This window comes from Phoxinus phoxinus, assembly GCF_949152265.1.
Source record: "Phoxinus phoxinus genome assembly, chromosome: 17".
Classification (NCBI taxonomy): Eukaryota; Metazoa; Chordata; class Actinopteri; order Cypriniformes; family Leuciscidae; genus Phoxinus; species Phoxinus phoxinus.
In genome coordinates this window covers 27,003,118-27,132,143 of record NC_136892.1, presented here as the reverse complement: position 1 = coordinate 27,132,143, position 129,026 = coordinate 27,003,118, and the positions used below count along the sequence as shown (strand labels likewise).

Sequence of the window (129,026 nt, the reverse complement as noted above, 5' to 3'; positions counted from 1 at the left end):
TAGATTTCAAATATTGGCATTTTTACGAAACTTTATGGCAAATCGAAATGTGCTCAAACGTTTTCGGAAGTGAGAATCTCCATAAGCGCCTGCGGGTGTTAAGTTAGCTAGCGAGCCAACCGGCCAGTCTGCTCACGGACTTGTTTTACCCCACAGTCATGAGACCATTGCCTACCGGCGTTTTTCCCCCGCCGTTGGATAGTGATGTACACTAACAAACAACAGAAGCAGAATGAAAGGAGACAGGCGTTGCTTTATTGTTATATAAATTACGTTGTAGTGTTCAGTTGTAGAGTAATCACTTGAGCTGAGGGTAGGCTTGGGCGATAAAGCCTGGCTGTTATCGTCAATAATTCTCGTTATGTTTGGGTAGCCTACGGCAGTCTGTGCGGGGGTATTATTGCGCAATACCAGCAAGAACACGTATCGTCTCAAACTGTCAGCAGCGTTCTGTGTGCTGTGCTCGTCACCTTGTGAGTTCATTCTTCCAAGTACAACTAGCAAGAGCGTTCTCCCCAAGAACACAAGTCCGTTCTTTGCATTCTTGGTTTTGAGAAACACCCACTGTGTGTTGCTCAGAGAAAAAGCAGATTCTTTGACTTTGTTTAGAAATATTTGCGATGGTGGAGAACAAAAGAGATTATGTTTTTTTTGTTTTACGTGACAATTTGCCTTTGGCTAAGCCACACCCTAGAATGTAGATTGACCAATCACAGCGCAGCCAAGAACGAGCTCCCACAGAGGTCCGACACTTTTTCACAGGGCTCCATTGACTTTAACACAGGCGTCTCATATTTTTGGTCTCGGCAGGCAGTCGTAGTTTTATCAAAAATATGGTTAAGCGTTGTGCCTGGGGCATTTGTAACACAGATACACGTTTCCCAGAGAGGTTGGAGGGGGGTGTCCGTTTTTTTCCCTTCCCAAAACCAAAGTCAAATCCTGACAAGTGTCGTCTTTGGATTAAACTGTGTGGACGTCCTCACAGTCAGCTAAACCCATCAAGATCAACAAGCACACTTTTGTGTGCTCTAAGATAAATTTGGCTTTTAACCTTACTGTGAAGTTATACTAGCTAGACAGTTTTATGCTGTTTTAGGTTATGATTACGGTTCTCGATCCTAATTGTTGATACGCTAGCACACACTGCTAAATACAACTTTATACTCGCGTAGTCCGTTTGCTTTGTAATAACAATTATAGAAGTGAATAGAGACCTACCCAGCATTACATGAACAGTACATGTTGCTCCTTGATATTGTTAGTCCCAGCCTCCGTCTCGATTAGTAGGATATGCGGTGGTTCGTTTTTGACTGTGACCATTATGCTTTTGCCTCTATTTGGATGCCTTCTTGTTCCTTGCGTTTCACCTGTATGTCTTGAAAATAGCCTTCGAACGCATATTGCTGCCACTTTTGCCTACTTCTATCGGACACTTTATTTGCTGCTTTATAAAAGTTTGATAAAAATTTCAGCAGGAAGAGCTGTCACAACATAAGCCATGTTGATACCAAACCAGAGCCCAGATGAAGTTGACGGACGTAGCAACATTAACTAAAGGGGGCGGGGCTTAGCCAAAGGTGAATTGTGACAATTAAACTGGAAAATTTTGTCTAAAATGTAAGTTACTGTATATGTTCAGCTTCTTGTTTAATATCACTCACACTCGTTGTCGGTGGAGAACTGGGAGCACAATTTAATAGAGCCCTTACAGGTTTTGTGAGTTGATTTTTGTGGTTACTAATTGTGAATGTGTATCACATTTCCTGTTTGTATTGAAGGGCTTATGGGGGTTTGTTGTGGTTTTCACAGAATGCAGTATCCCCTGTATATGTAGCTCAGTTCCTGTATTCCCACTTCCCAGTTGGACAGTTTGAGAAATTGCTGCCCCTGTCAGCTGACTTGGCTCAGGGTTAATGTCCTGGATATTTTTATGGTCCTGTTTAATAAAGAATAATGTATTTTTCTACATCTTATTGTCTTCTGTGACAGATTTCTTTATTTTCCCTTTTTTGGGCACTATCGGGTGTCACATATTGATTATGAGTCTGAAAATAGGCTTCCACTAGTGCCAAAATTTGACCACATGAAAATGACACTAGATCGTTGGTAAATTATTTATTGGATAAACAAATATCTCTGTATAAACAAAGCACAAAGCACCAAGTTCACACTACTTCTCAGAATGAGATCACAAAAAAAGGCCATGTTGCATGTAAAATGTAAATTCCTCACAATTTAATTTGTTTGAACTGTCTGCTGTATTAAAGCAAAATCACTCCCACACCTGTGATGTTGTTCTGAATTTAAATACAGATGGGATTTTCTGCAGATCATATTGCTTGTTTTTCTGTCCAAAAAAACAAAACAATGTCAAATGAATAAAATGATTATTACTGAAGCAGTGAATATTCAGTCTTCACAAACAATATTTATACATCTGAAAATGGGTGACCATTGCAGGTGCCACTCATTAAACACCTGATATGCAAACTTTTTAAAAGAATGGGAGAAAATGACATAATCATTGATAAAGTGATGTTTTCCAGTGCGGTCCAGATAAAGAACAGGCTGAATAAAACTAGCCAGTACTATAGAAAATGTTACTTATTAACATAATGCCATTCAAAATGTGTCCTGACCTTTTAGATTGAAAGTTTGGCAAAGCAAAAATAGACAATATTGTGTGTAGAAATATAAGTATTACCTTCCAGTTTATTGAATTGTTGTAGAATATCACACTTGCTGTTGTGCATGGCTGAGATTTTTATACAGTAAGAAAAATAAAATAGAAAATTAGATTTTTTGAATTCTGCTCTTGAAATGAAAATGTTAAGTATTTAGAAAGACAGAGAAAATGACACTGCTTTACTCTTGAAATGATTTATTGGATACACAAACTAGCAACCATATCTAAGACACACACTTAAACTAAATATGTATATAAATAAGGCAATGAAGTATTTTTAACCATCGTTGACTGTCAGCAGTTCAAATCTCACTGGCTAAGTGTAAATGTACATATGCTTTTATTAATCCAGTAGAAACCAAGTCATAATGTTACTTTGAAACAATTAGTGTTTTTTTGCAGAAGCTGGATTTGAGGGTTCATGAAATTAAATATATTCATAAGATATTCAAAGGTTTTGAGTTTTTAGTAAAGTGTTTTATGTAACATTGCCTCAAAGCAGGCTGAACTCAGATGATTCTGGTGCTCATTTAGAGAAAGAAACATAGGAACCAATTTTTTAAAGGAAAGTAAGATGATTCAACATTTAAATATCACAATAGCAGGTTTTATGAGGAACAGAGGAAGGAGAGTTTTCCAGAGCGGTGCAGATAAAGAACAGGCTGAACAAAACTAGCTAGAAAATAACAAACCAAAGCAGAAAACCAGTGTTCACAAACAACTTGCTGTGTTAAAATGGCGTTGAGTGCTACGATGGCATATGGGATATTTATAATAGCCACATTTACGGTAGTTATTAGAATGAGATAAAACGCTCTTCTCTTCATGTGGTTTTCCTCCTTTCTCACTCTCCCTCTCTCTCCTGGTCCTGACTGCTTCAGAGCTCTGAGAACAGCCACAAGAAAAAACAACTGGATGGAGAGGAAGAGGAGGAACTGCAGTGAGAAGAAGAAGGCATATGCCTTCAGGTTGAGAGGGTTTAAAATAAACATAAAAAATAAACATGGTCCAAGTGTGATTATCCAGACCGCAGCGCAGCAGATCACTCTATATCTGAGAGGTTTGTACTTCAGAAAGGTTACAGGATGAACCACTGCCAGGTAACGCTCAACACAGATCAGACACTGGAACAGAGGACGACCAGTGACAGCTAGTCCTTGTAAAAATGTCACGAATGTTGAGAGACATGGGAACACATTTGACAGAATATAGAATAAAGAATTCATAGAGTTACCAATCTCACAAACAGAGAGATTGAGGATAAAGAAGTCAGAGGCAATTCTATTTTTTGCTCCTGTGACGATGAGCCATATAACATAGGAGTGTGTAAAAAGACCAAACAGTAAATTGAGGGTGCAGATGCACATTTTGAGATAGTCTATTAGCTTAATGCAAGGACCAGTGGAGTTGGAGTACGTGTCAGGTCTGGTTGAGTTCATTTTCTCTTCTCTTGTCTATCACAGTTCGCTCACAAGATACAGCAACTATGATCTGTAGAAATAGAGATGTGTGAAGCTATTTCAGTTTTCAAAGTAAATAGATTTTTGTTTGATAAAACAAATGGCACTCTACCAACAATGTCTAACATGCCCATAACCCCTTTAATATGACTAATTACCAATATGCCCATCAATAGGCTATGACGTATCATTCAGCATAGAAAAGGAAAATTAATACAATTTAAAAGAGAAGTTTATCACCTGAAGAGTGAATGCTCAGTCTCTCTGGATGTGTATAAATCTCTGTGCTGTACTTTGTAGGCTGACTTCACAGTTTCCACAAGAATATATGATGTCTACGAACACATATGCAAATATACAATATAAAAGATGAGGTTCAAATGTCTAGGTATGTGGAATTTTTTTAATTGAATGCTCATGATCCTACAAAAAAGTACAAGAGTATTCAGCCTATAGTGCTTTCAAATGGTGCACAGTCAACTTAATACAAAATGAATACTTTACTCTTTTTTTTTCTCTCTCTCTCTCAGTATAAATCCTTATTTTAGGAAGGATATTCCTCACAAGGAGATCACCATTGGAGGTCCATTCCTTTAAATGTACCCTTAACTGATCAATGAGATTGACAATAACAGGGTTATATTTGTGAGTAAATTTTTTAAAGAAATTGTCACATGATGAGTGAATATAAATTTGAATCTTGGCTTTCACAGGTGGCATGCCATACACCTGCAATGCAATTTTTTAGAGTACCAAATATGATGTTTAGAAAGATCCTACATTATGAGAAATGAGACAATAATTTACACAACTAATCATAAATTTACACAGACCTATAAATATTATTTTTTTAATAACCGTATAGTCATGCAACTCATAAAATTAAAGAGGATTATATCCATCCATCCATCCATCTTCTTCCGCTTATCCGGGGCCGGGTCGCGGGGGCAGCAGTCTAAGCAGAGATGCCCAGACTTCCCTTTCCCTAGCCACTTCCTCTAGCTCTTCCGGGGGGACACCGAAGCGTTCCCAGGCCAGCCGAGAGACATAGTCTCTCCAGCGTGTCCTAGGTCTTCCCCGGGGTCTCCTCCCGGTGGGACGTGCCTGGAACACCTTCCCGGGAAGGCGTCCAGGAGGCATCTGAAACAGATGCCCGAGCCACCTCAGCTGACCCCTCTCGATGTGGAGGAGCAGCGGCTCTACTCTGAGCTCCTCCCGAGTGACCGAGCTCCTCACCCTATCTCTAAGGGATCGCCCAGCCACCCTGCGGAGAAAGCTCATTTCGGCCGCCTGTATCCGGGATCTTGTCCTTACGGTCATGACCCAAAGCTCATGACCATAGGTGAGAGTAGGAACGTAGATTGACCGGTAAATCGAGAGCTTCGCCTTGCGGCTCAGCTCTTTCTTCACCACGACAGACCGGTACATCGACCGCATTACTGCGGAAGCTGCACCGATCCGTCTGTCAATCTCCCGTTCCATCCTTCCCTCACTCGTGAACAAGACCCCAAGATACTTAAACTCCTCCACTTGAGGCAGGAACTCTCCACCAACCTGAAGTAGGCAAGCCACCTTTTTCCGACTGAGGACCATGGCCTCGGATTTGGAGGTGCTGATTCTCATCCCAGCTGCTTCACACTCGGCTGCAAACCGTCCCAGTGCATGCTGGAGGTCCAGGTCTGATGGGGCCAACACGACAACATCATCCGCAAAGAGCAGAGACGAAATCGTGTTTTTCCCAAACCAGACACCCTCCGGCCCCTGGCTGCGCCAAGAAATTCTGTCCATAAAAATTATGAACAGAACCGGCGACAAAGGGCAGCCCTGCCGGAGTCCAACATGCACCGGGAAGAAGTCTGACTTACTGCCGGCAATGCGAACCAAGCTCCTGCTTCGATCGTACAGGGACCGGACAGCCCTTAGCAAAGGACCCCGGACCCCATACTCCCGGAGCACCCTCCACAGGCCGCCACGAGGGACACAGTCAAATGCCTTCTCCAAATCCACAAAGCACATGTGGATTGGTTGGGCAAACTCCCATGAACCCTCCAGCACCCTGTAGCGGGTATAGAGCTGGTCCAGTGTTCCACGGCCCGGACGAAAACCGCACTGTTCCTCCTGAATCCGAGGTTCTACTATCGGCCGTATTCTCCTCTCCAGTACCCTGGCATAGACTTTCCCAGGGAGGCTGAGAAGTGTGATCCCCCTGTAGTTGGAACACACCCTCCGGTCCCCCTTCTTAAAAAGAGGGACCACCACCCCGGTCTGCCATCCCAGAGGCACTGTCCCCGACTGCCACGCGATGCTGCAGAGGCGTGTCAGCCAAGACAGCCCCGCAACATCCAGAGACTTGAGGTATTCAGGGCGGATCTCATCCACCCCCGGTGCCTTGCCACCGAGGAGTTTTTTGACTACCCCGGTGACTTCAGCTTGGGTGATGGACGAGTCCACCTCTGAGACCTCAGCCTCTGCTTCCTTCATGGAAGACGTGACGGCGGGATTGAGGAGATCCTCGAACTATTCCTTCCACCGTCCGACAACATCCCCAGTTGAGGTCAACAGCTGCCCACCTCCACTGTAAACAGCGTTGGTGGGGCACTGCTTCCCTCTCCTGAGTCGCCGGACGGTTTGCCAGAATCTCTTCGAGGCCAGGCGATAGTCCTTTTCCATGGCCTCACCGAACTCCTCCCGGATCCGGTCGAAGCTCCGCCGGAGGTGGGAGTTGAAGATCTCTCTGACAGGAGACTCGGCCAAACGTTCCAGCAGACCCTTACAGTACGCTTGGGTCTGCCGAGTCTGTCCAGCTTCCTCTTCCGCCATCGGATCCAACTCACCACCAGGTGGTGATCAGTTGACAGCTCCGCCCCTCTCTTTACCCGAGTGTCCAAGACATACGGCTGCAGGTCAGATGAAACGACCACAAAGTCGATCATCGACCTACGGCCTAGGGTGTCCTGGTGCCACGTGTACTGATGGACACCCTTATGCTTGAACATGGTGTTCGTTATGGACAAACTGTAACTAGCACAGAAGTCCAATAACTGAACACCGCTCGGGTTCAGATCAGGGGGGCCGTTCATCCCAATCATGCCCCTCCAGGTAACACTGTCGTTGCCCACGTGGACGTTGAAGTCCCCCAGTAGAACGACGGAGTCTCCAGTCGGAGCACTTTCCAGCACCCCTCCCAGAGACTCCAAGAAGGCCGGGTACTCTGCACTGCCGTTTGGCCCGTAGGCACACACGACAGTGAGAGACCTATCCCCAACCCGTAGGCGCAGGGAAACGACCCTCTCGTTCACCGGGGTAAACTCCAACACATGGCGGCTGAGTTGGCGGGGCTATGAGCAAACCCACACCAGCCCGCCCCCTTTCACCATGGGCAACTCCAGAGTGGTGAAGAGTCCATCCTCTCTCAAGGAGTGTGGTTCCAGAGCCTAAGCCGTGCGTAGAGGTGATTCCAACTATCTCTAGTTGGAACCTCTCAACCTCACGCACAATCTCAGGCTCCTTCCCCGCCAGCGAGGTGACGTTCCACGTCCCTAGAGCTAGTTTCTGTGTCCAGGGATCGGGTTGTCGAGGCCCCCGCCTTCGACTGCCGCCCGATCCTCTAAGCACCGGCCCCTTAGGCCCCTCCAGCAGGTGGTGAGCCCACGGGAAGGCGGCCCCACGTCGCTCCTTCGGGCTGGGCCCGGCCGGACCCCGTGGGGGGAGGCCCGGCCACCAGGCGCTCGCATACGAGCCCCAACCCCGGAAGAGGATTATAGAGTGACCAAAATGTTCAATAAATGAAATCTCTTTTTGAGTTTCTTTGTCTCTGGACATTCACACAACTAGTTTGAGGTTTTTATGAACAACAAGATCAGTTTGTCTTGTAAAGCTGTCCAGTTTTCTGTAAAGCTGCTTTGAAACAATATGTTTTGTGAAAAATGCTATACAAATAAATGTGAATTGAATTAAATACTGGGGTGCGAACTATACGCGCTCAAAAAAACCCTGCATAAAGCTTGCCGCAAAGCAGTAGCGAAAGTAGCCTAATGATTATGGATGTGTCGGGAAAAAATAGCAAGGATATATTTAAACTTTTTATTAATAAACAAGTGTTTACTGATTGTGTTGTCTGCAAAGATGAATAGGCTATGGCTATGTTGCCTCGATCGTCATTCCTGCAGTAGCCTAGTGAACACGCACGCGCGCCTATGGATTGCATAAGCAAACTATTTATTTATAATTGTTTCGTTTAAAAGTAGACATATTTGAACCTATATTTAAGTCTATATGCCTTCTCGTGTCTGTGAGTCAAGTATCCTATACGCTGAGTTTCGGTTCATTTGTGACGCGCAGCGCGCTCCAGTTCTTGCAGTCGATGACGGATAAACACTCAAGTGTTGCCGGTCTTGGCAGCAATTATCTTTTCGAAAATATTGCATCGCGTGCTTCTGGCATCGAGTGTGGTACATAGGTAGGTACACTGTTTATCTTTTCCACATATTTTCTATCTATCTGGGTTGGGACACACACACACAAACACACACACACTACAGCCTCACATGCGACGAGCCACGTCTCTCTGGGCAACCGCGTAAACTAACGTTAGTGTTTTTCCGCCACAGCCAGTCATGCTGCATGCTGATTCATTGTTTCAGTGACGTTAACTAGATTAACCCCTTAGGTATCGAAATGTGGTACCGAAAAACAAGACACGTTTCGATACTCGGTAGTACCGAGACAATTCGGTCGGTACCTAAAAAGTATCGAACTCGATACCCAGCCCTAATGGTGAGGGACAAATCAGAAATCAAACAGGAAAATATCGCATTAGCAGATCTTAGCAGGTTCAATGGCAGAAGAGTTCCCTTTCTATGGCACTCGCACTGTGCGATGATGACTTTTTGAGGAACGAATACACCCTATGTCGCAACGAACCCTGCCTGTCCTAGTGTGAAGCTGTATAGGCACAACTTAGGACGAGAGCACTCGCGTGCCCGGCGTAGAAGGGAGGTCCAGACTGTAAAATCTTGTGAATGTGTGCAGAGTGGGCCTGCCAGCCGCATCGCATACCTCTTAAAGGAGGGCTCTAGACGCCATGCCTCTAGTTGCCTCTAATGAGGCCTTAAAGCCAAAAGTTAAGGCAGACTGTGCACCTGATAGGCCAGGGAAATAGCTTGAACTATCCAATTGCTGATGGTATGCTTAGAAGCGGGGAACCCCTTATCCCGAAACACACCAACAACTGATCTGACTTCCTCCACTGAGATGACTTCTGAATGTAGATATTGAGCGCTCTGACAGGGCAGAGCAGATGAAGTCTCTCATATTCTGCCATCACATGAGGTGGAGGACTAAAAGCCTGCAGAACCGTAGACCGTGCCATATTAGAAGGCACCTTAGGCACATAGGGATGCAAGATAGCCTTAAATCTAACAGGAGCAAAGTCCAGGCACTCAGGAAATAAAGAGAGTGCCTGGAGATCTCCCACTCTCTTAGGAGAAGTGATGGCTTGGAGAAAAGCTACCTTGAGTGTGAGGTTCTTGACCACAGCCGTCTCCAGAGGTTCGAAGGGGGCCACAGCCAGTGGTTCCCTTCGAGAACCACTGCCAGATCCCATGTAGGGACTCTGGTCCGAGTTGCAGGCCTCATCATCCTCGGTGCACCACGGAGGAATCGTACGACCAGCTGGTGCCTCCCCAAGGTTTCGTAACTTAAAGGAGTGTGGAAAGCCTCAATTGCAGCCAAGTACACCTTAAGTGTGGACGGGGTAAGACCACCAGAGAAGTGATTCTGGAGAAACTCCACCACTGAACTGGCAGTTAACTGGATCCACACCACACTCTACACCAGTTCGTGAAAATCCTCCTTTTTAGGATGTACTATTTCCTCGTGGATGGAGCTCTGGAACTAAGTATGGTCTAATATTGAGCCCTCCGCCTGAGAAAGCTGGTCCCTCCTGATGGTGATCTCCCATGGAGGGCACTCCAGGAGCAATATTATGTCTGTGAACCATACTCAGGCCGGCCACCATGGGGCTTCTAGAAGTAGACTGACCCCGTCTCTCCCGGGAGCAGAGCCGTCGCCTCGGCTACACCTGAACCTCTCGCATATTGACCTCACCACCTCGGGGTGAAGTCTCCATTCCCCGGGCCTCAGCCCCTGCCTCAACAGTATGTCTGATCCCTTATTCTGGTCCCTGGGGATGTAAATTGCAATCTTACACCCCCCTGCTGATTCAAATAAGAGACCACTGACACATTGTATGTCCGTACAAGAACGTGATGGCCCCTGAGGTCTGGGAGGAAACTCCTCAGAGTCCTGAAAACAGCCAACATCTCTTGGCAATTTATGTACCAAGAATGATCATGGTCCTGCCACAGGCCTCTCGCTTCCTTGACCGGGCCCCAGCTCGTGAGGGATGCGTCTGTCGAAACGATTTTTCGGCGACATGGCGCTCCCAACACTGGGCCTTGGGACAGAAACCATTTTTCTTTCATATGGACTGGGAACGAAGGCATCTGCCCGTAACCCTGATAATACGGAATGGGTTCCCTCGGGGGAAACCCCTTGGCTTTTAACCACCACTGCAGAAAAATTGCAACCCTTGATACTCGATGGATACCAGGTCGAAATAGTCAGTAGTTTTAATACTTAGGAACATTCATACATTTTAATTTGAGTTTTGTTGGAAAAGTGGATTATGTTTTTATTAAGGCAATGCAGAGACTAAAGAGATTCCTTAGAGACTAAGGACTAAGGAGACTTATTGCTCACTTTGGCGTGAGCACGAATATTTTAGAAATGGTCTAAGAATCATGTGGAGAGTATTGTGTCTTTAATATAACTATGTTGTATGGAGTTCTGACTGTTAAAGCAAAGCAGAATTTGTTATGGGTGGTTAATGTAGCTAGTGCAATTGTAGATGAGACACAAAGACAACTGAATGATATATATTTATCAAAAGTTAAAATAAAAGCATTAGTTATTGTATAGGATTCTTCTCATCCCTTACATTCTAAATTTCAGTTGTTACCATCAAGGAGACGTTTTAGACAACCCTGGGCGAGTAAAAAATTACTAGATGTAATTTGTGCCAACTGCCATTAGAATTGTAAATGTTGAGAAGATATGAATATGAGTAGAGGTGTAAATGTTTGCATAGCACTGTTGCGGGGCGACAGTGGCTCAGTGGTTCATGTAGATTGTCTACAAACCGGAAGGTTGGTGGTTCAATCCCCGGTTCCACCTGACCAAGTGTCGAGGTGTCCTTGAGCAAGACACCTAACCCCAGCTGCTCCTGACGAGCTGGATCGTCTTGCATGGCTGACACCGCCGTCGGTGTATGAATGAGTGAGTGAATGGGTGAATGTGAGGCAATATTGTAAAGCGCTTTGGTGGCCATTGGGTCTGTGAAAGTGCTATATAAATGCAGTCCATTTACCATAGATTGTATATGTACATATGGGAATGTTATTGTTTTAATTGTTTTATATGTATGTATATTGTTATGCTGTGTTGGTGTCCTTGTGTGTGATGTATTAGTGAAGCCAAAGTCAAATTTCCACTTGTGGACAATAAAGGAACTAAACTACACAATCAATCAACACAGTTCAGCTCAGTTCAAATGGCCATGATATTGCTATTGTGCTTGGGGGGGAAACATTTTCAAATTCAAATGAGTTTGTCACCTAAAAAGTGAATGTCCAGTCTTTATGGATGCATTTAAATCTGTGCTTACTTCACAGCTGTCACTAAGATATATTTGCATGACTCAGATAGCTGTTTGAGTAAACATTTGAAACATTTGCATAGAAAATGTTCTATTTGCATAGAAAATGCAGCATGTTAATTTGAGTTGATTTAAAGACAGGAAATTTTTACATGCATGTACAAAATAAACATTTAAAATGCATGTTAATTGTTAATTACACATTTCATTCACTAAATGTTGACTTGAAGATAAAGAAACAAGCTCCTAGAGATTCGACTTGAGTGTTTAAGTGTTTGAGGAGTCAGTGTTTTGTGAAGAATATGATGCAGGTAAGGATCATGTCAATTTGAAATATGGTACAATTGTTCTTTGGAAATAAACATTCTGTTCTTTATCAAATTGTTTGTCTGCTGTGACAGAAATATGAACGCTCTTATATTCACAGCAGTAGTCTATGAAAACATCTGACATGGAAACGGGTGACTGTGTTAGAGATAAATGATTTTATTTTGTAAACATACAAATGACTGATACATAATACATAAACTAAAATGGTGTGGTGGATATTTTTATCATCACACTGTTCCACTTTTTTATAGACACAGATACAACCTCTTGGCTATTTCCACCTTTAGTGCATTCAGGGAAAAAAGATATCTGACCTTATGTTATTCAAACAATTTGTTACACTTTATGGGGTAAGTTCACACACACACACACACACACACACACACACACACACACACACACACACACACACACACACACACACACACACACACACACCTTCCATTAAACAGCCTAGTATGGGCTTTTCAGTAGAATTTAATCAGTAAAACCTTTTTAAAGCATGAAAAATCCATAACACAGCAAAAATATAATTTGTAACATATTGACAATATTGAAATATTGAAATGTTTTAAAGGAGTGAGAGGTGTTAGGGATGTTTGAAGAAGGGCAGTTTCCCAACTCGCCGGAGAAAAAGAAAAGAAGTTACAAAACCACCCAACACAAAACAGCACAAGCTAAACACACTCACTTCCGTATCTTTTTGTAAAAGAATATAGAGGAATCTTGAGATCATAAAAGGAACAATTACAGTTAGCATAGTCACAGTCAATATTACAATGATCTTAAATGCTCTTTTCTTAATGTGGTTTTCCTCCTTTCTCTCTCCCCCTGTCTCTCCTGGTCCTGACTGCTTCAGAGCTCTGAGAACAGCCACAAGACAAAACAACTGGATGAAGAGAAAGAGGAGGAACTGCACGAATGAAGCCCACATGAAAATGTTGTGTGACACTAACATTAACATGCAGAAAAAGCAGGATCCAAGGCCTGTCATCCAAGCCAAAGTGCAGCAGATCACTCTATATCTGAGAGGTTTGAACTTCAGAAAGGTTACAGGATAAACCACTGCCAGGTAAAGCTCAACACTGATCAGACACTGGAACAGAGGACGGATGGTGATGATGTTTCCTGTTAAAAACCTCAATGTCATCAAGGACACTGATTCTTTGTAACGTGGACTGATTTCCTTAAGCAAATAAATCAAAGCAAACAGACAGAAAATCATCTCACAGACAGAGAGATTGAGCATGAAGAACTCTGATGCAACTCCGTTTCCTGTTCCTGTGATGATGAGCCATATAACATAGGAGTGTGTAGGAAGACCAAACAGAAGACTGAAGATCATCACACAAATCGTCATAGTGTCCATTGGTGTGTTTTTATATGCAGTGAGGTTAGTTGATGGGAAAACCTCAAATGTGGGATCCACAGCAGAGTAGTTCATCTCGCTGTACTTCCCTCTAAATAAACATTATTTTTATTAGTATCAAACATTGTTATGAAGCGTCATTAATGTACACACACACACGCGCGTGCACACACATAGGTTTGTAAGCATGTTTCACTGAGTTATTTTGTGTGAAATGGCTTTGTAATATGAATGAATGAATCCACTTAAGACATTCAAGTAACTTTTCCATGTCAACTCTCATTAGAGTATTAGCAGACTGTCAGTAGACTGGTAGGTTATGGTTAGGTGTTAGAGTTCGGGTTAGGAGAATAAGTTGACTTGTTGTTGCCAAGTTACTTTTAGTTGGTAGAATGTATGTTGTGGGACCAACAAAATAAAGTGTTAGCAGAAATTAAGCAGACAGTCTACTAATCCTCAAATGACAGTTAGTTGACATGTAGTTGGAAAGTTACTTTAGTAGAATGTCTAAAGTGGATCGAAATAAAGTGTTACCAAATGTCTTTTTTTAATAATTTAATATTTCACTTTAAAATGAACTATAATATAAAAGAGTTTTAAGGGGAGTTTATTACCTTGACAAGTCAATTTCCAGCAATTCTTTAAAAATCCAATCCCATTTTATATAATACAACAGTAACTTTTAACCTACTTAACTTTTGAGATATGACTAACTGAAAATACTTCAAAAACATAAAAATTTAAATGGCAAAAATTCCAGCCGGACCAGACAGTATTGTGAAGTAGCTCTTTACTGAGAAATTCATTCACATCTCGCATAATTTATCACCATTCAGTCCTGGCATGCAAATGTAGGTCAGGTGACATTTTCTCTGTTCCTCAATATGGAGCAATAGATTTAAAGGGAAAGTTCACTCGAAAATTAAAATTAAACCATCGTTTACTCACCCTGGTGTTGTCATTTACTTATGCCGTTCTTTCTTTTATGGACCACAAAATAATTATTAGGAAAAATATTTTTCCTAATAATGTGTCTTTCAGATATTCTAAGAGGAATTAACATGTTCAGTATAAGAACATTTTAAGCAAAGATATTTTGACTTTCCATGGCACTTTGTAAACAAGTGATTGTTAACTATAGGCTCCTTTATTGCAGTGATGTTATCAACCAACTTGATAGGAGCCCTGGGGAGCATGCCCTGGGACCCTGTTAAATGGTTCACACTTCAACTCCCCAATGTTCAGACCAAAACTCCCTTGCAACCGAGGGAGACATCCAATCCCCCCATAACCCCCCTTGTGAGCTTCTTCTGGGCGAGGGGGAGTGAACTTCGGTACTAGAGTCTCACGAACGGGCACGTGGGCCAAGGTCAACATTAAGGGCCAGATTTATTAAACAGGGAAAATTAGCGTGGGAGCTCAATTCCAAAAAAGCTCTGATGGGAGTGGGAAGTTCTGCGTGTGATCTACTGACGACGCACAAATTAATAAACACAGACACAGCTGGATCATTTCCATAATGACCAACGCAATCTACCAAGAGCAGCGCAAATAGCGTCTGGTTTAAGACATACTTTTTTTGCGGCAGTAAATAATGTTGCAAATACCAATTGACAAGCGCAAACCTTAGTAAATCACCTTGCATGATTCATTTAAATACTCTCCTCCCATAAATGTTGCATCTGAAAGTTGAACTCCTACAAATGCATATGGAATAAGGTCAGCCGCAAAAATAACTGTCCCCACCTTTACAGCGTGTGGCTAGCAGGACGTGGGAGGTCGGCGCGATTACTGATGAGCGACACCTGCACGACGCACCAGTCTCATATCTCTCACGGCCCTTGACCTTGTCCTGCTCGCCACACAGCGATTTTCTGTGATGTGTCTTTAGTAAATCCTGACAGTATTTTTTAACGCCAAAAGAGGGTTTGCGCGGGCGCAAGCTGTTAAATCTGGCCCTAAATTTCATTTTTCACCAAGCCCTATCGTATACACCCTGAACATTTGGAATAAATGGCACGTGTCGTATAGAATAAATCTGTGATACTTTAGCATCTTTTTTAAATAGCTTGATCTTGGTCTCTATTCACTGCAATTATAAAGATGAGCACAAGTGGGATTTTTTTTTCTTTAAGGGTAACTAAACCCTAAAACAACTTTTTTTAGTTAATGATCTGTAAGACTGGGGCTTTAGTAAAGCTGTTAATTGATTCAAGTAAATGTGGTGACATTTGGGTATAAAGTGTTTTAATTCTACAATATATGGTGTAAAAATGAGTGCTGCCCTCTTCAGGTTGAACGGTGGCTACTGCAGTTGAATTTTCCTATTGGATGTTGTGGTACTGCGTGACGTAAGCAAGCACCAGCTCACCGCGCCCTTGCCTACAGAGAGACGGGTCTCTGGCGCACAATATGTCAGTGTTGTTTTGTTTCAATGTAACCGGTCCTACTCGACCCACTCCGAGCGGGATTCGAATCGGGGTCTCTAGTGTGGAAGGCACCTCTTGAGATCAGGGGAGTGAGGTTTACAAGCACAGCTGGCCTACGTTACACTCACCCCCTAAACCTCTCTCCCATCTGGGTCACTGCACCAAATGTGGCAGGTCTTACTCGACCCATTCCGAGCAGGATTCGAACCAGTGTGGGAGGCAGGCTAGCAAAGACGCTAAAGACAGCAACCGCTAGCATCAGTCACCAGCTTGACTCTAGAGGCCAGGGGATTGAGGTTTACACGCACAGCTCTTACTACTGTAAAAAATGTGGCTGCGATTAGTTATAACAAATTAAAATTTGTTGAGATAACTTAAATATCCAACTTAACTAAACTAAACTAAACTAAATATTTTAAGTCCAGCATTAACACATACTTTTTAAAGTTGAAACAATGTTGGATTTTAAGTTGTGATAAATAATCGCAGATTTTTTTTTTTACAGTCACCAGTAATGTTATTTTCCCAGGCATGTTTATAAAAATGTCCTAAATGAACTAAGGCCTAATCCTGGGTTAATCTAAGCCCTGTCTGTGAAACCACTGTAAAAAAAAAAATATTTTCAGGATTTGTTATCACAACTTTTTAGCTTTTGTCAAATCAACTTCAACAACTAATGTGTGAAGACAACATGAGTTTCTGTTTATTAAACCATTCTTCTTCATTGTATTAACTCAAATTTTAAATTACAATGAACTCAAAATTTTAAGGCAACAATGTAACTTGCTTTTTTAAGTTAAACCAACAATTTCGTTTACAGTGGCCATGGTGTCTATTTTACATTTCATATTATTGTTTTTAATTGTTATTATTTCTATGTGCCCCATTGTCTCATTTGTGTCTGTGCTCTGGAAGTTATATTTGCCAGAGAGAGAAAAGAGAAATCCTAAGAGATATATTTAAATAAAACACATCATTTTACCTGCATGAACCCAAACTTGTGGATGTAGTAATCTGAGTATATAACTCACTTGTGCTTTGCTTTGTTGACTGACTTGTCACATAAAACACCTGAGATGCAAATATTATCAAATATCAGTCATAACAAACATTTGAATAGAAAAATACAGCACTTGGAACATTTTAATTTGAATACAGGAGATATTTACATTCTTGCTAACAAGTGTTATTTATTTGTTACTTTCATTCACTAAATGTTGACTATAGCTATTTACAAAAAGAAAAAGACAGCTTCTTTATGATATTTAGTTTGGCTGTTAAGATGTCAATTAGTTCTATGAATACCGTGCAAAATCAGTGAAGACTTAATACAAAAGAAACAATTATGAAGTAGGGTAACATATACAACCAGAGCAAAATAATAATAGTAATAAGAACACCAACAATTACAATAGGTGTGTACGCACCTTCTGTGCTTGCCCCTAAATATTAAACCAACAAAAGGTTTAACAATTGATAAAATTGTAAAACATACCGTAGAACTTGCCCAACTGAAATTTAAGATATAGCTAACAAAGTTCAACCTTTCAGTTTGAATTGTAAATATATGAATGAGACTGCATGTATTGGTTATATTGTAAAAACAAAAAATATGATAATATTGGCCACGATTAGGTGTATGAAATACAAAAATCACAAAATAAGTTTCAAGCAACTGCATTTTTTTCAAATATGACAACTAACCCCAGTTTCCTCTATTTGTGTCAGAAAGATTTAGGTTTAAAACGAGTGAGAGGAGCTATGGAGGTTTGATGAAGGGCAGTTTTCCAGTTCGTCTGAGGTAAAGAAAAGCAGGTACAAAACCACCCAGCACAAAACAATACAAACTAAACAGGTTCATTGCTGAAATATCTCCATGTGTCAGAATATATATCAATCTTGACATAATAAAAGGACCAAATAAGAATAGCGTAGTCACGGTCATTACTACAATGAGATAAAATGCTCTACTCTTCATGTGGTTTTCCTCTTTCTCTCTCCCTCTCTCTCCTGGTCCTGACTGCTTCAGAGCTCTGAGAACAGCCACAAGACAAAACAACTGGATGGAGAGGAAGAGGAGAAACTGTAGGAATGAAATCCATATAAGCGTGTTGAATTTCACCACAGTGACGAGCACACAGGACCCAAGACCTGTTATCCAGACCGCAGCGCAGCAGACCACTCGATATCTGAGAGGTTTGTACTTCAGAAAGGTTACAGGATGAACCACTGCCAGGTAACGCTCAACACAGACCAGACACTGGAACAGAGGACGGATGGTAACAAGGTTTCCTGAGAGAAATCTTAGAAGTAGAATAAAAAACAATTGGTTTTGGAGACTTGGAATCATTAGCTTCGGCACATAAACCAAAGAATACAGAGAGAAATTGATCTCACAAACGGTGAGATTGAGGATGAAGAACTCGGATGCAACTCCATTTCCTGTTCCTGTGATGATGAGCCATAGAATATAGGAGTGTGTAGGAAGACCAAACAAGGTACTAAAGATCAACACAGAAATCTTGAGAACGGTCATTGGTGTGTTTTCATTTGCTGTGAGGTTGGTTGACTGGAACAACTCACACGTGGGATCTTTGTAAAAGCAGTTCATCTCTGTATGTGTCTGTCTAAACAGAGTATATGTCTGGAAAAGCAAACGTTAAAATCATTTTAAATCTTTAGATTCTCAACTGTAACTATACAAGTAAAATCAATGTATATCAAATTAATTTTTAAACATGTTTCTTTCTTAAAATTTTAAATAAAAATGTAATGCCTTAACTTACGAGTTGTAAGGTTTTTTTAAACCTTGACGAGATATTTTCTGTCATTCAGGTCCCATTTAATATAACGCAGACTCTAACTTTGAAACCAATTTGTATCTGATATAACTAAATGAAAATATTACTGAAACCATGAGAATTAATATTTATTACTAAATATTATAATCTTACTTTGTTTCCTGAGGTGCAGTTGGTACACACACGATCCAATGGGAAGCACAGTATAATAAAGTACTGTGTCTGTTTCATTTCACAGCTCTCATATATACACACACAATACTGCAGGAATCCTGATATGCAAATGTACCAAAAAGACAGATGATGCTATTTAAGGTCATTTATTTTCTAATTTGTTTAACAAATTTGATTAATTGACAAAGAACAGAGCAAGAGTCTAAGTCTATAAGGTTTTGAACTGGATGCATCCCAGCCTGGTTTGGGAACCGCACTGCCCTCAGTTGTAAAACCCTGTAAAGGGTAGTGCAATCAGCCAAACATATCATCGGAACCAAACTCCCTTCAGGACTGAGCGTGAGCGCTGCCTGAGGAAGGCGAGGGAAACCATCAAGGACTCAAGCCATCCAAGCCACATAATGTGTTCAATGGTCTGCTCACAAACGGAATTGTAAAGCACCAGACTAGTAGGCTCAGAGACAGTTTATTTCCCCAAACCATCAGGGCACTGAATAACATACAGTATCTTCATAGACTTATCTTCATCATTGTACCGCTTCATCTTGTCTTGGTCTTATTGTATTTATATAAAACAGAGGGTTTAAATTCATTGGGGAATTTGCATATCTCCAGTCATGCAAAAAAAAACAATGTATTACGGATGTGTACACTGCTATAAAAGGGAAAATTTAAAATGAAAAAAAAAAAATATTTCCATTTCCATTTTATTTTTTATTTTGTTCTCAAACAAATTGTAATATATGTAATATATGATAATATACATTTCAAATGTATGTTTACATATGCAATGGAAAGTCATGAAATCACAGACTTGATTGTATCAGATCTTTTTTATTTATATATATAATAAAACTGATGGCTAAAATTGTGGTTTAACCTTAAAAATAATTGTTGTTAATTGTGGTTAACTTTAAAACAATTCAATTTTTTGTTGTGGAAAAAAATATTCAACATAGTGTATTTGCATTGTGAAACAAATATGCACGGACTGCAAGTATCTACAGCATGGTCACATCTGGCGTATAAACAAGTGAAACAGATAAGAAACAAATCTCAGATAACAAACCTCAGATAATATATAATCTAAAAGCAAAATTTAAATAACCGATAAAACATGAATGTATTATGTAGTCATTTAAGACATTTCTCCTCTTCTTCCTCTCAGAAACTTTTTTGGCATAAAGGCAAAAAGCCTGACGGGTCTTTATTAAACTATTTACAATGTTTTTTTCTTTTACAAATTTAGCTTTCTTAATCAATGACATGCGTGATGCGTTATGGAGGTTTGAAGAAGGGCAGGTTTCCAGTTTTCCTTCTCTGACTTTTCTTCCTCCTGACTTCATATGATGGTCTGAGGACAACATCATGTAACAGAATAAATCAGTGAAGACTTGAGGTCAACATATTCATATGATGGTCTGAGGACAACATCATGTAACAGAATAAATCAGTGAAGACTTGAGGTCAACATATTCATATGATGGTCTGAGGACAACATCATGTAACAGAATAAATCAGTGAAGACTTGAGGTCAACATATTCATATGATGGTCTGAGGACAACATCATGTAACAAATCAGAGAAGACTTGAGGTCAACATATTCATATGATGGTCTGAGGACAACATCATGTAACAGAATAAATCAGTGAAGACTTGAGGTCAACATATTCATATGATGGTCTGAGGACAACATCATGTAACAAATCAGAGAAGACTTGAGGTCAACATATTCATATGATGGTCTGAGGACAACATCATGTAACAAATCAGAGAAGACTTGAGGTCAACATATTCATATGATGGTCTGAGGACAACATCATGTAACAGAATAAATCAGTGACGACTTGAGGTCAACATATTCATATGATGGTCTGAGGACAACATCATGTAACAAATCAGAGAAGACTTGAGGTCAACATATTCATATGATGGTCTGAGGACAACATCATGTAACAGAATAAATCAGTGACGACTTGAGGTCAACATATTCATATGATGGTCTGAGGACAACATCATGTAACAGAATAAATCAGAGAAGACTTGAGGTCAACATATTCATATGATGGTCTGAGGACAACATCATGCAACGTTAACAGCATAAATCAGAGAAGACTTGAGGTCAACATATTTATATGATGGTCTGAGGACAACATCATGTAACAGAATAAATCAGTGAAGACTTGAGGTCAACATATTCATATGATGGTCTGAGGACAACATCAGAATAAATAAGCTAATTCAAACGTTTCAGCGAATCACGCTGTAACGTTACTGTCTGACCAAGCTGAATGGTCAGTGCGACGTGCAAATTCTACATTTTAGGAAACTTTTCTGTGGCTTACATTTAAATTTACACAACACATTGACTGATAGGCTAGAGACAGACAGAGTATAGCCTACAGTGACACATCAATAGATAGATATAAATATAGACAGCTAGATTAATAGATAGATACATATATAGATAGATTATAGATAGCCTACATACATATAGATAGATTATAGATACATATCTAGGTACATAGATAGATTATAGATACATAGATAGATTCATAGATAGATAGATAGATGAACTCATGATCCACTAACTTACTGGAAAGAGAGAGCAGTAATCTTTCCTCATTTGTATGTCCTAGCTAAAAAATGTCTTTGCATGCCAGCAACAAGTGTCCCTTGTGAGAGGATTTTTTCAATGGCTGGAGAAATTATCTGTAAAAAAAAGAAGTAAGCTAAGTCCTTCCACAGCAGAGAAATTAATATTTTTGAATAAAAATCTCTAAAAAAGTGAGACATTGTGGCTTGATTTCTTTTATTAATATTCATTTTGCAGGACCAAAATAACATTATGCACAGTGATGAGCCTATAGGTTACAAGCGTCACATATTAGAAAAATACAATAATAAAAAAACAAAAACATTTTTTAATGGCTCGTCAATGTTGTTCAGAACAACACCTGCAAGTGACCATTAGGTGTCACCGTGGAGACAGGTGTCGGATTGATTCGAAGCCTCGAAACAATATGGCACATTTGGTTCAACTGTTTCATTGCTTCACGAAGCCTCGATCTGCCCACCACTAATTATTAGCGTCACTTCAATGGTGGAAAATGCTATTCTAAAAACAAATATGTTTAGCCGTAGTAGAAGACTGATGTTACTTAATAGGAGAATGTAAAAAGCCGTTGGTCTTACCTTGTAACTTGTGCGCTTGTTGGCTTGTTTTTTTTTTTTGTTGTTGTTTTTTTGCGGACTCGACGGGGGGGCACACGGTGATGACATCATAAACGTTGATTGGCTGAGGCAGTTGTTGTCCCAAGGTCATCATAAAGATATTGGTCTCAGGACAGCTCCCACTTGGCAAAATCAGGACGTGCCGTATTACACGCCATAAAGTGCGTATCATATGCACACAAAAACTATTTTTGCCGTATAAATGGCACGAGAAATAACATTCTTACGCACTTTCATGAAATGTTGAACGTTTTAGTAATTATCACTTTAAATCAATTAATAAATGTCTTCTTCATTTGTTAAGGGAAAAATATTAAAATATAATTTATAACAACAACAATAAAACTCATCTAGAGAAATAATAAACTCATCTAGAAAAATAATAATTGAATTTACATTTGAGAAGCTTCAGCTCTGACAATGGCAGTTTTCCAGCCCGGTGGAGATACAGAACAGGCTGCACAAAACCAGCTACAATGAAACATAAAACACTAAAGGACATAACTGTTGAAATGTCTTGTGATACCAGAAGATAAAACATTGCTAAGAGAATAACCGACACATACATGAGGACCAAGCTCACAGTAGTTATTAGAATGAGATAAAACGCTCTTCTCTTCATGTGGTTTTCCTCCTCTCTCTCTCTCCCTCTCTCTCCTGGTCCTGACTGCTTCAGAGCTCTGAGAACAGCCACACAGCAGAACAGGTTTATGGAGAAAAAGAGTAAAAACTGCAGTAATAAACCACACCTATAAACAAGAGAATATGTGAATACAGTAAACGTGCTAAACAAACAGGAGCCGAGAGTCATAAACCACAAAGCAGCAGAACAAAACACTCTATATCTGAGAGGTTTGAACTTCAGAAAGGTTACAGGATGAACCACTGCCAGGTAACGCTCAACACAGATCAGACACTGAAACAGAGGACGGCCAGTGATGGTGAGTCCTATTGCAAATGATAAAGATTCTCTGATCGCTGTAAATCTTAACGCCAGTAACGTGAGGAGTGAATTCACACAAATGATAATCTCACAAACAGAAACTTGAAAGAATATAAACTCTGATGCAATTCCTCTTCCTGTCACAATAAGCCACAGGACATAGGCATGCATCGGAGGCCCAAGCAGGACACTAAAGCAAAGCACAAAAGTCTTGAAAATGTCCACTTGAAAGTCGCCATTTGAAGTAACGTTGAGATTCAGACCAGGGATGGAGGAGTTCTCAAATCCAGCCATCTTCTCAATGTATCTCTATTTGTTTCCAAAGAGCTCTGGAACATTGATAAATCAATAATATGAGTGATAATCAGACAGAACAATACAATGTTAACAAATGTAAGAACAGACATACTGTAAGTTCTTCACCTGTAGAGTAAATTCCCAGACTATCCAGATGAAGTCTCTGCTGATGTTTTGTGGACTGACTACACAGCTTTCCCTGTATATGCTAAGCATGACACTGAACACGCAACATGCAAATAAGAGGGATCAGAAGTCATCGAATTAGATTACACAAAAATATGACACTAAAGTGGATATCTGCAAACCCTTACACAAAGAAAATATATTTCCATATATTTATGATCAATACATTAAATTAAGCCTACATTGAAACATATAAATAATAATATATAATGTATACACTGTAAAAAAAAACACCTTGAAAAAAGATGAATTGACTGATTTTGTTGTGTTGGTTCAGCAAAAATCCACATTGTAAAAATCTCGTACAAAAAAAAAACTTTTACTAATTTCCCTTAGCTTGTTCTTGTTGACTCAACTTTTGTAAGTAACAGTTATACGAACTGAAAATAAGTTGTCTGTGACACACCGAACAATGTTTAGTTGAGTCAACTTGACATTATTTGTTTTCTGGAAAGATGCAATATTCTGTAACAAATCTTTTGTAGTTGAGCCAATTGTGTCTATTGGAAACAGAAATAAGATGTAGATTTTTATTGAAAATGTTTGGTCACTATTTTGGTGATGGGCGTTTCCTTGAGTTGGGTAGTTTGACTCTTGGCATTTTATGTAAGTTTGTGGTCTTTGTAACAGTGCTTAACAAAACACATCATTTGTTGTAAAGAAAGCCATGAACAAAAATGATCAGCTGATCTAGAGAACAGCATCATAAAGGGGAATAGTGCACTATTCTTATTCCTGAAAAGTGATTATTTGTGAATATATTATATTTACCAACAAAACTTTAATGCAACAGATCAGATATTCTGAATTCGATTTGTAACTACATTGTGGGATTTTTTTTTTTTTGAAACACACACAGAAATCAAGGATCAGCATATGAATCTCAACAATGTTGACATGCTTCATGCCGCAATGCATGCTGGCAGCCATGATTTTAATACTATTGATGTACTATTGATTTTATATACCTTGATGTCTGTGTGTGTGTCAAAATTAATTTTCCCTTATAACGTATTTTAATATCAGAATTCATAATGTCTGATCTGCTGCAAGAAAGTGTTGCTGGTAAAATATTAATAAAAAATAATAATTAATACATTTAATAATAAATATAAATCAGATTGGTGATTTATTCTAGTTTATGAGGCTGAAATCTTGATCATCTTGGTTTCTTTTTTCTTAGCAACAAATTATGTGTTTTGCTAAACACTGTTACAATGACCACAAACTCACAAGAAAATCCAAGAGTCAAACTGCCCAACCAAAGGACACGGGTGATGACCAAATGATTTCCAATAGACAAATTATGTCAAGTTGACTCAACTAAATGTTTTTTTGTATCACAGACAACTTATTTTCAGTTTGTATAACTGTTATTTACAAAAGCTGAGTCAACAAGAAAAAGCTAGGGGAAATTAGTACCAAGTTTGTTTGTTTTTTTCAAGCTTTTTTTTTTTTTACAGTGTACAATATATTGAATAATACATTGTAATACATTAATATAACAAAAAAAATAGATTTTTTTGTTATATAAAACAATAAAAACCTTTGCACCCTGACGAAGGCTTGTAAGCCGCAACGCGTAGTTGTGCACTTGTCTCCATTTTTTAAATGATAAAGCCATGATGAAATAAAGGCGTTTTAACTTTTTCATTGCTATTCGAGTGCCTTGGAATATCTTTATTTTTTTTAGCTGAACCATCCCTTAAGGAATAAGGAATTCACAACCAATTACTTTCACAGTTATGTTTCTGCTACACAAAGTATTTGAGTTGAGTTTATGAGGAAAGTTGTGTTGAAAACATGCAATTTGTCATTTAGCTGATAATTGAATACTCAAAATTCTGATGCAGGTAGTTGCCTAAAATTATTTTTGTTAAACCAAGGCAATATTTGTTACAGCGTGTGCAAACTGATTACCTTAAATCTAAAATTCTATAATATATATGTGTCTAAACAATTATATCATGCACATGTGCTTGGCGTGCAAACTACAGCAGCATTCAGACATCCACAGACATCAAGAATCAGCATATGAATCTCAACAACATGACAGGGTTCATGCTGCAATGCATGCTGGGAGCCATGGTTGAGTTTTATTATATGATGCTCCCAGCATGCATTGCGGCATGAAGCATGTCACCATTGTTGAGATTCATATGCTGATTCTCCTTTAAAGGAACAAATCACACTTATTTTTCCAGTATTATTGCTGCAATCAGGGTCACATGATCCTTCAGAATTTGCTGATTCCAATTTGCTGTGCAAGAAAGATTTTTTATTATTATCAATGGAGGGGGTGATCATAGATCTCCTGCTATTGACAATGCATTACCTGTGCATGCTTGCTTATGGCTACAAAACGTCAAGCCATATGAACTTCTTTGTACAAAAAAATATTTTACACATTTGTTTTTACAGATTGCAATGGAATATCTTGATACGCAAGAAGTGCAAAAAAATAAAAAATTATAATTTGTGAAAAATTATATATAGAAATAAATGTGCTAATTTATCTGGGAATATATATATTGTTGTTGTTCATTTAATGGACTGTGAAAAACAAACAGAAACTCACTGCAGTGATCTATGCCAACACCTGGCTTGGAAACATGAAACATAAGTGTCATAAATGATTTGCTTTTATTTGAAAAACATACAAATTGCTGATAATACATAAACAGAAATGACTTGAGTTCTATTTTCATATTCCGTGTTTGAATTTTAAACTAAAACACACACACACACAAAAAAAAAAAATCAGGCTATAGGTAAACTTCTGTATAGATACTCAAAGCCATTAATTAATTACCATTATTACTGACCAGGAAAAAAGATAGGTTGATTGAACACACTGACTTTTTGCTATCCCATGACGAAATATGTTCTCACATTGTATTGTCACATGAGATCCTGCCATTAAACGGCCTATTGTCAGCTTTCTGTAAAATTTCAACAGCAAAACGATTTTGAAGCACAAGACAATTAAAAAAGAAGAAGAAAAAAATACTTCTGCAGTATAGGGAGCAAAAGTGATTTCAAGAGTGGATATTTGTTTTTTTACAACCCTAAAAGTTCAATTAAACCATCAAAATATGAGTAAAATATTGTATATATTTAAAATATTAAAAGTGCAACCTCACACAAATGAGAGGTGTTAGGGATGTTTGAAGAAGGGCAGTTTCCCAACTCGCCGAAGAAAAAGACAAGCAGGTACAAAACTACCCAACACAATACAATACAAGCTAGACAGGCTTAATGGAGTATCTTGCTGTAGCAGAATATAGAAGAATCCTATCATAATGAAAGGCACAGATACAATTAGCATAGGGACGGTCAGTATCAGAATGAGATAAAATGCTCTTCTCTTCATGTGGTTTTCCTCCTCTCTCTCTCTCTCCCTCTCTCCTGGTCCTGACTGCTTCAGAGCTCTGAGAACAGCCACAAGACAAAACAACTGGATGGAGAGGAAGAGGAGGAATTGCAGGAGTGAAAAACACATAAAACTGAAATGATGTGACAAAACAATGAATATGCAGAGCACACAGGATCCAAGACCCGTTATCCAGACCACAGTGCAGCAGATCACTCTATATCTGAGAGGTTTGTACTTCAGAAAGGTTACAGGATGAACCACTGCCAGGTAACGCTCAACACAGATCAGACACTGGAACAGAGGACGGATGGTGATGATATTTCCTGATAGAAACTTTACTAGAATCAAGAGCACTTGGGTTTGGAGGACTGGGATCATTCTCAGCAGATTGATCAAAGAATACAGAGAGAACAAGATCTCACAAACAGAGAGATTGAGGTTGAAGAACTCTGATGCAACTCCATTTCTTGTTCCTGTGACAATGAGCCATAGAATATAGGAGTGTGTAGGAAGACCAACCAGGAGACTAAGGCTAAACAAACTAATCTTGAAAAAGTCCAACGGTTCGCTTTCATGTTCTGTAAGGTTGGTTGATGGGAACACCTTACATGTGGGATCCTCAGAAGAGCAGTTCATCGCTGTAGGTTACTTCTCAATTTCAGTTATCTGTGTGAAAAAGATCAAGTTAACATGACTTAAATCTTAGCAGAATCGAAAGTAAATTAAGTAATTGTCGTTGCTATGCATGTTGCTAAATGTAAAACAAATGTGAAGTTAAAATAAATAAAATACAGATACAAAATAATGTTTACAAGAAAACACTTTCAGTCTTTTCACTTCAAAAATGTACCTACTTGCCATTTTTTTGTAATTATTTTTGCAATTTACTAGAGTGAAAATTGTATTCACATAGAATTCTTTACATAGAATTCAACTTAAAGTGATAACAGATATTTTGTTTTGTAAAACTGTAATAAAATAATTATAAGAGGAGATTATTACCTTGAGAAGTAATTCTTAAGCAACCGGGTCCCATTTAATAAAAACACAGACAGCATGTCATTTTTTAACACATTTTTTGACTTATTACCAAGATATAACTACAGTAAATTAATGAAAATGAAATGAAAATATTAAGGAGAAAACTGTTTCCTGAGGAGCAAATAGAAAGCACGGCATTCCTCAGTGAAGGACTTGCTCTGCTGTTGCATCTTTCAAACACACTTTATACACACTTTACATAATAGTGCCAAGGAGGCCTTACATGCAAATGTAACATAACCAAAAGACAGATGATGCACATCTAATGAAATACTTTTGCCTTTTCAAACAAACATAAAATGCCAATTCTAAAGAGTGCGAAATAAACATTGTCCGGGAAGCAGACACTCATTTTAAATCTAGACTAAAACCACATATATTTAACCTACACTGTAAACCCAGATTTTGTTTCTAATTAAACTTACAAGTGACCATTACTTATTCTTTTATGTTTAGTAAAAACCTGCTATCATTACTAAACAACATTAGTGGATTGTACTATTTAGCTGAAAGATTCATTGGACTAATCAGGTTTAGCAGAGATAACTTAGTATGTTTAGTTTCATAAGGAAGGGGAGGAGGCTAAAACCTGCCTGGTCACGTGAAAAGACCCGTGTCTAACGTGCGTCCAAGGGGGTACGAGCACAGGCCTTGGCAGCAGACGGTATTGAGAATTAACAGAGGTTTAGATGTTGATGAATTATTGTTTAATTTGTAGTCACCATAATGGTGACAAGTGTTGGCTTTAGTTGGGCCCTTGACATTTGAACATTAGTTTTTCTCTGGCTGCTTTACCTGTGTGTTTAAAAGGCACAATTTTTATAGCAAAAAAGCCAAGAGTAAAGTGGTCCAGTGACTATGACTGTGTATTGATGTTGTCATCAATAAAGATTATAAGTCAGTAGCTCATGTCCCTCATGTCATCTAGAGTTTAATCTATTATTGTCTGGATCTTTCCATATGATTGATATGAAAAACCTGTGATTTTTTTTCACCAGGAAATCCAACAGAATTGCTGTAATTTGAACAGTTGTAAAAAACATTATGTAGATTTTTTTTTTAAATGCCATGTTATTTTGTCACACATAGACATCAACAATCAGCATATGAATCTCAACAATGGTGAGACTCAAATGAAAAGTTTAGTTTCAGCTTGTGTAAAAAGTTAGGGTTCCATGTTAATACAATTCAACATGTTTAGTTTCAGCTTGTGATCAATCCTGCGCAGGTTCTGGCGTACGCACGGTTTTATAAGTCTGAATATTTTTTTGCGCACGCCATTTTTGGCTTTCGGGCACACGTAGGCCTACGCTTTTAGTAAGGATCCTACGCACCGTTTTTTAAACGATGCCCCTGGTTATGCATGGCGTGCTGTCAAGTTCAAGTTCAAGTTCAAGTCTTTATTTATGTTCATAGTCTTTCCGGGGTGAGGGCTTCCAGCTCGGAATCTCCCGGTACTCCCCCAGGTTGTGATAAGAATAGCTAGGACTAGCAGTGGGTAGAAAGGGCGGTCGAGGGATGTGGATAAACTTTCAACGAACAGAGGTAAGTCTGCTGTCTTATTGTTAATTGAGTTGATTAACTGAATGTGCTCCTCTCATGTTAATCAGGTTAATTATCTGAACGTTGTTATGGCAAAAAACAATTATTAAACAAAAATTGCATCACGCAAAAGAGACGTCAAGATCCAAATTGTATTTAAAAAGAAAAGTAATTTATTCATGCAAGAAAATGATTTAACAAATTAATGCTGTATGTTCTCTCTGTCTGTATTCTGAGTTTCCTGATGTAACGTTGATTCAGCTGGAGAGAGGTGTGAGCCCGAGAATGATCTGTATCTTAAGTTTCCGGGCTGGGGGAAGCTGTTCCTTCTTGTGTAAACAGCAGTGGGGGGAAAGATTCCCTTGCATTATAAATCAGCAGGCCAATCTCTCTTCAGGAGGAGTGCCAGTGTGTCTGTCTGTCTCTGACTCTAGCCTGCAGCGTGGCTGCAAGGCTGGGGTCAGGGAACCATTTTCTTGCATGAATAAATTACTTTTCTTTTTAAATACAATTTGGATCTTGACGTCTCTTTTGCTCATTCTAAATGCCTTAGAAGTATACATTTTTAGTTCATGTTAACTAATTTAGTTAAATTATGGGTGCAGTTCGTCCAAATGCCTATTTGTAGGTCGTATACACAAAGTAATTGCAACAAATGGAATAAATTTTAAATAACGGTTCTATTTTTAAATATATTAAAATTTCATTTTTGCTCAAGAAACATTTCTTATCATTGGAGAAAACAGTGTGATTGATATAAAAGGAGTGGGGATTGAGCAGATCTCCTGCCATGCAAATCAACAATTTAGTTCTGTGTTATTTTTATATAAACAGTCAAGCCATATAAACCTCTTTACAAAAAATCTTCTTGCTTCTGTTGAAGCACAACATGATTTTTGGAACATGATCATCATGTTCATTCAGAGTTCATTCAGCTTGAGTACTGAAGCAAAAAAATTTAGTAAAGCAAATACTAAAACTGTGAAATTCATCTTCATTTCTCTTAACTTTTTTCATGTATATTTGTATGCTGATAATATAATTTGTATTAAAAAAAAATGTAAGCGTTTTCACAGTCACTTTGCGTGTGGGTATGCAAATGTATTGTAGTAATGTACAATGTACGTAAAGCGACCATGAGCTACGCAAAGGAGCTACATAAATAAAACTTTTATTTTGATTTGCTCTCCAACAAATTGCCAGAATTATTTTTACACATGTAAATGCAATGGAAAATCATGACAATTAAGAAGTGCTAAACATTGAAAAAAAAAAATATTTTTGATTTGTTATAGAAATAAATTTGTTAATTCATCTTGAAAAAATATAGTTAAATATAATTTCACTGTTGTTATTCATTTGATGGACAATGGAAAACAAACAGAAACTCACTGCAGTGTCTATGGCAATACCTGGCATGGAAACATGAAACATGAGTGTCATAGATCAATTGCTTTTATTTGAAAAAACATGCAAATTGCTGATAATACATAAACAAAAATGACTTGTGTTAAGTAAATTGTCATCTTTCGTGTTTAAATTGAAAACTAAAATACAACAACTTTCTCAGGGTATATAAACTTCTGTATAGATATCATTATTACTGACCAAAAAGAGTTTTGAACACAATGACGTTTTGTAATCCCATAGCGGAACATGTTATGACATTATATTGTCGCATGGGAACATGCCATTAAACGGCCTATTGTCAACTTTCTGTAAAATATCAACAGCAAAACAATTTAAAAGCACAATGAAGGCCATGAAGGCCACCATCATCTCCAGGCAATTTATGTGCCACGAAAGATGATGACTCCTCCATAGACCCTGAGCTGAGCAGCCTTCCATTACCGCTGTGAGAGAAGCATCTGTCGAGAGAGTGACTCAATGACAAAGAGCTGGACACTGGACCCTGAGACAAGAACCAAGGTTTCCTCCATATAACCACGGTGCTGAGACACAGCAGCGTGATCTTGATCATACGAAGTGGGTTCCCTCTCGAGTAAAACCCCTTGGTCTTGAGCCACCACTGCAGGGGCCTCATGTACAGCAGGCCGAAATACGTTGGACGCAGCTGCCATCAGACTCTGAAACTGTTTTACCTTTATGACTGAGAGGATAATGGCGACACGAGCAGGTGACAGCACGCCCCGCATCGTCACTGAATCCCACATTACACCAAGAAAGGTGGTCCTCTGTACTTGGGAAAGCACACTTTTTTTTTGCCATTGAGTCTCAACCCCAACTTTTTCATATGAAGGTCTAATATAGGACGCAACCCTCCATCCTTTTTGGGAACAATGAAATACCGGCTGTAAAACCCACAAATCTCTGTCAGGTGGAGGAACCGGTTCTATAGCTTCCTTTGCTAAAAGAGATTTGACTTCTTGTTCCATCACCAGAATCTGCTCTGGATGAACTACTGTGAATAACACCCCGTTGTATTGTGATAGACGAGAACCAAACTGGATTCTGTAACACTTTTCTACAATCTGCAGGACCCATTGAGATATGTTTGGCAGAGTCCTCCATTCTGCCAGATAATCTACTTAGGGAACCAGCCCCTTGAGTATTTAGTCCTCAGGTTCACGTATATTCTGACATTAGAGGGCTATGAGTATGGTTATGGGGCGATGCCGAAGGTGGAATAGACGTTGCGAGCTATCTGTCACCTATAGCTCGACATCGCTTCTGAAGGCCCCAACGCTTCCCACTAAGTCCCTAAAAACATAATTTACATTAGTGTGGAAAAGTGTATATGGCAGCAGGTTAGGCAGGTGCATGTCTCCACCATGTCAACTAGCTAGACACCAGAGCTAGGCGGCTGGGGCCCCAGGGGCCTGGGGATGGCAAAGGAGTTAGCGCTTGGAGGTAGCCGGTTGTGTATCCCCATGTGGTAACGAGGGCAGGAAGAAGCACGAGGTTTGAATGTTTGTTACTTTTCTCCATGATTTCTGTATTGGAGCTATACTATTTCGGGACAGACAACAATAAATAAGACCGAACTGTCGGTCTTGTGAACAGTATGAAGCGCTTGCTGAGGCACAGAGGCTAACGCCGGTTATTCCGGATGTGCTTTAGTCTTTTCCTGGTCGTTCACTCTTGCCATTGGACTAGTTGACACGTGCTTCAGTTCAGACGCAATCACGCAGGGCCAGTGATGCAGCGTGAGTTCCCTCAAAAGAGAACACTATTTCAGTCTTTTTACTTCAAACCTTTAAAAAAAAAGAAGCCTTTCATTCAATGTGTCACTTGCCATTTCTTTTGTAATTATTTGCGAAAATGTACTAGCAATTCCTGAGTGAAAATTGTTTCAAAGTAAATCTTCCCTTTGTATTAGGTGTTTAGGTAGTATTTGTGATATTATCAAATCTAGACAGTGCTTGAATACTCTATGTATGGTTTTCACCACATTTACTAAATTAATTGCACACCTAAATGATGAAAAACAAGTCACACATAAAGTTCAATACTTAGTTTTAGGGGTCTGTTCTAATCCATAATCATGGCTATTTTGTTTGGCTTATCAAAACAAGACATTTGACATTATTACATTATACATTTTCACTTAAACTAAATTACTTTACTCTATTAGCTTTACATAGAAAAATTATAACAAAAACCTTTAAGTTGAATTTTATCACTTTATTAGTCAAATTTAAAATGAAATAAAAAACCTTAAAATAAAATAATTATTAGAGGAGAATATATTACCTTTAAGTAATTTTCCAGTAATTCTCAAGCAATCGGGGCCCATTTAATAATGTAGTTTCTAACACATTTTTTTTTACTGATTGCCAAGATATAACTATATTATGTGCTCACCCAAATGCGTCTCTATAGCACGCAGTGTGTTTATCGTGCAATTTATACGCGAAAATGAGTTTTTACTTGGATATGATACGCAGTTTTGCGCGTGCATATGATACGCACTTAATTTCGTGATATACACACGCACCCCACACCACTAATCCTACCCAAGCGTATAATACACACGCACCCTACCCCACCCTAAACCCAACCATGTGCTATCCATGCGTATACTATGCACGTAAAAACTCATTTTCGCGTATATATTACACGATAAACACACTGCGTGCTATATAGACGCATTTGGTGAGATCGGGTTGAAATATTACAGAGAAAACTGTTTCCTGAGGAACAAATTGAAAATATTCCAAAAGGAAGCACGGTATTCCCCAGTAAAGGACTTGCTGTTGCATCTTTCATACACAGTATACACACTTTACATACTGAATAGTGCCAAGAAGGCCTTACATGCAAATGTATCAAACATAACCAAAAGACAGATGATGCATCTATGCTTTTTTGTTTCAAACAAACATTAAAAAGCCAATTCTAAGAGAATGCAGAATGTACCTTACAATATTGAATTAATAAAGAATTAAAGTTTCTTCTAACTTCTAAGACCACATTGAAATTCAGGGATTTTATTTAAACATGAAAATCTACAGAGGCCTACATACATGCATACGCTTCATTTGTTCAGAGAAAATACTATACATTTTTAACCATTTTATTATCAATTATTACTACCACTACTACTATAATGTGCCAATTTATTTGGGGAAAATAATCAATATTATTATTACAAACAGTAATTGTTTTGGGGAAAATATGATAACAATACTGTACATGCAAATTTATCTGGGGAAAAAATATTTAATTACATTTAAGAAGCTTCAGCTCCAGCAAAGGAAGGGCAGTTTTCCAGCCTGATGGAGATACAGGACAGGGTGTACAAAACCAGCTAGATTGAAACAAAAAAATCCGAGGTATACCAATTTTAAATCATCCTGTGATAACAGAAGATAGAAAAATCCTAAGATAATACCAGGTGCAAACATTGTGACCATGGTCACAGTGATTATTAGAATGAGGTAAAACGCTCTTCTCTTCATTTGGTTTTTCTCCTTTCTCTCTTTTCCTATTTGTCCTGGTCCAGGTTTCTCCAGAGCCCAGAGAACAGTTAAACAGCAGAAGAGGTTTACGGAAAGAACGAGTAAAAATAGCAGTAGCCTACCACACATATGAACCTGAACATATTTGACAGCAGTAAACATGCTAAACACACCGGAGCCGAGAGCCATAAACCACATAGCAGCACAACTGAACAATTTATATCTGAGAGGTTTGAACTTCAGAAAGGTTACAGGATGAACCACTGCCAGGTAACGCTCAACACAGATCACACACTGAAACAGAGGACGGCCGGTGGTGTAAAGTGATGTTAAGAATATTGAAAATACACTGAGCTCTGGAAATCTTTTCACCAAAAATAAGGTTAAATAATTAACACAAATACAGATCTCACAAACAGATAAATTAAAGTTGAGAAACTCTGATGCAATTCCTCTTCCTGTCACAATAAGCCACAGGACGTAAGCATGGGTTGGAGGCCCAAGCAGGACACTGAAGCAAAGCACAAAAGTGAAAACCATCAACTGCGTGTTGTCAAGGGAAGTAACGTTGAGATGTGGATTCAGATCTGGGATGGAGGAGTTCTCAAATCCAGCCATCTTCTCAATGTCTCTCTGTTCATATCCAAAGAGACACAAAAACAGGACTAAAAACTCGTTGATAAACCCACCCAAAAAAAAAAAAAAAAGTAACAGCCCTGACTGGTCAAAATAATGACTAGCCTTAATTGGCTCACTGGAAATATGTGCTTCTACCTACAGTTCTGCAAAACTCAGAAAATGATACAAGTTTCCAGTTGAAAAAAAAAGAACATTATAGTGGAAATAAAATGCCAACTTTTGATCCAATTCACACAAATTATGCCTACAAGGGCAGATTATTGATTAATAAAGAACATGTACAATAGCCTGACCTCAACACGCTATATGATTAAACTATGTTGACGTTTTTATTAATAACCAGCTCCATAGATATGGTTTTTCTAGCGTAGTAAGTTTGCTCGATAGGACACCTGTCACCTTGTCACTTCAGCAAATGTGTTCCTGCACGTTTGGTTTTGCTAAAACTTATATTTTCAAACGTGACTGAGCATTAATCTTTTACTGCCATTTTAGTACACATTTCCGAAATATAGGCTACAACCAACGCCATAAGTCTGTTAAATTCACATTTAACGGTTTCAGATATATCTGAACGTGCTTTTAGTTCCACTGACATTGCTAGTAAAATCATTTTGCAGAAATGTCACCACATGGATGCATTTCCAATTAACCTGTTTTTCAAAATAATAACTAACAATCCAATTACCTTGACTAGTTACTTACTAGTTAGAGAAGAGTCCAATGTGAAAATGCTAAACAAAAGCAAGAGCAGACAATTCACATGTGGAGTGAATTCCTAAAATATCCAGATGAACACAAGTCTCTGTTTTGTAAAATGAATACACAGCTGTCACTATATGTGCTTATGACACTGGACAAGGGAGATGCAAATATAAGATATCATACCAAATCTGGGAGGAACCTATATTTCTCTGAAATATCACTGGATTAAAAAAAACACCTTTGTTTATTCATATAAAGTGGTCACAAAATATTTGGGCACTTAAAGGATTAGTTCACTTTCCAAAAAAAATTTCCTGATAATTTACTACCCCATGTCATCCAAGATATATATATATATATATATATTATTTTTTAGAAAATGACAGATCGTTTCGCTAGATAAGACCCTTATTTCCCGACTGGGATCGTGTAGAGACTTTGAAGCTGCATTGAGACGGACATTTGAAACTTCTTTGAACATTGGGGAAAGATGGTTGCCATTGAAGTCCATTCTGTGTTGAAAAATCCTGGAATGTTTTCCTCAAAAACCTCAATTTCTTTTTGACTGAAGAAAGAAAGATATCTTGGATGGCATCGGGGTGAGTAAATTATCAGCAAAACATTTTTTGGAAGTGAACTAATCATTTAATGTCTACCAGATAAACCTCAGCCTGACTTTCCCGTCTCAGTTTCTCAGTTTTTTTTTTGTCTTTATGACCTTGGAGTAGGCTACGAGGGTATGTACAGGATGTGTGTGTGTGTGTGTTTCTAAGAAACCAGCTCAGATAGGAGATCTGGATGTATCCAGAACACATACTGCCACATCCTATAGACTTGTTTTTCTCTTTGTCTTGCATTCTATAATGTATATTCTCATTGGACGGTTGCTACACCACCCCTGGACCATGTATAAAAGCTCAAGTACTACAGAAAGTAAAGCTTAAGCAGTAGTGTGGACATACTGTAGATTGGCTAGATGTTCGTGACTCTTCCCACAGGCCTATGCCATTCAATGGGGAAAAAAAAGAGACTGAGAATGAGGCACAGAAACAGAGTTATAATCTAACAATGTCTGAACATAATTGTGTTAGATGACAAAATATGAAACCAAATGCTGTAGAACTATTGTTCACGGTCAACTAATTTAGTTAAACTATTATGGGTGCAGTTTGTCCAAAGGCCTATTTGTAGGTCAAAGACAAAATATGAAACCAAATGCTGTAGAACTATTGTTCACGGTCAACTAATTTAGTTAAACTATTATGGGTGCAGTTTGTCCAAAGGCCTATTTGTAGGTCAAATACAAAAAGAAACGCAACAGATTTCAACTGTTTAAACGATTTATTAAAAGACAACATGAAACTCCATACAGATCATATCATGAGATGAACCATTCAGTCAGCTCTAGTCCATTACAGGAGGGAATTACTTGTGTTTTCTCTTCTTTAAGAGTGCATCTCTGAGGGCGATCTGAGGGGAAATGAGTGGGGAAGATCACTATTATTAGGAAACATCACAAACACAACACACAAACTGAACATGAATGGGAAGTGCATGCAGATTTATTGCATCTAAAGTTATTAAAGATGTGAAAAGGCTCACCTGTTTGTCTCTGAAGGAGCGCTTGCCTTTGGTCCTCACGTCCTGACTGTGTTTCATCATTATGAAGTTCTTTTTTCGTTTCTTCTCCTTGTTACTGGTGCTGGCGAACGGGTTTAGCTTACTCCTCTTTTTAACAAACTCCTTCCTATCACTCCGCCCAGCCTGAGAGAGAAAAAAGTCAAGAAAGTGTAACTTTAAACCTTGTTTTTCTTTCCTATGGGTAGCTGACAAAATGCCAATTAATGCGTTTTCTTTCCTAATAATAATTACAATAGATAATAAAATCCCGATATAGAAAGGGAAAAAATACATAAATATTACCATTCAAGTGTTTGGGCCCAGTCATAATTTTTTTTATGTTTTTGAAAGAAGTCTATTATGCTCACAAAAGCAGCATTTATTTGATCAAAAATACAGTAAAATTGTACTATTGTGAAATATTTTTTTAAGTTTTCAAATGTCATTTATTCCTGTGATCCAAAGCTGACATCAACATTCCACATCTCCAGTCTTCAGTGTCACATCATTCAGATCATATAACAATTTTATTTATAATTTAATTCAGCAAGGATCCCATTTAAAATTTTTCATATATATAGGCCTATATATATATATATATTTGTATATATTTGTATTTGCCTTTATTTGTAATAATTTTGATGATTATGGCTTACAGCTGTGAAAACCTTTTCACAATATTCTAATTTAAAATGTGGGGTTTTCATAAGCTGTAAGCCATAATCATCAAAAAAATGATAAAAAATAAAGGCTTGACATATCTATATAATATATTAGTTTCACATTTTAAGTTGAATTACTGAAATAAATTAACTTTTGCATATATTCTCATTTTTCGAGTTTCACCATATGTATATATAAATACATGTTCCATACTCACCAAGGCTGTTGCCAGTCGTGTTTCTTTGTCAGATTTGGGTTTCTTGTGAAGATGCTCAATGTCTCTCAGGCTAAGCAACTCTCCTCTGAAAAAAAAAAAAAAGACTGATTATTATCAGTTTATAGAAAATAAAATAGTTCCAGTAAAGAAACACCCTGCCTAAAACACGTCCTACCTCTGGTCTTCCTCATCACTCTCTACGTTCTTCCTCTTCTGCCCCTTCCCGGCTGCAGAGCTGACCTCTTTGGCCATCTGAGCGATGCGGATCTTTTTGAAGTCGTCCTGCGTGAGGAGACGACTCGTGCTGACCACGGCAGCTTTGGCTTTGCGCTCGTCCTCTGGGATACTCTGTAACTTCTCAGCCTGACGTATACAAACAACAACACAGGTTCAGATCCATAATTTCCCATCCTTAGAATCAAGTGTAGAATCAGACAAGAAAGTGGTATGATCCTCACCACTTCTGTCTGATCTTCATCAGAGGAGTGATGCACTTTCACCCACTCTCCGTCTTCATCATCCTCACTCATGCTGGCGCTCTCCCAGCCGTCTGGAAGGTAAAGCATTACATTGGAATAAATGTTTTACACACGTATTACATATTATGAAATAATAAGCAAATGCTAATACAGATTTTCACATACCTTCATCTTCCTCTTCATTTACGTTCTCCTCTGCTTCCAGCACCTCAGCACCAGGGATGTAGTCTTTGGCTTCCGATTCTCCATAGCTCTGGATTTTGGCCTCCTTAGAGGATTCTGTGGGCTTTCCCTGATAACAATAATAAATGCAAAAACAGTAATGTACATTACTATTCAAAAGTCTGGGGTCAGTAAGATTCTGTAATGTTCTTGAATGAAAAGTCACCAAATCTGCAATTACTTGATCAAAAATACAGTAAAAACAATAATATTGTGAAATATTACAATTTAAATGAACTGTTTATGGTTTCTAGTTTAATATGCAATTTATTCCTGATGCAAAGCTGAATTTTCAGCATCATTACTCCAGTCTTCAGAGGCACATGATTTTTCAGAAATCATTCTAATGCTGATCTGATGCTCAAGAAACATTTCTAATTATTATCAATGCAGAAAACAGCTGTGCTGCTTAATATTTTTGTGGAAACTGTCATACTTATTTACAGTATTCTTTAATGAATAGAAAGTTCAAAAGAACAGCATTAATTTCGTAACATTTACTTTCACTTTCGATCAATTTAATGCATCCTTGACGAATAAAAGTATTAATTTCTTTTCACATACAAAAAAAAAAAAAAAAATCTAATCCTAAACTTTTGATTGGTTGATTGGTAGTGTACATCTGGAACAGGATTTCCAGCTAACAATTAATAAAATAATAAAAATGTAACATTTTAATGAATAAATCATTTCAAGATAAAGAAAATAAAAAAATGACATTTTATCGGTTTATCTGCATGTCATGTGACCATTAACGGATGGCAGGGAACCATGAACATGCAAATGTGTTGTTTGTTTATTGAAATACTGATTTAAAATCTCAGGGGGCAATTTGACTGACGAAAAAAGCTTCTTTTCTCTCTTTCGAATCTCTAATGTCCAATTCAGAGACATCATTTTTATATTTTTATATTTTAAGCTTCTCACCCTGTCTTTTCTGTGTAGCATCCGTGGATTGAGATCTCTGAAAAGTTGGATAAGACCTTTGGCAGACATCCCAACATCTGAAAGATAAACAAAAAAAAGTCAAACAGTCTATTCTGTTATCATTTCATTCAGACTATGATGAATGATGGCAAACCACACACTTTTATCTTTGTGGGTTTTGTACTGTGTGAGATCTTGAAGCAGGTCTTCTGACATCGAGAGAGGACAGCGGGCTACCAGTTCTTTTATAGCGTTGATTCTGAGATATGAGGATGAACAAGAGAGACATTCATGCAAATGAGGGACAAAACAACAGTATTTTGCATTAAACAATTGAATATTTCAGTGTATTTTATTGAGCTTTACACAGCACCTACCCAACTGTCATGACCTCCCCTGAATTCCTGTCCGTAACAAAGTTATTGGCGATGGTCATGATGACTGGCTCAATGATCTGTAGATGTAACAGTGATTAAGTTCAGGGTTGGTAAAATAAGTATTTTAAAATGTAATTTATTCCTGTTATACAAAGCTGAATTTTCAGCATCATTACTCCAGTCTTCAGTGTCACATGATTCTTCAGAAATAATTCTAATATATGCTCAACAATTTGGAAAACCGTTGTGCTGCTCCATATTTTTGTGGAAACTGCAGTATATATATTTTTTTCAGGATTCTTTGATAAAACTAAACTTCAAAAGAACAGCATTTGTTTGAAACCGAAATTTTGTAACATAAATATCTTTATTGTCACTTCTGATCAATTTAATGCATCCCCCCTAAATGAAAGTATACATTTCTGTAGATAAAAACAAAGTCTAACAAACCCCGATCGCTGGTGTGCGAGGCGTGTGCACGAACAAGGACGCTAAACAGTAAACGGCATTCTCTAGCAGTCATCAGCCTACACAACTCACTAACTGGCCTCTGTTACACACCAATGCAAGAGTGGATGTCCATTTATCGTAGGAGAAGCTCAACAAAATAATGCTTCATGAAAAAAGCGAAGATGATGAACGAACGACAAGGAAGCACAAAAGATGAACATACATGCACAAGAGAAAACACAAAAAAGAATTCGTTGTTAGTTGCCAACAGCACAGCAGCTCCAGACAAACAATGACACTCAAACCCAGTGTTACTCACGAGTGGAGCCGAATCAACGCAACCTCCGCTTCTGTTTCCAGGCCTTCTCGCTCAGCTCTCTCCAGCGCTGGAAAGCTTTTCTAAAATTAACGCGGGTCCTAAAGGTCGTTCCGGATCATAACCCTTCAATTTCCAGTGATATTGTTTTTGTAATGTCTCTCAGCCATCTCTCTTTCTACAGTCTTTCTTCAAATCTCCCTCTTGCTCGTTCGCTCTCCTCCACTGTCATACGCCCCCTAATGCTTATTGGCTACACGTTTGTTGAATCAACTTTCAAACAGCGTTTTTCAAATATCGCTTAATGATATATAAAGGCCTCGTGATGAGTTCTTACCTCAGGAGGGACCAGCTGATGGGAGGCCTGGGCGGCACACAACAGAATTTTGGTCACCTCTGAAACAAAAACAACAAATTAACATGAGTAAAACATAAACATGGCCTCTGAAGACACGAGTATTAGATTAGAGACTTTAATGATGTGTTCACACTTGGCGGTTTGGTTGTATAAAAAAACTAACTCTGGTGTGATTGTTGAATAAGTGTGAACGCTTCCATCTGAACCCTGGTGCGCACCAGACAAGTGGACTGAAAAGGTGGTCTCTGGTGCGGTTCGACTGAAATATGAACGCAACACGGACCAAAGACATCTAAACGAACCAAAAACAACCTAAAAAGGACAGAAAAACCTAAAAACATACCTGTTTTTTCTAGTCATAGGAGCTACGTTGCCCGTTACAGTTTGGTACAGACATCAGAACCGCCATCTTCTAGCAGCAGATGTTCATTTGTGTGCAACGGTGTCCTGCCGCTGTATTGACTCCTTTACACATTTTATAAATTCTTCATGAGTTCTCAGCTGGTCAAAATACCATCATATGTACGCACATACATCTAGTGCATTAATACGTGTTTTTGCTCTTTAGGATCGGTCTTAAAAATGACAGTGTGATCGCTAAGGACTAAATGTATTCTTTTCTTTTTTGGTCCTGACCAAAAGAACCAAACTACAAGTGTAAACACACCCCAAAAAAACAAAAAAACACTGAAGTGAATTATACATTATTTGTTTAAGTATTCTATAAAGACAGCAGTGTTTACCTCTCTGGTGAGGCTGAAGGAACCGCTGGACAAACGGATAGAAATTAAAAAGGAAAAGCTGTAAAGATGGTAAAAAAACACGTTAGATAAAGTTAATGAGAAAACAATGAACCATAAATGTGCAAATGCTCACTTATACATTACCTCATGAATTCCCACGAGTCTAGAGATGAGCTCCATCATCATGATCTTCACCTCGAACCGTTCGTTTGAGCTCTCCAGCTGCTTCAGGAGCTTCTCTGCGAAATCTGAATAACACATATAATTGATAATCTAGATGCTTTTATAGAAAGTGATTCACAACATGGATCAGTTCTTGTGGGTCTGAACCTGCAACTTCCAGGTACCAGATCTTTAACCACTACATGTTTGTATTCTATGTGAGTGTGAAAGGGTGGTCTGACCTTGTGGATCGTGGATCAAATGGATGGCAGAGAAATTAAAAACCTCCACCTTTTTCTTCTTTTTATGTTTCTGAGAAAACAAAATGAAAATTACAAATTTAGCAGTGACATTAACAAAAAAACATTGATTTGCTAATTATGAAACAATTAATTTAACCTTGAGGACTTTCATGGCTTTCTCCATTTTCCTCTTATTTTTGGACGTTTTCTTTCCGGTGGAATATCGGATCATTAGATCTCTGGTCGTTGGCCCATCATCCTGCAGAGGAAAAACACATTTTATAAATATTTGTAATATTTAAGTACACTACCATTCAAAAGTTTGGGGTCGGAAAGATGATTTTGAAGGAAGTGTCCTATGCTCATCAAAGCTGCAATTATTTGAACAAAAATACAGAAAAAAAACAGTAATATCGTGAAATATCACTACAATTTAAATAGCAATTGTCTATTTGAATATATTTTTTTATTTTTGTGATGCAAAGCTGAATTTTCAGCCTCATTACTCTCCAGTTTTCAGTGCCACATGATCCTTCAGACATCATTCTAATATGCTGATTTGGTAAAAAAGAAACATTTTTAGTGTTCAATGTTCCATTTCAAGTTCAATATAACAGCATTTATTTGGAATAGAAACCTTGTGTAACATTTTAAATGTCTTTACTGTTATTTTTGACCAATTTAATGTGTCTTTGCTTAATAAAAGTATTCATTTCTTAAAATAATAATAATTGAATGACCTCAAACTTTTGCATGGTAGAGTACATAAAAGCAGCAAGCGGAAGAAAAATCGGCACTTATTTTACCTCAGATTCTGAATCACTGTCTCTCTTTTCATCTTCATCTTTTCCCAGGAAGAACTTCAATCCAGCTACAAGGATCTGAGAGGAGACAGGAATTGCTAAAACATGTTAGAAGAGATCATAAGCCCTTGAAAAGCATCCTTGTGAATAAAAAAAAATAAAAAATTCAAACCTTTGTGACTTTGGAGAAACACGCTGTGGTGATGACATTCACGGTTTTAGTGTCATTCCTGATTGGTTGATGTGGGAGTGAAAAACAGTTATGACTACAGATCATATTAAATGGCATCACATAATATTACAACGATGCTTCTGTTCAAGGACTCACCAGATGTTTCTTCTGTAAAGCTCAACCATCACATCTAGAGAGATCTTGGCAGCAATGGGGTTTGAATCCCTCAGCATGGTGTACATGAAGTTCTGTAAGGTCTGAGCGCAGAAGGAACACAAAAGTGCTGAGTATTTATTTCAAAATGGAGGAAAGGGGATCTCATGATCATGTCAGTGTCATTTCACCCCAGAATCAAAACAGAATTAAGAAAAATTGAAATAAGTAAAGAAAAAAGTACATGACAACAATTTAGAGGGTAAATTAATGATAAAAATGTCACCAAATCAAAATTGACTATCCTTTTTATGAAATAATGCAGTATTTAATATAAATGATTTACAAAAAGTATTTTTTTTTTATTCATGTCACCTCTTAATCTTTAATCAAAATAACTTCCCATCTCACTTGCAGCGACATCTCTTCTCTACTCTGATGATGCGTTAACTGGTGTGAGGGCGGGGCAACCTGTCACTCACATCAGATCCACCAATAGCAAACCACAACCACCCAATCAATTCCCAATAGAGAAAAAAAGTCCCACCCAACATTTTTTCTTGTTCGAAGAGTTAGTTTTTCTTATTTCTCTCCGATATATGGATATATGTTACAATATGGAAGAAAAGATTATTGCAACTTTTGACGTTTTTTTATTTACACAAATGAAGTTAAGTTGTGTATATTCTGCAGTCCTTCAGTTGTCACTTGATGGAAAATGAATATGATGCCCAAATACAAGCGACTTACCGTGTTCAGTTTGTTATTTTTGTGCTTGGCATTGATATTTTTGATATCGGTCACAATGTGGGTATATAAAGTCTGAGGAGATAGAGGAAAAAAGAAAATATATCAGCAGGCTTTGCAATAATTCAATGCAACATTCAAGCATTTGCAATAATTCTAAATACAGAATTGCACTGCAAAATTGCCAGACCTTTCGCAGAAGTTTGTCATGACAGCGCAGCAGCTCAAAGAACAGTCCCAGAAGACTGGTGGGACTGACCAGATCTTTGTTCCTCAAAAGGATGAGGGCTTTGCAAAACGTCTGAAAGAAATAGCAAAAAGTGATTTGTTTAGAAAACAGATCTTCAAAAGTTAAAGGTACACTATGTAACTCATTTTGTTCAAAATGAGTCGATACATCAATCCTTCTTCCAAAACGTTTTTTTTTTGGTTTCTAACCCTGATTCACAATATTAAGCGTTCTATTTGAGGAATTGTCTACATATGTTACTCGCCCGTGCGCGTCTCGTCACATCCAAAAAATAGAGACATTTTTTTTGACGCATGTATGGTGTAGGAGTGGCATATGTTCGTTCTCACAATGAGTGAGAAAGGTTGACATAGAGCTCACTAAATCTCCAATCTAGTCACACATTTTAAAAAGGGAATGCGACTCAACAGGTGAGTAAGGTATTATATTGAACAGATAAATTGCCATATGTAGCGCTCTAACAGAGTCCATTAAGCATTATCTATTGTGAAGGGTCATATTCATCCGCAGTCACGCAGAGCCGAAGCACACCCAAAAATGTTCTTCATGCAGGTTTTTTTTACCACTAGAGGGCCAAAAGTTACATAATGTCCCTTAAAAAAAAAGCTCTGAAAGAAAGACTGTAAGAGACTATCCATATTGAGTTGTTTAAACTAACCAACATACTAACTGTCCTGTAAAAACTTAATCTGAACAACAAATATAATTCGTACCATTCTGAGATCTGACTCCAGCACTGTATGATGGTTTAAGAGAAGATCTGTCAGCTGCTGTGGGAAGTCTGTCAGCTCCTCCAAGTAACAGTGTCCAACCTGGAGACAAAAACCACAGTCAGTCAATAACGGTCTAATCCATAAGAGATCAAATGCAGAATAAATAGAGAGCACATCCATACCTGAGCCAGGAACATGACCAAATCAGCCAGGTCTTTGTTGGATTTGTCAGGCTGATGCTTAAAGATCTCCACATTTGATTGATAATGACGATACTGCTGCATAAACTGGAATGACAACAAATTAAGCTCATTTTGTAAAGGTGTAACAATATATTGTGTCACAACATATCACAATCAATACAAAAATGGGTAACACTTTACAATAAGGTTCATTTATTAAACATTATTTAATGTATTAACTAACATGAACAATACATTTGTTACAGTATTTATGAATCTTTGTTAATGTTAGTTAATATGAATAAAGCTGTTCATTGTTTGTTCATGTTAGTTCACAGTGCATTAACTCATGTTAACAAGATTTTAATAAAGTATTAGTAAATGTCGAAATTAACATTAACAAAGATGAATAAATGCTGTATAAGTGCAGTTCATTATTAGTTAACGTTAACTAATGTAGTTAATAGGGGTGTAACAATATATCGTGCCACAATATATCGCAATACAAAAATGCAACAATACGTATCGTGGATAGTGACAATATGTATCGTGGATAGTTCACCCAAAATAGAAATTACTGTATAAGAAAAAAATCATGTTTTCAGAGTTTTAGTGTCAGTACTACATTAAACTACTATATAATGTTGATTATAATGTATAATAATGCAATGGTCAGCTTCAGAATCATGAATATTTTTATTCTGGTGTCACCATTGTCCTTGAATTACAAGCACCAAGTCCAAACCTGTTCATTTAAACCCACAATGTAATATCAAAGTTAGCATTTTAATCAACAGTATTTTTTGTTAACCTTTTATCATATGTCTTGGGAGTATCGCAATAATATCATATCGTGAGTTCAGTATCGTGATATATATCGAATCGTGAAATGAAGGTATCGTTACACCCCTAGTAGTTAACTAATGTTAACTAATGAACCTTATTGTAAAGTGTTACCCAAAAATGCAGCAATATGTATCGTGGATACTAGTGACAATATTTATTGTGTATAGTTCACCCAAAATTTAAATTACTGTGAGATAATAATAATGCAATGGGGGAATATTTGTAGGTTCTAATAATACCAAATGTCTTATATTACAAGTAAAAAGTGGCCTACATTATTTTAAATATATCTAGTCAGTGAAAGAGTGCAAGCCTATTCGTCTAAAATAATCCTGTATTTTCAGCTTCAGAATTATGAATAATTTTATTCTGGTGACACTATTGTCCTGTGCATTGGGTTACCACCAGCATCAAGTCCAAGCCTATTCATGTACAATGCTCAAATTTAGCATTTTTAATTAAAAGTACATTTCTTGTTAACATTTTATCATATGGAGTATCGCAATATATCGTATGGTGAGTTCAGTACCGTGATATGTATCGAATCGTGACATGAGGGTAACGTTACACCCCATGGATATAACTAAATGTGAACATTTATTCCGTATCACTAAGTATCTATTACAGTTATTAACAATACCAGTTATCATAAGCTGCTATCTGAACAACAGATCCCCATAGCAATGTGTTAATAATAATAGAATAATAGTAACTTAACTTGTAATGAATAGGCCTACATACTTACGAAATTGAAAGTTAGATACATAGAATAGTTACATAAAATCAGACGCTTGTTAGGTTTAATAAATACATGAACAGCTTGTCATAGTGCAATGTCATATAATTATTTTGGTTTACTCGCGAACAGGCCAGTTGACAAATCCAAATAGCAAGTGTCTTACCTCCTCCGTATAGGACTTCGGATCCCTCTTGATCAGATTTTGCAACTGTGGGAGGTTCGTCGGTAATTTGTTATTGTTACGGCCCGACATTTTTGACTATTTTCTTATACTACGCGTCAAAAAATAACGTTTATTTTGACTGATTCGATTATTTCTTCACCAGCGTGGCTCATAAGGAGGCCGCCATGTTGCCAGCGAACTACGGAAAGCCTGAAAGGACACTCAGGATGATCTAAAAAGCGTCACTAGCGGTTTTCAACAGTTATCTTTGTAGACTCCTGCGGCCCCCAGTGGAGATTGGAGGTACGGGCAGAATACTTTTATACACTAGCCACATTTTTTTCCACTAGGCTAAATTGTGAAACTACATTAGTCCAACTGAAAAACATGTTTTTATGTAATTTAACATTACCATTAAAGCTTGATTTCTAACATTTATTTTTATATTTCACAATCGATTTAAACGTTGCCACTGATCATTATGTTTACATGAGAGAGTAAACATTTCTTTATGTATAAAGAAATATGCAATTTGACATTTTGCTATTGAGGCTGTTTATGTGAGTTGAGTTTCTACAGCCTCTGTTTTATATAATTAGTAGTATATAAGAGATGAGGAAAACATCAATGGAACAGGAAATTGTCAAATCTGTTTTTACTGATACAGACAGCTATACTTGCTCAAAAAGCTAATGTATAAAAACACTTTAAAATAAGCACTTTTTGCAAGTCCGAAAACTGAATTTAGAGACAATGTTTATCTCAAACCTAGTAAAACCTGAATGCAGCCAAATAACATGAAAGAAAAATCATCAATAAAATGGCAAAAACACATTAATTAAAGGAAATCTTAAAGGCATGATATTCTTTTATTTACAAATTGCAAATTGTCCAGTATGTAACAGCTTTAAAACGTATCAACAGATTTCATATGATAAATATCACACTAAATATAACACTTTTAATTTCTTCGATTACCACTGGCACTCAGTGATTTCTAAAAGATTTACAAAGCAAATACTGGCTTGTATTCTGTCAAGGCAACATTTCCAGCATCATCTCGTTTAAAAATACACAAGAATCATTTTGTACCACAAAAAAATACTAATTCATTTCTTTTTTTATTTGATCCATAATCTTTAAGGAATCTATAAAAACAGTTTTTACCCCCCAAAAAAAAAAAAAAAAAAAAGATAAGTTATAAAATAAATGCTTTCAAAGAAGTAGCAGCCAATGGTCAAGAATGTAAGAATGTAAGCGATAAGAATACACAAGATTCTGTAAGAATTGTATGCGTCACAGACGTCCAAAACATCGTAAGAACATAATTTGTTCGGACAAGGTCAGAGCCCCTGATCGGAAATCAAAGACATGGCTTGGAAACATCTGGATGACTGAAGCCCGCTGGTCTTTCCAGCTGATCTGTCGACTCTGAAGGCAGTGCTGGTCCACGCTTTTATCCTGAGAGTTTCTCTTCTGCCTGGAGACATCGGAGCACATACAAGACGACCTGGTAGCAGAAAATGTATTGTTCCTGGAGGGGACAACAGGAAACGTTACGTGAAAAAAAGACAGCAAAAGTCAACTTTAATTAAATTCATAGTTCGTTATGAAACTCTTACCTCTGTTTGTACCATGCCTTGCCTCTGGAGTCTCATGGAACGTACCACATCTGATATGTCAAACTAAAGAGGAAATATTACATGTAACTTAATATCACTTTTATTAAATCACAATGTACGGTTATATCATATATTAATATATTGTATATAATGTTCTTAAAGGTGATCGATTTGAGCCATTTCACTAATTTTGTCATTATTTATACATTTTATGTCATTTAAAAAAAGTACATTTATTATAAAGTGTTACTAGAAACAAACATACATACATGCATAAATACATAAATTCAGCCAGACAAAATTGTGATTATCACAACCTAAATCGTGTTTCTAAAAGTAGCAACACTTTACAAATTTAAAGTGTTTTAAAAGTGAAACACTTTACACATTATGAATTTAAATTCAAGTCAATTGCTCAAAGAACAATGACAGATTTCTCTATTTTAAAGGTGACGCTTACATCTGCATCTTTGCTGATCAGACCAAGAACCACGTCGATGCAAATGAGCGTTCCTGACCGGCCAATCCCCGCACTGCAGTGACAGATGATGGGGCCTGATTGGTGGATGTGTCTCATGTAGGAAATGAATGTCAGGAGCTGTTCTGGTTGAGACGGGGTTCCGTGATCAGGCCAGCCTGTGTAGTTCAGATGAGTGACTCTCTGGACCTCACTAGTCTAAAAGAGAATGACATACACATGCAGTGAAGTGTATATGAAGTGTATTTATAAAGATATTAGAGATGCACGATTTGGGGGAAAAAATTGAATTGCTATCTTTCTGATAAAAATTGCTATTGCGATTTGAAATTCCAGATTTGCTGTGCTAGTTCGAAAGAGAGCGAGAATAAGAATAAATATTAGACTTCTTTTAAAAACAATAAAAGCTTTTTGAAAAAGCTGTCAGTTACCTGGATGTCTTTGACCTCTATGAGCCGGATGACGAAGTTGTCCAGGTGCTGATCTTTGACCAGTGTGATCTGCAGCCGGTCGTCTACCATCTCGGGTGAGCAGGGTGTATCGGGCCAGTACCTCTGACATTTCACTTTCCCTCCTTCCACTTCCTGTGTCATCATGGCGATCACGTTGGACTTCTGCTCCCAGACCATCTGCCAGAAGTCCCCGAGCGTGGTGGGCAGCGGCCCCTGGCACGCGATGTACAGGAACTTCTCGTCTTTTACAGGCATCTTGATGAAGTTAGCATTTATGTAGCCGCCATCCTTTCCCAACACGACCCTGGTTGTGTCAACTGAATCATGACAGAGAGCAAGAGATGATTAATATGCAGAAAAGGTTGAGAGAAACGTGCTGAAACTGTTTATACGTCAGTGTTTCTCACATGGAACGATGTTCTTGTAACGGTTTTTCTTCTTGTTCTCTTTGGTCTGGCCAATCAGACACTCATCCAAGGGGCGCAAATTCTGCAGGTTCTTTGAAAGAAAACAATATGCAGATTAAAAAAGGTTATTTTATCACCATATTAGCATCAGATGCTATATTCAAGCCAAAAAAGATATGAATAAATAATAAAATATACACTGCGATTTAAAAGTTTGGGATTGGTACGGTTTTTGTAAGAAGTTTTATGCTCACCAAGGCTGCATTTATTTGATCAAAACTACAGTAAAACCAGTAATATTGTGAAATATTTTTTCAATTTAAAATAATTGTTTTCAAATATATTTTAAATCGAAATTTAATCCTGTGATGCAAAGCTGAATTTATAGCCGTTATAAACGTATTTACTGTCATTTGATTCATGCTGAATAAAAAAAAAAACATATATAATTAAACTTCTTTATGCACATAAAATTGTTCAGATACATAAATAAATTGCTTTAAAGGTGAAGTAATTTAAAGTGGTTATAAAAATGTTTCTAATAGAAGAAAGTGTGGTCACACTTAACAATAAGGTCCCATTAGTTAGTAACATTATTTAATGCATTGACTAACATTAACAATAAGGAATTTTTTAGTTAATTAACATTAGTTAATAAAAATACAACTGTTCATTCTAAGGTCATGCTCATAGCGCATATTAACAGATAAAACTTTGGATTTTAAATGTATTAGTAAATGTTGAAGTTATGAAGTATTTTTCATTTTTAGTTCATGTGGACTAATGTAGTAAACTGATTTTAACAAACGAAATCATACTGTAAAGTCTTAGAGAAATCGCTTTAATACCACAAAAAGTACAGATGTTATCTTTAAGTGTATGGTACAGTGAAATATTTCTGCACCTCAAACTCTTGCAGAGGAACTTTCTGCTCCAGCAAGCCTCTCATCATGCGGACTATAGTGTTGAGGTTAGTGGATGTGTAATGACCGTCGGGAACCACTTTAACCAGCGGCAGAGACGTCAGCTCGTCCTCGGTAACAATGGGTCCATCTGAGAAAGAGAGAGAAGAAAAATAACATTACAGTTACAATGAGACGAGCCGATCGCATGGACAATAAGAACATGATCCATTTCCCTGTGAGAAACGGCGGTTTCAACAGCAAAACCGCTTTCTGCCGACTGACCTTCAGTAAATTTAGAGTTGATGTCCTCTATTGGCAGCTCATCGCTCCCCCATGTGATCTCATCTTCATCCAGCTGGCCTGACGAGGACTGCAGGGCGCTAAGATTTGATCGGAACAAACGTGTTAGATTTAACTGGCTGCATTTAGGAGGATATAGTTATTAGGTTCAGTCATTCCTGAAGCTCAAACAGTCGAGCATGACCCGATGATGCATAACATGCAAGCGCTTTCACACCGACTGTGTAACCGATCTCTACAGAGAAAATTAAATGAATTCTTCTGGGTTAGGACACCATTTCCTTTTATAACAACCAAAATGATACCATGGTTGTTGGGAGTTGGTCATTGACAATTATTAGTTTGGGGTCCGTATGATTTATTTATGTTTTTGAAAGAAGTCTATTTAGAAGGCATTTATTTGATAGAATATACAGTAAAATCAGTAATATTTTTGAAATATAATTACAATGTAAAACCATTCACTGTTTTCTATTTGAATACATTAAAATTTGTATTTATTCCTGTGATGACAAAGCTGAAGAAGTTGTCTTTTTTCAAACAATATTTGATGTTGCTTTTTGCAGTTTTGCACTGCATTTTTAACCATATTTTCTGAGTTTAAAATGTAAACTGAAACAGTTAGAAACTAGTGAGTGAGAGTTTCCTCACCTGTCGTTCAGTGGGACATAAACATCTTCTTCTACCTTCCACTCAACCTTCCGAGATGTCTGAAGACAGAGGAACATGAATATTAATCTGAACTATGTCCAAGTCAATATAATTGCCTCAAAGTCCATTGTTATTAGATCAGATCTGTAAAATTGCAGATATTCACAGTTTAATTGCAGATGGCCGTACCTCTGGGGAGTCTTCGGGCAGAGACGAGCCGTCACAGTCTGTGTCCTCTGATAGGTCACCACTTCCTTCTGTTCCCTTGCCTTTCTCAAGAGAGCCTGTGTCATAGTCTAGAACACACACACACACACACACACACACACACACACACACACACACACACACACACACACACACACACACACACACACACACACACACACACACACACACACACACACACACACACACACACACACACACACACACACACACACACACACACACACACACACACACACACACACACACACACACACACACACACACACACACACACACACACACACACACACACACACACACACACACACACACACACACACACACACACACACACACACACACATAATGTAAATACCACACTCTCACATCTTCAGGTGAAATTCAGATGAGCCATCTGCTAGAATGACGTCTTATGTGGGGTTCTTATAAAACTAAAGACATTCAAATGTTTTCCATTTAATAAAAATTCAACATTAAATGAAATAAAATAAAAATAAACATTAATCAATCAAGACTATATAAACCTATTAAACAAAATTACTATAGAATATTTCAAAAATTAACTTAAAATAATATTTTGTATATTTTGTATTTTAATTGTATTTAATTAATTTTATAATATGTTATTAATATTTTATCATGTATATACAAAACTATAATAAATAACATTACAGTTAAAACACTATATGTTTTTAATATTAATATTTAATACAATTTGAACTAATTCTCTCTCTCTCTCTATATATATATATATATATAGTATTTCATATCAATCCTCAATACTAAAATAACACCGGTCATGTGATCTTTATTGTACCTATCGGAGGGAGGGGAGGTAAATTGATGTTCTTGCTTTGCTCTGATGGCGTCTGGAGTTTTGTTTTCACGCCACTGTCTTCACTCACATCTGAAACATCACACAACAATAACAGATTTTTATTAGCCCTTTTTGTAAGACTTAGGCCTGGTTTCACAAACAGGACTTAGATTAAGCCAGAATTAGGCCTTCGTTCAATTAGAGCATTTAAGTAGATTTTATAAACATGCATTAGAAGAAAACATTACTGGTGTTCATATTGAGACAAAACAATGGCACTGACATATTTTAAGATATGACAGTGTAAGTTGCTTTCAGTTAAAACAGCTCAAACATGCATTTTAGTCTGGGACTAGACTTAAGCCTTATCTGTAAAACAGAAGGTAACTAATAATTAATCTTTCATTAAAATAACATTAAAAACCATGTATCAATTCATTATATATAACAATAAATATGACATAAAAGTGTTTTTCTATTTAAGTCTTAAAGATCAGTATATTCATTGGCAAAATGTTTTATTTTTAATATATAATAATAAATATGTTGTTTTTATATACGTTTGTAAATTGTTTTAATTACTATGTAAATAAATTAGGGCTGTCAAAAGATTAATCACGATTAATCACATCCAAAATAAAAGTTTGCGTTTACATAATATGTGTGTGTGTACTGTGTATAATTATTTATATATATAAAAACACACACAATCATGTGTATATTTAAGGTAAATTGGAAAATTATAAATTATATAAATGTATATACAGTATATAAATGCAAATATTTCTTAAATATATACATGAATGTGTGTGTATTTATACATAATAATTATATACAGCACACACACATAATTATGCAAACACAGACTTTTATTTTGGATGCGATTAATCGTGATTAATCTTTTGACAGCCCTAAAATAAATAAATAAAATATTGGACAAACAATAGATAAACACAACCTGACAGTTCTGGCCTGGGCATTCATTCATTCTACTTTATGAGTAACCATGAGGTTGTTAGCGTGCAGGCCGTACCGTTATTGCCATTAACACCGTTGGATTTGACAGGCAGAATGCCCAGGTACGTGTTGGGCATTTGGTCAGGTGGACGGGAGACGATGAGTTGCACCAAGCCTTTAGATTTACGGATGGTGGTGACGGCTTTAGTGTGAGACACGCCGATCATCAGATCGTCATTGACCTGTACAAAAACACAACCAGCAAAATTGGCTTTCGGAAGTTCAAATAAAAAATGCAACTTAAAAAAAAATAGGTGTGAAGTGTAAAAACATCGCTTATGTACCTTGAGTAAACGATCGCCAATTTGCAACGTGCCCGCAGTGTCTGCGGTGCCTCCAGGGGTGACGGACTTCACGAAAATACCCCTTTCTCCACCAATCACAGAAAAGCCCAGGCCCCCTGCTGGCGGCTTCTCCAACTGCAGCTTCACAATCTGCTCCTGTAAACATGTTAGACAAGAAAAGAGTGAAATGAAGAAGGCAGAATGAATGAGATGAGGAAAAAGCTGGAGAAAACTTACAAAAGAAAGGAAGCCATAATGACAATGAAGCACAATTACAGTGAATTACAGTGAGAAGCCTCAATGTTGGCCATTCACGGAACACGTTTCCTGAAAATCTAGTCAAATTCCTCTCACCGGCTCCTCTTGTAACAAACAGACCGCAGAAATCTGACCTGTCTCTATGACCTGCCTCAGTTAAATTCCAGGCAGCTTGTGTCCCGTCTCACATGCCACAAACAGCGCCCACAGTATAATAGTTTCTGTTTCTGAAGTCGGTCTATTCAGTGATAAAATATTTAGCCAGAGCAGCACCGATCAATATTAGGTAATAGTTTACCAGAGGTTGTACAGGTTCTTACCTCAGCAGGACAGACACCGGATAGGGCCTCTAATTCGTTACGATCGTTGCTATGGAGATAACCTATGATACAAAGAGAGAGAGCAAGAGAGAAATGAGGACACTGTGTAAATTACTTACCAGAAGAGTAACAACTAACTAGAGCATCAGAATGCCACCAGTCAAAAGAAAAATAAACCGTTGATACCATTCATTTAAGGAATATGCCGCACAAGATCATGTGATTTTACAGTGTTTTTACCATAGTTAAGGAGTAATGTTAGCTAAAAGCAATATTATAAGATACTTATGTAATATAATATACTATAATATATAATATACAACAACTAGAATAGCATTTCCTGACGTGTTATACTTTTAGGCTTCTGCTTCTTACTTTGTAAATGACCAATCAGATTTCAGCATGCAAATATTATGATGACATCTACAGTGTGTGTTACATTACACCAACATTATCAGTCAAAGTAAACTTTACAAACTTACCATATCTTTACAAATATCTTTAACCGCTTGAAATGTATTGTCATATTTTAATAGATTTGATAGCCTATAAAATTTCACAACCCATTTTTGAATTTGAACATCACTACTACATTGCCATTCAAAAGTTTGGGGTACGCACCATACAACAAAACAGAAACAAAGTTTAGCGAGGATTAATTAAATTAATCCAAAAAGGATGTATTATATTTTCAATTTCAAATAAATTCTTTCTATTTCTCAAAGTATCCTGGAAAACAATGCTTTCCACAAAGGTATGAAGCAGCACAACGGTTTTCAACATTGATAATAAGAAATGGTTTTTGAGACCCAAATCATCATATTAGAATGATTTCTAAAGGATCATGTGACACTGAAGACTGCATCACAGAAATAAATTACATAACTTTAAAAAAAAAAAAAAATTAATTATACAAATGTTTCACAATGTTACCATTTTTACTGTATTTCTTAATAATACAAAATGCAGCCTTGGGGAGCATTAAAGTCTTTTAAATCATACCGACCCCAAACTATTGAACAGTGCATGTGACTAAACTTTGACCAAAAAGTAGTTTATTTCCCACTACACTTACCGTTCATACTCTGGGAGACTTTAGAACTGATGTTATTGTTTAGTAATGAAATCTCCTCCTCACCCGGAAAAACAGGCTTCCCATGCCTACGGAAATATAGTTAGATAGTGGCATCCGTCCAGAAGTTTTACAGTATCACACATATCACATAACAGCTGACAAACAAGTCTATCAAACGAATCTTCCCAGCGCCTGAACAATTCGATCCTCTTTGCTTATTTGAATGAACGCCGTAGTGTTTTTGGTGAGCGTTGCGAGTGGTGTCGTGCGAGTAACTCACCTGGTGGCTTTGAGACTAAGATTCCTCAGTGACAGCTGCAGGAGTCTGCGGCTCTCGCTCAAGGTCAGATCCTGCGTCGGAGCGCCGTTGATGTAATGTATGATATCCAAGTGTCTCAAACTGCCTTCTGCTGAGGCTACGGATCCTGGGATGATGTCCTTCACGTACAGTACGCCCAACCCACTGTCACTTCCTCCATCGAGAACCAGACCTACAAGAGACAGCCACACACACCCAGTAAACAAACACTTTAGGTGTTCCGGCTAAACTCGAACACCACCTTCTTTCCTGCTTTCACTTTCTTGTCAGCAAGCTGAAATCGGACACCCTTATCTAGCTTGTTGTCGAACCCCTCGAGCTCCTTTTTCCAGTGAAACGCAGGTGGGCTTTGTTTATGCTGATGGATATCTGTGTTTTTGCGTGACCCAGTAAAGCCCCCATTGACCTCTGCCAGTCAGATAACACTAAAGCGCCACATGTATCGGTCAAACGCAGCAAAATATACTTGCCCAGCTGGATTCTGGGCATTTCCGGGAACACCATTGAGTTGTAAAGAGGATCAGATACAATATACCTTGATATTTCCATTACCTAAAGGCTCGTCGTGACACTGAAATGTGATGTCGGGAAGGAGGTGGGCCTCTATTGGTGGTTTGGGAGGTTCTAGGACACGGCCTACCACGAGGTCCACGACTTTGGGGGCGGCACGCACCAGGTTGACCACCTCTGTGTGATTCATGCCGGACACCTCAGTGTTATTCACCTAAAAACAGAGGAAGAAGAATGAAGGTGCATAACAATGTGGAAAATAAATTAAAATGGACGTTTTGTAGCTTGTAGTCCATGCGTGTTAGCTTTATATGCTAGTGTACTTCAAAAAGCCTACAAAAATGTATCTATAGAAGACATGTGGACCAGAAAATTCAGAAAATTATGGATGAGTTTTCAGGCAAGTATACACATTTACTATATTTAATATATATATATTTTATATATAATTTTACAAAACATGCATGAAGTTGGGTCTTCACCTTTAAGCAAAAAAACATGGGTCAAACTTGTGTGACCCATACATGAACATTTGAAAAGTTTCATAGAAAATATGTCAAAACAGCAAAGAGAACTATATTATCTTCATGCCTAACTGTTTTCTGCCTATCCAGATAATAACATGTAATTTTGTAACAGAAAAATCTTTTTTGTTTACAAATGTAATTTTACTCTGTTTATTAATGTTTTTACTCCACATTTGTGCAGTTTTTGGAGGATTCATGATATATTTTACATTTATATAAAATTAAAAAACATTTTTTTAAATAGGTTTTTATACAAACCTGGCAGTTTTATGTAAAATTCACTTTATAAAAGACCCACATTTCTAAATTTAATTTATGGGGATAACATGGATCATTTTACATGGTTTAGTGTAAAAATGTTGCCCATATTTTGGAAAATGTAGTTTTAAAAGCCACTAGACGGCTATATAGCTCCACTATGCTTTTTTATTTGACTAACTGAAAAATATCCAGTTTTTCCAGTTGGATTCATATCTAAATATTATGAAATCACAATTATAACAATAAAAATGACTTTTTTGTCAAAGTTTAGCATTTTTTGTAATACATTTCACCAGATGACTTGACTAGCTCTATTTGGAAAGAATTAATCATTCTAGAACGATTGGGGTGATTTTGTAGGGGAGTGCATCTGCATAAAAAAATTATAAACAAATTACAAGCATAGATAAATACAATAGAACAAAGATACAAATGAAATAAACAGTGCTTTATGTTTTTCAGCTAAGTCTAGCTGTATTCAGGTACAGAAATTGAATAATCAAAGCTGATGTCACTTTAAGACAGAATGCACGGATCCAATATAATGATACGCATTAGTTTTCTTTCTCAGTTGTTTGCTTTCAGTAAGCCATAAGCGAATGTTTACGAGGATACTTGCCATTGCAGAGACGGGCATTTTGACACAATTATGCATTCATGTGTCCGTTCAAGCACAAATAATGTGGAAGAGAACTGAATTCGGTATTCGCGGCCCTTTGTGCGCGCACAGAAAACAGCATGTGAGATCCGAATCGAGTTCTCTTTCGTGTCTTCTTCACCTCAAATGGTTTAGAATCGCTTGAATGTTTAAACTGACAGGACCTAAAACACGTGCAAATGATAAACTCTCTCTCTATGATGGTTAAACGTTGCAATTAACCCGAAAAAACACGTGCGTTTCGAACCCACGGGGCCTGGTCCGTACGGATCAACTGCGATCCCTATACTTGACATCGCACATCCCGCGATGTGTCTATCGGCAGTGTATATAAACGTGTTACCCGTTTTAAGTTAACAAGCTAAAGACTCTAGTTTGTTTACGCTGTCTATCAGATTTTTACATAGATTCATCACTTCGTCTCAAAAACGTGAAAGTGTCAGGTGAACTGTGAGAAAACAGTAAACTTTATAGTTAACTACTAAATAAAACACGCTGTCAAATTATGTTTGAAAGTTTATTATATTGATTATTGGTGCTTCCATAGACATTAGTGTGTATTTTTTCAAACTATAACTGTTTTTTTTTGTTAGTAATGAAACAAAATAAACATTAGATGGTTGAAAACATTGAGTAGTTGTGAAAAGGTCTTTCTCTTGCACCCACCCACATGCGCACCATAATATTGTGTGTCGGCATCCTCACAGTCTGACGATATGACGACCTGAAAATGGAGAAGATCGGCCAACACTAATCCCTATTATCATACCATTATCATGCGATCCGCTGGATGCAGCCGGCCGTCTCCTTTAGCAGGGTCCTGGATAATGTCATGGATGTAGCAATTGTCATCCGGCCCTTTAGTGAGGGTGAAACCTAAACTTCCTTTATCAGACTTCACCAGAGAGACCTTCAGCTCCACCTCCTAAAATGACACAAACATTCTTGTTTTAATCATAGCAGAGAAGTCATGCTTTAAATCTACATTAGAAATCAATTTTCTCAAAAAAAAAAAAAAAAAAAAAAAAAGTCAGTCACGCTAATGGTCACTCACTGGAATGAACTCCTCCGCCAGGCCGTGTTCTGGTAGACAGAGGTCAACAGGGTTTGGCAGTGGTGGAGGAAGAGGGTCAGGACTGGGGCTCAGGATCCCCCCCTCAGGAAGAGATGGAGATGATGACATACCAAGCGCAGAGCTGTCCAAATCACTGGATAAAGATGACGAACAGGAAGCAGGGGAGGACAGAGACAGGAAATGGAACATGATTAATAAATATGAGTTCTGACAACTGGCCTGTTTTTTTAAATTGTTGAATTTTGCTACATTATAAATAGAAAAATAAATGCTTTGAGATTATTGAAACCAACAAACCAAAAATGAAACGTGAAAAAACTTATATTGAAACACAAATAAATAAAATGATAAAAATAAAAATATAAATCACATTTTTGATAGACATTGTAACTAAGAAATAAAAAACAAACATTTGTAAAAAATTGTATAAAATAAAAAAAAACTTGAAAAAAACTGATGTAACTAGCATTTGTCATCAGACTAAACATGACTAAAAGGCATCGACCCTTTCCTGTTATTTAATTCTATCCATTTCTGCTCAAAGAGATTGTCACAGAAGTCTTCAGGCAAAACAAGCCACGTCATTTTTCCTGCAGATCTCGATCGCACTGCATTCAGCAGTGCAAACAAGCGTGTCACCGCTGCCAGCTGCCGTGTTGTGTAACACTTACAGAGTCACATGACATAGACTGAGCAAAACACACCCACAGGAGAGAAATAGTGCGTCACACCTGAACTCTGTAACCTGGGCCCAATTATATGAAACAACCAAGTCGGCTTATGTAAGAACGCTGGGGCTGTGTCCAAAAATCACCCCTAAACCCTTAAACAGAGGGAAAAGCCATTTGTAGTGGTGTCCGAAACCACAGTGGATGTTTATCGAGAGCACTCATTCAATCCCATACTGCACCGCAATAACGAGTGTACAACTGATATACATTAAAACATAAAATTAAGATTAATTAAATTTAAGATGAACATTTACATTACTTTAACTCATAAAAAATTTTTTTTATCTTGTATAACTTATCAAAATAAGTTTTCAACTTTTTTATAAGTCAGTTTAATACAATTTAAGTTGAAATGACTTATACAGCCAAGTTGATTGCACTTAAAGGAGAACTCCGGTCAATTTTAACATTGAGCTCAATTTTTAGTAAATTTGGAGTGCTGTCAATACAAAGAACAACGACAAAAATCGGTGTTGCCTACACTGTGTTATCCTCTTTTTAAAATTTACACCCTATTGACTTGAATGGGGCAAGTTTTAAACTTAACCAGTTCTTAGTCTTATCATCCTTGATGCGTCATAACAAGTGCCCAGCCATGTTGAGTGATTCCTTAAGAGTGAACACGAGTGAATCTGACTGCAGTAGATGTGAAAGATATGAATAAAAATGATGTTATATCAGCCAGCGCAAATACCTGTATTTAGTTCCTGTTTTCGGTGGAAGTCCAAAGTAGTCGATTGTCGAGTTCACGCGCATAGGTTTAGTTACTATGATCACGCGCGTGAACTCGACAATCGACTACTTTGGACTTCCACCGAAAACAGGAACTAAATACAGGTATTTGCGCTGGCTGATATAACATCATTTTTATTCATATCTTTCACATCTACTGCAGTCAGATTCACTCGTGTTCACTCTTAAGGAATCACTCAACATGGCTGGGCACTTGTATGACACATCAAATATGTTAAGAGGATAAAAGCAGGTTTAAAACTTGCCCCATTCAAGTCAATAGGGTGCAAATTTTAAAAATAGGATAACACAGTGTAGGCAACACCGATTTTTGTCGTTGTTCTCTGTATTGACAGCACTCCAAATTTACTAAAAATTGAGCTCAATGTTAAAATTGACCGGAGTTCTCCTTTAAAAATATATACGACAGCAGCTTTTCTTTTTTCTTTTACAGTTTAGCAAGCACATATATTAGCAAAACACTATTTTAGGAGTACATTTCTGACCTTATGTTGGCCTCCGGTCTAGACATGGATTGTCTGGGTGAGTAATATGCAGATCGTACGGTGTCGTCCATATTGGCCTCGTATGGGAGTCTTTCCATGGGGGTTTGATAGACACTCCTGTCCCAGGCTTGACTGGCCTGCTCTAGGTTGGCGGGGCTGAAGGCCTCCTCCATCTCGTCACTGTCGGTGCTGTCGCTGTAACTGTCCCTGCGACTGGGTGACTTCATCAGCAACCTCTCCAGAGCCTCTTCCACAGGGCCCACCGTCAGCTGCTGCTCCGCCTGAGGCGGGGAGCTCGTCTTGGGATCAGGCTGGGGCTTGGGACGAGGCTCCTTTCGTGGAGAAGGCACAGGAGTCTGCGGAGCGGGAACTTTAGTTTTAATTTCAAAGACGTGATAGTAAAAAATAGGTAGTGATAGCTGAATCTGTAAAGAACTGCTAAAGTTGCTAAATATATATATATATATATATATATATATATATATATATATATATATATATATATAATAAATAAAAAAAAATAAAAAAAATAAAAAAAAAAAAAAAAATATATATATATATATATATATATATATATATATATATATATAGTGGAGAGTTACTGAGATCCCAATAAGACTGAATAAAATAAAATAAATTACTAAAAATAAAATAAGTAATAATTAAATAAAACTCAGTAAAACAAAATGAGACACTCAAAATAAAAGACAAAATATGCTAAATGAATCTCAAAACTCATTACAATTCTAAATAAAATAAAATAAAACAAAATAAAATAAAATACTCAAAAATTAAATACTCAATTTAAAATAATAATGTAAAAAATTTAAAATGCATAAATTAGATTAAAAATAAAACCAAAGACACAAAATAAATCTTAAAACTCAGTAAATAATATAAAATACTCAAATTAAAATAAAATACTCAAAATATAAACAATGAAACTCAATTGAAATTAAATGAAATAATCTAAATAAAATATAACTAAACCCTAACCCTAAATACTCAAAACTCAAAATAAGATTGTAAAATAAAATTAAAATAAGACAATAAAATAAGATAAAATAAAAAGCACAAAAATAAAATAAAGACTCAAAATAAAATAAAATGACTCAAAATAAGACTCAATAAAACTAAAAAAATTGGTCTCTAAAATGTGTTGGGACTACTTTTCTAATTGAATATATATGGGTGTAATGTATGGATAGTTACATCATGTCCCTTCCTGAAATTCTTGAGCAAAAACCAAGATATATATAAAATTCATTTAGGTAATGGAACATGATGCTGACACGTAAATTAAGATCAGTGAGACTAAAACTAAAAGTCTTACTGCAGTGGCGGGGTCCATCTCAGGTAAGACCCCTAATTCAGGTCTACACAAGTGAAGGGTCACTTCCTGTCCTGTCCCCCTCAGAGCAGAGATCACCTCCTGACAAACAGCAATAGAAAATAATTTTTTTGTAAGTATTTGGTTTAAAATCATATATTTAAATCGTTACAGACTAAAGTAAAGGGTTAACGTACATGTTGTGAAAGTCCTCTGAGCGGCGTCTGATTGACACGTAGAATGACGTCGCCCACTTCGATGCAGCCACTCTCGGCTGCTGGTTGCCCTGGAAACAGCTTCTTGACCCGGACCATGCTGGAACCCGACGGCTCTCCTGGAACGTTCTCCTCGCGGCTGAAACTGAAACCCAGACCGGACGTGTTCTTCAGCAACCCCACCTCAAACGTGTTATCTAGAGGGGTGAATAAGAAAGAGGACACTGATTTACTCTTCACAACCTTTGAGCAACCAGCCCAAATGTTTGACCCCTCCACCTCTGGCAGATTTTCATAAGCAAGTGTCAATTCCACCTCATACCTGGAGTAATGAAGTTGTATTCTGCTTTCTTGGGTGGTGGTACCTCCTCCACGGCTGCGTTTTGAGGTTCAGAAGTGTCTTGAGGGGTCAGAGGGGCATGGACGCGGTTTTCTGGGGGCAGACCTTTCTCCATCAACAGATGCACCACCTAGACAACAAGAATCTAGTTTAAAAAACACAGTTAAACATTGAGAAAAGAGATGTCCTCTAGGGGGTGCAGCGCTCCCACCTGCCCAGTATATCTCAACATCTCTACTGCGTGTTTGTGAGACGCTCCGTCAAGGCTCTTCCCGTTCACAGCCACGACGCGATCCCCTGTAGGAATCAACACACACGCTTACTAACAGTCTTGTAATGTTTGGGAATCTCTTGAAGAAACGTACAGGTCATCAAAAATATTATACATATTAAAATATTAAACATTTATTTGTATAACACCTCTGATACACTCTCAAAGTGCTTCACAAGCATAAAAACTAATATTTTCATTACATTTTCACACAATATGTATATAAAATGTTTGAAAACAACTTTAAAAGATTCACAAGGTAAAATAAAGAGATTGGCAATACAATTTCACACTATCTATATACAAATATTCAAAAACAACTATAAAAGGATCATTAAAGTACATTAAAAACATAAAACGAACTTGCACAATATCCCTTGGTACGTTTTAACCCACCTTTTAAAAATATGAATGCTAGTAGTCGCTTTCACTTACAATTTTTGGAGCATATCAAGATTTACTGTATACTGAGCCAAAAGACCAGCACTAGAGGATCTTAAACTACGATTTGGAATATATCACGACAGTAATGTATAAAGGTGCCAGATTATGCAGTGTTTTATAAACTAATAAAGGAATCTTAAAATCAATCCTTTGGTGAACTGGCAACTAATGTAATTCCACTAAAACTGGTGTAATATGCTCTCTCCTTTTGAGTTTCATTAGTACTCGGAGTGTAGCTTAGCTATACAAACCTTAAGCAAGCCAGTATACATATAGCATTAAAAATAAAAATATATTAAATAAATAAATAAATGTTTTAGCACCAAACAAATTTATTTTGCATTGTGATATCTCAGAAAATCATTCTGTCTGGACCAAATGTTTATTTTATTTTTTTTAATAAAATTTGCATAAAGTAACATGATGTATACTTGCAACTGTCCTTAATCTTATTTTCCCCAAATACACTACTGGTCAAAAGTTTGGGTTTGCAAAAAAAAATTTTAACGATTTTTTGTAATAAGTCTCTTCCAAGGCTGCATGTATTTGATTAAAAAAAAACAAAAAAAAAACAGTAATACTGTGAAATATTATTACAATTAATACAATTTCCTATTTGAATAATTTCAAAAAGTTGTTTATTCTTGTGATGGCAAAGCTCAAAACTCAAAAGAACAGCATTTATTAGAAATATTTTGTTACATTATAAATGTCTTTACTATCACTTTTGATCAATTTAATGCATCCTAGCTGAATGATTGTATTAATTTCTTTTACAAAAAAAAAATCTTTGAACGGTAGTGTATTGTTTTAATAAAAAAACAATCCTTTTTACCTTTCTTTATCCTGCCATCCAGCTCAGCTGCTCCGTTAGGAATGACTCCTTTGACGTATATCCCTCCATGCCTCAATGTTGTGTTTGATCCACCCTGAGACAGACAAACATGTTAATATAGCCATACACAAAGGCATCATGGGGGAAAAGTGCCTATGCTCTATCTTTGGATCTAAGAGTGTATTAAGCAATCAATTGGACATGCTCATTTTATATTTATAAGATACACCCACCCTAACAATCATAAAGCAAACCCCTTGATTTGATGATTAATGAATTTCATTGCAGTGTTTTGAAACAGACTTTTTGAAAAATCATTTCAATCATTAAAAGTCTACGTAACAAAAGCTGCATGCTGTAAAAAGCATCACAGTAAAAATCACACCGTACACAAGCAAATGCAAATCCATGCAGGCATTAGTGCTTCTCCGTCAGCAACAAAACACAACTGAAAATGTGGCATGTAGTCTCGGCTGTGCGTGTTTCTGCACTTTGCTGTACCTACTGTTTTTCGGTTTTACCGTTTTGTGAAGGAGCCAATTCAAATGCCTGTAAAAATCTGCATGCAAAGAGCCAAATCTACTTTCCCAAAACTGAAGCCAAGCGAGGAGCTTCAAAAAGGAGCGAGAGCTAAGGGTACAAAAACAACACCACACATACACACAAAGTAAGTAAAGGGGAAACAAAGGGGAAAAAAGAGAGAGCGGAAACCTTTCCGAACAGTACCGTGACACTAATGCCCAGACTGCTGTCTATTTTGGACAGCTCAATGTCATATAGATCTCCAGGCTGGAGGCTATTGACTTCTGGGCTACTAGCACTTAAAGTCTCCGTGACGATGTTGGGAGAAACCCCCTGTAAACAGAGAAGAGCTGGGTAAATACAGGGCCGTGCACAGCCGTATACATGCAAGGGTCAAAGGTTAATGGAGTTGACATGCACAACTGCATTGCATTTACATTCAGAAATGCAATTGGTCAGAAAGAGAGCGAGGGACGGTCACAAGCAGTTAGAACGTTTTATTGGTATTTCACACATTTGCGTGGCTCTGAAGTGTAGCTATTAGCTGGTAATATGGTGATATTAGCTTTTAAGGGAACTTCCAAGAAATGTGGAACTGAGATACCTGAATTTGAATATTTGAAACACTGTACTATCCAGGAGCGACACGTGAAGTTTTGATCTAAGCAGCCGTTATGGTGTAGCCTGGGAAAACCCTGACGAACTTCCAACAAATTTGAGATTTACTCTGCAAGTCCGTCTGGCCAAGAGCAAAAATGTCCAATTTTTCCAAATACAGGCACCAATCACAAACGCTGAGGAGGGCTTTACACAATGACGACCGCTCTGATTGGGTCTGGTGTCAACCAGGCTATCAATGGCGATGATCGATAGAACATTTTGTCAGTCATCTGGTTGTGCATTTTAGTCCTGCCCACACTGAAATCTCATTGGTCCAAAACCCTGTTGCCATGTGGTTTTGAGTGGTTGTTAACACAATGATATGCATTTGCTAAATGGTTAATAACTAATCAAAAGTTTGGGGTCAGCAAGACATTTTTAAAGAAATCAATACTTTTCTTCAGAAAGGATGCTTTAAATTGATAAAACGAGACAGTGAGGACATTTGTAATCTTTCAAAAGATTTCTAATAAATGTTGTTCTTTTGAACTTTCTATTTATCGAAGATTCCTGAAAAAGCAGTGATAATAATACAAAATGTTACATGAGCAGCAAGTCAGCATATTAGAATGATTTCTGAAGGATTGATGCTGTAATGATGCTATATATTCAGCTTGGCCAAGAAATATATTCAAAAGAATACACTTTAAATTGTAATAATATTCCACAATATTACTATTTTTACTATATTTTGGATCAAACATATGCAGTCTTGGAGAGCATTTAAAAAAAATCTTCCTGACCCCAAACTTAAAGGACAATTCCGGAGCAACCTAGGGGTTAATAACACATGGGTGCAGAGTCGACCGTTCTCTGGGATGTGTTTTCGTGCTAATGGCATGTAGCCAGTTTTAGCTTGAACCACTGATTAGCTTATAACACTAGTATATGGGGCATAGAGTAAGTAAAAAGAAATCGCTAGTTAATACCACTAACAAGGCTCAAAATAGCCTCACACTAACACGGTAGCATAATGAGGGTCCCTAAATGCAAACCGAAGCATTGAGAACTTTGTAAGTGTACAGACAGTTTAATAAGAAGATACTTTATAAAGACAGTACACGTCGCGTATACAGGCAGGAGCCATCTTTGGAAAACAGTCTCGACCAGTCGAACCACGAACCATCTCTAACACTAGAACAACCAATATTTTTCGGGACGTTTTCCTCAGCAAGTGATTGGCACTTGATTTCGCTTGATGATGAAACATGATGATTTCATTGATTTAAACCTGTCAAACGGCCATGGTTAGAACATGTTGTAAATGTGAAATGTTTGAAAATCTCAAATTATGTTCTGCATTTGATTAAGTGAAAATCCGCTGGCATGTAGGGAACTCCAAGGAGGGATGCAATGAGTGAGCGAGAACTGTCCTATTATTTTAAAAAAAGCATTTTAATATTCGTTGTGAGGTTTAAACACTGAAGTAACATCTTAAAAAGCACACGTCAAAGTTCATATCAAACAGATGCTGACTAGAATCTCGATAGGAAGCCTTGAGGGCTGAGTCAAAGTTCATTCAAATCACTACAGAGACTGATTCTACCTTTTTAGTCTTTTGTTTCTCTTGGCTACTTGAGTGTGTGTCTTCATCCATGTCGGAATCCCCTCTGTCTGAGTATTCCAGCTCTTTAGGAACATCTGGCACTTTGGGTTTTCTGGTTTTAGGAGGCAAAGCTGGTGGAGTTACTTCAACAGAGGGTTTGCTGTCAGCTGTCAGTGACTGCGCTGCCACGGGACCCTCGGTGGGAACGCTGCGATGGAGTCCATTGAGATTTGTTTGCAGGAGGCCGGCGCTCTCTGTCCTGGAGTCCTGCGAACTGACGCTGCCCTGTCGAACGGACTGAGGCGGAGACGTTTTGCTGGAGATAAGAGGCGGGCTGGGGGAGGGTGTATGATCTTCAGAGGAAGAATCCACATCTTCTTCCTGATTTTGAGTGGCTGGTTTAAAGTGATGGATTCCTGAAGGAGAGTCTAACAGAAGGGAAAAAGAGACTTGTTTATGGTACTATCATGAAGCCTTCAGAAAAGCCTTTTCTCAGAACGATTCTGGTGAAATGCTACATTTATATTCGTTCATCCAAAAATGTCCACACGCATCCATTACCTGGAAACAGTCTCTCTTTAGGTTGAGAGACCACCAGTGTGACATCATCAGGGGTGCTCTGCAGAATCTCCACCACAGTGTCATGTGATATGTCTTCCAGACTGACATCATTCACGCTCAACAGCCTGTCACCTGCAGGAAATGACAAAAATGTGGAGTTAACAACCTTACACTGAACAAATAAAAATGTTTAAAGCGTTCTGGAACAGGGTTATTATAGTTATCTAAAAGCATACAAAAAGCATGTTGTTTGAAACAAAATAAACATGAAATAAAATAACATTTTAACTTGATGTACTAAAATAAATTAAAATTGAAATAAAAATGTATGTAAAAAAATATTTAGTCATTAAAAATAAAATTGGCAAAAACAATGGAAAATATAAAAACATTTAAAATATTAATAAAAACTATAATAGTATCTCAATACTACAAAAAATTGCACTGTTCTGGAATTGATCAGTGAGTTCTAGAATCATTTAGATCACTATGAATGATTCCAGAACATTTCCAAAGTCAGGATTCTAGAATAATATACAGAGTTATGGAACTGTTGAAGTGTTGTTAAAGTGTTCGGGAATCTTTTAATGTCATTTTGGGCCTTCCAAAGAGTTCTATGTGCCATTAAAGGCATTCTAGAACTATTTAAAGCATTAAAGATCATTTAAGTTATACAATAGTTAACAACCTTCTACTGAAAATCTGAAATGTTTAAGGTGTTCTGTAGTCATTATCCAAAGACTTCTAGAACCAGTTCAAAGTGTTCCATCATTCTTTTGGAGAATTCTGGATTTTTTTTTAAGCACAGTAGAATCACTTAAAGGATACTAAACGGGGAGTAAACCTTTTACTGAACATTCTAGAATCATTCAAAGTGAAATAATTACTTCAAGTGTTCTGGAATCAGTTTGAACTGTTCTGGAATCTTTCAGAGCATTCAGAAATCGTTCAAAGCATCTTTGGAACCACTCAAAGCATTCTATTAAAGGATTAGTTCACTTTTAAAGTGAAAATTCTGTCATCATATACTCACCCTTAAGTTGTTTCAAACCTGTATGAATTTCTTTCCTCTGCTGAACACAAAGGAAGATATTAAGAAGAATGTCGGTAACCAGACAGTTTTTGGTTCCCAATGACTGCCATAGTAGGAAAAAAATATACTATGGCAGTCATTGGGAACCAAAAACTGTCTGGTTACCGACATTCTTCAAAATATCTTCCTTTGTGTTCAGCAGAGGAAAGAAATTCATACAGGTTTGAAACAACTTAAGGGTGAGTATATGATGACAGAATTTTCATTTTAAAAGTGAACTAATCCTTTAAAGCATTCTAGAATAATTTAAACGTATTCTAGAATTATTTAAAGCATTCAACAATCATTAACAGCAGTGGTTCAACCGTAGGCCTCCTGTTATTCAACACAACATGCAAAGGCTCCCCAGTATCTACAAAATAAATGTTGTTTTCTACTGTAATTATGACAAAGCTGCTTGTTTTAAAGCTTTTTTTATTAACAGATACTTGAAATATTAAAAATTAATTGACCACGATTAATTTAACAAGATCACTTCTCTTTTCCACTCTGATACCTGGTTTCAGACAGCCGTTGATATCTGCTGGTCCCCCCGGTGTGATGGAGCTGATGAGGGAGCCCAGGTCCTGACGGCCAGAACTCTCTCCGCCTACGACCTGAAAGCCTGGTGAGCGACACAAACACACACTTCATTCTACTCAGACTTTCATGTCTCACAGACTACAAAAAGACAAATGTCCAAAGATTCAAAGATGTCTTATTGAGACTGTCACTTGTGCATATACTAAATGTATTTCTCTTATCAATGATAGAGAACCTTAGTCTGGCTATCAACAGACCAAGCTCAATATTTTAACATTGGAGTCGGCTCTGTATTTCTACTGCACAAGAGGCGTGATCAACGGGCATAGTTCAAATTACTCTGTACGCAATTGGATAGTCCTTCAACCAATCAGCGACGCGAAAACTCCAGGCAGGAAACGTGTCAACAAACGTGTTGGTGTGTACCATTGATCAGCGGTTTGGCATCGGCATCGAGCGCTTTTTGCATGAAACATGAAAGTGAGTGGTATTTATTTACACTCACTCGAGCGATTTGTTTGCTAAACTAAAGAACCCATTGATCACCGTCGAGAGGTTAAACGGAATTGGTTTGACGGTTGTGCGAGAGATGGGTAAATCAGATTGAGTGTGCTTTTCTTTATCGTCATTGGGTTAAACCCGCCAATAGCGCGCCAGGTGGATAAGCCAGTTTGTGATTGGTTCCCGCAAATTTGGAAAGGAAGCAGGAGAAATAAATGTACAGGTTTCCAGGCTGATCTGCAGTTTACCCAGACAACCTCTCATTCAGGCTAAATCCTGATAAGATATTTCAGTGAAAGCCCCCATCTGATATAAAACAGCACATTTCCCTCCCGGAGTGGGATTCATTAATCACTGTGTGAGAGGTGAGGACTGCCAGACCTCTGCACTCTATCACACTTTAGTCTTGTGTGTGTGTGTGCGTGCGTGCGTGCGTGCGTGCGTGTGCGGCATTTCTGTGTCAAAGGAGCTCCATTCTGACTGGATGTGTGAACCGCTCTCACTCACCCAGCCCATACTTGACGTCTTTCTTCAGATTTACGGTCTGTATCTCTCGCTCTGGGGAGGGTAAGGCATGCACCTTCTTCTTCAGGGAGTCTGTGGGTGGGAAATAACAGAGGGGGGAGAGGTTTAGGTTTAAAAACAGTGTGTGTCCTAACTAACAACTAGAACTAACAAGCAGTGTTATTAAAGTTAGTTTTGAGAACACAATCAAAAAGACCTATTCAAAATGTAACATTTTCTAAAAATAAAAAAAAACATTTTATATTTATATATAAAATTGAGCATCCCGCAACAGTCTCTATTATATATATACATACATATACTGTATGTAACACTTGTTCCTTTGTTGTATATAAAGTATCAAAAAGCGAAGTATAAAAAGTCTTAAATGCATGCACAGCTTTCCATAAGCTGGGCTAATCTTTCATAACTAGGGTCTTGGTGCTAAGGGAAAACATTATGTTTGGCCCAACTCTGATGTGCTATACTAACAGCCGTGGCCAGCGACTCATACTCGAGGATGAGGGAGATTAGCCCACACCACGGCCATATATCAGAGCTGCTAAAAACACGCGGCTTAGCGAAACAGTGCATCCGAGCCAGAGAAAGACGCCAAATGAAACTTGAGCCAAGTGTGTGCGAGAGAGGAAAGTGCATAACAAAAGATGTTCTCCATGCCATGTAAAACACCAGAGAAAACAGCAATCCGGAGCATGTTGGATTTGGCAAGTTCTCATCAGACTTTGGGATTCTAAACTCTGATTAAACAGACGCCGTTGTCGATGTGAGGCAAACTACTGTTATTATTGACATTAAAATCTGGACTGTTTTCCCTCAGTAAAAGTTCACTGCAATTTAAGCAGATGTTTGTGTTTCAGGGCCAGAGAGGACATGACATTTCCTAGCAACTTTCAGGACTTACTAAATTTGACCATTGAAAAGAAACGGATGACCGGCAGGAAAAAAAGTGCATAGAGCTGTGCTGTGCTCCACAAAGCTAAACGAAACACAGATTTGATATCGTACCAGTGATTCCTATGGAGGCGGCAGGAGTCGAGGGCACTCCAGAGCTGTGCATGCTCACACCTGCGGAATATTAAAAACAGGTCAAGGTACTAGACCGTCATAACTACATAATTATTAAATACATGTATTCAAGGGGATGTATTTTGTATTATGTGACACTAAAGATTGGAGTAATGATGCTGAAAATTCAGCTTTGCATCACAGCGAAAAACAACAAGGACAATAATTATAAAAGTAATAAAACTGGCCTAGTTATTGTCTTCGTTGTTTTTTCGCACATAACCTTAATAAAAAAAGATTGTTTATTTAAATACATGAATGTACTCAATGTTTAAGCCATATTATATTTGCTATTTTTATATTTAAAAAAATTGATAGTATGACTCTGAATGGATGAGCAAAATATATCCAATACACCCGTGACCGCACAAACTAAATTTCATAGTAATGCCTCAAAATATATACTACCATTTAAAAGTTTGAGGTCAGTAAGATTTTATTTTAAAGAAAGTAACACTTTTATTAAGCAACATTAATAATGCTGCAAAATATTTTTTATTTCAAATACATACTGTCCTTTTACACTTTTTATGCAAACAATCCTGAAAGAAAATGTTTCAACAAAAATATTAAGCAGCATAACGTTTTTTTTTTTTTCTTACATTGATAATAATAATAAATGTTTCTTGAGCAGCAGATCAGTATATTTGAATGATTTCTGAAGGATCATGTGACACTGAAGACTGGAGTAACGATGCTGAAAATGCATGAAGTAAATATAGGGTGATCTTTGCTGTCATGTTGCCCAAAAACAATTATTTGCCATTGTTAAATTACTTGTATATATAAAGGCTTGCATTATTCTCTGACATATATGATGATGAATGTAAAAGCACATCAATTCAGACTGTAATCTTTTTATGGCATCTATTCTACAATGCGGAGGATGATGTTGAGAGGATTTGGGCTGCTGCTCTTTTTGATCTGACAGCGGATGATGGGATGAAATGGAGAAGTAAAATGAAAAGATCAGTGAGGGAACCGAGAGAGAGAGCTGTTAAAAAGATAAAACGAAAGAGGCAGACAGCCCCTGACTCCACAGAGAGAGAAATAAAATTCCACCCACTATCCTGACAGACCATCAGAAGAGAGACTACAAAGTAAGGAAGTTTGAGACGGGCGAAATAAAAAGTTCAAAAGCAGGAAGACATGTTCTTTGAGGGTGATGAGCCATTTTCCAGGCAGGTGCAAGTGGAGATAAGAGAGAAGCAACAGGTCGCGTCTCATTGTCCTCACCTACGACATACGCCTGTCCCGTGTCCTCGCAGGAGGAAGAGTCAGACTCTTTCTTCAAGCTTTTGGGGCTCCAGCGGGGACTGCCATCGACCGTGGTGCTGAACATACTGGGGGAAAAGTCAAAGAAAATCAGTGCAAAGGCAATTACATCCAGTGGAATAAACACAGCTTTTTTCTTTTTCTGATAAATTCATAATAATCGCCAAAGAGTGAAAGCGCATATGATATTTATAAACTGAAGTTACACACACACGTTACAATCCTAAAGATGTACTTGATCACAATCACCTAAATCAAGACTTCACCCACAAGAGCACTGTTCCTGTGAGCATGCATTACACCACTGTGTAAAATATTACAATTATCTTCACAGGACTATAAAATGGTTGCAAACGTGAGCGAACACGGTTTTAAGAATATCAGTCTCACAGGCAAAGAGACTGTCTGTCTCCCTTGAGAGCTGATTAATGCTGTTGGCCCCAGGCAGCTCAGCGGCAAGCTGACACAGCAACACACAAATGCAGAAAAGGAGAGTGTGACAGGCGTAAAGACATTCGGGGGAGAAAAAAAAAGTGTGAGACCGGTATAACAAACTAAAAGAAGCAGAGAAGGAGAGTGAGACGAGTATAAAGACGCAAGATAAACCACAGTAGACAAGGAAAATGACACTGTTTTGAGACATAAGACAAACTACAGCAGATTAGGAGAGTGAGACGGGTGTGTGAGTGCGCATCGCAAGAATTTCAGTCAACTCGCTCCGTGTCCATTAAAAACAATTCACATACACCGTTTTCTCCAGGTCAAATCTTCCTTTAATACAGACTCGTTAGTAAATCGAACAAATAAAGTAAAATAAACAAAATATAGTCTTAAGTCCTAAATATCACGGATGTGGTAAAGAACACTGTGCGACTCCACTCTATTTCCTATAAAGGACGCTCAACATCACCTACAGTCGCAATTCTTAAAGGGCCAGTGCACAATTTTAACATATAATATATTTCAATGTAAATATAGAGAATATGTAACGAAATAGTACACACAAAGAAAGTTTACAATCAAAACACAAATATTCAAATACTGAAATGCAACACATAATATGCAATAATTGTCACTGAACATAAGCATAATTAGGCTCCTACAGGGTGTAAAGACATTGTAAATTGAGTGTAAATGGGTGTAAAGTTTAAAAAATGGTGGGTGAGATGAGTTATCAAATCAAATTGTACAAGTCTACAAGATTAGGTGAGTGAGACATGAGTGAAGACATTATTTATAAGGCAAACTACAATTGATCAGCAGAATGAGAAGGGTGTAAAGATACCAAATCAAAGCTAGAGAGTGAGACGGGTGTAAAAGACATTAAAAGGCACACGATGCAGAAGAGTAAGACAGGAGAAAAACATTATAAAGCAAAAACATAGCAAAGAAGAGAGTGGGAAAGGTGTGAAGCAATAAGACAAACTGAATCATATCAGGAGAGTGAGACGGGTACAAAGACATCGAAAAACAATCTTCAGCAGAAAGTGAGAGTTAGACAGGTGCAAAAACCTTATCACATCAACTACAGGAGAGACAGACAAGTGTAAAGAAGTTACAAGACAAACTACAACCAAGCAGGAGACTGGTGTAAAGATAACTGCCAAACAGGAGAGCGACACGAGTGTGAAGACATAAGCAGAGCAGGAGATTGAGACTGTTTTAAAGACATAAGAGAAACCACGTCAGAGCTAGAGAGCAAGACAGGTATAAAGGTATTGTTAAAAAAAAAAAAAAAAAAAAAAAATCTATGAGGCAGCCGGTGACCAAGACAAGATTGCGACCATCATTTGTTTTGTCAATATACGTTTGCATGTGTCGTTTACCTTTCCTGCTGTCTGGCGACAGAGATGGAGTCCGTGTCGGAGCTTGCGCGCTGGTGTGATGATGCAAGCACTTGTGACCGGGCCATGCCGCTCTGTGATTGGCTATTGAAAGGCAGCATCCTGTGCTCTGGCGACTCAGGCAGCTGACCCAGGTTATGATGGGAACGACTCTTCATCCTGGGGTTGGAGCTGCTGAACCCCAGATAGGGCGGTTCTGGTGGGACCCGACCCAATGAACTCTTGCCGGCGGACAACTCCGAGTAGGACATCCTCTTGTAGAGTTCGGGGTTAGCGCTGGGGGACAGACTAACTGCACCCATCCCATCAGAGTACTGCAGACTGCTCAAAGGAGAGTTCTCTGCAGGGAACAAACAACAGGAGATGGTGAAGCTGCTTTCTTGCAGACAAATACACAATTTGAATCTATATTTACAATATGTATGCTGTATTCTTGCTCTTTTACAGCTACATAAAGAGTATTAAATAAAAAAAATAAAAAAATGTTTGCTTTCTGCTTCCATTTTCGTTTGCTCTTTCTTTCTCACCCAGGTCCTGCAGTTCTTGGTTGTTCTGTCTGGCTTTCATGAGCAGGTGGAATTTGTTCTGGGCCGAGCACTGGTGCAGCAGATACTGGCAGGTCTTCTGACTGTCTGTCTGAAACAGATGTTTGATCCCGTCCGAAGTGTTCTGCAAGCAAATCTTCTTTTTCTGCCATGGAGAAACACATGAACGCACCAAATAAATGACTCCATGTCAAACAGCCTGAAGCTGAAACTTCTTTCGATTTTTTTTTCTGGGAACTCCAACACGGCTGTGTGATTTCCACAAACGCAAACATGCACATTTAAACATCTTACCGTGAAAGTGATCTTCTTGGTATCCCTCCAGGGGAACCTTAGCACAGGGGTTCGATTTCCATTCAGGACCTCGAAGATGAGGACACCCTTCGAGTAAATGCCCAGCATGATGCCAGTCAGAGATCTCTTCTCAGGAAGCACACGATGGAAGTGAACTCCATATTCCGGCAGTCTCTGGCACACCTTTATATTAGAGAAGAAAAAAAAAAATGACGAGACCGATCTAATCACAAGCAGACTACAACAACAGCTTTTAGGAAAAGAAATCGAGCACAATCAAAACAAGTCAGTTTATTCACAACTATTGACTTTACTGTACTTATCTCGGAAAAAAAAAACTAAAAACAATTCATGTCTGTGAATGAGTACAACCCGGCTCCAAGTACAACTTTTGGTCTGGCTGTAATCAAAAGTACTTGAGGGAAAACAGATTGCAGCAATCTATGTTTATTCCAGTCAATTACAGAAGCCAATCAGGAAGCTCTGCCTAGAATCACTCAGCAGGACTGATGCGTTTCATTTAGTTCCTGACCTTGAGGAACTCAAGCTCAGCCTCCTGGTCTGAAGCGTTGAAGTACGAGCTATGGAGTTTGGGTAGCTCTTCTTTAACGGTGGTCTGATCGATCTTGTCCAGAACCGAAGCGGGGAGGTAGTGTTCCGACCGGAAATATGTCTTTCCGTGGAGCTGATGGAACATGAAGGATGAAAACATGCAATGAACACTCTTAAATATAAAGGTTTCAAAAGAGTGTTTTCATGGCGATGCAATAGAAGAACCATTTTTTCCACAATAAATAACCATTCATGCAATGGTAAGGTTCCAAAGGTTCTTCATGGAACCATTGATGCCAATAAAGAACCTTTATTTTTGAGAGTTAATATGATGTTCAGATGGTCAAAACAATCTCTGCTTTCAAATACTATTTAAAATTTAAGATTTGTTTGTTATAAAACACTTGAGTGGTACTAAAGGAATATGGAGAGTTAGATAAATAAATAAATAACTACGGTAAGGGGGTTTTCAGTTGGTAACAACAATCTCTGAAAAAACACTGATGATCTCAAAAATTATCATTAATCTTGTGAACAAAACTTTTCTCTGTTTTTCCCCATGTCGTTTGTACCTCCGCCTGATAGTCCCCAAACTCCGCCTGCAGTGCCAAGGACGCCAAGATCATGGAATTTTCCAGGTCACAGCGCACCCGCTCCTCTAGGATATCCTTCCGCAGCTGCAAGTAGTACTGGTGCTTTGTCATCGTGTGTCTATTAAACAAAAAAATTGCTTGATTAATTTGGCTTTACTGGATAATACATTTATTGATGCAGAACCAATCAAAAGAATGAGGTCAGTAAGAATGTTTTTAAATAAATTACTACATTTATTCAGCAAGCATACATTAAATAGAACAAAATATATGATCATATACAAATTATTTTATACATTAACTATTATATTATATTATATTATGTATTAAAATATATAATATATATATATTAAAAATTATATTATGTATTAAAATACAAAATGGTAATAATAATAATTCACAATATTACTGTTTTTACTGTATATTTGATCAAATAAATCCTAATGGTCATAATGTTTTGGCTTGTCAGTGTGTGTGCGCCTGTCTGTCTGTCTGTCTGTCTGTCTGTCTGTCTGTCTGTCTGTCTGTCTGTCTGTCTGTCTGTCTGTCTGTCTGTCTGTCTGTCTGTCTGTCTGTCTGTCTGTCTGTCTGTCTGTCTGTCTGGCTTCCTAGATTCATCTCTGATACAGACTGCATGCTTTATTTTGAAATTAATAAAATAGCTAGCAAGTTAAAATATTCTGGAGCCTGATTGCAGTTGCTGTCTGAGCTCTTACTGTATCAGACTGACATCATCCTGAAAGAACTTGATACGCAGAAACAGATTAAAATTGACATCCGTTTTCTTTTTCTTAGGGTCATCCTTCCAACCATCAGGTGCCACCTTTGAAAGTTTGGAGTCGGGTTCGACGAAGTAGAACTCGTCATCTAAAAAAAGGAAAAAGAAAATAAGAAAAACAAACAGATTATGCTAAAAGTGTTCAATGCAGCATAACAAGCAAAAGCCTTTGGCTTGGGAGGCATGAGTCAGAGGACTTAATGAACCATCTGTGGACACTAGCCACCCGTGTCCATTAGAGCCGTAACTGGAGGAGTCATGCAGGGGCAGCGTGTCAGGAAGACAACAACAGAATTATATATTCTGATGTATTTACACACTTCATAATCAAATAACGCTGTTCACCTCAACATATACCAATAACATAAGCTGTCCTGTTGACATTACAGGAAAAATCGACTTAAATATCACTTTAAATGTAAATGTATTAGATATATACAGATGCAGCGTGGTGCTTTCATTTAGACTCAACAAAAACCGAGGAATACACAAAACTGCGAAGAATATTGCATTTCTCACAAACAAAACCAAATACATTTCTTCTCTACAAAGTGTCCGCATTTTTGTTTTAGACAGAAGGGTATGCAAGAAATGAATTGAGGCAGAAAGGTAGGGATAGAAAGATGTTTTATGCACCTTTAAGGTAGGCGAGGCTGAAGAGATGGTGCTCCACCAGTCCAATGTGAGCTACAACCATGTCCAAAACGTCCTTACAGACCGCCTTCACATCGCAACACAGCTCCAACTTCTGACCGTTCAGTAAGACCACCCCCACTTTTCTCAGACTCTCCTCCTTTGACTTGTTCTGTCAAAACATGCAACAATTATAACTGCATACATATATAAATTAATACATGTAGCAGCAAAAATCAAAGCAGTTTCGCTGTCTTACCATTATGGACGAAGGCACGCTTAAAACCACAGTTGGCTCACTGCTCATCCTCACAAACTCTGGGCCAAACAGATTCTACAACACAAACATTTGTTTTTGTCAAACGTCCCACAGAGACCTTAAATTGAACAAATCAAAGTGACTGTGCTTTCACATTTGAACATACGCAGTGTATCTGAAGTCAAATTGAATTATTTCATGTTTGCATCATTCACACTATAACTTGCATAATCTGAATTCAATCTGACTTGTATTGACCTGGATTTATTCAGCTTTGTATAAAACTTTAATTAGATAAATATGAACTTAGTTGAGCATGATTACTTCATGCCTGTTATAGTGTGAATGCTGCAAAGCTAAAGTGAATTCAATGTGAATTCAGATTTACTGGATTATGTTATCCTATTCGCAAAGCTATATGCATAAAGTGAATTCTGAATTTAATTAGCTTTAAGCATTTTTAATCAAATACTTCATCCTTTGTTGTTAATTATGTAACTTGCATAAACTGAATTCAATTAGAGTTCAGGTGACCTTGATTTCTTTACCCTTCCAGTATTCATGCTAAAACCAGATAAATTAAGTTGAATGTGATTTATTCATAAAAGTTATGGTGTGAACGACATGAAGCAAAAGTAAAGTCAATCTGAATCCAGCGGAACTGGATTACAACATTTTTGGATTATTCACAATGTAAAATGAATGAAGTGAATTCAATTACAGCATCTTTTCGTCATTAACACCAACTTGTACAATGTGAATTCAATCTGAATTCTGCAGCACTGCATTACTTTAGATTTGCGTGGATGGAGGCCTGTCTCCAAAGGACTGCTATGAAGGGGCTCCACCAGGTCCAGTATGGATGCGCGCGGGTCTTCTCCGGGGTAGATGGAGGCTCTAGACAGCCGGGCCTGGAGCCTGTGCAATTCTTCCTGACGCTGGATCAGAAGTTCTGTGCCCAATAACTCATCCTGACCCGCTTCAAAAAGTCTGGACACAAGGCAAAACCAGGATAGTGTTGTAATTCAGTGCATTTTCATTCGGCTTATACACACTTATACATATTATATACGATATCTGATTTTAAAAAATCATATCTATAGAAAGTCCTCATAAAGCATGGAAACCCAATGTGTGTGTGTGTTTATGTAATCATAATATCAGCCAATTTAAATGTCCAAATTAGAACAAGCTGTGAAAAGGAATTATTTACAATTTAAGATAATAAGATGGATAAGACAACTAAGACTGCTAGTTAAATGAGTGTGAAGCGCTATGCGAGCACACTTGCATGCCATCCAATGGCAGAGCCAGCTGGTTGCCATGGGTGACCTATGGCGGGGTTCTGAGCCATGGGCATCCTCAGGGAATCAATTACTGAACACTGCCCAAAACCTGCTCTACACAACAGCAGCACCTAGCAACCATCGCCTACCGCCAAGATCTACTTCAGGGAAGAACAGTGGTGGGCAGTTCATCTGCTTAACCAGCAGGGGGAGGAGTAGAATCACTGCCTCGATGAGAAATGCATTAGATGGAAGTATTCACGGTATTTACACTGGCGATTTGCCTGGGATAGTAAGGATAAAATGCAACAAAAGCTGCAGGAAGATCACTGGAAAATCTGTTAATAGCCAGAGAACAAGGGAAAACAGTGGGATATCAAAGTGCAAAGTATCTAACGTAGATGGGCCTTACGATTATGACAGTGATGATGACATATTTAAATGCTCACGCCTTCACTGCCAGAAAATCACTACTTTTTAAAACAAGCAGCAAACTTTATCTATAATCTGAACACACAGACACACATTAGAAGTTATGTTAGAGAGCCAGGCGCAATGATTTGCATATTAAGACAATAATATGAATTGCGTAATTCATCTTACGGAAACCTGTTCTGTTGACGTTACTGGATTTAATGTGAAGCATTATTTGGCTGATTTATGAGCCTTTCAAATTGTGAGCAACTTAAAATGTGCTCAAAAGTGAGTTTATGACATTTCTTACAATATTTGTGAGGATATTTCAAAACTTAATGACTTGAACACACTTTTGACTTGCTATTGAACACACTATACACATGATGACACATAGACGTGCTCGTTTACATAAAGCTAATTGCAAAACTGAACATTAATCCAAACCTTGTTTAAAAAAAATGAGGGAAAATATTAACATCACATATCTGGGGAGGTTTTGTGATGTTTAGATAATTTATGGGGACAATTTCGGTAACTGAAGCCACACACACACACACTCAGTGCTGCAGTTCTTGTAACCAGAGCTAAACTTGAACAGGATGAGAGGAAATGAACTCAGGAAGGGTTTAGATTATCATTAACTTGGGCCTGGGTCCACAACCACAAAAGAACTCAAGAAGCGGTGAGTACAGATGATTGATCAACACAAACATCAGAGCGAGAATACCTGTGTCTCTGTGCACTGCTGAGCGAAACGGCGTCATGCTCTGTGAGGCCGACCTGAGAGCTGAACCGCCTCAAATCTTCTGGCTTCTTAGCTGTTTGTGAACAGAAAGTTGTGAAACTAATGCATGCGAGGTATGTGCCTTGCACTGTGCAGCAATATGCAAATCAAAACATTTTTATGTCCCCTAAATGAACCGCAGGGCCATCAATGAGTTGATTCAAATTACATCCACCCACATTCATCTAAACCGTTGAAATGCTCACAGTACTACAATATGTGATGAGTGATGACACTGCATTCATGACTATGGTCATATGGCCCAGATGATCTTATGAATAAACATGAATATGTTGAAGAGGAAAAAATGTATCTTGAAAAATAATCTTATTTTTTTGTATTTTCAACATTGTAACATTAATTAAGGTCCTTACTGTAATCCAGAAAAACATATCATAAAGCAATACAATATACAAAGCAATAATTATACATATTATATAAAATATATAAAATTATATACTATAATAGTGCCTTGAGAATAACAACAAATAAAACATCTGGACACATTACGATAATACGAATGTGTGAGGGGCTTAAATTGTCATGAAAATAATCTCATATGACCAACAACGAACAAAAAACGCAATAAAATTGACTAGAAATAATTTAGAAAAATAATAATAAACAAGAAAAAAATTAGATTGATAATTAAAAAATTGATTCAAGCCAGAAATTCTTTATACACCTGGTGTGTAAAAATAAGTAAATAATAAAAGGCAGAGATTGATGAGGTCATTAGTACAACCTTGTCTGTAGTCGGGGTCTGATGATGTCACGGAGGGGCTTTCGCTGGAGGAACTGTAGTCGCTGTGGTGTCTTCTGTGAGTATGTAGGGGATCTGGAAATGGAAATTCACAACAAAAGAAAACGCAATACATTACAATTCAAATTCTTGTAAAGTCCATTACGTAAGAACGTAGCACAGCACATTCAAATACTTCTAGCTTATTTCTTGAGAAAATCAGGGACAGCCCACGAGCCCAGCCCTCAACTTGTGTTTTATCATTAAAAAGAGCACTTTTGTTCAATCCAATTCACATTTATTTGTATAGGGCTTTTCCCAATACACACATTTCAAAGCAGCTTTGTTCTACAAAACATTCCCGTCACACTTATAGTCTTTTAAATCATGTCCAGAGAAAAACCCAACTCTATCCCCATAACCAAATGAAACAGAAAAATGACCCTAATATTCTCCTGTTACTATCATAGTATGATATAGAAGCATTATATATGATATATAAGCATATGATATAGCATTATAAGCTGAGGGGAGTTCAGAAATGTGATGAGGAAGTGTCTAAAAAGCTTCCAAACATTCACCGCGTAGGCTTTTGGTATGAACACGACTGTAAATCATGTTCTTCCCCGCGTCATGTTTTATGATCTCAAAGGAAGGTATGTGACCAGCAGTTGAAGGCCTTCAGGTAAATTAAATAACATCAGCAAACCACACTTTACTTATATCAATGTGACCTGGATTACAGTGTGGTTTAGAAGCGAGATTGGAAAACACTGAAAAGGGTTTACAATACACAGCACAATATCTGATCACTAATCCAGTAAAGTACATTGAGTCTACAGCAAAACCACTTACCCTCCACTGCAGCTCCTCAATAGCACTGAGGAATTGTATGAATGAACACCCTATGGTGTTTATATTATATTACTTATTATTATATTAATTATTATACCCTATGGCCGATCATTATTATTATATACCGTATTATAATATGCTGTGAATGCTCTGCATTCCCAAGCCATTTGTGGACCCGCTAATTATTAACAATATGGCCCGGTTACACAGACAGGGCTTAGATTAAGCCAGGATTAAGACTTAGTTAAATTAGGGCACTTAAGTAGCTTTTATAAACGTGCCTTTAAAAAAAAACATTACTGGTGTTCATCTTGAGACAAAACAATGGCACTGACATTTTAAGATATGACAGTGTAAGCTGCTTTTAGTTAAAACAGCTCAAACATACATTTTTGTCTGTGAAACTGGGGGATTGTATTATAAATTCACTTGTTTGAGGTATGCCATAAAGCGCACGATAAGATTTTATCAATATGTACGTAACCCTCCATAATTTATTAATCTGCCAAACTACGGTAATTTCCTTCAAATCTGCCGGTTACGCTCTGTTGCTAATTGTCCCGTGTTCTCATTGGTCTGCTGGCATCTGGAGGATTTCAAGCGCAGGAAAAGCGGTCTGCGAATCGCTCGCCCAAGAGGAAAAATGTGCAGTAGCTGCCAGATCTCGATCAACGAAAATCACTTTATCATAATATTTGACTTTCTCCATTGGGAGATTTGCAGTTGTGGCCTAATGGGTTCAATACTCACTACTGTGTGTGTGCACTTGGAAGGTTAAAATGCAAAGCACAAATTTCGAGTATGTAATGTGACAATACTTGGCTACACACGTCTTTTTACGAAAGCTTATAAACTGTCAACTTACTGTGAGTAGACCTACTGTAACTTTCCGAGGTTGTTAATCAATAGTCTATGCACTTGTTAAGTCACCAGTCTGCATGATTCAACTTATTTTTTAAAATAATACTTCAATTTTGATTTATTATACTTATAGAATTTAATTAAGTTATCTGTATTAGTTTGACCTAAAGAAATACTATATCCCCTGTCTGTGTGTGTAGTGTGTTCTCAGTCAAATTATTCCCCAGTTTGCATTTCCAGACCAAGCTCAGGTAGGAAACTCTGAATCATTGACTCAGCTTTACTCTGTGTGTGTGTGTGTGTATGTGTGTGTAGCTACATTACATCACTATCTAAACTATGACTGAAACTTGACATCATCCCCCGTGTGCGGCGTGCTGCCTCTGTGCATAACTTGACAAGTCTGTCAGAACCAGAAAATCAAGTCCGTGCACTTCAGTTTCTTAATGCTGCATATTCAGCATTGACAGAATTCCTGAAGGATTTCTCAAGCCAGGAGTTTCGGAAAGCTTTGGTCTCATGCCCGACTGAATGCTCTCCTCAGTAAACAATTAGCTCAACCTCGAGTGAAACTTTTAAACAATGACAATTATGTAAAGCAATCAAACAGTTTCACGTAAAGAGACCGGCAAAAATGCTACTGATCGTCTTTCGCCTAAACACTGAAAGATGCGTAAACAGTTCCGTAAATTCAGTGAACCGGTCCACTGACTTCAAGGTAGAGTTCACACTATCTTCTTTTGTGTTCGGTAGAAGAAAGAAATTCATACAGGTTTGGAACAACATGAGGGTGAGTATATGATGACAGAATTTTCATTTTTGGGTGAACTCTCCCTTTAAATGAAACCACCTGCTCTGCTCATGGAGGAAATATAGACTAATAAACAGCATTCTTGACCGAGGCCATCATTGGGTGTTTGGGAGCTCTGAAGTAACATCGTGTTGACTTTGCAACAGGGGAGAATCCACAAATAAAAATCATCATTAAATCACCAAAAAATAATTATACAAACTAAAACATAAAAACTAAAACATAATTTTTTTTACTAAATGTAGCCTATTTATTTTATAAAAAGTATTTATTTTTATTTTATATTTTTACTTCCCATTTTTCTCAACAGGGGACAAATGTCACTATATTTGTGTACAATGATTCATTTATTTAACAGTGCAACACATCAATATGATGCATACTTATTTAATGGGGGGGGGTAAATGTGACACTGGAAAAAAATACTATAGAGAGCCTAAGTCCCGCCCCTCTGCTTCCGGCTCATGGGACCTTATTTCGGAAAAGATATGTATGGTAGTCAATGGCGAGAGACAACTTATCTTTTTATTTCGTCCGAACTGTGGCCTGCATTACACATATGATGTTTGTCAATTTAAAATATAATTATGAAAGTCAATAAAGTCGCAGTTTGTCATAAAAGAGAAGAGTAACGTTTAGTTTTATGTGAAAATCGCTCAATGAACTACACCTCTCGTCTCACACTGTACGTCACCGTTGCTCGTGTGCGCGCAGTCTGGTACAAAACACTCAGGCATCACAGCGTAACTTTATGATTATAACGTATAATATACCTCAAAAGTTTTACATCAAACTGCGACTTCCTTGACTTTAAAATGTATATTTTAAATTGACAAACATGTGTAATTCAGGGCACAATTCAAACGAGATTACAATATTTGTTGTCTCTCACCATTGACTACCATACAATATTTTTCCAAAATAAGATCCCATGGTGATCCACCGGAAGGGGAGGGACCTAGGCTCTCTATTCTATAAACTTAAAACAAGCTGCAAATAACTGAATTTGAAAAAAATGTCTTTTTTTTATGTAACGTATAACCTGGGCATGTTCTTTTTTGAGTTTCAAACCATAATACGAAAAGGGAGGATGACCTGGCAACCCCTGAAAAGGGCGTTAAAAAAACACTGTACACACACACAAACACACTCACCAACAAAAAAACAAAAACAGACATTCACATTCTACTTTGTCTATGGGAAATGCTGCCCACACAGTGTAGTTATCAGAGCCTGGTGGGAGTTTGGCGGGCTGTGAAGTGAGTCACTCGCACACAAACACACACCGTATCATCAAACTGGCCCATGGTAACAATCACAGCACTGTAGGTGTGAGAGCACGTCTGCTAAAAGCCTCTGAAGACAAGTTCAGAGCTGTCACATTAACTCCCTCGCGTGTGCGCTTTCTCTCGGCTCGCCGTTTATTTGACAACATCTGTGAAACGAGCGGAGGAAAAGAGGAGTGCGTTGGGGAGCAGGACGGCGTGTTCTGCCACGTTTCATGCCACTTTGCAGATGTGAGATCATTCAAGACAAAATGCCTCTGGATCAATGCCAAACACAAGCTGAACGATAGTGATGCTCGACATCTGCCAAACAAATGTGTGATCGTTTTATTGATGCATGACAGAGCTTGGTGTAGTTTCATGTGTTCCTGTGTCATTATTGGGCCATATTTATCTTAATTGCCTTGTTTATGAAAAATTCTGTGTAAATCCATTCATTCAATTATGACAACATGCGCAAGAATGGCATTTAAAACGATTTTCATGGACATTTGTTCTGCTCAAGTTTCATGAATGGCCTAATATGTTGTTCTATTATGTACTTTGGACTGTTCAGACAAAAAATAATAATAAAAAAAATAATAATATTCAGTGAGTAGAGAAAAGATCACATTGATTAAACATGACCAAAGACTTTAAAGGGGTCATGACTTGGATTTTTTTATATATATATATATATATATATGTTCCTCTAGGTTCACTTAATAAAGTTTTTTGCAAAACAAAAATAGTTATTGAAAGTGGACAAAAACAACTGTAAATGAAGGGCAGAACAGATGGTATCCCAATGGATGTTGGATCTCTACTGTTGGGACCAGATTTTCTGGGTCTGCCAAGAGCGGACGGCCTGTCATGACCTCAGATCTTGTGAGTCAGCCATCAGAAGCTCAGAGGATCGGGACGTGAAGCTGGACGGGTCACACATATCAACGCCACCTCCGTATCTTCTGCTAAATCTCTTTTCAGAGAGGAAAACACCCACATTTAGGCTTACTCTTTTCCCTACTCTACCTTTTCCCAATCCTGCATGCTCTTCATCACTTCCTCATGTTCCTTGCCTTTTTTCCAGTCATTTCTTTCTCAACGGTCTCCTCTGATCTTAATGTTTTAGAGGCCCGGGGCAGTTTGGACTGATTTATTGCCATAGAAAGTCTTACATGCAAATGGATTTAAAAAAAAAAAAAAAAATTAAACAAAAACAAAAGGAAGAGAAAAAGAACAAGGGAATGGGGTAATTAGAGCCGGATGAGGACAGAACGCACAAAAGGGTTTCGGGAGAAAAGCGCTGAACACTGAAGAGGTTTGTTCATTAGAGTGGCTTTGTTTCTGTCCTGTAAAGCGCTGCTTTTAAGAGGAAGGTCAGAGATTTTATAGCAAAGTGGAAAAAGCTTTCATTCTGTCGAGTCAAACTTCTGTCAGGCTTGCATATCCTCTTGTGCTTTTATGGTATTTTTTCTTTTGATAATTGAAGATCAAACCTAAAAATATGCAAATGGCCTAAGGCCATGTGGTTTTGTAGCAATAAATCTGACAAACCTATTTTTTTCCACAGACACATTGTTTCATAACACACACAAAATAAATCCAACAAACACAGTATAGAGTGTGCTATGCTCAGAATGGTATAGACTCATTTTAAAAGCAAATATGTCAATAAATGTGTATATAAATAAATAAATAAAGTGTAAATAAATAAACTAATGTGTAAACAAACATACGTATGTGTAAGTAAATAAATTACACTAAATGTGCAAGTAAATAAATAAAATTAAATGTGTAAAGAAATAAAAAGGTTTAAATAAATAAGTGTAAATAAATAAACTAAATAAAAATAAATATGTAAAAAAAAGATATGTAAACAAACATGTAAATTAATAAAAAGGTGTAAATAAATAAATAAGTGTAAATAAATATGTAATAAACAAACTTGCAAGTAAATAAATATATATAAAAAAATAAATATTTTTGGGGACCCTCAATGACTGTGTACAATTAAGAAAGTCTCTCTCAAACAATATGTCTAAAATAATCTATACATTGATAAACTAATATATACATTGATAAACTGCTGGGTCATGCAGGGAAGAAAAAAAACGAAAAAAGTTGAACAAAGTTAAACACTTCAAAACTTCTCAGTGACCTGAAGATATGCAGAGTGTGTGAGAGATAAGATCTGATCTGATCCTCTCTGCGAAACTGCAAGTAGATAAGATCATGACAGGTCGCAACGCAGATGTAATAGAATAAATGTTACATACTAGGAAGACCTGTGCAATGAAGAAGTGGTGGAGTGTATAGAGCGCGTGATCTGGGAAGTGTTTCCACAGCTCGGTTTCCTGAAGCTCTAGTTGAGTGTGGGAGAAGTCTTTAAAAAAGCTTTTTAGATCCAAACGACCTTCGACCCACGGGTGAGAGATCTTCCATAAAATGTAATCCACACAGATGGACTGAGCTTGAACATGAAATAATCTCTTTCCATTCTCATCCCTGCCTTTTATTATCAGGATATATGTAGTGACAATCGGATCCTCCGGTCTGCTCAAGAATCCGGATCAATTCTACACACAAATGTCTACTATAAAACAACACAACAGCACACATGACCTGATGACAAGTAACGGACAATTCCTCGTGCCAAAAACACATGACTCAAATCACTGTCTCCAAGGTCAGCACTCTCCAAAAACACTGATGTACCTTGCCTTGAAAGTGGATGTAGGGCAGAGTTTCCCTAATGACGGATCGCAAACACCAAGTAGGCCAAGGAGGAAGTGCAAACATGGATTTTACAAAATCAGAAATGAAATTATCTAAATTTAAAGAAAATTTCAATGTAAACAAATTTAAATTAAGTGTGAAAATCAGTATAAAAGTTATATATATATTATATAGGGATCAGTTGTTTGCTATGCTACTTTTTGTTTTGTTTTGTTTTTTGAGCCTCAACAAATGATCTGTGCACATTCATTCACAGCAAATGCAGGCACCAAAACAACCAAAATATGTGCTCTTCGCCATCATGCTCTAATGGGGCTGGACATTCCTTCTCTTCAGGATCGTGGGTAATGCGGCCCATTATTGTCAGGAAAATGAGCCCGGCTCATGTTTATACAAGCGGATGGACAGACGGCAGCTTGACACACAGAATCTTGTTTTCCCTCACAAAAGCAATATGACGGCACAGATTCCTCTTATAAAACACTTTGGAGAACATATGATTGAAAACAGTATTTGTTCCTGCTCTTTTGAAGAAAGCATATAATATAAGATTTATTCAGAAAATGTCAAAGTTATTCCATCACAACCATGAATACCTCAACATATGACCACTAGCTTGATGAACCACACCATGCAGAACGCAACCATTTAGACAACCAAGTAATTTACACAAGTCTTAAAGGTACAGTAAAGGTCATTTAATTCTAAGAGTCAAAGAGAAATGGAAAGAGCTCATGAAACATTAAATTGACTGTTTTTGGTGTAAAAAAAAAAAAAAACGAACTAACATTATAACTGGAAAAAAATGCTACTAAAAAAAAGTGCAGAGTATTAGACAGCCTCAGACAGATCAGCTTCATGGATCCATGAGCCAGAGTAAAACCACACGGACTGGGAAGAGAATGTCTTTGGTTCGGCGCTCGACCGTGGTAAAAATAGCAGCCAAACAGCTTCTGGGCTCAGTTCAGGGCCAGGTCGGGTTGGAAAGCCTGAGGTTTATTATTATGAAGCAAAGCTTCACTCCATGGAGAAAACGTCCAGATGGAGGCCAGGCGAAGGATGTGTACATGAAAGTGCCTCATGAAGAATTAAATATCTCTTACGGAGACTCTGCAAGGTGGCAATAAGACAAGAATAAAGAAAAATCATGTATGGGAGAATTAATTACATAACTTTTTGTCTTACAGATTGACGGCCAAGATAATAAATATCCTCGCCTAAAATGTCCTCTTTTATATAAGCACGGAGAAGTTTGATTCATTTTAATGAATAGGTTTGTTCAGACAGATCATCTCTGCTCCAAGTATATGCATATTTTTCATGTCGATATACAACTATAATATTATGATTAATCAGTATTTAAATAAAATAAAAAAGCCCTCCCCAAAGCTGCATAGTTAGTTACATGCAGTGAACTTTTTCAAAAGGGTAGCTTGACTGATGTTTAACTAGTTTAAATTAGTTTCACCAACAGTGTGGAAAGATTTGAATGAGAGACCCAGAGAGAGTGAACGACTGAAAGAGAGAGAGAGTAAAAAGCTTGCGTAAGTAGCTTTGAAGGCCTAGAATTATCCATCTCTCTAATTCATTCCTGGAATCTTGAGCCCTCAGCCAGACTGAGTCATAAAGAACCTGGCAACATGCCGCACGCGCAAAACCCATTCATAACCCTGCGTTCACTCCCACCACTCACACACACACACACACACCTCAGCTCACCGGGACTTTAATTGCACAGGAACTCAATGCATCAGAAGAGCAAAAAGTTCCTCTGAAACACAAATACAATCCATGGTTATCTGTTGAATCTTCTGATGGTTATTGCATTTTGCAAGTCAGTAGCACAGTGGTTTTAACCAGCCTGGTTAACGCGGCCACATCAACTGCATGAAGCCTGTAGAATAAAACCCTTGCCACAAGAGCATTTCGTGATGTGACCATGATGCCATGATGAGCTACAGGCACAATTTCTCATTGAGCAACACAGGGTTAAGCGTTTTAATGCAACCTTTTGATTACAACCCCAGATCTTAGGCTACATCACAGCCTAAGACAGCACGTCTCAGACAGCACACCCACAGTCCAGTCACTGGTGATTTCAGTGTGCAGTTTCCATCAGATGGTCAACATCATTCTGACAACTAGCTTTGCAAAACTCACAGCAAACAAAGTGTTTGATACAATGAGCTTGAGGGGAAAACGAATCCTGGATTTGGGTTTTCTGACAAAATCTTGCGGAGCCATAGGCATTATTTGAATTTTCCACATTGGGGTCAATCTCACAAAGCCCGACAAGAAATGGCAGGGTAATTTAACTCCAAGATCATAAGAAAGAAATGAGCCTAGTGCACTACCGGTCCCTAAGATTATTTTTTTTTTTTATGTTTTTGAAAAGTCTGCTCACAAAGCCCACATTTACTAGATCAAAGAAACAGTAATGTTGTGAATTATTATTACAAATTTAAAAGAACTGTTTAAATATATAAAAAAAATATAATGTATTCCTTTGATGGAAAATCTGAAATGTCAGACATTTTTCTAATATGATGTTTTTAAAGAAACATTTCTAATATTGATGTTGAAAACAGTTGTGCTGCTTAATATTTTTTGGTGGAAATCATAATATATAAATTGTTTGATAAGATTTTTTGATAAATAGAAAATTCAAAAGAACAGCATTTATTTGAAAAAGAAATCAAACATTATAAATGCATTTACTGTCACTTCAATTTAATGAATCCGTGCAGAATAGAAGTATCAATTTCTTAAAAAAAAAAACGTATTGACCCTAAAACTTTCAATAGCCGATATTTAAAAATTAATATTTTTTGTATTGTGACAATATTTTCAGAAATATTTTACACTTTAATTCTCTTTCCTGTTTTGTGTCCACGAATTTAACTTTTCTCAGTTTAACTTTAATATTATATGTTTAATTATTTTTAAAACTAACATCAGCATAGAAGTAGTATAAAATATATTACTACGCAGTAATACAATTGACCGTTCGTCAATCAAGCTCCCTGCGAAGGGTCAATTGGCTTAACTTTGTTCATACAAAATATACGTTTTTTTTGTGAAACATTCTTTCTTGACAGGTTTTGTGAGATTAACAGTGTTTATTATTGTGGTAAGCGAACAAGTAACTTTAGAATCAGTACTCACCATCTATGGCCTGTTTGAGCGCTTGCAGTTTCTTATGCTTCTCTCTGATCCGGTCGTAAGCGCTGTTGAACGCCGAGCCGACAGACTGACTCGAATGGTGATGGGTCTTCTTGACATCCAAGCTCCCAAAGTCCGAATAACGGGAGTCTCTGGCTTTGGAAGCTGATTTGTGTCTACTGGCCGAGCGGGTGCTCAGAGCGCTGCTGCCCCGTCGGGCGTCCTCAAGGGCCCCAAAGCGGAGCATATCCGGATCCAGGCAGCCCAGGTCTGCTGAGGAGGCCCAGCTTTTGTTTCTCTGATGAGGGTGTGAACGCTGGTTCACCTCCACGGGTCGACCGCGCTGTTGTTGCAGTTGTTGTTGTTGGCGGTAGAGTTCGGCAGTGGACTCGGACCCAGCGGGGTACTCTGGAGGGGCATACTGAACAAGACCCTCGTCTGCTCTGACAAGGTCCTGGATGGGAAGAGAGCCCATAGAGCGGCTGAGTCCGCGGTTCAGGTTGGCCTGCTCCTGGGTTCGGGCTCTATAACGCTCCAGCACACGATGGGCGGCACTACGGCCTAATGGGGCAAAAACAAAATACACAAAAAGGTTAAACATACCAGAACTTATAAAAGTTTAAAGACAAATAAGAATCCATTGAAGGACATAAACTAAATGCGGGACCCTTGCTGTCTTCAGGGAGCATTTTTATTGGATCACGTTTGTCAAGGCGAGATTAGAATGGGTCATGATAATTGGCTGAGAGAACAGAAGGAACAATAGTGGCCTTCTAGTGGTTACGAGCCCTACTAAAGCCTCTCTGATTTCACCCTGAGCTTCCAGCGACACGCTCTTTAGCCACGCCAATTCCAGCACTGTCAATCAGGAAGACATGGATGTTCCAGATGATTCTCTCATAGGGCAATGTTTGAGCATTAAATGGCTCAACAAGAGGCCTTTTCTCTCATGTTTCATAAAAAGCTTACAATATGATTGGGGCAAAGATGGATCTGGGCTGATTTCAAGCAGTTAACAAAAAGAGGCATGCTAAAGTCATTACACACACTGACCAAGACACTTCAAAACCCATGATACTGGAAGGATACCAGTGTCACAAAATAAAAGCGTTCGTAAATTGGATACAAAAGTCTTGCCATATCGTAGACCAACAAGATGTAGAACTAAATGCCTTAAAGTCACAATGAATTGTAAATAGCGACAGATCTTTTCTTCCTTATTGTGATGCACATCCAAGTGTAACGGATTATTGAAAAATAAGAAATTGTAGGACGGGGACTTGGTTATATGCATTGGTTATTGATTTGATTTTGAGATGTGAGTGTTGCATTCAAAAGTGGAGAGTGACGAATGTGAGCTAAAGGATTGGAGAAGTCCTGCATACATCACCAGACAGAAGTCTGTCATTTTCACTGGAAGATCCAGTTGTGGCATATTGGATAAACATTACAAGGTCCAAAAATGTATTGTTCTTAAGACCTATAACATGCATTTATCAAATAGATTCATAATATAATTAATTATAATTAATAATATAAATAATAATACACAATATTTAAAATATAAATAAAATAAATTTATATAGATTAATAAAATAATATAAAATATACAAACAAATAAATATTTATTTATACTGAAGCGGTTTTTATTTTATTATTGGCCCTTTTGCCACTTTTTTGAAGCAACAGTGGACAGTTGATCAAAAATTATTAATAATGCGTACATTTATATACCGCTTTTTCTGGGACCTCAAAGCACTTCACATATGGAAGGGGGGGGGGGGAATCTCCTCAACCACCACCAATGATGGGGAGAAGACGGTGGACATGGATTAGGAAATGTTATGGGTCTGTTCTGAACTTAGCAGTTATAATGTTTGAACATCACGACTCAATTTGCTGGAGCACTAACTGTTAAGCTAAGTAAGAATGATATAGCAGTTCAATTGTAAAGTCTGATTTGTTGTAGCACACAATATGCTAAAGAGGACGTGCTTCGGGTAAAGGCACAAACGTGCTCAACATCAACTAATAATTCGCCCAAACTCTAGGATTTGTGTACCACTAAACACAGTTTACACACTAGAAAATGTATACAAAATGTATCCCAAAAATGTTAGCAACAAATGCTAACTGCAACAGGCCAGTAGCGCTTGCATAAAAAGGAGATGCTAATGCAAATAAAACATTGCCATATAGTACCTGAAGCTCTCAGAAGTCACATAAGGACAACCACTGTGAAATAAACATTTATACTATTGTATTGACAGCCCTGAAACAGATGCAATGCTGCGATGCATTTTCTTAAGTCAGGCTAAGCAGTATTAGCATACCCTGAGGCTAATGCTAGTGTGCAGAGCACGAATACTCTGAAAAAGTCAACAAACATTCAATCTACAAAATGAGAACAATAACAGTCTGAGACCACAGTTATTACTTTGTTGCTGAGGTTTCATGACATCTGTAAAGCAAAAAATAAACTAGAGTGAAGTGAGTCGCGTCATGACCCCGATGCGTGGCCAGATACAACAGCATGAAAACAAAACTTCCTACAGAACATGCAGTAAAAAACCCTGGGAAATATCTATTAGTGATCGATGCCATGCCTCAGTTACATAACCGGCCGGTCGTGTTTGTGCTAAAGCACCACTGAAACCACTGGGAAAATCTGGTCATATTTTCCTAAATGAAACGCTCTGGTTTTGGTTTGTGGTGATGTGCTTGTCTAGTTTCGGTTCAAACTCTTGTCAATGCACACAGTGAGTAGACAAGAGGGAGAGAGAGACTAACAGAAGATAGATGGAGAGCGAAAGAAATGAGGGAGTTGGAAAGTTGGGAGAGGAACAGAGAAGAAGGGGAGAGAAAGGTTCTTTGTTTGGCACATCATTAAACTATAAAACATAAGAAGTCAGACAGAGAGACGAGAAAAACAGATTGAGGGAATAAAGGAGAAGGCCAAGGGATGTTAGTGGAGTCTTAAAACACAACTAGAACAAAACTGCATCTTCAGAATGATAACATACTGCCTACAACACAGAATATACAAGAGTGGAATTCTGGAGACTTCTGGAATACCATTTTCCACATTTTATAAAACGTCAAAATACTATATACAGAATAACATACTACTCTTATTATATCTGCAGTGTGTATACTGTGCATACTATTTACATATTTTGTGAATTTTCCATGGATGACAAACTACACTACCATTCAATATTTTGGGTCAGTCTTTTTATGTTTTATGTTTTTGAGGGGGGAGGGTGGTGTGGAGTATACTCACCAAGGCTGAAATTCTTTGATCAAAATAAGGTAAAACAGTAAAATTGAAATATTATTACCATTTTAAATAACTTTTTATTTTCATATATTTTAAAAGTAATTTATTTATGTGATGGCAAAGCTGAATCATCACTCATGACACAATTCAGTCACATGATCAAGAAAGATTTCTTATGTTTATCAATTTTGAAGACCGTTGTGCTGCTTCATATTTTTGTTGAAAACGTGATACATTTATTTTAAGGGTTCTTTAATGAATAGAAAGTTCTAAAAAAAAAAACAGCACTTATTTGAAATAGAAATCTTTTGTAACATTATAAATGTATTTACTGTCACTTGATTAAATGAATGCATCCTAGGTCAATAAAAACATTAATTTCTTTAGGAAGAGTATGCAGTATGCAATAAGCAGTATATTAGCATTTCATTTTAAATACTGCATAAACAATCTGTGCATCGTGACATCCCATCAGACTATCATAATATTATTTGGAAAACACTTTTCTCCAGAACCACTATTTACATTAAAAATCAATGAATAAAATACATTTCACAAAATTCCCCAGAACCTTCTATCTGCAATCTTATGAGTATCTGGAAAGTTCTCCACCAATCGTTAGTTTCAGTTTGGCACTTCCAGACACTGGTGCTGGTTGTGTTCTGGCTTGTCTCTTGTGGCAGGGAGGATCTATTATCCCTCTGTTCTGATAAGCACCCCAGGGCCAAAGTTGTGTCATGTCAGTACCAAGCCCTGCTTTGTTTACATTCTGAATCACTTCCTCTAGAACTGGACAAATGGTGTGTGATGAGTCAGCGTGAAGCTTAGCGCTTCATGGTATTAGAACAACCAGTCTGACATTATTAGAAAGAGGAGAAAGTGTGAGCTGTGATTACAATTAAAATATCATCAAATATTAACAGCAGCTTCAAGCGAGTGGTTGGCGCGGAAGACGACTAGAAGGTTGAGGTATGAACGTGTACTGGCACGCCTGTGTTTGGGTGTGCATGTGTGTGTGGGAGAAAGAGAAAAAAAAACAAATGAAATGCATACATGTTTATTCATGTAGGGATGAAAACTAAAGAACTCCCAAAGTAGTAAAACGTGAAATCCCCAGCTTCAATGTCCTATATATTAAGCATTAATTATATAGTATTTTACATCTAGATTTGTGTGTATTACCTGCGGGCAAGCCTTTTCCTCGCAGACGTTCACGAATCTCTTTACTTCTTTCTGGAAGTGACTCCCTTTCGCTCTCAGACAACAGACCGTCCAGCTAAACAAAATGAGGAAAATCATTCACTCTTATCAAAGAGTATTTCACAATATTACTGTTTTTACAGATTTTTTTTTTATTGAATAAAAATGCAGCCTTGGCAAGCATAAGAGTTCTTTCAAAAACATTACAAATTCTTTCCAACCCAAAACTTTTGAACAGTAGTGTACTTTAAGGTGCACAATGCAATCTTTTTCCTCAAGCCACCCAAACCATTTAAGCTACAAAAAAAAAAAAAGAACAATCTTTAATTGGTTTAAAGTTCAATAAACTGTTATCGATTTGTTTGATATGCATTTTGATGAAGCAAATGAATAAAACAACATCCAGAGAAAAAAAATGGGGGAAATAAAATTGAATTTTGCAGAGAAAATGGATTTCATAGGGCCTTAGAGGGTCAAGATTGCTAAACAAATTCAAAACACCCTTTGAATAAAATAGTCAAATTTTTAACTCTAAACCAGGGTTGCTTGAGGAAGAAGAAACACACATGGTGGAAGACATAAAGAAGAGGGTACCTCACAGGGAGGTAAACCCCAGGGTTCACTCACAGAATACATCAACAGAAATTAGAAGATGTCATCCCTAATGGACCACCTCACATTTACATTTTCCAGTGTGGAAAAAGACACACGGTGCAGAAAATAAGAGCAGAAACATGTCTGTTCCTGGCAATACACTGTTTCTGTATCGCTGTGCAATTAAACCACTGGGGAGAGTGTAGCTGAGAAACAGGATGTGACATCAAACATTAGAATACAAGGAAAGACTGTTAACTACCTTTTTAATTAAAAGCGGTTTTATAGGGCTGGACTGTGCAGGCAGTTCAGTTAATAGGAACAGTATGTTCACACACTTTGTGATCAACTAACAAAAAATTAGAGTTGGGAACCAAGAACTAGTGCTAAATTGAATTAAAAATATAACAAATGTATTCTATATAAATGTATTTTTACGTTTAGGTTTGAATCATTCCGTTGACTCGCTCATTCACTGAGTCAGAGTGGCTCTTTATGTACTTCCTGATCCGCAAGTCATTCCTTTTGTCATATTTAATCTAAACAACAAAAACAAGCATGTTGAAAAAAATACATAGGCATGTACCTGAGAGAGACTGCCGAGAACGAGTCTCACCAGCCTCCTGACATATGAAAATGAAGGGTCACAGTTGGAGTTACGGATGTGAGCGCTGCAGGTGTCCAGAACCGATCGTGCGGACAGTCGGCTGAGCGTGGAATTATCACACATGTTGAGCAAGACTTGGTTCAGGTGTTCTCCCAGTTTCATTGGCTAAAACACACATGAAGAGGTCAGTGAAAAGATACAAGAAGATACTAGAATCTATTAATGGTCTGGGCCAATTGAATTTATTTCCATAAATTAACTTGATGCTGCAATGGCAGACATCCCACCTCTTCCGGAGGGTCTAGGAGTCTCACACGTATAGATAACGGCACCCTGAAAATTATATACAATATCCCAGAAATCGAGCGAGCGAGAAAGCCTGTTTCCTCCTGGTATTAAGATGTGTTTTCAGTCATCTGATTACAAGTGGTCAGCCAAGCATTAGTGTTACACCTGGCATCATACGTTTCAAATGCATCTTCTGTGACCACTTTAGTTTGGATTTTGTGGAGACCCTTACCTATTTTTTCATCACACTCAACTACATCACTTTCAGCGCACAAATACTATTGAATGAACGAACCCGTGTTAGGCGGCTTACGCAAATTAACATAGTATAATATCTTTTTTTATAATATGGTGGGTGTTGTGCCATCTCCTGAAAATGAGTTTTTGCAGGGTGGGATTCTCCATTGATTCCAATTGACGTTAGCATGTTGCTAAGCTAACAACTTAGTACGCTACAAAGCACTATAAAATACAGTGCAAACAAATATTGGGTTAATATATACAATTTAATTTTAGTTACATAATTTAATATGATGTTCTAATTTAATCATGATGATACAGCAGAAAGAAACAGCAGATACTCGATTCTTAAAAGATATTAGCATATTGCTAAGCTAACAATGAAAAATTTACATTGAATTAAATTAAATTGTATACGTTAACCCAATATTTATTTGTACCAACCATTCTAAACCACTCCTTTTCTATATTAAATGAAGTAAAAGTAAATTGAAGAATTATAAACATTAAATGCCTTGAAAGCCTCACCTGGCTCTGAGGAATCTCATAGTCTGCACCCCAAAACAACGTCATTCCAAGTGAATACATGTGCATCTACAAGGTAAAAAGAAAACCGAAATGTAATGTGACAATGGGGCAGTTTATATTATTGCATTTGATGTTTTAGTCCAGATAACAAAATGGAGAAACAACAGACTGATACAATTCAGGAAGCAAAGACAAGTGCGCATGAGCTTGTGCTGCCAAAAGCATTTGCTAGCCCACAGTATGTTTCAGGCCTTAATCCGCATCAAACTTTATATATAGCACATCTACATAGTTTTGTGTTTCTTCCCTGTCTAGTTCTTCTGTCTGTTCCTCTTGCTAAAGAATAGCTTTGGGCACAGACTATCCAAAAGTCTGCCAAAGAATGCAAAAGATCCTTTAACTTCTCCTCAAATAATCATGCCTTGACTCTGCGGTGGTGTATCGGTCTCTCTCGAAGAATGTCATGTGTACACAGAAGTGTACTGTCAAAATGGTTTAGGAGCTCAAATGTATGCATAAAACAAAATAAATGGTTGCACGATAGAAAGTAGCTTTCCTCACTTTTTGGTGATAATAAATAAACTTGTTTTAACTTTTCTCTCATATTCACACACCATCATTCAAAAATGAAATAAAAACATTTTGGGGGGGAAAACTGTTCTGAATAACCTCACTGACAACAGACTCAAAGTCTGAAAAGCAGAAAAAGAGCTTCTTAGCCAATTGAAATTGATACCAGAAGTCATAAACGAGAAAAGAAAACAAGAGATTTTAAATAGGAAAACAAGCCCAAAAATGTTTTTATTCAAACTACATAAGGTACCTTTTCCATATCAGAAAGCGAGGAGAGGTTGAGACCGTCCAGCACCTCTGGAGGAGTGAAAGCCCGCAGGTCCTTCTGCGTCACGTTCTCATCCGTGAAAGAGATGTTTCCGGAAGGCATGAGCAGCAGCGACCATGGAGAAATGATGAAACCCAACGCAGACGGATCAGTTAAACCTGCGGGAAAACAAACATGCAGAGTATTACCACAAACTTCCCCACAACTGCAGGTCTTAGGACATCTGAATCTGTAGCAAATTCTTAAATATAAAAATGAGATAGATAGACAGACAAAAAGATGGATTGCTTGACTGATTAGATTGATTGAGTAATTGATTCATTAATCTGCTCTTTTGTCCTTTTTATCTGTCTATGGGATTCATTAAGTTCAGAAATAAAATGTTCTTTGACAACTATGGAACCAGCAAAGTTTCCAATTCCAACATTGGCTAAGTTCAGTTTTGTGCGACACAAAAAGCAGTGTGTACAAAGAATTTCTAAGATACTAAAAGTTTTAAATGCTTAAGCGTGGGAAAGTTACAAATTAAGGGAGATTATGGCCTTGGCCTCAGAACATTTCCTCGACACGATTACAGCACGATCTGACTGTGCACGTTTCAGGAACATTGGAGAATTCTTTTCATCCGGACAAAGACGTGTAATAAAGAGCTACATGATTCTGTGAATGAGTGTATTTCCTTAAAATACAAGGCCCTTGGGTTCTCTCTCAAAAAGATGATTATGTATGACAGTTCATTTTTCTTTTTGATGTTTTTTTCCCTCTTCTTTTGTGCTGCTGTGGGCGCAAAACAATGGAGCCTTTGCAATACGGCCCTGCGGTTTGGATGGAACAGCTGTGCAGAAATAACTCCTCTATTACAGATTAAGATTCAGTGGAAATGTGGAATTGCTTTTGAGAAACTTACTTTTTATTATCTCATGTCACGTATACCAGAGCGATATCTCAAAATGCAACAACTGAAAATTTAGATTCTTCAATTTACTAAAGCAAATGCTGTCACCTTGATGATAGGGTGTTATGGGTCAGTGAGAATGTTTTTTTTTTTTTTTTTAAAGAAATGAATGCTTTTTTTACAGCAAGGATGCATTGACTTGATTAAAATTGACCGTAAAGACAATTATAATATTACATTATTTTGTTTTAATTATAATTAAACAAAAATGTATATTTCATATGAATGTTGTACTTATCTATTGATTTAAAAACAATCCAGAAAATCTTGGTTTATTTGAAATATTGTAAAACTATTAAAGCTATTTGTAAAACGGCTTTCCACATTGATAATAATAAGGAATGTTTATTAATCACCAAATCAACATGTCAGAATGATTTATGAATGATTATGAGGGAATGAAGACTGGAGTAATGATGCTGGAAATTCAGCTTTGCATCACAGGAATAAACTACGTTTTAAAATGTTAAAATAGAAAATAATATTACAGTTTTTCCTGTATTTTTGATCAAATAAATTCAGCCGTGGTGTGCATAAGACTTGGGGTTTATTTGGGCATTTAGTAACATTAACGTCAGTAGCTCCTAATACTGTACTTAAGAGTTAGGGGTTTGTGCAAATTAATATTAAATAAATGAACAGAAACATTTTAATAATTTCAGAATGTGTTCAAGAGAACAAATAAAAAATCAATTCAAGCAGCGATGCTATAAAGCAGTGGAATTCCCAAAGTAAACACATGTTTCCTGTGGAAACTGTCTGACCACAGTTGAACCTCATAGTGAAAATATAGCAGTGCACTCTCTTGTTTCGCTTCCAGCACAGATATAACAGCAGCCTTATTAAAATAATTTCCTAGTAGACCTACACAGGTAACATACCTTTCTTTGGAATGCACTGCAACTAATTCTCAAAAGCTGAAAATGCTGGCGTGGTAAAGCTCAGAGTCATCAAGTTGTTAATTGGAAGGAAGCTGACGCACAGCTGGACATATCTCAGAACGTGACTATCTGATAAGATTTTATCTGTCCTATCAGAGACTAGCCCGATTGGACAGATAATCTACCGCAGTTCTCGAGCCCAATGAAGCATCAGCCAAAAATAGCATCACAACGTATCCTAAGAAAGAGAAAATAAATAAATAAATAAATAAAAAGGAAGGAAGGAGAAAAGAAAGTGTATATATATATATATATATATATATATATATATATATATATATATATATATATATATATATATATATATATATATATATATATATATGTATATATATATATATATATACACACACACTTTCTTTTCTCCTTCCTTAAAAAAACATCAAACATGTGTTGTCTACGGACTTGGGTGTTTGTTTATTTAACCGGTATCTGTTTATTTTAGATGCTCAAGATTACTGCGCAAGGACAACCAACCAAATGACCTAAATACCCATTTTAAAGCGCAGGAAGTGGTGGAAACTTTTGCATTATTTATATCATGGTAAATAACCTTCAAAAATATTGTTTTTGCTGACAGCAGTATACAGTAAAATTTGAATTCTGCTATATTTATCTCGATATTTATGAAATTAAAAATCTTCCAGAGGTAAAAAATATTATGTGTATAGATGCGTGTACATATATATATATATATATATATAAAAGCAGCACCTTCAAATTAAAACAGCATGCTACACAAAGCAAACTTGCTGACTTGTTCAAGTCATGTCCCATGACTCTCGTCCAGGGCCCAGAATTTCTGCAAACTCTGTTAAGAGGGACCTTTGCCAGCAAGTTTTCACCCCAGAGCAACTCAAGGCCAGATAACAAGCTACTGTGAGACGAGGAGAGTCCTACTTCTCCCTGCAAACACATACCGAAGCGGCTACATCATCTTTATCATCATCATCGTCCTCCTCGACCCTGAAGACAAAGGCTTAATTACGCTCCAAACCCGACTGGCTATTGGCCAGGTCTGCTGAATAAAGGGGGCAACGACTGTCTGGGATGACGACAGAATGAGAATTGTCCACCGACTGTGAGAAAGACTTGTCGAGAGCCTCAAGATCTGTACGTGAGCGGCAGCAGATATCGGTCGAGAGGAGCTGGCATCATCTCAATCACCGCAAACTGCCCACCAGACTGCTCTTTAGGAAACCAGGGTGCAGGGACAATAAAGAGGCTTTTGTTCACAGCGTTGACACACAACACTAGCCCACACAGTCATTCTGAGAGACGGAGGACGGACATAAGGCTGAGTAAGCCTTCTCATAAATTTCACAGAAGTGTTACCCTTCCCTCCAGAGACAAAAAAATAAAGATCTCTTCTTTGAATCAGACTGATAGGAGCTATTTTTGGTCGGGCCTACGCTGACAGCTTTTGAGGAGGCCGGAGATTTATTCTAATGACTTTTAAACATGAGTGAATTGGCTTAAGACAATGCTAACTGAAAGAATACCCATTCTACAAAAGAATCGTGTTGAACGTACTGATAAAGTAATACCCGAGGCTTTAATGGCACTGAATTGTTTCCAAGAAAAGGACAATCCAGCGAATGTGGACAGTGAAATATTTTTTCACATTTAAAGATATTTGTGTGAGGAAACAGCATGGGATGTGTGGCATACTTGTGGTCTGTGGTTTTCACTTGAAGTCATACTAGAGACATGACCTCAGTTTCTTGTTTTTCTATTTCAAACAATCCCTGCCAGTTCCCCTTGCAAAAACTCACCACGATAACTAGGGGAGAGCGGTAGACCGGATTAACCGATAGTATTTTATGTCAATTGGTAGAGATTTTGGACTATCGTCTCTATCGATAGAACGCATCCGCTCATGTGACGTTACTGTGCTGCTGAAGCAGCGAAAGACAACTCATTTCACTATATGTGTACATGCTGTCAGAGAGACTGTTTCTCAGCGCTGTCTGAGACGAGCTCACGTGAAGACGCTGCTCATAGAGCCTGTGAGAACTCAACTGAGGGCTTTTTGACGACTAATTGGGCTTGAACGGTTAAATACACATACTTATGCGTCAAAGTGACCATGTGTTTGCAAGTAAACAAAGTAATTTATGTCCTAAGTGAAAGTAAAGCCCAATTTATACTTCTGCGTCAAACTTACGCCGTAGCTACGTCGTAGGCTGTGTGTAGCACGCGTACCCTGACGTGCACCTCTCCAAAAATTTAACAACGCGTCAATTCTACGCGGACGCAAGCGCTGTGATTGGTCTGCTAGAACCTGGTCTGGGTTTCACATGTTCCCTCTGCGTGCATCAACGCGGACAACAACGCAGAAGTATAAATGAAAACCAACGCCTAGTCTACAGCGTAGAGGCTCCGGCGTAGGTCCGACACAGAATATGAAATCAGCCTCTAACAGTTGAGAAAGAAAACTCACGAGTATATTGGATCTGTGCAGTCTGACCGCATCCAAATTTACCTGCTTTCATCATCAATGTCAATCAAACAACAACAAAAATGCTCTTTACTGATTCACTTTTGTAACTTTAGTAAATGTACATTTAATTTACACAGAGGTGACTATGGTATGCAGGTGTTTTCTTATACATCGGATTATATACAATTTATGCTTGAAGTTTTTTAGATAGGTCATATAGCCACCCCTAATGATAACCATAGTTTCCACCTAAATAAAGTTACTGTGGTTATTGCTACAATAAAGCTATTCTAGTCTTATAGCAACAATCATCCAAAAGAATGACAGATTTTAACAAATAACTAGATTTTCACATTTTCTAAGAAAAAAATTGGTACTTGCCTATGGAGTTGCAAAAGTGTTTAGATTGTTTTTAGCGAATTGCTATGTGGTTGCTAAGGTGTTCTGAGTGCTATAATGCTTGCTTTTACAGACTGCATTATGATTTTTAGCTACAAGTATGTCATATAAATTTAAAGTTATATCATATCAAAACTATAGGGTTTTTTTTTTGGTGGAAATGTTTACTACCATGATATGGTAATTTACACACAAACACAAGGTTAGAGCATGAAATTCCACTACTGAATAGATAATGGATTCCTTCTGAAATGTTAAACCGTGACATCTTGTAGCCTACATTTAACAAACAAGAATGCTTGCAATCATGAAAGACAAGAAGAAAGAATAGCTACAAAGATTCAGGTTAAAGAAACCTGGAATTGCTACATGCTGACCAAACCAGAGAAACCAGGTAAACAAGGAAAGATTCGGTCAAAAAGAGAGTGAAAATAATTAGAGAGGCAAAAAAAGATCTAAAAAGCAGAGACAGGGAGACATTCCGTGAGCGTATTATTGCAATAATGGACTACCGGTAAATGGAATGTAAATCTACAAACATTCCACAAACTATTAGTAAAAACACTCTGAATGGCACTGGTTTGGAACACACAAGGTCAGATTTGTCAAAATAAAGCAGCATTCTCTGCATGTTACTTGGCAACAGAAGCTACCAGGTTCTGAAGAGGTCAAAGATGATGGTTTTATTACAAACTCATCAAACTCAAACCTGCAGAATTCATGCCGCATACTCTATAATAGAGACTCGACTCACAATTGCCTTTAATGGTGATCGTTCTTTTTTTAGAATAACCAACATTTCAAAACTTTCAATTTGTCAGCCATCTTGGATACATTCCTTTTAACTGATCTTCTTGCAGTGCATTGTGGGATTTCATTCTTTGTGAACAATACATGCAAACCTGCAAAATGTGGCCAAATGAAAGGCGACTAGGTTTTGGAACAGATTCCTTCATAAATCTTTCTTCAGTTTTGGATGACTGGCGTTTACACCGCATTTATGCAACATTAAGGCTTGCACTTTAACCAAAGGAAGCCAGAGAGCTGGTTTCATTTGCAAAAACCCTGCGTATTTTGAGCAGATTGCTAAATACTTTGGACATGTTTCATCAACAAACGTTCTTATGTGCTCCAAAGATACCAGACCGCAATCCAAGGTCTCCGATTGTCTCGGCCATCCCAAGGCCTCGAGTCGGCTGGGTACCCTCGGGAGATGTGGGAGATATCAGTGTGCTTTACCTCTGCGGAGGAGTTCATGCAGGCTCTCTGCGCTCTGGTTCAGGACGGCCCAGACCTCCTCCTCCTGCAGCGGTCCACCTCTCACCTGCAGCGCCTCAGCCAGAGACACGTGCATGCTGCCTACGGGACCACAAAACACATCAATGTTATTCATGCAATCACCATCAACAGTGTACAATACATCTCTGCACATCTATGAGGATTTTAAACTCTGAAGAACCAAATATATATTATTAAGTATTTGCTATTATTGCTAACTTGACAAAACTGTAGAAAGGCTGCATCACCTACAACAGTAGCCGAAAACAACAAAAACAGTAAACAGCTGTTTGGCTATTGTTAACCGAGTGATGTCAGCCAACACACACAAATTCATTTAGAGGAGCAGCAAGTAACAAAAGATTAGGAAGATACATTTTTATTTTTTTTGGTATAACATGAACTGACAAGTCAGGCACAATAAGTTTTTTGGTAGCACTTTATTGTATAGTCCTGTTCCCCATGTATACTATGTACTTATTATAGCAATTATGGGTAATAACTAGGTACTAACCCTGAACTTACCCCCTAAACCTAACCTTAACCCATGTAGTTACCTTATATGACCCAGTACTTTCTTAGGTAAGTACACCAAGTACACTAAGCACGCGTACTGTAAAATAAAATGCAGCCTTTTTTTTTTAAATGCCTTACTGTACCCAATTTATTGCACTAAGACAAAATATGTATTAAATAATTGGCAGTCATTTTGATTTCACGCTGGCTTGAAGAAACAGCTGCACATTTACCTTCTAAAATGCACCATATTCCCAGTGTAACAATATTCATCTGGAAATAATGTAGAGAAAAGCTTGATTTTATCCATAAGGATTTTAATGGAACATTAAAAGTAGGCTATGAATATATATTTTTTGCCCCGCCCACATGGCCATGGAATACAGGGGTGAGTGGAAGAAGCCGTAAAACATTCATGATTATTTTTCCATTTGGTGTATTAGTGGTGCAGAAAATATATACTTCACCACTAAGAACAGAATAGATGTAGAAAACGAATTAACAGGGTATCGTGCGCATGTGTTCTTCCCAGAAAGAGCAGTTCTGTCATAAGTCATGCTGTGTTGACCTCAGGAGGCTGACTCATATGTTTGCTGAAGCTACAGCGAGATCTCTAGAGAATACCACACAGCCTACCAGGAAATAGGCGAGGAGATATCTGTGATTCTTCCATTTTAAATGTGATTCCGAAAGAGAAAACGCACAGCTGATCCAAACAACAGTCCATCAATCGCCATAACGTCACACCAAAACAAGCAAACCGGTGTGTGTCCTGTCAGGTCTAATTGTCAGGGTGGGGTCAGTAACACTTGCAGTGAAATTGTTCGTCATTATGTCTAAACTTCTGCACTGCTGCCACAGCTGTAGTTACAAAGAGCCATAAACCCCGGGAAATCCCAGCATGCTGTGAGGCAAGAGAGACAGAGGAAGCTCAGGGTTTAAGGGATTACTTTTGAGCGGGCATTACTCGGGGCTACCTAAATGGTTATATGTCACATTTCAATTGAACTGTGGAGTCAGACTTTTTTAGGCAACGCGTGCATGCATGAAACATCAGAGCACATGGGACTTCTGTCATGTTTGGAGATCAACTTTTGGGGAATTTTCATATTAATAAATAAGTGGTAAAGGTAGTTAAATAAAAATTATGAACAAAGCCTGAGACCACCTTTGGGAGAAAATTACAAATATTTGTAAAAAAATTTTTTTTATAATATAAAACATATTTATTTATATACCATTTACATACAATTTCAATAAATACAATCAAAAACAAGCAATAAATCAGGCTCAATAAGGCCAATTTATCAATTCATGTTATCTCAAAGTAAAAAAAAATCTGTAATCTTTCATCACAATTTAGATAAAATATAAAAACAGGTTTGTTTGTGTGTGTGTGTGTGTGTGTGTGTGTGTGTGTGTGTGTGTGTGTGTGTGTGTGTGTGTGTGTGTGTGTGTGTGTGTGTGTGTGTGTGTGTGTATGTGTGTGTGTGTGTGATATTCACTTTTTAAAAAGCTCAAAATCTCCTTTTCTGAGACCAAACCGCCATGAAGAATGCACTAAAAGACATGGCAATCACCTTCCATCTAAGATACTTAAGGCCCCAACGAGAGCGGCTCATTCCACATAAGAGAAAGAAAACTCTACAGATAGGCGCATATTTATGCAGGAATGCCATTGGGGATGTGAAACTCTCTGAAAGAGGGATATGAGGAGAGGAAAGTATGATCCGGACCCCTCCCGCATGCCTCATTAGCCTTTAGTGTGGGGGGCTGTCGTATGCAGATTGTTTTCCTCGGCTTTTGTTATTCCAACACAGCCACCGAGTGGAATGTTTTCCCCCGTCTCTCAGGGTGCAGTGGAGCACTGGGTCATTCCCACCGGTACGTTTAGCCACAGGAGAACCAGTGCAAAAAATATGGCAGATATTCATTCCAGTGAGTAGAGCAACACCAAGGTCATAGCCGGTTCAATTCCAAGGGAATGCATGAACTGATAAAATGTCACTTTGGATAAAAGTGTCAGCCAAATGCATAAAAATTTGAATATTTGGAATGGGAAACTACCAAATAATCATTTTTTTAAAGCAGTCTTAAGTAGTTTGCACAGTGTGCAAATTTTGAGTTTGCACTGAATACTCGCATGACTTAACACAAGGAATACAGTATTCACAATACAATGCATTTGACTTCCCTTTAAAGAAATGTTCCAGATTTAGTAGTACACAATGTGGATTACCACAAAAATGTACTTCCACTAGTCCCTCATTTTCCTTAAATAGCACAAGACTGATCTACAGTGAGGCACTTACACAAAAGTGAATGTAGCAGATTTTTTAACAATACAATACTTTAAAAACAGAAAAATTCAATATACAGTATATGTACTAGACACACAGATGGAGATTAAATAGGCTACAGCTCAGTCTGAAAAAAATATGAATTTTCAAGTAGCCAGAACTAGTCAATAAGGAAGATTACGCAGACACTTAATATGTACCGGTATGTGTTAACATTTTAAGAAAAACATTTTAGTTTTACATCATTTGAAACTGCTACAGCAGCGGGGAAGATGTATGGACATTAATTAGAGTTATTTTAATGTTAATGTTTAATGTTTAGTTTTACTAAAACCTTCCCTGTTCAAACAGTAATACACTAATGTGGACGTGTCAATATTCAAGCATTTTGTACAATGGGCTTAAACAGCTCTCCCTTTTACAGCAGATTTAGTTCACAAACAACTGAGTCGTAACCTAAATATATGAGTTTCTGATACAATAATAAATCCTAAAATATTTACTTTTCACACCATCGGTCACTGAAGAAAAAGTAAAAGTTTCCTAAAATAAAAAAAAAACTTTGTTACTGTCCATCACTGGAAAAAGCCAATTAAACTTATTATGGGTGCCGAATCCGATTCTGCCGAATTACATGTGAAACTAGTCATGTGTGAACAATATGTTACATACTGGATGCTACAATGAGATACGCTAGCATTCCATTCTGAACATACTGTAGCATACTACATTACACCTTACACCCAATGTGAGCTCTCACACCCGAGTGTGTATTTCATACATTTCAGAAAAGTTTCTTTTCCCAGTCATTATGCATGGTGGCAGTTATTTCTAAAAATATTAAAAGACATCAAGCAGCATTGAAATGCGCAGGACTGCAGGGGAATTTGGGCTATGTGGTATGTAATCACTTCAGGCAGAAATCTTGCACGTCTGGGGAAAATGTTTCAAGAGGAGGAAGAAAAGCCTGTTTTTAAAAGTGTATTTTACACAACCAAAAACAACACAGCTTCTAACTACTTCTGTAATATTAAGCTTTGTAAAATGCCTATTTAAAAGGCCATATTTTAAATGCGATTTCCCTGATGTCCATTAATAATTTTGGTCAAGGTTTCTTGCAGGAAAAAAAGCCACAATTTAAAAAGTACAAACATTAGATAAAAAGCATAACATTTAAAAATGTTTTTTACATTTTTTGCAACTGCACCTTTTTTATTACATTTTTATTTTTATATTTTCTGTTTAAATTAAAATTTCCCCTATTGTGACGTACATCTGATTGAATCGGCTTCTCAAACAACAAATGTAGGTCGGGACTTGATTTTGTTCATGGGGAATTGATTGGATGGTTGTGGTTTGCTATTGGTCAATCTAATGTGAGTGACAAGTTGCCCCGCCCTCACGCCAGTGAACACGTCATCAGAGAAGAGATGTTGCTGCAAGAAGGAAGGGAAGTTATTTTGATTAAAGATTAAGAGGGCACATGAATCATTTTTTTTTTTAAAGATAACGATGTGCACGGACAAACCATTTATAACAAAGGCTGCAATATTACTCAAAAACAAGAATTGGCCAATTTGATTTCATGGTGTCAAAGTTACGTTTGTTTTGTATATTTTATTTTATTTCAATTAATGAAATTGTTTTTTTAAGTATCCCACCATCGAACACTGGTTGTGATTCGCTATGTAAATGTGGGCAGTTATATACCAAGTTGCTCAATGCTGTGAATGTCTTAACGAGCCAGTTTTGCAGCTTATTTTCCATAATGGCCAAGTAGGATCTTTTAAATTATGGAGATTCAAGATTTTCTCTAGACAGCAGCAATGAGCTGAGACATGAAACTAAGCCCTAAAACTAGTCAGTACAAGAGCTGCACTGGATAGAAGATTCAGGCCAAGATGATTCCCCCAGTGCCGAGCGAGCTGGGGAAACACAAACAATGAGCGTGGTCAGGGTTTTCCTGATCACAGTAATGAGGATTGCAAAGGGATTCATCTTTGAAACATGATATCTCATCACGATCCTCATGCGGGTGAAACCCCTTAACCCAAAAGAAACTTTCCTGGACTCTGTTAAAAAAAAAAAACAATGTGGAGAACTTTTTTCCACAAGAAAATACTATTTTAGTCTTTCTACTTCACCTTAAAAATCCCATGTTTAATTTTGCCCTTTCTTTAGAATCAATTGTGAAATTTACTAGAAATTTCTGAATGAAAACGGTTTCAGAGTAAATCCTACACTCATTGCATTCATTGAGACAGAGGGTTCATGAGATAGGCGAACAGCGCTTGTTTTAAGTCATCTTCCAGATGATCCAAGCACTGTTTTTCCCATAAATGCCCGAGACAGGAGTCATCATTTCAGTATTTTCCATTTAGTTGCAGAACTTGGCAGTATGCAGATTCAAGAATAAAACTCTAGAAGCAATCTTTTTTCTTTTTTTTTAAGCATGGGCTAACAGTTTCCAACAGAACACCAAAGCCCAATAGAGAGGATGTTTAATTTTCTCATAACATTAATCTGTGGTTGGACCCGGTTAAATCATCTGTAATTCTAAAAACAGCCCGATGCCAGTAAGCTGAGCCGAAAATCTTTCTTGGAGATGCTTTTGACCGAAGAAAGCAAAAAAAAAAAAAACACCCCAAGCTCCCACAATCCTTTGCTGGATCCCCTTACCTCTCTCTCTTACTCGATCTCTGTTAAAAATAAGAAAAACTTGAGAGCCAGGAATACCTCATAGATTTACCAAATGCAGGTCATTGAGACCTAAAAAGCTTGTATGCCATAAAACAGGAAGAAACTATGCTTCCTCCAATTCGTTTCTTCTCATTTCAGCTTCAAAATAGTAGTTCTCAATTGGTGGGACATTACCTAAAAATGGGTCGCAGGTCTGTTCTGATAAGGTCATGGACAAAAAACAATGTCAAAAAGGAATAATAAAAAGCAACTAACCATATAATCACACAATTAGCAATTAGGAGAGTAATGCACAATAATCCCTGACAACACGCTTCGCTAAAGTCAGCTCAGAACAGTAGGCTTCTGTCTGCAGTTTATGGGGAAGTAACACAGGCGACTGGAAGGACCAGATTACTGCACCATGATGAATCAGTGCATATTTTCTTGCAGCATAAAACAAAACACTTTTACACGGTAGAGGCAGAAGAACTCCCTTTTACCCTGGATGAGTCACTACTTGGCAGAGAGATTAACCCCGCCCCTGATCTTCATATCTTTTCCTATTCCACCACTTCGCTTGTGCAAGTTCATCATGATTGTTCACTGCTCAGGAAGCCTATCATTTTATTTCCATTTCTCCCATTTCTAGGAAAAAAACAAGGTTGCTATGGGGAACAGAACTATGCCAATCAACTCCTTTTCTCTTCTTCTTTCCTCCACAAGCTCCACCAGGGCAGGACAATATAGTCTATGCAGCTAATTCGACTCAAAATATTTAATTTATTAAGTAAAAAAGTTTAAAAATATATATGTTAATAATAAATGAAAGAAGTGAACGATAAAAAGGTACCTTATTATCCAGAATACAAGTCATCATCTAAAATGTACTGTGACGTATAATGCAAATATAGTGCCAAGATACAGGATCAATTTTCTTTCTCAGTTGTTTACGTTCACTTAAGACGCAAGCAAATGTGCCCATACGGATCAACTACGATCCCTACTTAGGCCTACTTGACATCACGCATCCTGCAATGTGACTATCGTGGATGAACACATCTCAATGTCGATGCTGGAACGATATGCAGCCCTAATTTCCTCAACTCCCAAAGTACTTTAATGCCAAAACCATTTCTACATTCAATGTTTGCTAGATCCAATGTCAGTTATGTGATCCATTTTGTAATGGTAATGCTTAATTCACACAGGGTGGCTCTGATCCCAGATCAATGAGGGTGAGAGATTTCTTTTCTTTCTTTTTTTTCTTCTCCCAATGTGATCAATCGAGCCTCGAAAGCAGAGCTCTGGAGAAAACCAGAGGCCTCCAGAATACAACTGCCCACTCGTAGCTGCTTCTCGGGGTCAAACACAGTAATATTCGCCACGTGTTGAGCCCAGGCCAAAGGGATACACACTGTGACCGGGGCAACAGCCCAGTTTAACTTGGATATACTGGTAGAACATAAAATATACCAGCTCTCAGTAAGTTTCCATCCTGGAAAACCCCAAAATATGTGAATCATCCAGTGGAAAAGGAAAAAAAACAAAACAGAATGGCCATTTTTATTTTAAAGCTTACTCTGCATGTCTCATTTACTGCACTGAAAAGAAAATGAACCAATGCAAGAACACAAGAACACCCTGTGTTAACGCAAAAGTAATATGAGTTACTCGTCATATCAAACAGCAATGACACTATACCGTTCAAAATGATGGGGTCAGTAATATAAGACTCTTCTGCTTAAAAAGGCTGCATATATTTGATCGAAAATACAGTAAAAACTAATTTTAGTGAAATATTATTACAATTTAAAATAAATGTTTTCTTATTTATATATATTAAAAAATTAAATGTATTCATGTGATGCAAAGCTGAATTTTCAGCATCATTACTCCAGTCTTCAGACATGATCCTTCAGAAATCATTCATGCTGATTTGCTGCTCAAGAAACATTTCTTCATTACAAGTTGAAAACAGTTGTGCTACTTAATATTTTTGAGGAAACCAAGATACGTTTTTCAGGATTCTTTGATGGATAGAAAGTTCAAAAGAACAGCATTTATTTCAAACAGAAATCTTTAATCTCACTTTTGAGCAACTTGCTATATGAAAATCTCATTGACCCTAAACTTTTGAACAGGAGTGCATCATAACATAAAACATTTACCCCTGGATTCACAGACAAGGCTTAAGTCTAGTCCAAGACTAAATTGCATGTTTGAGCTGTTTTACCTGAAAGCAACCTACCATGTTCAGTGCCATTGTTTTCTCTCAAGATTCACACCAGTAATGTTTTTTTTCTATGGCATGTTTATAAAAGCTACTTAAATGTCCTAATTGAACTAAGGACTAATCCTGGCTTAATCTAAGCCCTGTCTGTGAAACCAGGCCTAAGAGCTTTATTTCCGTGCCCAAAAAGCCATTTTATTTCGATCCACATCAGCGCCAACTCCGAAACCTAAACATTTACTCAGAATAAGCACAAAGAGTGCAAAAGAGAGTGCAAATGCACATTTGAAAGAAAAACACCTCACATAGATGACTGAATATGGCCGAACTAAAAACCTGAGCTGGGAGCGTCTGGCGTGTAAAAGCGCACTGAACTGCGGTTCAGCAGAGATGGAATTTCCTCAGTGGAGACAGGCCAGAACAAAATAACACGCTGAAAGAGCAGAATTAGCATCAAAGGTGTGAGGGTGCGGCGAGATCCAGGAAGCCATCAAAACTGAGACTTCCGTTCAACACATTTCTCAATCCAGCGAGAAAGATCTCCTTAGAGCACGAGCGGAAAAACTATTCTTTTTGTAAAATCAGAGGCCAACCAAGACTGTTGTGCCACTTCATCAAAGTCGCCTACAGAAGCTTCCAGTTCACCCGAATGTTAGGAAACAGAATAAACATTTACACGAACGTAACAAGCAAGCAAACCAGTGCTCGCGCCCTTTCTTAAACGCACCATCCACATGCCTGTTACATCACATAATAAGCACCATAATCCATCCGAAAGGCTCATAGCAAACAGAAATACATAGCAGCTGGATTCAGACAGTCAGAGGTGAACTCATGCACTGGACGAAGGTAAACCTCTTTCACTGTCGGCCTACTTTCACATCCATCAAATTTTAGTCTAAGTACTCAAAACGCAGGGCTAAAACTGATGGACTGAATAGCCAAAGTTCCAATGTTTTGCACGAGCTGGTTTGCTAAAGGCCAGTTCACACCAAGAATGATAACCGTAAAAATTATTATGACGATAACTATTAGCATCCAGACCAACGCATAATGCTGTTCTATTTATTATACACAAACTGCAGGAAGCCTATGTTGTCTGCCACTTTAAATGCTCGAGCTCTTTAAAGTTTGGTGGATTCTGATTGGCTGTGAATGTTGTTTAGCGTTCATCATCTGGAAAAGAAGTTTTGAAAGTGATTCCAATGACATTGTTACTCTGTGTGGTGATATGATATGCTATTTATTATATTTGATATGCCATTTTTATTGTTCATCGTTTAGTGATTTTAATGATATCGTTCCTCAGTGTTGTTAGCGTTATAGTGTGGACGTCTTTATGTTCACACCAAGAACTATAATACAACTATAATGATAACTTAAAGGGTTAGTTCACCCAAAAATGAAAATAATGTCATTAATGACTCACCCTCATGTCGTTCTAAGCCCGTAAGACCTCCGTTCATCTTCGGAACACAGTTTAAGATATTTTAGATTTAGTCCGAGAGATTTCTGTCCCTCCATTGAAGCTGTATATACAGTATACTGTCGATGTCCATAAAGGTAATAAAAACATCCTCAAAGTAGTCCATGTGACATCAGTGGGTTAGTTAGAAGTTTTTGAAGCATCGAAAATACTTTTTGGTCCAAAAATAACACAAAATAAGACTTTATTCAGCATTGTATTCTCTCCCGGGTCTGTTGTCAATCTGCGTTCAGGACTCCGCAGTGACGCTGCTGACGTAAGACGCTGATGACGTGTTATCTGGTGCGCCCGAGCTTTGTTTACAGTCTGAGGGAGACGCACGCTATATTCAAGCTATTCTACATTGTTTGCGTGGATATCATTTTTTTTAATGGTGCGTAAATGTGCATGTCGCGGATGAGACACTTTTACAGCGTGCGTTTCCCTCAGTCTATAAACAAAGCTCGGGCGCACCAGATAACACGTCATCAGCGTCTTACGCCATCAGCGTAACTGTGAAGGATTGACAACAGACCCGGGAGAGAATACAATGCTGAATAAAGTCTTATTTTGTGTTATTTTTGGACCAAAAAGTATTTTCGATGCTTCAAAAACTTCTAACTAACCCACTGATGTCACATGGACTACTTTGATGATGTTTATATTACCTTTATGGACATCGACAGTATACTGTATATACAGCTTCAATGGAGGGACAGAAATCTCTCGGACTAAATCTAAAATATCTTAAACTGTGTTCCGAAGATGAACGGAGGTCTTACGGGCTTAGAATGACATGAGGGTGAGTCATTAATGACATTATTTTCATTTTTGGGTGAACTAACCCTTTAAGTGTCGACATCAACAGCGGGTGATGCGGTTTTGTCGTCTGCCACTTTAAATGCTCAAGCTCTTCATAGATTCTGATTGGCTGTAAATGTTTTAATCGTTCATCATCTGGAAAAATTGTTTCTGTCTCATTATCGTTATTGTGGTGTGGAATCTACTTTTCTTTTAAATTTAGAACTATTGTTAAAAAACTTAATATTTTACGTTATAATCCTTGGTGTGAACGGGCCTTAAAGATGCTGCATGTCATTTTTTGGACTGTAGTAAAGCATAAAAATACCATAATATGTTTGCAGTTATTTAGGAAATAGAGTTCATGGTTAGGAAGTTCACATTCTTGTTTCTACGAAAAACAATTCTACAGCCAGTTATTCTACTTTGAAAATGTGTTTCGTGTCGAATGTCTCTTTTTTGGTACATGTGATTCGCCCACTGCCAATTTACTGAATAGTATTTTGACACACCGGGTTGCCAGTTGGCGGAAAACACAGCGTATTGCATTGAAGCCAACAAACAAACCAAGTCAGAGATCACAGATTCTACCTGATCTAAAAAGCCTCAGCATCCATCTTAAACCAGAGGCATATTAAAATACCAATAAATCAACTCACCTTCCGTTGTCAATCGCGCTTGTTCCTGTTCTCAATCTGGCAACCCACATGAGCTTCATAACTGAGAAGGAGGAGGCGGGGCAAACAACTCTCTCCAATATTTTGAATTTGGACTGCAGTGCCTATTTCAACCACTACCTGTCAATATTACATACTGCACCTTTAAGAATCGGCATAAAAACAAACAAAGTTGCAATAGTATTTTCTTCCCATTGGTGGAAGACTCCACCAGGTGAAACGGCTTCTCGAAAAATAAAAAAAATGAAGGGCGGGACTTGGTTTTGACCATCGGGAATTAATTAGATCATAAGATGGTTGTGATTTGTTATTGCTGTGACCTCATGTGAGTGACAGGTTGTCCAGCACTCAAGCCAGTAAACAAGAGAAGAGATGAGCAAGAGGGAGGGGGAAGTTTTTTTTTTTTAATGTGCATTGACATTATTTATAATAAAGAATGCAATATTCCATATAAAAAAAAACAAGAACTGTCAATTTTGATGTCATTGTAACTTTAAGTCTAAACCATCTCCTGTCTCGAGACGTTTGACTAGGCAAGATTACCGAGCCAGATTCGCACAACCCAGATGTAAGCAGCGCCTGGACTGTATGAACTGCAATAGAGACATGAAACAAAAGATCCATTGAGCTCAGCGCAGAGGATAAAACAAACCTTGGGACCACCGCACAAAAGAAAACAAGAACTTGTATTGGCCCCTATAACTATGGCTGGGTGAATCAGACACCCTCAGTGTCAGGAACATTCCTCTGTGCAAGAACCTTCTCTTTCACTGATAATTCTGTGCACTGCAAACCACACAGCATAATTTCATAAGAACTCCTCATGTTTACACTGGAAAGAGACAGTTCCGCCTGCCATTAGTTCAGGGGTGGCATCATGGGATATAAACAGACTAAAAATGACAAGTTTCAGCTCTCAAATGACAGCTTTAGAGAGCTGAAGTGCATGGGGATGAAAGGTTCCTCAAAGTCATGATGATGGTCATCAGGATATAAAAAGCTGAGTGCAACCTTCTAACTTTTGCTAAATGTACTGTGGAGGTACTAAAGTACGGTGATTTTCTGGGATGATAACACTATTGTACTAAATGCAGCTTTCCTGCACTTTTTACATCACTTTCAGGTCATTTATGATTACAGGATTTTATACAAATTATGTTATAGAGATGCAGATTTTTAGGCCAGGTAATAATCCATGGAATTACTTATTGAGAGCACCACTAAACAAGTTTAGAATTTACTTTACTACTAGCTGGCCTCCGTTACATAGGCATGGACATTACAATATTAAAACTCTTTCATTAATGTATGAAAGATTGCCATATTCATGTACAATGGTCATCAAATTAGTATGGTATGTTTTTCTAGCAAGAAATACCAAGGCACTTTACTGTTAATTTGAATTATCTGTATAGTAGTAGTATCACATTCAGAAAAAAAAAATCTAACTTTTATACAATTCCCCATTTAACCGGGTAATATGAGCATCAATGACTATAGCCTATGCGTGATTGTGTGTTGTGCCTACATATTGTGTGTATAGCCTACAAGACTTGCAGTGTTGTGATTTGGAGGCCAGGCTACAAAAAAAAAAAAAAAATTACATGACTACAATAATAAAACCAAATAAAGATAAAAAGTATTTCATTTCAATATTACTACATGTTAAAGGCACAAAATTATCCAAAGAGAACCTTAAGTGGACCAATGGTAGACCAAAGACCATCAGGAAAACACCTGCGGTTACTTCCAACTCGCTCCACCATCCAACACTGTTTGGGCACAGTTTGTATTTGCAGAGCTCATATTTTTACATACACAACGCCTTCTTGGAACTTGCTGTAGACTGTGATAATAAAACTCGAATAAAGTTCGAATAAAAGTCGCATTTTTGCTCGAATACACACAAACCTTTCCTAATCCAAAGCCTGGTGCCTCATGGTGTGCAAAGCTACTTGCGGTTTATAGACCAATATAAAAGCTGGCAAGTTTGCAAGCAGTAGCATCAAACTCAACAAAGTATTGATGTAAAAACAAAAACTTAACTTACCTTGCAAATAAGTGGCCTACAACTTAAAACTTCGCTCCAACTACCAGCCAGTGCGCAAACAAGAGTCCAGCATCACATCCACCAGCAAACCTGAAATGGAAAACCAGCCCGAGTCGAACTGGCAACAGGTTTTACTTCATAAGATCTACTTCGACCGTAAGGTCCATGATCTCCGTTTAAAAAAAAAAAAAAAGTAACCAGCACTCCTTGGATTGTCCTTAAAGGATAATGCGTAAAATGTTGCAGACTGCGAGTAAACAGAGAGGATCTTTTACGCGGCTAAAAACAGACAGTCTTTGGTTCCTCTGGGAAGCCGAGTCACCCTTCCAGCCCGAGAGGTTCAGATCTCTCTCTCTCTAGCGTCTGTGAGCCCTCCTGCTCGCGGGAGAGAGGGAGTAACCAGACACCGCACTCCTTCCACTCATTGGTTGCTTTCCACCGGAGCAGGAGCCGTCACACCAGCAACATGAGGCGTCTCTATAGAAACTCTCCTCGACTGGGAGGAAAATACCACGAAAAGTTGTTAGAGTGAGGCGCAGTCCACGGTGGCCACGCATCCAGATATATAACGCAACCAAAACAAAACTTCTGAAGAAATGAGCAGGTTTTCGTGTTGGGTTTTCTTACCCTTCTTGGATAGTTCACTCAAAATGAAAATGAAAATGTTGTCATCACTCGCCCTCAGGGTGAGTAACGTTAAATGATGCCAAATTTAAAAATTTTGGGTGAACTATCCTTTTAAGTGTGACGCAATCTCTTTAAATACCGTCATATTTGCATATTAAGCGATAAGACCCAATGCTACATATTGCAACAAAGACATTTAGTACAGCAAATGTGATTCAATTAAAAATAAATGCACAATTCTACCTCATTTAACTTTTTTTCAGAATGTGAGACTCAACTTGACACAATGGCACAACTTTAGTTTATTTTCAAAGATTGCTGGGAGCAACTAAACCCTTTTGTCAAATGTATATTTAAATATAAAATCAGAATATTTAAGCACTTTTGTGTAAAACATGTTTTTGTATGAATAGTCTATATAGAACATCAAAGACAACCATCAAAAAATACAAAATTATCAAAAATTTCTAAAATTACAGGATTATTTAATGATAATACTTTATGTATAATTTCATTAGTTAAAAACCCTTCAAAATATTTAACCAATAATACATGATAGAGGTGATATAAAAATGTAAATATATATACATATATATATATATATATTGAATGTTTTTTTGCAGTTGCAAAATATTGTGAAGAATTAAAGTAGGGGAAGCTCACCCAAAAATGAAAATTCTGTCATCATCAAGTTGTTCCAAACCTGTTTTTAAATTCATTCTTCTTCTGAACACAAAGAAGATATTTGGAAGAATATGGGTAACCAAACAGTTGATGGACCACTGACTTCCTTCCTTCCTTTTTTTTTTTTCTTTTTCTTTCTTTCATAGGCTACTGTGGAAGTCAATAGGGTCCATCAATTGTACAGACTTTCTTCAAAATCTTTTGTTTTCAGCAGAATAATGAAATTCATTCAGGTTTGGAACAACTTGGGGGTGAGTAAATAATGACAGAATGTACATTTTTGGGTGAACTATCCCTTTAAATCCTTAACCGTTATCATCGACCTCCCACTAGGATAAAGAATAAATATTGCTAGGTTGTATTTTAAAGGGACAGTTCACCCAAAACATTTTAAGTGTCTCATCATTTACTCACCCTCAAGTTGTTCTAAACCTGTATGCATTTCTTTGATCTGCTGAACACAAAAGAAGATATTTTGAAGAATGTCAGTAACCAAAAAGTTGAAGGCACCCATTGACTTCCATAGTATGGAAAATAAATATGGAAGTAAATTGGGACCAGTAACTGTTTGTGTTCAGCATAAGAAAGAAACTCATACAGGTTTGGAACAACTTGAGGGAGAGTAAATTATGACAGAATTTACATTTTTGGGTGAGCGATCCCTTTTAGAGTTCATGCTGTTACACCTCACAGTGTTTTGAGCTTGAAATTCTGTTCTGGGGTCAGTCATACAACCCAATGCTTGCTGTGTGTTGCCTGAGAGCTAGTGAGGAATGAGAGGTTACTCCAACCACAGAATTCCACCTCCACCCCTCCTCTCATCCCATCTCATCTCCAATCCTCCTTTCCCTCACCCTGTGCCATTATTGACCCTGGAAGTCTTTCTTTAAACTTGAGCAGAGCTTCCTACTTTGCCTGGGGCCGCAGGGATCAGCATGTCTATGTGAAAACTGCAAGAGATTAAAGCTTGTTGTATACATGTTTTTTTGATCAGAAAGATTTATTTTATTTCAATGCTTTCAATAAAACATCTCAAACGGTGTCTTGAAAATGTATTTTTAAGCATGCAAGGGTATAACGGTATAACATGGCTGAGGTAGGAAAGAAAGGGTGTGTGTGCAGTGAGTTAGCACTGTTCATGACTAACGGGGAAAACTGAGTTTCAAGCCACAAATAGCAGGGTTCAGATGAACCAAATGTCACTCCGAGGTACTGTGCTACGGATTTGACATTTCTTCCTCCAAAACAGAATCCAGAGAGAGGCAATGAGTGCTATTTTAAAACAGACCGCTGGATTTTTTTTGTTTTCGGACCTGGATTGCCCACCTCCAAAAAGTGGAACAAAAAGGAGGTGGTGCATGGTTAGACTGAACAGGAGGGCCCTGAGGAGCAGGATATGAAGAATTAGATGAGGAATATTGGACAGGAAGTGCATTGAACTGCAATACGGAGTGCAACAGTGTTTTAAAATGTACTTAATCATTATTAAAAATACACACACAAAAAAAGTTTCCTTTCAGGATCTGCCATGAGAACCAGGATTGTGAAGCAGTGGCATGTGTTATGGAAGCCGCAGGTCAGTGTAATTTAACCCTTTAGGCGCCAGAGTTTTTTTCCTAAAACGTTAGATTTTGATATCTTAATTTCAAAAGGCTATATCTTAAAAGTGATAAAAGATAGAGACTTTCTGTAAATTTGAGAAATATTAAGGATGACCCAAAGTTTATGTAGGGATTACATTTTCCCATCTAATTTGCATATTATGACGTCATATGGTGGCGGCTCTCTTGGATTATATAATTTTCATGAAAAGTCACATGTTTAAATGATAAAATGCAGCACTTCTTTCACCCCAAAATGTCCCTCGCCTTCTGTATCCTATATTGCACAATACTGAATGCTCAGGTAAATAGTAAGTAGTAAACAAACTGTAAATCATTACTAATAAATGGTAGAAACAAACCGAATGCATGTAGCGGTTGGCCTTTTGCTGTAGAGATTTTCCATTTACATACAGTAAGGCACTCTGATTCCATGTATGGGGCACATATATATTATTCATATGACACACAAACACAAGTAGACAAGACCTGTTTAGTTGCCCCGTGTCACACCGCCTCTGCTCCTGCTACGAGCAGCGCGGGCGCGGCCAGATCTCTCTCTCTCGCGCGCGCGAGCTGCACCTTTGCGCGGCAAAGATGTACCGGGAGAAGCGCGAGCTGCACCATTGCGCGGCAAAGATGTACCGGGAGAAGCGCGAGCTGCACCACTGCGCGGCAAAGATGTACCGGGAGAAGCGCGAGCTGAGAATCGTCATTTTCAAAAGGCAAATATTCCCCTTCAGAGTCAGAATCGGCGAATAACATTTGCAAGACATCCTCACGATACAAGTTTTTATTAGCCATTTGATGATTTTCTCTCACAAATCTCACAATTTTCTCAGACGCTCTGAACTGAACTGCTTCCGCATCAATGACACGAGCGCGGTCTTGAATCAAAGTATTACATGTCTGCCATCTAGTGGTAGGGAATACAAATGAGATATTACACCATATTAGGATCTACAGCCTGTTTTATTAAGTATGACGTCTTGTCGCAATTTTGCAACTTTGGCGCTTAGAGGGTTAAACTTGTTTAATAATAATTATAGAACTACAATACCCAACCAATCAGAGAGGTTGCTGTTATTACCATGCAGCCTCCATTGCACTGTTAAAAAAAATTTGGGGGAAAAAAAATCACATGATCAAATCTCAACACAAGCAGCTCCACTGAAGGCAAGTTGATAGTGAACTCATGTGCTGTTTATTCATATAAACACAAACAAAATACACAACCACGATCTACACTTGAACAGAATTATACGCTCACCAACAGCAGTTACACAAGCAAAGCTAAGCATTGGGAACATGAGGGCTATTTATACACAAATACTAATGACTAAAGACACACCTGAACACAATGAAATAATCAACACAAGATCACATGAGGGTAAGGTAGTCACATGACAATAAACAAGGAAAAAACTTCAATGAAAAAAATGAAACATGAACATGAACCAAACCAGAAAACTAATTATGACATGACAAGCTGAAAAGATCAAAATAGAGACATAAAAGCTGCACAGTCTCATTCACACAAATACTAAACACCATCATGGTAACACACATGCCACTCAAATAATGCAATAAACAACATTAGATGTATTACATAAATTGATATTTTAATGAAAATACATAAAATGTGAAGTATCACGCAGGGATTTCTGGGAATGTCAATTTATGTTTTTTCACTGTCAATCATACAATGACTTGTTCTTTTCATGTAAAACTAACAGTATTTTACTGTAAAATTGTCACGGGGTGACAAATAATCCCCGGAACTGATTCCACCAGAGAAGTGTTCCCGCCGGGGCACTTTCAGTGTAACACTGTCCCCGGGCCGGTGTGTGTGTCTGTTGTCATGACAACTAAACGGCAGATTGGCAACAGGTGTGGGGACTTCACTTTGAGTGTCTGATTGAGGCCACGCCAGCATTTTGAGAGGATAAAACACAAGGGGAAGAGAAGGTTGGTGTTGTTGTTTCTTCTCCGTTGATCTGGAGTGTTCTCTCTCCGCGTTGTGTGGTTGTTTCTTTGTCTTCCCCCGGCGATCTGGTGTGGTTCTCTCCCGTTGGGAAATGTTTGTGGAGTGTTGCAGCTGAAGGACCATCGTGAAAGAAGAGGAGTGTTGCTTGTGGGATCCGAGGGCAGTTGTGAAGAGTGGAATTCGTCGTCTGGACTGGGAAAGAGTGAGATGAGTGATTGACAAATTGAATCTCATAAACGCATGTTTTCTACACTAAATTGGATACTGGTTTGAAGTGCTTGGATCACGTTGTATACATCGCACTGAGTGAAATATACTGATTCCTTGTCGATCTCTAGCCTCCCCCTCGGCCATTGAAACCAGCGAAGTGAAGCCGCTTGTAGTGGTGGGGAAATTATTCACCGCATCTGTCCCAACTCTGACTATCATCGGCTCTTCAGATCGAGACCTCTGGGTGAGTGTTGGCCTTACTTTGCACTTGAAGAGTGGATTTGTAGTGCTGAAATTGACGTTTCCCATCACGTTGCATGTTTGGAATTGGACTGTCGTGTGTGTGTGGAAGATTTACCTTTTATCGCCGTGCACTCCCCATGTGTTATGCTGGTCTACCGTCCATCATAAGAGTCTAGCAAGATCGATTGCAGTCACCTGTTGGATGTCAGAAGGAAAAGCCCCCGTGCGCACACTACCCGTTAGAACTGTTTTCCTCTGCTTGAAGTTTGTGTGCTGTCTGCCCCAGTGAAAGCCCTGCTCAGCTTATGACTCTGTCTCCTACCACCAATGTGAGAGCTGTTCACCTCTATTTTGAAGTGTTGATTCCGTCTGTTCCAGCGAACGTCGCTCAGCTTGTGACTTCGTCCCCTGCAACACACGTGAGAACTGTTTACCTCTGCTTGAAGTCTGTGTGCTGTCTGCCCCAGTGAAAGCCCTGCTCAGCTTATGACTCTGTCTCCTGCCACTAACGTGAGAGCTGTTCACCTCTATTTGAAGTGTTGACTCCGTCTGTTCCAGTGAACGCCCGCTCAGCTTGTGACTTTGTCCCCTGCAACACACGTGAGAACTGTTTACCTCTGCTTGAAGTTTGAATGCTGTCTGTCCCAGTGAAAGCCCTGTTCAGCTATTGACTCTGTCTCCTGCCACCCATGTGAGAGCTATTCACCTCTATTTGAAGCGTTGATTCTGTCTGGGCCAGCCAAAGCCCCGCTCCGCTTGCGACTTGAGTCTGCTGTAGCCCTGAAACCCACCTGTATGGTGCGAAGTGCCCGCCCTTTACAACTCCTGTGAGCCCTGATCCACCTACTCACCTGCGATACTCACCTGTGATACTCACCTGTTCAGTGAGTTGGCACCAGCGCCAGAAGGAAGTAAGCCTGACTCATTTACTTACCTGCGATACCCACCCGTGCAGTACCTACCACTGTGAGTTGGCACCAGCGCCAGAAGGAAGTAAGCCCGACTCGTTTACTCACCTGTGATACCCACCTGTTCAGTATCTACCACTGTGAGTCGGCACCAGCGCCAGAAGGAAGTAAGCCTGACTCATTTACTCACCTGCGATACCCACCTGTTCAGTACTTACCACTGCGAGTTGGCACCAGCGCCAGAAGGAAGTGAGCCTGACCCCCCACTTGCCTTGGATTCCTGGGAAGAGGAAGGAAGAGGAATTTTAGATTAGGATTTTCAAATTGTTTTTATATTTAATAAAGCCTGTCATTCTTTTTATTCCTGTCTCCTGCCTCCTCCTTTGACACGCTCCTCAGGGTGATCCTGGTCTAGGGGTGGGTGCAGTCTGGCTTGGCCCACCTCGACCTGTGACAAAATTACATTAAATGTAAGGTTATAACTATCAGTAAACCACTAGAAGAAGCACTTCAGAAACACAAGGCACTTTTACAAATGAAAAACTTCCCTCGTTCATTTCGAGAACGAGACATTTTTTGTCTGTTTGGATTTTATTTGTTTTTGATGTCTGAAAAGGTTCCGCCATGACTTAACGGCGGGTGACAGGCTTTCTCTATCCAGGGCTTTGGAGGTTTGTACCTACAGGGCAAAGCAGCACAGAGCGCTCCTGGCTCCCGACCAGGCCATTAAAACCACTGTGGGGATGCCGGAAAGGAAAAGGGGAGGAGGGGAAGACAGACTCGATTGGTGGCTTTGCTAATTGCATGCCCTGGTTTTGCAAATATGCTTCCTCAAGCACTTTTGCTACACCTCTGTGGGCCCTGAGTAAAACAGCATGTCCCAAAGAGATTCGAGTCTTCAACAGAACTGTATAAACACTCACTGTTTCTGACTCTAAAGATGTACAGTAGCAACTCAATGTTGTTCTTTTGCTCCCTAAAGGCCCAGTTGAACGCAGAAGCTAAACAGGCTTTAATCCATCTGATCTCATACTGTACATCTGATTCATGTATGTGCTTTACATAAGAAGCTGAACTCCAGGTTTAAAGTCCAGATTTATGCAGTGACTTGCAGATCAAACATAAGCCACTAACTCTCTCAGAGTGTACGTTTAGTTTAGTTTACTATTTTCAACACTGATAATAATCATTTAAAAAAAGAGAACCAAATTTGCATATTAGAATGATTTCTGAGAATGTGACACTGAAGACTGGAGTAATGATAATGTAAATTCAGCTTTGTATAATATTTTGAAATGGGAAAACAGCTATTTTAAATTATAATAATATTTCATAATTTTAATTTTTTTTATTGTATTTTGTATTGAATAAATGTAGCCTTGATGCACATAAGAGTCTTCTTTCACAAGTAACTTTGCAACTACATGTTTAGCAGTCATTATAGTAATAGACTGGCTACTTAATATCTGCTAACACTTTATTTTGACGGTTCCACAACAGACATTATACTGACTATAACTTTGCAACTGTAACTGGCCCTACTCGAACCGCTCTGAGCAGGATTCGAACCGGAGTCTCTGGCATGGGAAGCGGGCACGATAACAAGGACACTAAAGACATCAGCCGCTAGCACGCCTCTTGAGATCAGGGGAGTGAGTTTAACCTGCACAGCTCTTACTGGCCTACGTTTCACATTCACCCTTCTAAACCTCACTCCCATCTGGGTCACGGCACCACATGTAACCGGCCGACCCGCTCCAATCGGGATTCGAACTGGGATCTCCGGTGTGGGAGGTAGGCACGCTAATAAGGACACTAAAGACATCAGCCGCTAGCACGCCTCTTGAGATCAGGGGACTGAAGTTAACCTGCACAGCTCTGGCCTACGTTTCACATTCACCCTTCTAAACCTCACTCCCATCTGGGTCACGGCACCACATGTAACCGGCCGACCCGCTCCAATCGGGATTCGAACCGGGATCTCCGGTGTGGGAGGTAGGCACACTAATAAGGACACTAAAGACATCAGCCGCTAGCACGCCTCTTGAGATCAGGGGAGTGAAGTTAACCTGCACAGCTCTGGCCTACGTTTCACATTCACCCTTCTAAACCTCACTCCCATCTGGGTCACGGCACCACATGTAACCGGCCGACCCGCTCCAATCGGGATTCGAACCGGGATCTCCGGTGTGGGAGGTAGGCACGCTAATAAGGACACTAAAGACATCAGCCGCTAGCACGCCTCTTGAGATCAGGGGAGTGAAGTTAACCTGCACAGCTCTGGCCTACGTTTCACATTCACCCTTCTAAACCTCACTCCCATCTGGGTCACGGCACCACATGTAACCGGCCGACCCGCTCCAATCGGGATTCGAACCGGGATCTCCGGTGTGGGAGGTAGGCACGCTAATAAGGACACTAAAGACATCAGCCGCTAGCACGCCTCTTGAGATCAGGGGAGTGAAGTTAACCTGCACAGCTCTGGCCTACGTTTCACATTCACCCTTCTAAACCTCACTCCCATCTGGGTCACGGCACCACATGTAACCGGCCGACCCGCTCCAATCGGGATTCGAACTGGGATCTCCGGTGTGGGAGGCAGGCACACCAACAAGGACGTTAAAGACTACAGCCTTTAGCATCAGTCGCTAGCGCACCTCAGGGGAGATCAGGGAGTGAGATTTACACGCACCACTCTTACTGGCCTACGTCTGTTACACAACTACATGTCAACTAACCCTAACACCTAACCTAACAGTCTACTACTCAAATGAGGGTGAGTTAACATGTAGTTGCAAAGTTACTTATATAGGGTTATCTAAAGTGGACCATTGAAATAAAGCTTTTAAACTGGTTAAATCATGTTGAAATAACTATAACCCATAGCTAGATGTTAAGCAAACACTGAAAGTATACTAAAAGCAATTAGGTAAATTACAAAACAATCTCATGTAGACTATATTCATATGTAAAACAATGATCCAGATTCCAGATGTATATGTAAATAACAATTTCCTACTCAGGAAGTGGCTATATGCAGAGGCAGAGCAATACAAAATCATTTGTATGTCTGGACCATGTGCTGGTCATCATCAGCAAATGTGCATTGCACTGACAATGATTGATGTTGATATTTCAAGGTGCCTTGCATTTAGTAGCAGCAATATTTTCCATTTGCAGTGGTAAGAGCCACAGGAGCCCAAATAAATGCAACGGACTAACAACATTAGTTATTTAGAGAAAGTTACCCCCAAAAAGATCAACGGAGGAACATAAAAGCCAGTGATTATCTGATCAGCATCACTCAGTGCTTGAAAGTTGGCTTTCAATTCCTAGAGGTCAAGTTTGTCAGGAAGTAATTGAGTTTTAATGGCTTCCTTCCACTAAGTGTTCTGTTGCTTTAACATTTGTAGTGCAAGACACGCCCCCTAGTGGAATTTTAGTGTCATTATAAAAAGTCATCTCTCTTTGGCTTTGCACAGGAGGACTGGTCATTTTTAAAAGGTTGCTTATAACAAATCATATTCGTATTTACGCATTCTTGAATATGAATTCCAGTTTGCCATATTTTTTTTTTGTAGAATAAATACTAAGATCTCTGTCTCTTTCACCACCATTAAAATGGAACCATGTTCTGCAACAATCATGAAATATGTATCTGATTCTCCTCGATAACACTGAAAGCCTTTTTATGTGCCACTCTGCAGAGAGTAACAGAGCTTTCTTAGTGCATAAAGCAAATATTGCATCTGGAAGATGGAAATTCAACAAAAGGTGATTAAAGGAGAATAAAACATTTGCGTTTATGTGGATTGATTAGATGTGAGGCTCATAACCGCCCCTATGCACAGCATTGCCAATGTCTGCAGAGTAAGTCGATAATTTCCATAATGATATTACGTAAAGATTTTCTCGAGTGCTCTTGATTTTCAAAGTGGACCACTTCACTCTTTCATTGTGAGGTATTTGTCTTCTTAAAATGCAGACTTGGTCGATATTTACAGATGTACAGAATCTGGAAGAACTCTGCTTGTTCTGTCACAAAACGTGAGACAGTTGAGCTGTAATATTGCAAGTTCTTTGATTTTAATTAATATGCAACACAGCAAAGTCCCAGTTGAGCCCCAGATTCACTAAAGGGCTTGGTGGAGTAAAAATTTGAGAGGGCATCATATAGGACATTGTTATGCACAGGGCAGGCTGTTAGAAAGATAGTCCCAAATGAGGACTGATATGATTAAAGCAAAACTCAGAGAGACAGGACAGTAATTGTGCATCTTGCGTATTCAGCACGTTCTGCCACTTGACACTGCTCTATGCGTTTAGATTAGAATGATGACAGCTTGCCTGAGAACCGGGGCTGCCAGTCATTCTAACCACAGCTCTCTTGTGGCAATACTGTTCCTGGAGGCTTTTTAGTTAGTGAACAGATCAGTGAACTCTTATAATAGATGAATGGAAATCTAAATTACCTTTCTAGCCCTATTCAGTTGCAACATATACCTGTCTGTATGGGCATTGAAACATGTAGCCTAAATGTATTTTTTAAAATGGGGGAAAAAATAACTCTGAACTGTGGTAAGAATTTTTTATAGCCTACTGTATTGTTTTTATTCGTTATTAATATAAAAAATGCATAGGCCTAAATGTACATTATAGTTATTCTGATTAGCCAGATAGGTGTTTATTCTATGTAGGAAATTGGGATATGGATACATTAATTATTAGTATTGTTATTATTATTACTACTATTATTATTGTGATGCATGCAACTATAGCCAGTGTTTATTGATG

The 129,026-nt window shown here is 38.0% G+C and overlaps 3 protein-coding genes across 5 annotated transcripts; all 3 read right to left on the bottom strand.

Annotated features, from left to right (window-relative positions):
* Positions 1–26,784: 26,784 nt before the first annotated feature.
* Positions 26,785–27,639, bottom strand: LOC306984541 (G-protein coupled receptor 35-like; the record flags this gene model as incomplete). Its single annotated transcript, XM_079586015.1, has 1 exon — positions 26,785–27,639. One exon carries the CDS (start codon positions 27,637–27,639, stop codon positions 26,785–26,787), a length of 855 nt encoding a protein of 284 aa, XP_079442141.1.
* Positions 27,640–37,180: 9,541 nt separating this feature from the next.
* sdad1 (SDA1 domain containing 1) lies at positions 37,181–47,690 on the bottom strand. The gene is made up of 22 exons (XM_079585800.1): positions 47,397–47,690; positions 45,649–45,753; positions 45,467–45,565; positions 44,694–44,804; positions 44,507–44,578; positions 43,760–43,860; positions 43,604–43,661; positions 43,435–43,509; positions 42,786–42,887; positions 42,629–42,698; positions 42,369–42,472; positions 42,225–42,282; positions 41,461–41,519; positions 40,358–40,434; positions 40,142–40,239; positions 39,981–40,057; positions 38,997–39,123; positions 38,811–38,902; positions 38,528–38,715; positions 38,353–38,437; positions 37,455–37,616; positions 37,181–37,322 (listed from the first exon to the last, which is right to left on the bottom strand). The coding sequence occupies exons 1-22, from the start codon at positions 47,484–47,486 to the stop codon at positions 37,278–37,280; spliced, it is 2,055 nt and encodes a 684-aa protein (XP_079441926.1). The 5' UTR covers positions 47,487–47,690; the 3' UTR covers positions 37,181–37,277.
* A 344-nt stretch (positions 47,691–48,034) lies between these two features.
* On the bottom strand, positions 48,035–118,686 carry ptpn13 (protein tyrosine phosphatase non-receptor type 13). 3 transcript variants are annotated; one of them, XM_079585511.1, is made up of 49 exons: positions 117,973–118,686; positions 105,213–105,332; positions 99,218–99,393; positions 98,395–98,460; positions 97,318–97,503; positions 96,120–96,213; positions 91,661–92,218; positions 81,968–82,060; positions 81,166–81,256; positions 79,527–79,725; positions 78,736–78,810; positions 78,480–78,648; positions 77,782–77,932; positions 77,045–77,183; positions 76,453–76,605; positions 75,921–76,103; positions 75,609–75,771; positions 75,064–75,421; positions 73,199–73,305; positions 71,903–71,962; positions 70,880–70,969; positions 69,846–69,953; positions 68,257–68,388; positions 67,696–68,123; positions 65,694–65,822; positions 64,968–65,061; positions 63,629–63,714; positions 63,400–63,547; positions 63,060–63,274; positions 62,866–62,964; positions 61,533–61,888; positions 59,543–59,696; positions 59,258–59,413; positions 57,085–57,256; positions 56,494–56,704; positions 56,214–56,299; positions 55,139–55,200; positions 54,561–54,716; positions 54,293–54,458; positions 53,260–53,349; positions 52,401–52,507; positions 52,212–52,270; positions 51,543–51,640; positions 51,260–51,408; positions 50,356–50,446; positions 49,928–50,265; positions 49,479–49,694; positions 49,019–49,081; positions 48,035–48,930 (listed from the first exon to the last, which is right to left on the bottom strand). In XM_079585511.1, exons 2-49 carry the CDS (start codon positions 105,325–105,327, stop codon positions 48,853–48,855), a joined length of 7,473 nt encoding a protein of 2,490 aa, XP_079441637.1. In that variant the 5' UTR covers positions 105,328–105,332; positions 117,973–118,686; the 3' UTR covers positions 48,035–48,852. The 3 variants fall into 3 exon arrangements, with proteins under 3 accessions (XP_079441637.1, XP_079441639.1, XP_079441638.1); XM_079585513.1 differs by lacking the exon at positions 65,694–65,822; XM_079585512.1 differs by lacking the exon at positions 71,903–71,962 and having other exon boundaries at positions 65,679–65,822.
* Between the last annotated feature and the right edge of the window lie 10,340 nt (positions 118,687–129,026).

Bases quoted from the DNA above. Each gene is read 5' to 3' on its own strand.
- sdad1 (XM_079585800.1), bottom strand. From the start codon at position 47,486: ATGTCGGGCCGTAACAATAACAAATTACCGACGAACCTCCCACAGTTG. The intron at 38,438-38,527 runs GTAGGACGTGTT...TTTTTTTTTCAG, and splicing joins AGTGATGAGGAAGACCAGAG to AGGAGAGTTGCTTAGCCTGA. The intron at 37,617-38,352 runs GTGAGTATGGAA...TTTCTCTCTCAG, and splicing joins CACGACTGGCAACAGCCTTG to GCTGGGCGGAGTGATAGGAA.
- ptpn13 (XM_079585511.1), bottom strand. From the start codon at position 105,327: ATGCACGTGTCTCTGGCTGAGGCGCTGCAGGTGAGAGGTGGACCGCTG. The intron at 78,811-79,526 runs GTAATGCAGTGC...TTTGTGTTGTAG, and splicing joins TCCATCCACGCAAATCTAAA to AATCTGTTTGGCCCAGAGTT. The intron at 65,062-65,693 runs GTACTGTTCGGA...TGTCTGTCTCAG, and splicing joins GTCTGGGCATTAGTGTCACG to GGTGGATCAAACACAACATT.